The sequence below is a fragment of the Lichenostomus cassidix genome, chromosome W (genome assembly GCF_008360975.1).
Source record: "Lichenostomus cassidix isolate B80296 chromosome W, HeHo_3.0, whole genome shotgun sequence".
Taxonomy (NCBI): Eukaryota; Metazoa; Chordata; class Aves; order Passeriformes; family Meliphagidae; genus Lichenostomus; species Lichenostomus cassidix.
Window position 1 is genome coordinate 19,351,004 of NC_139510.1, and position 130,914 is coordinate 19,481,917.

At 42.1% G+C, this 130,914-nt stretch overlaps 1 protein-coding gene and 1 long non-coding RNA gene across 2 annotated transcripts; both read left to right on the plus strand.

The window, feature by feature from the left end:
- The first annotated feature begins 59,449 nt into the window (after nucleotides 1-59,449).
- On the plus strand, nucleotides 59,450-121,628 carry LOC146425637 (ras GTPase-activating protein 1-like). The gene is made up of 20 exons (XM_085041581.1): nucleotides 59,450-60,158; nucleotides 72,878-73,027; nucleotides 76,794-76,929; nucleotides 77,786-77,856; nucleotides 84,270-84,387; nucleotides 85,398-85,429; nucleotides 89,932-89,984; nucleotides 90,847-90,997; nucleotides 100,823-100,901; nucleotides 104,428-104,548; nucleotides 105,523-105,679; nucleotides 107,944-108,031; nucleotides 111,333-111,410; nucleotides 113,881-114,038; nucleotides 114,323-114,399; nucleotides 119,351-119,523; nucleotides 119,674-119,833; nucleotides 120,010-120,152; nucleotides 120,897-121,016; nucleotides 121,563-121,628. Exons 1-19 carry the CDS (start codon nucleotides 59,695-59,697, stop codon nucleotides 121,014-121,016), a joined length of 2,529 nt encoding a protein of 842 aa, XP_084897707.1. The 5' UTR covers nucleotides 59,450-59,694; the 3' UTR covers nucleotides 121,563-121,628.
- A 7,123-nt stretch (nucleotides 121,629-128,751) lies between these two features.
- Nucleotides 128,752-130,455, plus strand: LOC146425638 (uncharacterized). Its single transcript, XR_014846482.1, has 2 exons — nucleotides 128,752-129,280; nucleotides 129,551-130,455. It is a non-coding gene; the product is annotated as an uncharacterized LOC146425638 (long non-coding RNA).
- The last annotated feature ends 459 nt before the right edge of the window (nucleotides 130,456-130,914 follow it).

A 130,914-nucleotide genomic window follows, 5' to 3' on the forward strand; every position in this document is an offset into this window, starting at 1 on the left:
TTTTTTTTCTTTTCTAATTCTCTGCCAAAAATAAAACAACAAAAAAAACAAACCTGGGAGGGAGCATAGCTGGGACAGGTGACCAAAACAGACCAAAGGAATATTCCACACCATAGAACATCATGCCTCAACTATAAACTGAGGGGAGTTGCCCAGAAGAGGTGCCAATCTGGGTTCGGGAAGGGGGTCTGGCATTGGTGAGCAAGTGATGAGTAAGTGCATCACTTGGGGTTTTTTTTTTCTTTTTGTGAAAAATGAGGTCCACTCTCCTGTTAGGATTAAAAAGGTTTAATAAAAGACAATAGGGGACAGATATAAGCAGAAGTACAGTGCTGGGTGCTTGGCATTCAGCCAAAAAGCACACCTGGTATGAGACAGAGACACCCTTTACATACCCTTCAGCCTAATGCATATTCATAAACACTTGTGCATATTCAAATTTTTCTTCAAACTAGTTTGCATGTTCTAGGAACTGCTTAGTCTAGCTCCTCCTTGGATATGCCTTCTCAGAGCATGTGCAGTTCTCTTTAATTGATTCTGTTATCACTCCCAGACTGTAGTTTTTGCAGACGACAGGTGCTGATAGTTGGAATGTCAGTGGCAGGGTCCGTTCATTGGATGTTATCCAGTTCAAACAGACAGTTCAAGCATTGTAACAAAACTATAACAGCTATTTCACTACTACGTCTAAGTTCAGCCAGCACCAGAAAGAAAGACAGTCATCATTACACAGCAATTTTTCACAGCAAGGCTACCTTTGTAAAAAAGAATTAAAATCATACACATAGTATCCATTGTGATATTTGCGAAAAGCCAACATTATTATATGTATTTATCACAGTTAGAAAAACACAGCAGATATATGTAAGGAGGGATGCAGAAAAGGTAAAGGCGAAGGCAAAAGTGATGGCAGAGTTCTTCTAGCCCAGGAGGGAAAAACCACAAGGTCCATGGGGTCCCCCCTTGTTGGAAAACGCAGTTTTCCAGCAAAACTTATGCTAACTGAATACACCTGAGCAGGGCCTCAGCATACTCAGGCCTCAGTAAAATCCTAACAAGCTACAGTGGCTTGTTTCCCTGAGAATCTTCTGTGAGAAGAATGTCATGGGAAAAAATAGGGAGTCAGAAGTGTTATGAGAAAGAAAAAGGGAGTCACCAGGAGGATCCCTGAATGTGTGAGAACGAACTGCAGATACGTGTGTAACTATAATTAGTAGCATCTGTAACAGTATATAAGTTTCTCGTTTGGTGAAATAAAATGGAGCTTACTCTATATCTCATATGGAGACTGCCGTGAGTTCCCTCTCGTCGTTATGTCAAATGGTGACCTCCGACGTGATACGGAGTTAGCAGGATTTAGAACCGACGACCACGGACACTGGCAGCAGAGTTTTACGACCCTGCCCAGAGAGCGACGAGACCAGAGAGGCCCCGGGGGCAGCGCCGGGGGGCTATGAGAGCCTGGGCCGAAAAAAACCTGCTTCCGGATGGGCTAATAAACCTCGGAAAAGCTGCACTGATCGTAGCGACCGTGTTATAAGCAGACACGCCCCAGCGGAGCGCTCGGACGGCGGCGACTGCGTAACTTTAAACCCAGCTGGTACGGAATGGAGACAGAGGTAGCCCAATTTTTATTGTTATGCTTTTTAGAAAAGCACGGACTTAGCAAAGGCAGCCTGTCGCATTTAGCTGGCCTGATGGTGGTGGGACAAGCCTATGGATTTTTTACAAATCCTATTACAGTATTCAATGTAGGAGAGTGGTTGAATTATGGAGCTACTTTACTTTTGGAGTGTGATAAAATTGCAAGAAAGCTGGGTAAACCATGGAGTAAAGTCGTAGCCTGCTTACAAAAGCATGCAACAGAACGGGACCTTGATATAACGACGAGAGGGAACTCACGGCAGTCTCAAAGTGGGTTTAAAGCAAGCTCCATTTTATTTCACCAAACGAGAAACTTATATACTGTTACAGATGTTACTAATTATAGTTACACATGTATCTGCAGTTTGTTCTCACACATTCAGGGATCCTCCTGTTGACTCCCTTATTCTTTCTCATAACACTTCTGACTCCCTATTCTTTCTCATGACATTCTTCCCACAGCTCAGAAACACAGCTGTGGTTCCCAGGTGTTAGTTTCTCATAACAGCTTGTTAGGATTTTTACTGAGGCCTGATTATGCTGAGGCTTTGCTCAGGCCTGTTTAGTTAGCATAAGTTTTGCTGGAAAACTGCGTTTTCCAACAGGACCTTGCGTGGCTGACGGCACGGGGGGTGACGGCCGCGTGGAGCAGAGAGAAACCTGTGAGTTACTGTGCTGCTTTTAACATGCAAAAAACTTCGGCAGCCGTGGCGCAGCCGGGGAAGCCCCCCCACCAGGGGGGAGGGGGAATCGTAGCCCTCTATCGCTGCCAGTGCTAGCAAGGGGAGGGTGCTCCGCGCCGCTGCAGGGAGCCGAGAATACAAAGTTACTCGATTGGATGAAAAAACTATTCCTATCTCAATGTATCATAGAGCTTAGCAACTTTACAACGAAAAACATCTTAGCTGCTTTGTTTGAGAGAGTCACTGTTGAATTTTTACCAGAACAACTGAATACGATGTTAGAGAGAGCTCAAATATCGTGGGTAAAAAGCCTTAGTAGCCAGAAATCATTCCGGTGTTATCGATGTGGCAGTGAAAAACACATACGAAAGAACTGTAACGAAAAAGTTTGGTGTTCCCGCTGCAACAGAGATACTCACAGCACAGAAGCTTGTAAAAACAAAAAGAACAAACAGAAAGCGACCAGTGGCCGCACGGCAGCCGCGGCCCCTACTCCCGCATGGCACACAAATAGACCTGTGGCGGAAGTTGCTCCAACCATGGTTTCCGGTCAAATGACAACGAGAGCAGAGGTCCCAGAGGGTGCCCCGGTAGGCGGAGCCGCGAGCCATCCACGCCTCCTTCACTGCCCCAACGGTGATGCCTATGGTGAGACCCTAAACTCTACTCCTCCCCAAGGATGAAGAAATGATTGACAGCTTCAGCAGCGAACCAGAACTAACCAACAGCGTTGCCAGCGAATGGAGTTGTTTCTCCTCGTAGTCATGGAGAACTTTTAAGAGTTTCAAAGATGCGAATCTTCTTCAGTGCTCTGAACTAGAGGTCCTTCATCTCCCGCTCAGGAATCACGTCCATGTCGTTCCCCATGGCGGCAGCGGTTCCGCCGTGCTCTCCAGCTACAGATACAAATCTTTGAACACGTTCTCCAGCTGTTCTCTCCAAAACCTCTAATTATTCGCTTTGCAGGGTGAAACACCCATTGCTCCATGTTGACCAGCAGCACAGCCTTGCTATGGCTGATCCGGTGCAGCCTTGTGACTTTTCAGCTTTTCCAGAGTTTCAAGGAAATGTCTCTGAGCTTGGCTTTTTCTGTAAGTACTTGTCCTGGCAAGCCTTCACCACCTGCTGCAGCTCAGCAACTGAAACTCCCTGAAAATGTCCAAGCAGATGGAGCAGATTGGCTCTTCCTTCAGCCTGGCTGCACTGACACCGAGACCAAAACCTATTTCCAGCGTTTTACTAATAAAGAAGCATTGTAACAAGATATTATCCTGATAAAAAATAACACCTTGAATACTAAAGCCTTGAACGACAGCTGAATTTTGCTAAAGCATTACTTAAAATAGTGTTTGTGTGTATGTGTAAATATTGTAGGCCTACTGAGAGTGTGTTGAGTGCTTTAACATGTAGATGAAACCTGTAACTGCTGAAAGTGTGATTTTGATTTCTTGAGAGTTTTGATGTGTGAATGAAAACCTGTGAGTGAAGTTATACTGAATAGTTTAAACTACCTGTTAAGTACTTTTGGTTAAGCATAGATTCTGTTAAAGTTAAGTAATAGTGAATTTAAATTCTATTAAGTTGTAAATTCTGTTAAAGTTAAAATTCTGTTAAGTAATATTACGTGATGTTAATTTTAAATTCTATTAAGTTTTAAATTTTGTTAGAGTTAAGTTGTTAAAGTGATATCAATGTTAAATTCCATTATAGTTAAGTCCTATTTGTTAGTTTAAAATCAGATTTATTAAGATTAAGCCTTATTCATTTTCAGTGCTATTGATTTTAAGTTTTAAATTTGTTAGTTTATATTATTATTCACAAAAAGCCTTTGCAGTTTTATCTTCCTTAGTTAAAGTCAAATAATAATATCTACTGTTTTCAAATATTTCATCTCACCTTATATAGCTATCTACAAAAGTGGTAACATGTTAAGACACTCTCCTTATTGATATTAATCAAAGCTTGTTTATAAGATGTTCCAAGAAAACCCTCCTACCTAGCACCTAGGCCCTGGCCAGGCCTTGGTCCTAACTGGCTGGGAAACATGCCATGAGTCCCAAGTGTTCTGCACCAAAATGTGATCAAGTAATTTTCATTTACCAAATTGAGTTCATAAAAGCTAAACCTTCTTCCAAGTAAACTTGGAGTCCTTGTCCGGAAAGGGTTCTCCAAGCTTTACCTGTGAAGTGAATGTTTTCAGCAATGACAGTTCCTAGACCATGGCAACATATCTAAATAACTAGTGAAATTTCCTTAAGTAAATTTATAACAATTCTAATAATAAGAATTACTTATAGCAAAGCAAATTAATCTGATAACAGACAACGTCTGTTCTCACAAGCGAAACGGGGGAACTGTTGGAAAATGCAGTTTTCCAGCAAAACTTATGCTAACTGAATACACCTGAGCAGGGCCTCAGCATACTCAGGCCTCAGTAAAATCCTAACAAGCTACAGTGGCTTGTTTCCCTGAGAATCTTCTGTGAGAAGAATGTCATGGGAAAAAATAGGGAGTCAGAAGTGTTATGAGAAAGAATAAGGGAGTCACCAGGAGGATCCCTGAATGTGTGAGAACGAACTGCAGATACGTGTGTAACTATAATTAGTAGCATCTGTAACAGTATATAAGTTTCTCGTTTGGTGAAATAAAGTGGAGCTTACTCTATATCTCATATGAAGACTGCCGTGAGTTCCCTCTCGTCGTTATGTCACCCCCTAGACAAAGGGGACAGGGTCGGCCACGAGGAGGTGGCAGAGGCATTCCCCCTCAGCAGGGGGGAGCCAACTGAAGCAGCGGCTGGGAAGGGATCAGTGTGCCAACTGTGGAGCAGTGAAACACTGGAAGCAGGAGTGCCCGCAAAAACAGCTGGATCCCCCGGAGGAGGAAATCCAGAGGATAATAGAGATCAATTGTTAGGGATGTCAGGGGCTTCCATTATACCAGGGACCCACCACACAGGAGCCCTTGATAAATTTTAAAGTGGGTCTGAATCAGGAGGAGGTGAGTTTCCTGGTAGACACAGGAGCCTCTTGTTCCACTTTGAATTTTATTCCCAAAGGGGGACAGTTGTCAAAAAGATCTATAATTATTCAAGGGGTGAGTGGAAAGGATGAGTGAGTGCATTTGATTCAACTGTTATTAGTAGATGTGGGTGATAGATTTAAAATGCATGAATTTCTGGTTTTTCCTAACTGTGGTTGTATTTTACTAGGAAGAGATTTGATGGCTAAGGTGGGGATGCAAATTAATATTGTGAAAAATGGTACGGAGTCTAACACTGTGGTAACCTTGTGTAAAATGTCTGAGAAAGCTTATGCTGAAATCAACCCAGAAGTGTGGGCCGCCCCTGGAAAATATGGAAAATTAGATGTAGAGCCTCTCCAAATTACTTTGAAGCAACAAGGACAAGTGGTGTCTAAGAAACAATACCCTATTTCAAGGGAGGGAAGTGAGAAAGGAGTGGTCAAACAGAAACCCCAAATCTATTTGCACTTCAACCATCCTTGTTTCTTTGAGCTTTTGCCCCTTCCACCAGCACGGCGCCCATCAGTTCTGGCCTTGTGGATTCTCTTAATCTTATCAAGATAAAAGGGGGCAAAAAGAATCCTTTTGCCATTGAGCACAAGAAATTGCTAGTAATATTAATGACTTATGAGAAGTAATTTGTATAACCACTCCTATCCTGGGGAATGTAATGAATATTCATTAATTTTACCTATAACACTGTGCCTTTGGAGGTACTGAGGTGTGTGTGTTTGGCGGAGAGAATTCCCCACACATCCGGTGCACCGAATAAAGCAAATACCCACTTCTCTGACTTGGTCTCTGAAGTGTCTCCGGGCTCGATTGGGGCGAATCAGAATGAAAGGGTTACAGCCTGTCACTGAATCCCTGCTAAAGGCAGGTCTTTTGGAGCCATGCATGTCTCCCTATAACACTCCTATCCAGCCAGTTAAGAAACCAGATGGAACCTACAGAATGGTGCAGGATTTGAGAATAATAAATGAAATTGTTAAACCCAGATTTCCCACAGTTCTGGATCCCTATACCATCCTGAATCAAATCCCTTCCTTGTATCAGTACTATTCAGTACTGGATTTGAAAGATGCTTTCTGGGGGTGTCCGATTACAGAGGACAGTAAACAGTATTTTGCCTTTGAGTGGGAGCAGGAAGAAGGGGGGAGGATGGTGAAACAGCAGTTGACATGGATGGTCCTCCCCCAGGGATATACAGTTGTGATAGATAAGGATTGATTCTCTAAATCGCAACAGGAAAACAGGGCCCCCACGGGCCAAAGACCTCCTGCTGGCATAAGCAGAACTTAAGCATCCTGTTTACACAAGGCTTATACAAAACTTGCAAGGTTTAGGAAGAAGGGCAGGCTGCGAACGTGACTACGACCTTTCGGAAGGCAGCGGTGGACCCTCTAGCAACAGCAACAGACTACGCAGACACAGCCTTATCTCCAGCAAATGACACGTAACCCGGAAAAAGGGACTGCATAAAACCTCGGCACACACAAACCTCTGCGCGGTGTGTCTTAGGCAGAGCGAAGGAGCATGCCTAGCCCGCCCAGCGCTGCTTTGACCTGTATCTGCTTGCTTGAATAAATTACAAATTACTGAATTGGAATTGTCTCTGATTGACTTATTGAGACCCAATTTATAACACAGTCACCAGTTTTGTTTGGGCAAGCCTTGCAGAAAATATTAGGAGAGTTTACCCCACCCTCAGGAGTTAGGTTGCTGCAGTATGTAAATGATTTGCTTTTATTGTGAGAGCAGGAAGAAGTGGTCGAAGAGGCTACTGTGAAGATGCTAAATTTTCTTGATGAAAAGGGGATTAAAGTGTCTGAGAAAAAGGCACAGTTGGTAGGGAAAAAGGTTGAATATTTGGGAACACATTTTGACTGGAGGTTTACGGTGTATTGACCCAGAAAGAATACACGGAATCGTACATGTACCATTACCCCGAACAAAAAAAGAGTTACGGCAATTTTTAGGGTTGGTGGGTGATTCGCCCCAATCGAGCCCAGAGACACTTCAGAGACCAAGTCAGAGAAGTGGGTATTTGCTTTATTCGATGCACCAGGTGTGGGGGAATTGTTTCCACCAAACACACACACCAGTACCTCCAAAGGCACAGTGTTATAGGTAAAATTAATGAATATTCATTACATTCCCCAGGATAGGAGTGGTTATACAAATTACTTCTCATAAGTCATTAATATTAATAGCGATTTCTTGTGCTCAATGGCAAAAGGATTCCTTTTGCCCCCTTTTATCTTGATAAGATTAAGGGAATCCACAAGGCCAGAACTGATGGGCGCCATGCTGGTGGAAGGGCTAAAAGCTCAAAGAAACAAGGATGGTTGAAGTGCAAATAGATTTGGGTTTTCTATTTGACTACTCCTTTATCAGGGGGTACTGCAGAGCATGGATTGAGGATTTTTCTGTTGTAGACAGACCTTTATATGACTTTTTAACCCAAGACAGTCCTAATGTTGTGGTGTGGACACCAGAGGGAGAACAAAGCTTTAAAAAACTGAAAGACAAATTGGTTAATGCCCCAGTCTTAGCTCTTCCAGACTCAGGAAAAGAGTTTGAGTTATATGTGGATGTTAAACAGGACCACGCTAAAGGAATTTTGGTACGAGAGCACGAAGGAAAACGGCGGCCTGTTGCTTACTTTTCTAAGTTGCTGGATCCAGTGGCCAGGGGCTGGCCTCATTGTCTGCAGAATTGTGCGGCTACGGCCTTGATGGTGATTGAAGCTCGAAAGCTGACTTCGGGAGGATATCTGATTGTTAGTTTCACGCCAAGTTAAAGCTTTGTTAACTGAAAGAGCCTCTAAGTGGATGACCAGCGCAATAAGTGGATGACCAGTTATCACAATATGAATCTTGTTTAATAGAACAGGAAGATTTAGAATTGAGACGTGGGGAATGGTTTAACCCTGCCTCCTTTTTGAGTGGCCTGGAGGAGGGGAGCTGGGAAGGAATCCATTACTGCATTCAAGTAATAGATTTCCAGACCCGGGCTAGGGAAGATTTGTGAGATGCTCCCTGGCCTGGAGGAGAGAATGTGTCTGTTGATGGGTCATCAAGGGTGATAGAAGGGAAGCGATTCACAGGATATGCTATCATCAATGGAAGGGAATTAAAGGAAGGGAGGAGTTTGCTGCCTACATGTTCTGCTCAGACAGCAGAGCTGTATGCACTTGTGAGAGCCTGTGAATTATATCGGGACGAGATAGTGAATATTTTTACCGATTCTAACTATGCCTATGTGTTGTAACGTGTGTCCTTCCTGTCCCTGACCCCGCCCCCCTGACCCCTTCTGACTGGATGTGAGTCAGGACCGCCCCCCATCCCTAGAGATAAAAACCCCAGCCAGATCTGGAACGGGTCTCTTTGGTTCTGGGCTCGTATGGAACCTGTACCCTCCCTCGCCTTCCCTTCCCCCTCCCCAGTCTCCCCATTCCTCCCCATGGTGACCAGGAACCAGAGACCAGGAACCAGAGTGATACATGCATTTGGGAAACTATGGGAAGAAAGAGGTTTACTAACCTGCAGAGGGAAACTGTTAGCTCATGAGAGCTTATTTTCTTGCCTATTGGAAGTAGTGAATCTACCAAAACAGGTAGCAATTATACACGTTAAAGGACACCAGACGGGGAGCTCAGAAGAAGCAATAGGTAATCGACTGGCTGATGAAGAAGTTCAGAAAGCTGCACTGCTGCCACAAACCTCTAAGATCCTCTCTTTGCTCCCAATAGCTCCACCACTGCCAGAGAAACTTTTTTCCACCAGAGAAGCTTGAGATAATTAAGAGGAGTGCAACAGAGGAAAGAGAGGATAGGTGGTTTACAAAGGATGGCAAGCAGTGGGTACCAAAGAGCTCTAGCCTTACAAATATTAAAACAACTCCATGGGAGAAGTCATTGGGGCTCTCGGGGTTTGGCAGAAGCCTTCCTCAAATTATATGCTGTTGTGGGTCTTTTTGATCTGGCAAAACGAGCTATTGAGGGTTGTTTGATCTGTACTAAATCCAATAACAAAGTTACAAGGAAAATTGCCAGGGGAGGGAGACCTTGGGCTGTGTGTCCCTTCCAAAGATGCCAAGTGGATTTTACTGAAATGGTTTGAGTGGCAAGGTTTAAATATCTTCTAGTAATAGTATGTCAGCTAACAGGGTAGCCAGAAGCATTTCCAACTGCTTCAGCAACTACAGTGTTGGAAAATATACCAGTGTAAAAATTTTGTATAACTTTAGTCAAAGAGTTCTGCTTATCTTTACCCCGGAAAAATAAATTTTAGGTTTCTTTCCAGGGCATTGTTCTACCAGGTGAGGTCTGATGGACTCAGCATATCAACAGACTGGGAGTAACCCAAAGATAAAGAGCTATCAACAGAACATCAGCAAAACTATCTACAAAGAGCTACCCCAGACCACCTCCAGCAGGGCTGAAGACATCCTGGCTCGAAAAAACTGATAAGAAAACTGAAGAATAAAAAAGCCAATTAACATCAGAGGCGAAGAGATTTGTATCCAATTAGAAACTGAATACTGGGGGTTTGCTCAACTTTAGACCAATGAACACTGACCCAATGCTTTCCTATGTATTTTTACTGTATAAAATATCTGAGAAATTGGGTAAAAGCTATGTATCCTGGAATAATTCTCTCTGCACACCCGAGCTATGTGTGGATGACATGATTTCTGTGGTACATCCTGGCCAGAACAACATCCTGGCCAGATAATAAAGTAATGCCTTGACTCTCTAACATTAAAAATGTTGTTGGAGGGTTTTTGTTTTTCCCGCAGATTCGGTGACAACAGGATCAGTTATTAAGGTATTTTTGGAGCAAATAATTCCATGGTACGGAACTGTAGAAGCAATAGACTCAGAAAGAGGAACTCACTTTATAGGAAAACGTCTTCAAGGGGTCATGGCTGCTTTAGGCATACAGTGGAACCTCCATACCCCCTGGCACCCCCAGAGTTTGGGTCGGGTAGAAAGAATGAATGGAGAGGTAAAGAAACACCTTTTGAAGCTAGTAATAGAAACTAAAATGCCATGGGTACGGCTCTTGCCACTGGCTCTAGCAAAAATAAGGGCCCGGCCCAGGGAAGATATTCAGTTATCTCCCTTCAAACTGATGTTTGGAATTCCTTACCCTTGTAGTTCCCAGCCTAGTAGGGGGGTAGAGATAAGTAATGTATATTTAAAACCATATGTGGCCCAGATACTGTCTCTTGTGAAATCTCTTTGACAGAAAGCTCAGCTGGCATAGACCCTGCCTTTGGATTTTGCTGTTCACAACATCCAGCCAGGAGATTGGGTTCTAGTTAAGGAGTGGAAGGAAGCACCACTGGTGGCAAAGTGGTATGGACCTTCCCAAGTGTTACTGACCACAGAAACAGCTGTCAAGACAGCTGAACACGGATGGATCCATCACACTCGGGTCAAGGCCTCTAAAGCCCCAGAGATTTGGACATCTCAACTGGAGGAAAAGGATGGGAAGCCACAATTGACTCTCTGCAGGAAAGGACCAGAGCAGTAACCAGTGTGTCAACATCAGGGGAAGCCCTGTGTGCCTACCACAAACTGTCTGCTAAAATTGTCTGTGTGTATATCCCATTTCGGAGCTCCAGTCACTGTGGGGGGGCAAATCCTTGCTGTCTGTTTTATGTTAAGTGGTTTCTGTGCCTTCACTCGCCACAAGTGGTGCGGAAGATAACGTGAAGAATATATTACCTTACTAGATTATACTATTAAAATGTTTTTCTTAATAATCTTACCTTTATATTGTCCGTTAGTTTTGGGCCAGAAGTGGGAGAATCATTTTTTAACCCCAGGAGAAGAAGTAGCAAAGACCTTTAACCTCAGTAATTGCTGGGTCTGTGGAGGGCCAGGAAGATCTGAAGACTGGCCATGGGTGGCCAGCCCAGTCGAACCTAAGTGATGGGTCAGCACCCTAAGTGAGGTACATAATGGAACGGGGTTTTGGGAAGAAGAAGGAAGTCCATGGCGATTTCATTCTTCTGAAAAGGGCTTGTATTGTCTCAACAGAACAGGGGGTGTATATGTAGGAAAAAGTGTTTGTGACTGGACTTTGGGTTTAGATTGTTGGGCCCCCAACTGCCCTCCTTACAATTGCTCCAAGTATCAAGGCAGATGGAATCAAAGACATGTTAAGCTCATTAATGGTAGCTGGGTAAGGTGTTCCTACCATAATTACCAAAAGGATTTTGAAGGATGTAAAGCAGTGGGGAGGGACAAGTTTTTTGACCATTTATTTTTAATCTGCCCCCGAGATAATTCTACCAGTAGGACACATGTTGTCTGTGACTATCACTGGAAGTGGCAACACCAGAATGGAACCAGAATCCTTTTAGTAGGTTCTGGTCCAGATCTAACAAAACAGATCTGGGATGTAACTGGAAGTGAAAACCTCATGTAGGAGCATGGAGATGCAAATATTGTGACTCTTATGGTAAGGCAACTGTTGTTGGGGGACCGTTAGGCCCAGGTAAAAAGCTGTATTTTGACCCACCAATTGATGATGAAAATTGGAAAGGCACCTTTGCTAACGGAACCTGGGCCTTGAAAGGGCATCATTGGATTTGTGGCCAATATGCTTATCGCAGGTTGCCTCCAAACTGGTCAGGAATATGTTATGTAGGGTATATTAAACCGTTGTTCTTTCTGTTACCACAAGTTCAAGGAAATCAGTTAGGAATCAAGGTATACGATGATCTAATTAGAGACAAGTGGTCAATAGATGCATCCCTAGCTAAAGGGAACATCCAAAAGTGGGGAAAAGAAGAATGGCCACCAGAGCAAATTATACAACACTATGGACTAGCCATTTTGAATCCTAATGAATTAATATCAGGTGTCAGAAAACCCATTTATAATTTAAATCGAATCATTAGGTTACAGGCTGTCTTTCAAATGATAACCAACCAGACAGCTACAGCTCTTGACCTTCTTGCTGGCCAATCCACTCAGATGAGGAATGGGATATTTCAACATTGGATGGTACTGGATTATCTATTAGCAGAAGAAGGGGGAGTGTGTGGAAAACTAAATGACTCGAAATGCTGTTTGCAAATAGATGGCAATGGAAAAGTGGTGAAACAAATAAGAAAAGGGATAAGAAAGTTAGCTCATGTACCAGTCCAAACATGGAAAGGATGGGAATGGGACATGTTTTCATGGTTACCTGGTGGTCTATGGGTTAAACAAATGCTCTTTTTCCTCTTATGTGCTATAGCAGCTCTGATCTTTTTACCATGCTTGATCCCTTGCTTAGTGAAGCTCATTCAGCATGTGATCAAATGTATGCAGGTAGTAGCCATGCCTAGCGATCTGGAAATGGCTACAAAAGGACAAAAAATCACGTCACTAGAAATAATCACGTCACTACAAATAATCACAAAACCAAAAAAGACCCAAGAACACACAGTCTAGTCAATGATAACTAAATTTTGTAAAGACAATTATTGAGAAAATAAAAAGAGGAGGGATTGAAAAGAATAAGGGAGTGTCTTTACAAACAAATGACTGGTAAAGATAAGACCTGAGTCTGCTGGTAAGATAACATTGATACTGAGAGATAGAAGAAACAATGGGTAGGATTTCCATAGGAATTTCCCTAATTAGATTTACCCAAAACTGTGTTAATGAACTACAGGAACAGAGACACAAGAAGAAGATGAAAAGGGGAATGTGTATTGGGGGTGTCTGTATTGGGGGGGATGTTTATTAATTAAGCATTCCGGGAAGTCTGTACCTCTCGAGTACCTCAGCCAATGGGGAAAGAGAGAGGGGAACTGCGGCCGGGAATTAGGATAAAAGAGGCTGAATCCTCTATCAATTTGAGAGACCCCATGGGAAATGCCCATGACCTCTCCCTTTATTCATGTATAATGTTACAGGACTGCTCTGTCTCCTTTTTGGACATAAACCTCTGGTGATTGTGGATTAATTTTCCTGACAATATCATATCATCATATCATATCATATCATATCATGTCAGTACTGCAAAAAACAACAACATTATAATCATAACCTAGGCTCAATGGAGGATAAATATCACCACAGCAAACACATACAGCAAGAATGGTATTATATGATTGTCTTAGGTTAAGACAATTTTACAGGGTGGAGACTCTGAAATAAGTTATGAGAAAGGAGTGGTCAAATAGAAAACCCAAATCTATTTGCACTTCAACCATTCTTGTTTCTTTGAGCTTTTGCCCCTTCCACCAGCACAGCGCCTGTCCAGGGCTGAAGGCTGATAACAGTTCTGGCCTTGTGGATTCCCTTAATCTTATCAAGATAAAAGGGGGCAAAAGGAATCCTTTTGCCATTGAGCACAAGAAATCGCTATTAATATTAATGACTTATGAGAAGTAATTTGTATAACCACTCCTATCCTGGGGAATGTAATGAATATTCATGAATTTTACCTATAACCCTGTGCCTTTGGAGGTACTGAGGTGTGTGTGTTTGGTGGAAACAATTCCCCACATATCTGGTGCACCGAATAAAGCAAATACCAACTTCTCTGACTTGGTCTCTGAAGTGTCTCTGAGCTCGATTGGGGCGAATCAAATTGGTGACCCAGATGGGACCCTGACTCTGCTTGGCTGCCGGATCCAGGGGTAAGAAGACCTCCCAGTTGCGACCTGGAATTTTCAGGGAGAGCTCAGCTGTCCTTTGGCTCATGGCGGGAGTAGATCAAGGACCATCTGCACCAAATTAAGGTATTTACTACTTTTACAAAAACAGAAATGCCTGCAGGTCTGGGGTGCTAGTCCCTGAGGGTGGGTTGAGACTGGGTCTCCCGAAATTAGTCCCGGGCAAGGGGTTGGCTCCCCGGGGTTGGACCCCGCTGTCAAGAAAAGGTACCTTTAAGGGGTTGGACCCCTGGGGTTGGACCCCGCTGTACTGCACCATTGTACTGCTATTTTTGTTCTGTCTGTCGTTATAAACCGTTGATTTGGAGTATCTGGAGGGGGGGCAGATTGTATTATTGAAGGGAAAGATTTTAGCTACTGAATTGAAAACACTCAGACCCCAACACCTTTCTAATGTTGCTCCATTTGATTTTGCTTTTGAAATCCTGTGTTTTGTGTGTGGAAACAGTTTTGAAACTTAGACTTAGTGCACTTGTATTAATTGTGAGAGGAAGTGATATTTTCTATTTGCTCGAGTGCTTTTGAAATTTTTTAATGTTTGTGCATGTACTGTGTGTGCAAAATTTTACCTGTGTTAATTTGTATTTTTGCCGGCATATAAATTTATGCGGGGACGCCCGTGAGATAAAAATAACTAATTGAATCTAATAAGTACCTCTTTAGAACTCCTGTGTGTAGCTGCTGAAATATGGTTGTATAGAATGTTGTAGTAGAAAGAGCATGCAAGTAAATAGAGTAAAAAAAAAAGAAGGAATAAGAAGGAAGATAGGAGAAGTTTTTCAGCACCCTCCCCCATCTTCCCTAAAATTTTGGCAGCTGACCCAAGGCCAGCTGCAGTCCTCTGTATCCTCCGCTTTCGGAGCAGCAGGAGCGAGCGCAGAGATGCAGGGTTGGAAGCACAGGCTAGAGTTCTGTGGGGAGGTGTGGAGCCGAGGTGGAGCTGTGGGACAGCTGTGAGCTCAGCACCAGGCAGTCCCTGACCCTGCCACCCCCTGGGGCAGGGTGGCTGTGGCCTGCCAGCCTCCGTGAGGCTGCAGGGCACCCTGGTCACTTGTGGTGCTGCTGGCCTTGCCTGCTGAGAGTGTAGAAGGGGGAAGGGCTGTGTTTGGATACTGTGGAAGGAATGTCTAGAAAATGTAGATTTTCTGTTAAGAGTTTTGTCTGGGTCACCAGAATGACTTTGTGGGACAATGAGCACCCCAGGCAGTAGTGAGGGTGGGGGCTAGAAGAAGGGCAAAATAAGCCCCTGAACGAACTGGTTAGAAAGATACAGCAGATGTATGTAAGAAAAGATAAGGAAAATGCAAAGGCAAAGATGATGCCAAAGGTATTACAGCCCCAAAAGAATAAACTGCAGGGCCCCTGTGGCAGAGGAGACAGGGCCAGCCACCAGGCCGTGGCAAATGCTTTCCCTCCTCAGCAGGAGAAAGCCGATCAGAGCAGCAGCTGATAAGAGATCAGACTGCTATCTGCAGGGCAGAGAGTCATTGAAAGCAGGAATGTCTGTAGAAACAACTGAATCCTCAGGGGGAAAAAGTCCAGCAATTAATAGAAATGAATTGTTAAGAATGTCAAGAGCTCCCATTATACCAGGGATGCCCCACACAGAAGCCCTTAATAACTTTTAAGGTGGGTCTAGATCGAAAAGAGATGTGAAAACTCTTAATTCACTTTGAATTTCATCCCCAAGAGAGAAAATCGTCAAATATTCAAGAAGCAAGTGGAAAAGATGAAGTGTGCTCCTTATTCAGCCACTATTAGTAAATGTGAAGAACAAGTTTGAAATACATAAATTTCTGTTTGTTCTTAATTGTAATTGTAATTTACTAGAAAGAAGTTTGATAGCTAAAGTGGGAATGCACATTAATATTGTGAAGAACTACAAAAGCTAACACCGTAGTAGCTTTGCCTGAAAGGTCGTGCTGAAATAAACCCAAAAGTGTGGGCAGTCTCAAATAAAATGGTATAATAGATATTGAAAATAAATCAATAGTAATAGTATAATTGGCTATTCTCTATTTGAAATAACTAAATTTACCAAATTTTGTAATTAACTATTTCAGAGTTAAAGTCTCCTGCCTGGGTTACTCTGAGTTGTTGGGTTTTTTTGAACAGAAGTTTGCTCAAGTGCCTTTAAGTTCTTTAGCCTTCAAGCAGACAGACAAATTGTCTTAGAGAAAATGAAAATTAACTGCTGCAGAGAAAAAAATTTAGAACTGCTGAGGGGAAGGTGTGGACAAGGTGTGTCTCTGAGCCACTGTGCGGGCTGTTCAGGCAGCCAAGAGCGTGACAATGTGTGCTTAATTCAAGTCCCCAAGGGGGTTCAGTCCTCTCTGTATGATTTGTTGTCATGGCAAGTAACTTTTGCAAAAAGGGTTGTTCCCCATGCTTTGAGAATTTGGCAGCCACTTTTGGAGAACACGGTGACCTGATGCTAATTTTGTAAGTTGCCAGATCCAGTGGCTGGCAGCTATTCATTGTCTCAGAATGTAGCCAGAGGCTGGCCGCACTGTCTGCAAAAGTTGTACAGACAAAGCTCTGATAGTAAATGAGGCCCGAGGGCTGACAATAGGAATATACCTCATAAGTTTCACACCAAGTTAAAGATTTATTAACTCAAAGAGCATCTGAGTAGATGACCAGCACAGTTATTGTACTGTGAATCTTGTTTAGTAAAACAAGAGGATTTAGAATTGAAAAACGAGGGGGTTTGACTCAGCCTCCTTGAAGGGGTTGAGGAGAACCCATGACTGCACAGCATTCAAGTGATAAATCTCCAGACCCAGGCTAGGGAAGATTCGCGGGGCACTCCCTAACCTTGGGGAAGGAATGTGTTTGGTAGTAAGTCTTCAAGAGTACTAGAAGAGAACAATTTGAAAGATGCACTATCATTAATGAAAGAGAGTTAAAATAAGTGAGACATTGCCTCTCACATGGTCAGCTCGAACAGCAGAGCTGTAGGTGCTTGTGAAATCCTGCAAACTATACCGGGGCAGGATAGTGAATATTTTTACTAATTCTAAATATGTATATGGAGTAATACATGCATTTAAGAAATTACAAGAAAAAAAAGAAGTTTATTAACTTGCAAGAGTAAAACATTAGTTCATTAGATCTTAATTTCTCATTTATTAGAGACTTGATTTGTATAAGAATTTCCAATAGAGAGTTGAAAGTGGCAAGAATTCGTCCTTCTCCCCACTCTAACATGTGTTATCACTGTGCAAGTTTGTTTTCTAAGTGTGTCCAGACGTGAGACAAGGAGCCACTCAAGCCACAGAAGCAAAAGAACTGCTAACTTCCCTCATGACTGTGAGATCTACAGCCAGAGACTCCTCTCTAATGTGAAACTCCAGACAAAGAAGACACAAAAGAACAATATTGGACAATATAATATACAGTAAATCGGTTAAAAGCTGCAACGCCAAAATGAAACACATTAAATGGTTTTGCGTTTTGTATTTCCAGAACAGTGTTATTCACAGTCAGCTATCCTAGCAAAACCTTGTAATAATTATAATGGCAAGTATGGCTTCAAATGCAAAAGGGTAAGTAAGCCAGAAAAAAGAGAAAGCTATACCCTTTTAATGCATGCACAATGACCACATTAGCTTATGGGCTTAAATCTAAATTTGTGAAATTGAAATATAACAATAACAAAATAATTTTATTTTTGAAATGAAAAGGTTTCAAAAGGATGACTGGCTATTCTACTAAGTATTTCTAACTGTTGCTGTTTAATGCATATTTGTTTGTCCAGTGTTTGAGAATGCTAAGCCCCACAAAAAGAAAATACTGCCTTTGAAAAATCGCTTAAAGTCATAAACCAATCTGCCAAGCTTTGGGCTATGATTTTAAATTTAAAATAGCAGTTACCATTCATATGATGCTTTCCTCTTTCCTTTCTCCCCTGTCTGCTATTAGAAAAAAAAAGGGGGGGGGAAGATCACAAGCAAAAATCTAACAGTATGAGAGTCTTAGTTATCATTTATGCTTTCCTCTTTCCTTTCTGCTCTGTTTGCTAAAAATTCCACCAAGGTGAGGAAAAATTACCCTGTTTTACAACCAAGAAAAGCTATCAGTGGTCCTGATCACTGTCTGGAGCCATGATGTGAGCTGCCAAAAACTGAAAAGATTAATGTCTCTGAGATACTTCAGGATGCCTGTGTATGGTGTGTGTGGGGAAGGGGCAGGTCAGGCCTTGCCCTGGTGAGACACTGAACTGCTCCCTACTTCAGCCCCAGAGCATCCCAGCCCTGCAGTGAGGTCCAGTCATGGACACAGCAGAGGCAGTGCTCCACAGAGCTCAAATCCCAGCCCTATAATGGGGCCAGTCATAAACACAGCAGAGGCAGTGCTCCATTCTCCCCATCCCTGACTCCAGAGAAACCCGCTGGGAGATGAAAAGCCCAAGAAAGCCAAAAGAATTAACATTCCTCTTAGAATTTCTATAGATTCTCTCTTTCTTCTTTTTCTTCAAAATAACTGCACAAAATTCTAAACCTATAGGGAGGCTAATATGTAAAATAAAAATCAAACTAAGGTAAGACCAAAGCCCAAGAGTTAGCCAGTGCCCCCAGGGCAGAGTTGATATTGGATATATGAACACAGTGCCCATAAAGTTTTGCCCTTGGGATGGCAAGGTCGCTGTGCGATAAGACCAGTATCTCTCCACATTAGTGTTGCTCCTCAACTAACAAAGCTTACTCTGAACTTTTATACTAATAGATAGACCCACCAGATTTCACAGCTTTGCCAGGTAGTTTATACCCTGGCCCGAAGTAAGTGAACTAAAGAAGAATTTTTCTGCCACTGTAGAGACCATAATGAATGCCACTGCAGATGCCATAAGAGCACAGCAAATCAAGATTAAGAGCATCTCACAATTAACTACAGATTTGCTGTATGCCAGAGGATAAAGAGTATGTACAGTTATAAATACTAGCTGTTGCAATTATGTTAATCCTAACTTAAGCAAATCTATGTAATAGTTATTTGTGTTATTGCATTGTTATTTACTGTCTGCAATAGTAGTTATTGTTGTATGATATTATGTACTTGGAATTGTGATGCTTATATTCAATGGCAAAAGTACAAATTTAGATATGAGAGAGAAAAGTACTTACTTTCATGACATACAAGATTTGTAAAGAATTACAAAATTACAAAAAGAAAAGGGGGGATTCAGAAAGGAGTGGTCAAATAGAAAACCCAAATCTATTTACACTTCAACCATCCTTGTTTCTTTGAGCTTTTAGCCCTTCCACCAGCACAGCGTCCGTCCAGGGCTGAAGGCTGATAACAGTTCTGGCCTTGTGGATTCCCTTAATCTTATCAAGATAAAAGGGGGCAAAAGGAATCCTTTTGCCATTGAGCACAAGAAATCGCTATTAATATTAATGACTTATGAGAAGTAATTTGTATAACCACTCCTATCCTGGGGAATGTAATGAATATTCATGCATTTTACCTATAACACTGTGCCTTTGGAGGTACTGAGGTGTGTGTGTTTGGTGGAAACAATTCCCCGCACACCCGGTGCACTGAATAAAGCAAATACCCACTTCTCTGACTTGGTCTCTGAAGTGTCTCTGAGCTCGATTGGGGCCAATCAATTACCTCCCCTTAGTTTTTACCTCTCCCCTTTCCACTAATGCGAGACAAATGAAAAGAGATATAAGTGAAAAAATAACACTTTACTAAAAGAAAAACAGCAATAAATAAGAAAACAGCAATACCCATAAGATACAAAGCTGCTGAGCCACAAGATTCCCCCTCCCCCCCCTCCCCTCAGTAACAAAGGAAATGACACAGCAAATGAGTCTCCACGGTTCAAGAACTCCCTACCCCCAAACAACAACAAAAAACAAACAAACAAAAAAAAACCCTAAAAAAAGCTATTTTTGTCCCAAAAGAATGAGTGCTGCTAAGCTGCCTGGTCCATGCCACCCAGCAGAGCTCTTCTGGGCAGAGGTGGTCTCAGCGCTAGTTTGGGGTTGTGAAATACCATTTCTCAGGCAGCGGCTGTGGCATCCCCGGCAGCAGTGGCTGTGGGCAGCCGTGGGCACGTGGCAGCAGTGAAGGTATTGCAAAATTCTCGAGGTCTTGGAGAGAACAAGAGAGCTCCATGTTTCCGTTTCCTGTTTTTAAAGGGACCCAGCATCCCTCCCCTTCCATGAACTGGGGTAAAACACAGAGGCTCTGCTTTCGACTCCAGGTCTTAAAGAGACAGTAAACAAATTTGCACAGATTGATGTAGAAAAGATATGGAATACATTATTTTGGGTCACCCCTAATGCTAAACTCCACCTACTATCTCTGTAACTAGGACATAATCCATCCCTTATATCATATCAATCATATCATATCATATCATATCATCTACCTCATGCCCAAATTAATACCTTTTCTAACTACACATATGTATATATATATATATATACATATGTACATATAGCTATACACAAGCATGATTATTATTTTAGTAGTCACTTACAATCCCCCAGGCTGTGGATTGAGTTCATTTGGTCCATGACTGATAAACCTAGAGCAGTCTATTCTCATTGTCCATGGTATTTATGACACGCAGTAGCAGTGACATTCAGCAAACAGTGTTACATATGCAATTCAACATTAGAGGCTGTTCTCACCCAAAGTCAAATCTCCCTGAGGTACACAATGTGTTTCCCCATGATGCCTGATGGCTTTTTTTGTATTTTTTATTTTACTTTTATACTCTCTTTATATATATCCGTTATATATAACCTTTTACCCTTCCCCGTTCCTGTACTTTTCACTCCCTGTATCTTAACCCTACATTCTATCACCCTAGTACCCCTTGCCCTGCTCAGAATCCTTTGGGAAGACGAAACAAACCCTCAATCTCAAAAGCATGACGCACAACCTTGAACAGGGCCCCCATCACTGAGACATGTTTTTTGTAAACTAAGTAGCAATCTTTTGGGGGGGGGCAATTTTAATAAGGGGGCAGTTACTTCATTTGTTAAACTTCTTATTGGAGACTTTTAGATAGGTATTCTAATCTAGGCTGTCTATAAATTGTATACGGGAGATATCGTCGGGGGCTTTTTGGGGCTTTTGGCTTTTTGGCTTTTGGGGCTTTTGAGCTGGCCTTTGGGCTTGCTTGTTCGTCGGTGCGCATCTGGGATCCTATTAAACCAAGGTAAAACCCCTATCCCATACTGTGTGTCTGCGTCTAAAAATTTTTTCTAGCAATTTAAGGCATCAGTTCTGGCGAGCCAGGCAGGAGCAGGAACCCCGGTTTTCGATTTTGGACCGAGGAACACCCCGCTGCATCCCCCCCACTGCTGGCACCGGGGGAGAGAGGTGGCGATTTCAGAATCGGAATCCGGGAGTTTCCCAAGACTGCAGGAACACAGCTGGAGAGGTAAGATCAAAGGGGTTGTTTTATGGTTTTATAGATAACTGCTAGCAGTCAGGAGATCTCCGAGGGTGGGAGCGTGGCCAGGGGGGCCATAAAGGGGGTTTTTTTAACCGCTCTGCTCCCACAGGGTGGGGGATTGTGAGGAGGGGGACGCCCCTCGTACTCACAGGGAGCCGCATAGGGCTCACGGGGGGCTGTGGCTCAGAGGGGGCTGCAGCCCACAGGTTGGGGTGTGGATTCAACTACAGAAGTTCGAATCCCGCCAGGGTTTCTAAGCTGAACACGCGTGGTTTTCAGGCTTGCTTTCTTTGCTCTGCTGGTTCTGTGCTAACTTATAGGTTAGGAACTTTTTCCTACTGTTTCTTTCTGTTTATAAGTAAGAGAATGGGCGGTGTGCTATCTCCCAACCCAAACATCCCGCAGGATTCCCCGCTGGGTTTAATTTTGAAAAACTGGAATCTGCTGACAGTACGAAGTGTTGATTTACATTCCGGTGAATTAACCAGACTTTCACTGTGGGTGTGGCCTGCGTTGAAGCTGGAAGGGGGGAGTAAATGGCCTCGGTTAGGCAGTTTGGATAATGAACTTATTACAAAGTTACTCGTAGAACTCCGAATTCAGGGCAGGTTTAAGGAGTTAAGATATGCAGAATTGTTTTCTATATCTCTAAACCGGGAAGAAGCGTATAAGCAAATGAAAAAGAACCGCTTTGAGATGGCTTTACAAAACTTAGAAAAGAAAAAAGATAAACAGAAGCAGCCTCCGACAAAAGATGAGGAGATAGACATGACAGACACAGACTTGGTGGCACCAAATTTACAGAGGGGGGCATCACCCCAGCCGCAACAGGGGCCGGTGCCCCCTCTCCTCCCCCCTCTTCCTCCTCTTCCTCCTCCTCCTCCTCCCCCACCACCATTCTGGCCGTCTGCTCCTCCCCTTCACTTACTTGATACAGCACGGGGGAAAGAGGAGGTGTGGCTGCCTCCTCCCCCACTGCCACCATCCCCGGAGCGGTCTGATGATGAGGATGAAGGCGGGAGCAGGGGCGGAGACAGGGGTGGAGTCAGGGGTGGAAGCAGGGGCAGAGGCAAAAGGAGGGACCGGGGCGGAGGGAAGGGCGGAACCGGGACTAACCAGGACGGAGAGGGAAGCACGTCCACCGCTGGCCCCTCCCAGACTGGGGAAAGGGGGGGCGGCGGGTGGCACCCTCTCCACAGCTCCACTAGAGCTGAGAGGGAAAAAATCCAAATCAAGCGTGAGTCAGATGAATCCAGCGCAGATGTAGATAGCTCGGAAGAAGAAGGGGAAACCGAGGCTGAAGCTGCAGGCAGCGAACCTGCTGGGAAGAAAAAGGGGAAAATAGCCTGGGAAGCTATCGGAGCTACCAGTCCGGTGGCAAGACGTACCAGATCTAAGAAAGATAAATCAAGGAAGGGGGAGCCTGTCCTGGAAGCACCCCTAAGGCAGGCTGTTGGGAATCAAGAGATGGTTTATATCAAAACTCCTTTCTCCCTCGGAGAACTCTGACAATTGAAAGAATCAGTTGGAACATACAGAGACAATCCAGAGAAAGTAGCCATGTGGTTTGAATTAGCTATCAAGACACAAAACCTAGATTGGAGTGACCTGAATGTAATGTTAGATGAAGTACTGGATAGTACAGAAAAGGAGATGGTTATCAAGGCTGCTGTAAATGCTGTGGAAACTCAAATTGCAGCTGGAACCATTCAAGGACCTGTTGGTAATATTTTTCCTTTGATAGATCAAGGTTGGAATCCCAATGTGCCAGAAGAAATGGCCAAATTAAAACAGTATCAAAAGTGGATAGTTATTGGACTAAAATGTGCTATTCCTAAAGCAATTAATTGGGCCAAAGTATATGAAATTAAGCAAGGTCTAACTGAGACCCCCACAGATTTCCTGAACAGGCTTAAAGAGGCTGCACGGAAGTACACAAACTTGGACTTGGATTCCCCAATGCAGCAGTCTCATTTAGCCTACATATTTGTAGGCCAATCTACACCTGATATAAGGAAAAAGCTGCAAAAATTAGATGAGTATGATATAAATAGGTTGTTGAATGTGGCCTGGAAAGTATACCAAAATAAGGATTCAACAGAAAAGGATACTGGTAAACCCCACTACAAGAAGAAACAGGGTCAAGGGAAAAGAAAAGGTCCACCTCACCCCCCTCTAGCCAAGGACCAGTGTGCCATCTGCAAGAAGAAGGGACACTGGAAGAACGAGTGTCCAATGCGGGCGAAGGAGACGCCCACATCTTCTCAATTAGCTGTGAATGGGAATTGACGGGGACCAAAGGCATTATCCACCCCAGCGGAGCCTTCGGTTATAATTAAGCTGGGGAAAGATGATGTTGAATTTTTGGTTGATACAGGGGCAACATATTCTGTGTTAAATACTTTAAAGGAGAAACTGAGTCAAGATACTGTAGATGTAATTGGTGCCACAGGGGTAAGTGAAACAAGGCCTTTCTTTCAACCTTTAAGATTTAAACTGGGGAAACATTGGGTGACTCATCAATTTTTATATATGCCAAATTCTCCAAAACCATTGTTGGGCAGAGATTTATTGGAAAAATTGGAAGCAGAAATTAAATTTTCCAAGGAAGAGAGAGTAAAAGTTATAATACCTTGTCGCTGTTGAGCAGCTAGCAGAGTAATGAAGGCACCAGTTCTCAGTGGCAAGAAGGAATGACCTTTATTGTTTTGATTTCATCACATGTATAGAGTTCTCAAAAGTCACCCAGATTGGTCAGGCAGAAGCCTTCCCCCAGGCCTGATTGGCCAGGCCTGCACTGTCCAAGTTCTGGGACACTGTTCCAACAACATCCAAACTTTATCTTTATTTATAAAACACAAGAAAATTTCTCATGGGAAAAACCTATGCTAGCCACAATTCCTGAATCTAAATTTGTCAAAGCAGCTACTATTCTTATCCAGGAATGTTGTGGAGAAATTCCTAAAGAAGTTGAGGATGCGGTAATTCCAATAGTATGGGCCAGTGATTTTCCCGGGAGATCCAAAAGAGCTGAACCTGTGAGTATTGCACTCAAAGCAGGAGCAACACCGGTAAGGCAGAAACAATACCCTCTGAAATTAGAAAGTTGTAGGGGACTGGCACCTGTAATTGAGAAATTTCTCAAATTCGGGTTGCTAGTGGAATGTGAGTCCAAATACAACACACCCATCCTGCCAGTAAAGAAGGCTGATGGTAAGAGTTACAAGCTAGTGCAAGATTTGAGGGCAATCAACAGAATTACATAGGACATACATTCAGTTGTACCAAATCCCTACACCTTTCTGACCACACTAACAAATGAATTAGGGTGGTTCTCAGTCTTAGATCTCAAAGATGCCTTTTTCTCTATCCCAATCCACAAAGATAGCCAGGAGCTTTTTGCTTTTGAGTGGGAAAATCCTGAGACAGGAAGAAAGACTCAACTAACTTGGACAGTGCTACCCCAAGGGTTCAAGAACAGCCCAACAATATTTGGACACCAGCTATCAAAGGAACTAGAGGACTGGAAAAAACAGGAACCAAAAGGAGAGATCCTTCAATATGTTGATGACATCCTGATCGCAGCAAAAACACGAGATGACTGCATTCAACTCACTGTAAGTCTTTTAAATTTTTTGGGCATGGGCGGATACCGAGTCTCAAAAGAAAAAGCACAGGTTGCCAAAGAAACTGTAGTATACCTGGAGCTGGAAATCTTCCGTGGTCATCGACAATTTAGCAGAGAACGGAAAGAAGCTATCTGTCAGCTTCCAGAGCCCCACACGGTGAGAAAGATGCAAGCTTTCCTCGGCATGGTAGGTTGGTGTCGACTTTGGGTGGCAAAGTATAGAATACTGGTAAAGCCTCTATATGAAACCCTAAAGACAGCTGAAAAGAGAACCATTAACTGGACAGAGAAGGCGAAAGCTGCCTTTAAACAATTAAAACATTCCTTGATGTCTGCTCCAGCTTTAGGGCTGCCAGATTTAACGAAGCCCTTCGAACTATTCACATACGAGCGGCAGAATGTAGCTCTTGGGGTGCTAGCACAATATCTTGGAGATCAGCGAAGAACTGTGGCCTATTTTTCAAAACAGTTAGACAGTGTTAGCCAAGAGTAGCCAGGGTGTCTGAAAGCTGTGGCAGCAACTGTCATCCTAATCCAGGAAGCTCGGAAATTCACCCTTGGGCAGCACATTGTCGTATATGTACCCCACGCCGTGATTTCTGTGCTGGAGCAAAAGGGGGGATGTCGCTGTTGAGCAGCTAGCAGAGTAATGAATGCATCGGTTCTCAGTGGCAAGAAGGAATGACCTTTATTGTTTTGATTTCATCACATTTATAGAGTTCTCAAAAGTCACCCAGATTGGTCAGTCAGAAGCCTTCCCCCAGGCCTGATTGGCCAGGCCTGCACTGTCCAAGTTCTGGGACACTGTTCCAAAACATCCAAACTTTATCTTTATTTACAAAAACACAAGAAAACTTCCCATGGGAAAAACTGTGCTAGCCACAGCGGGACACTGGTTATCCCCTAGCAGAATGCTTAAATACCAGGCTGTATTGTTGGAACAGGACGATGTCACTCTAAAAACAACATCTGTTGTAAATCCCGCAATGTTCTTGTCATCCACACTGCTCGATAATGTACCTGAGCATGACTGTTTGCAGACAGTAGAAGAAACCTATTCCAGTAGACCAGACCTGAAAGATGTGCCTCTGGAGAATCCAGATTAGGAACTTTTCACTGATGGGAGCAGTTTCATACGGAACGGTAAGCGTATGACAGGCTACGCAGTGACCACCACAGATGAAGTGATTGAGGCAAAAGCCTTGCCTTCAGATGTAGCATCACAGAAAGCTGAACTGATTGCACTGACCAGAGCTCTAGAACTGAGCGAGGGAAAGAAGGTAAATATATGGACTGATTCCAAATATGCATTCAGTGTTGTTCATGCCCATGGAGCTATTTGGAAGGAACGTGGCCTGCTGACTGCTCAAGGTAATGGCATTAAACATGCCAAACAAATCTTAGCACTCCTGCAGAGCATCTGGAAACCTACAGAAGTAGCTGTCATGCACTGCAAAGGTCATCAAAAGGGAAAAACAACTCCTGAAGTAGGAAATCGCTTTGCTGATGAAATGGCAAGAGGGATAGCAGAAAAAGGCATTTTTGCAATAGTGCCACAGAAAGAAGTAAATCTGACAGGGTTTGCTCCAAAATATGATCAGAGTGACCAACAGTTAATTAAATCTCTTAAGGCTGAAATTAAAGAGGGTGGGTGGGCTGTTATACCCATAGGCCAGGTTGTAGTCCCACCCCCGATCCTTCGAGAAATAGTGCAAAGAGAACATGAGAGTACACACTGGAGAACAGAAAACCTTTTAAAACATCTGAAGAAAGTAGTGATAGGGAGAGGAATGACTGACATCGTGCAGTCTGTAACAAGCAAGTGTGAAACATGCTGCAAAAACAACCCTGACACAACTAAAAGAGTAGTGTTAGGAGTGACCAAGACAGGGCATCTCCCGGGAGATTACTGGCAAATAGATTTTGCTGAAATGCCACGGAGGGAAGGATACAAATATGTATTGGTATTGGTTGATACATTCAGTGGATGGCCTGAAGCTTATCCCTGTTGCACCAATGCAGCAAAAGAGGTAGTAAAAGCCTTGCTCAATCATATAATTCCAAGATTTGGGGTTCCCTTGAAGATGTCATCAGATAGGGGACCACATTTTATTGCAACAGTGGTCGGGGAAGTTAGCAAGATCCTGGGACTCACTTGGGACCTGCACACACCATACAGGCCCCAAGCAAGTGGCAAGGTTGAACGTATGAATAGAACCCTCAAAACCCAGATTGGAAAAATTTGTCAAAAAACATCTATGACATGGGTTCAGGCTTTGCCTATAGCCTTACTGAGGGTCCGCATACAACCAAGGTGAAGGGACAACATAAGTCCCTATGAGATTCTATATGGCAGACCATATCATGTTCCACACATTCCCGGTGAAATTCACATGAGGAGAAAAATTGATTTGCAGAAATACTTAATGGCTTTGAGTTCCACTTTGCAGAAGCTCCAGAGATTCGTTGTCCTGTCCAAGCCTATAGGATTGGACATCCCTGCCCATCCGTTTCAGCCTGGAGACTGGGTCTACATCAACTGGTGGGACAGTGACCCCTTGCAACCCAAGTGGAAGGGACCATTCCAAGTCTTGCTGACCACCCTCACTGCTGTCAAGGTTGCTGGGAAAGGACCGTGGATCCACTATTCCAGAGTGAAGAAAGCTTCTGCTCCTGAGACTACCGAGAAAACAGAGACTGATACAAATCAAGATGATGGTTAAATTGTTCCTTACATGTATGCTGTTTTTCCAACTGGTAACCATGACTCAGGGCTCAGCCCAGGAGTTGCACAATACTGTGATGCAAAATGTGTCCAAAGCTCTTAATATGAGCAATTGCTGGATCTGTACTCAATTACCATGTCTAAATGGGAAGGGGAAATGGTCATTGATTGGTATTGCAATAGAAGAGGAACATACAGAAAGGTGGCAACGGATCGGGCCCAATACCACCTTGCCGCCTCCTATACCCCTGAGCGGCCTGATGGAACGTGGGAACTATACAGTTCGCTGCGTGCTCATGAATGCTACAGGAAAGGCCGTTCTTCCACCATATTGTCATAAGACCAACTTTAGAGAAATACTTAACCCCAGGTCTGTAACAAAAATGAGGTTGCTGGGATGGAGATTGGCTCTGCCTTTTGGGACGGGAGTGTATTGGATATGTGATGATAAGGCCTGGAAAATTCTACCTGTAGATAGAGACCAAGCCTGTGCCCTCGGGGCTGTAATTCCAAATATAACAATATTTGATCAAATTGATCAAATTGCATTACCCATCAAGTGTAACCAGGTCCTTGGGCAAAAACAATCTCATGGATGGGTTTGCCTTTGCTTGAGGTGGGATTAATATAAACTGTCTTTCCTAACATACCTCTCATGTTTACCAAGGGGACTTTATCTAAGTCTTCTGTATGCAGGGGTTCAGATTGGACAGGGCCAGCTTGGTTAGTGGAACCTCTGGTGTTGACTAACCAGATGGCCTTCGCTAAAGGCAGATCCCAACGCTTGAAGGTCCCACCTCACATTGCCTTCAGTGTGGTTTTTAACATTCCACTGTACCATTTGACTTTCCCAGCAACTGGTGCATGACAGAGAATATGATACACCCACTCAATACTGTGTTCTCTATCCCAGGTGTTTATGAGGTTATTTTTGAAATGAGTCCCATTGTCTGACTCAATTCCCTCAGAGGTGCTGTGTCACCACAAGACTTGCTTTTCAAGGCCCAAGACAGTGGGCAGTGGCATGAGGCATGGGGTAGGTCTCCAGCCATCCAGTGGTTGCTTGCATTGTAAGCACCCAACACTTGCCTTGGTGGGTTTGTGGCAGTGTGACATAATTGATCTGCCAGGCCTCCCCATACTGATATTTAGACCATCGCACTCCATACCACAGGGGCTTTACCCACTTGGCCTGCTTGATTGCAGTGCACATTTCACAGTCATGGATAACCTGGGATATAGTGTTTGTGGTTAAGTCCACCCCTCAGTCATGAGCCCATTGGTATGTTGCATCCCTTCCTTGATGACCTGAGGCATCTGTCAGTGACTGAAATGTTATAATTCATGGTTTAAACATTGTCATAAAGATTTTTGCCTGTTATGGCAAAACTGTATAACAAAGATGCATGGAAGACCACCGGAACACCACCCTGAATGCGCCCCCTGGCCTGAGGCCCTGAACTGTGAGTTAAAATGCCTAAGGAATAGAGATAAGAAAAAGTGACACTATTGTTCAAAGCATCTCAGGTCTGAGAAATAATGGATAAGGCTGAGAGAGCATTCATGGGAGACCCAAGCCCAGCAGCTTCAGGGTGGAGGCCATAGCCCCAGGCTTATCTGTTGCCAGGTTTGCACAGACTCTCTCCCAACCCAGAGGGGAGGAGGAGGGTTTCGGGTGCATGGTGAAAAGCCTCTGGTCAGAGGCAGTGAACGCCCATCCTCTGCTGCACAGACTAGCTCACCCCCGGAAAAGCCACATCTATGGGACATTCACATGAGTGGCAGCTGAAGGGGTGTCATGGTCCATCAAAGGCCCCCCTGAAGGGTTCCCCAGACCCTGCACCAGAGCACTGCATGTGATGCAAAGTGATGCAACTGACCCAGAGTCTTGCAAGGGAGTGTTGAACTTGCCCCCCCCTTCTCCGGAGGAGGCACCTGGATGTTCCCACCTGGCCCAATTGTATATTCATCCATTGGATTCTATACTTTTCAGTGGGGGACCCTCACCACCAAGATGGACCAGATGGGGGGAACAATGAGACATCGTTGGCACCCACGGAGTGGTGATATGCTTCTACTCAATCAGTCTCTGTCACTTTTCCTGTCCCCCCCACCTCTTTTTCCCTTTCTCGTTTCAGGAAATATTTCAAACCTCAGGATTCTATCCGTAATCTGCAGAGAGCTCACTTTGCTCTTATGCGATTAGAGCTGATCATAATAGCATCATGGGGCCACTGAGCTAGAAATAACTCTCTCTTGTGTTGCCAGTCCAGATCTACCTGTGACATTTTAATCTTGGCAGCCTGACACACCAGTTCATTATTACAATGCTCCTCATTAGCCCAACTCTTAGGCACATGATGGACTTTCATGGTCAGCTTTTCTACCTGGGCAGCAATGTCTTGACACACTTCAGCAGCCCAGATGGGTTTCCCTCTGCGCTGCCAATTGGCCTTTTCCCATCGTTCCAGCCACCCCCACAGAGTGTTTGTTACCATCCATGAGTCAGTGTAGAGTGTTGGCCACTTTTGCTCGGTGATAACCAAAGCCAGCTGGATGACTTTCAGCTCTGCAACCTGACTGGATCCACCTTGTCCCTTGGTAGCTTCTGCAACTTGCTACGTAGGGCTCCATATGGCTGATTTCCATTTCCGATTTGTCCCTATCAGATGGCAGAAACTGTCAGTGAAGAGAGCATATAGCTTCTTACTTTCTGGTAGCTGGTTATGTGGTGGAGCCTCCTCAGCACGTGCCACATGCTCCTCTTCAGATGATGGTCCAAAACTCTCACCTTGAGCCCAGTTTGTGATGATTTCCAAGATCCCAGGATGATTAGGATTTCCTATTTGAGCTCTCTGTGTGATGAGAGCAATCCACTAACTCCAGGTAGCATTGGTGGCATGATGTGTTGCAGGGACTTTCCCTTTGAACATCCAGCCCAGCACTGGTAGTCCAGGGTGCTGGAAGGAGCTGTGCTTTAGTGCCAATCGCTTGTAAGGTGGCTTGAGTCCATTCATAATCTGCTAAGATCTCTTTTTCAGTTGGGGTATAGCTGGCCTTGATTTGCCCCAATCGAGCCCAGAGACACTTCAGAGACCAAGTCAGAGAAGTTGGTATTTGCTTTATTCGATGCACCGGGTGTGTGGGAATTGTTTCCACCAAACACACACCTCAGTACCCCCAAAGACACAGTGTTATAGGTAAAATTAATGAATATTCATTACATTCTTCAGGATAGGAGTGGTTATACAAATCATTTCTCGGAAGTCATTAATATCATTAGCATGTGCACCATGCATGCTCTGTATATACTAGTGGTCTTTGGAGACCCCCAAAGACCCCTCCAGGGTGAAGGTCCTTGTCTTGGTTTGAAAGACAGGTGTCTGCCAAGAGAGGTTGAACCCTCCCTTAGAACAGAGAATGTGATTTTTTTTCCCTCCCTCCGAATTATTTAATTTTGTAAATCAAGGGCTTTCAGGCAAAGGTATGGGAAAAAAGGAATATCAGTTCTTTACTAGTATCTATAAACAAACAATAACAATAATAGCAACCACAACTAGAACCAGAAAACCAATAGCAGATAACTTGTGAGCTGCTGAGCCTTCTCCCGTGTGGTGTAATCACAGTTGCAAGCAGCAGGGGCGCTGTTGAGCTGGGCAGGTGGGATGACTCCCGAGCGACTGCAGGTGGTGCTGTGGCGCAGGGTCAGGTCAGCGTCCGGCAGCTGCAATGGCGGACAGGCTGAGAAACACGCAGGGCAGCGAAAAGCAGCTCGGAGCAGTGAGAAAGCAGGGCAGCAGGGGCGGGCGCCGGCTCTCTCTCCCTGGCCAGCAAGGCAGCGAGGATTTCTGCAGTCACAGCAGACGCCGCGGTCTCGTGCGGCAGAGGGCGGGGGCAGGCAGTAGAGGCCGCGGGACTCTCCCGGCAGCAGACGCGAGGGAATGCAGCCCGGGGGGAAAACGTGCCCTTCCCAGTGGGGAGAAAGGTTGAATCAAAGCTTACCCAGCCAGGAGAAGAGAAAAAAAAAAACAGGGCACAGTTGGATTTGCTCTGGTCCAAGGCGAAGAGCAGAAAAAGAGCAGCCTCTCTCCTCAGCGTCTGAACCACGAGAGAGTGTTCCCAGGGCTGGCTCTTCCCTTACCGTGCCCTCCCAAGCACACCTTTTGTCTTTTACAAAAGACTTGATGGCTCTAAAACACCCAACTATTTGTTGCTTAGTAACAGGAATGGGAAGAAATTCCAAAGGTACTCAACCCCCGACAGTCCTTCATGGGATGATTCAGCGGTTTCTGTGCTGGTTTCAAATGCATGCTTGTACATCTTAGCTGATAAGCCATCAGGCCAGAGCTGTTACCTACAATTTGAATTTGAATTTGAATTAAGTGTTCAGCCTTCAACCCTGGACAGGCACTGTGCTAGTGGAAGGAGGCAAAAGCTCAAAGAAACAAGGATGATTGAAGTGCAAATAGATTTGGGTTTTCTATTTGACCATTTCTTTCTCAGGGGGATGCAGAGATTCACCCCCAACCAATGGGGAGGTGCCCATGCCGGAGCAGGTGGATGCCTGGAGGAAGCTGTGTTCCAGTGGGAGTCCCAGGGGAGAGAGAGGCCTTGCTCCCAAAATGGAACAGCTAGGCCTCGAAAGTCTGCACGCTGTGGATGAGGGGCCCACGTCGCAGCAGTTTTGGGAGGACTGTCTGCCCGCCCTTGGTAGGAGCTTATGTTGCAGCAGGTTTGGGAGGACTGCTGCTCACGAGATTTGGACGCATGCTGGAGGAGTTTGCAGAGAGCTGCCTCGTGTGGGAGGGACCCCACAGCTATGCAGATGAAAAGACTTCTCTCCCTGTGCAGCAGAAGATCTCAGTGATGAACTGACCAAACCCCCATGCCCTCCCCACTGTGCTGCTGTTGGGAAGGAGGGAGAGGGGTGAGCAGAGAAACAGTGTCTTTGAGGGCTTTAGTTTTACTTCTCATTATCCTCCTCTATTTCTGTAGTATTAAATTTCACTCTGTAACTTTAAGAGAAGCCTGTTTATGTCCTTGGAGCGTCTCCCAGTCCTTATCTCAACTCATGAGCCCTGTGTGTATTGATGCCTGAGGGTTTTGTCTTTTCTCATTTATACCCTTTCTATACCCTTTCCCATTCCTTGTACCTTTCACTCCCTGTACCTTAGCCCTACATGTCTATAACCCTTGTACTCTGATATTTAGCCTAGTTCAGGGTTCTCTGGGGAAGACAAAACATCCCTACTATCTTAGAACTAGAGGCTCCAACCTTGCATGGGGCCTCCTCTCTGGAACATATTTTTGTAAACTAGACTGTAGCCTCATTTAGGGGGGGATAATTAGAATAGGGGGACAGTTACTTCATTTGTTGTTTCTTATTGGGGGATTTTAGGTAGATATGGTAATTTGTAAGGTCCATAAAATTGTATACGTGTTGTACACGGGTGTGCTCCTCGGCGTGATTCCACCTTTGACGAGGGGGCACCTGGGATCCTATTAAAGTCAAGGTAATACCCTTTTTCCCTATACTGCTGTGTCTGCCTCTTATTTTTACCAGCTTTTAAGGCATCAGTTCTGGTGAGGCAGGCAGAAGAGAGGGGAACCCCAAATCGAATTCTGGATTGAGAAACACCCTGCTGCACTCCCCACTCGCCAGCACTTCAGGAGGGAAGAGGCAATCCGGGATTGTGAAAACCAGGGAGTTTCCGAAAAACCTACCACAGAAACACAGCAGGAGAGGTTGATGCTTAAAATGTTGGTAAAAAAATTTGAGATGCAGGCACGCAGTATAGGAAAAGGGTATTACCTTGGTTTAATAGGATTCCAGGTGCACCATGATGAAAAGAGCCCCTGGGTACAACGAGTGTATAATTTTATGGACTTCACCAATTAGCATACCTATCTAAAATTTCCCAATAAGAAGCCTGATAAATGAAGTAATTGCCCCCTTATTCAAGTTATCTCCCCCCAAAAAGGTTACAACTTAGTTTACAAAAACATGTCCCAGGGATGGGGCTCTTCCAAGGTTGGTGCCTCATGTTCTTGAGATTGTGGAGATTGTTTTGTCTTCTCCAAAGAATTCTGAACAAGGCTAGAGTACAAGGGTTATAAACATGTGGGGCTAAGATACAGGGAGTGAAAAGTACAGGAATGGGAAAGGGTAAAGAGTATATATAAAAGGGTATAAAAGTATAATGAAAAAGGACAAAAAACCCATCAGGCATCAAGGTGAGATCAAAGGAGAAGGGTTTTATGGTTTAATTGCTAGCTAGCATCTAGGGGAGATCTCTAAGGGTAGGGCGGGAGTGTGGCCAAGGGGGGCCATAATGCAGGGGTTTTTACAACCCACTCCACTCCCACAGGGGCTGTGAGGAGAAGAGGACGCCCTTCTCTACCACTCACAGAAGGGCCACACGGCAGCTCAGGGGGAGCTGTGGCCCTGGGGTTGCGGGCGTGGGTTCGTCTACCGAGGGTTGGTAGTTTGAATCTTGCCAGGGTCTTCAAGCCATGCGCGCGTGCTTTTGTAAGCTTTTCTGTTCTTATTCTGCTGGGGCGTGGGAATTGCAGGTTCATTTCTCGCACCAGAATCTAGGCTAAGAACCTTCTTTCCGGCTGTTTCTTTTCCGTTTATAAACGAAACATGGGTGGTGCATCTTCTGCTAACCCAAAAATCCCGCAAGATTCCCCACTGAGTCTGATCTTAAAAATCTGGCACGACCTAATGGGGAAAAGGACCCGTCTAAACACAGAGGAACTAACTAGGCTCTCGTCGGTGTGGCCTGTGTTGAGACTGAGTGGGGGGGGGACATGGCCCCATCTAAGTAGTTTGGACAAACAATTAATCACAGAACTACTGGTAGAGATTCAGGTCCAGGGCATGTTTTATGAATTGAGGTATGCAGAATTGTTTTCTACATTCCTGAGTCAGGAAGAGGTGTACAAACAAATGAAAAAAGACTGCCTGCCTTGCGAAAAAGAAGATCATACCCCTTGTCATTACAGGGGCCAGCCAGACCAAAGGAGGTGGTGGGAGCCTGGCTCCCTCTGTTAACATTGGGTTAAAATGTTAGTTAAAAATAGGCTTTAGGAACGGGATAGGTAGGCACTACATGTACGGGGTTCAGTGACATGATCACGGAGATTGCTTAGAGAATTGGGATTGTTTTAGTGAAATCATGTGGATTAGCACCTGTGAAATAAATCAGAAATACTGTGGGAGATGGGGGGGCTTAAAGTCATGCTTGGGGGGAAACAACGGAACAATGATAAGTTGATAACATATGATTACATCACTGTTCTGTAAGAAAAGGTATAAAACTGTACTCGCTTCAAATCCATGTTGAAGTCAGATTTGGGTAGATGTTACACCCTGGCTTCCTGAGCTCGAGAATAAAAGGCACCTGCATATAATCATTCAGTGATTATGTGTTTTCCACGCTAACATTTTGGCGACCCAGGTGGGACCCTGTGAGCGCTGCTGAGGACCCCGCGACCTGATCACGCTCCAGCCGGCACCGAGGGATTCTTGGGGAGCCCATCGCGCCATGACCCTCCGCCGCTCACAACGTCCCCTGGAGAAGGTAAGGTGCATTTTAATGGTGGTTTGGTTGCCTGCCAGTAAGACGCGGTGAAAGCTACGCTTGGTTGGGCTAAGGAATTCCTAGTGGTATGCCCGGGCGCCGTCCGTAAGACAATTGCGAAAGCATTGCAGGGTCAGCAAGTGGAAATGGAGAAGCTTAAAGGGATTTTGGGTGGCAATGCTCCCATATCTCGTAATTCTCCTTTGGGGTGCTTGTTAGCACATTGGAAGCAATGTAATTTTGGCCAAGGATTGTGTAAGGATACGCTGATCGAGTGGCCAACATATATTTTGCAGGCTGGAAGGAGGTGGCCTGAAAATGGTTCATTGCAATCTGACCTGATTTCTCATTTGTTGTTGTTTTGCAAACATAAGGGAAAATTAGATGAAGTTCCGTATGTTGATTTATTTTTCTGTTTGCAAGGAAACCCAGAGTGGCTGTTGGAGGGTGGTTTGGTTACTGTGGCGATTTGCGATGATAAATGTCTGGCTTGCGTTGAAGGGAACTATTGTTTGGAGCGCTTGGCATTGAATGAGAGTTTACATCGGAAAGATATATTGGAAAGTGATTTACTAGTGGTTCCTACAGGGTCTGACTCTACACCGCCTGCGCCTTCTCGGAGGTGCCCACCTTTCCCACCTACACCTCCCTGGGGATGTCCCCCCTGCCATTCGTGCCCTCTTCACTTGCTTGTGGCAGCCCCTTTTTACCCTTGCCCGTGGATGGCCGCGGTTTGGTTCTGGTACAGGGGTGTGGGGGAGGGGGGTGCTGGGGGACTGGACAGCAGTGGGGGTGGTGGTGGACTTATAGCCCATTGGACCCGTTCCAGGACGGGAAAGAGTCTGCCAAGACTTGGTAAGCAAAAGAAAATTGTAATTTTAAGACAAGGGGTGGGGGGTGGACGGACCGGTATATGTTAGGAGGTTTGGTTATATGGAAACAGTCAGCTGGAACCTATAGAGAAAACCCTGATGAGGTTGCTAGGGTAGTGAAAATGATTATGAAAACTCAGAGAGATGGTACTTAGAGTTACAGAAAAAAAGGAAAAAAAGGAAAAAGGAAAAAGAAAAAAAAAGAGAAAAATGAACAAACAAAAAAAAAAAACGAGAAAAAGGTTACAGGAATTGGAAGGGGAAAAGTTAAGAAATCTAGACAAATTACCTGAAATAGCTTGGAAAGTTTATAACAGTAGAAGAGCCACAAGCCAGCAGCGGCAATTCTTGGCAGTCGTACAGAGTATGGCAAGTGGTTTGGAAGGGGTCGGGGGGAGAAGGCCATTAGCTTTTGACGAATGTGCCATTTGTCATTGGAAATACAGGTAACCCAACGGGTTTCACTGGAATGCTCAGCTCCAAGAGGTTGCCAAGGGTGCTGTGACCCAGCAACCGCTGGCAACTTCAATGTTAGGAGAAGAAGCGGTGGGATTTTTTAATCGACAGGGGGGCCACATATTCGGTTTTAAATGATCTAGAAGGACAGATAAATCTGCCACAATAGTTGGGCCACAGAGAAGGAGGAAAATGGCCATTTCCGCAACCCTAGACCTGTGTTTTGGAAACAAAGTATTGACTCAAGAATTTTTATATGTCCCATGTTTTACTGGCAAAATTGGAAGCAGTGGTAACTTTTGAGAATGGTGAGTTAGTAATGAAAATTCTGGAGTGAACAAAAAAAAAGAAAAAAAAAGGAGAGGAAAAGAAAAAAAGAAAAAAAAAATCTTAATGATAAAAGAGAAACCAGCCTCTGCAATCCCAGAGGAGGTGGAGAATGCCGTAATTCCCTCAGTATGGGAGACGGATATACCTGGAAAATCTAAGTTGGCACAGCCAGTACATGTAGAGTTAAAAGAGGAAGGAAAAACCGTGCAGGTAAAACAATACCGGAGGCACGGTATAGTAAAGACTATTGATAAATTCCTAAAATATTAAATTCTGGCAGAATGCAAATTAGAGTATAATATCCCAATATTCCCGGTAAAGAAACCCAATGGAGATTACAGGCTAGTATAGGATCTAAGGGCAATAAATGAAATAACCAAAGACATTTATCCAGTAATTGCTAACCCCGATGCATTGTTAACATTCGTAAAAGAGTTTTATAAGTGGTTTACCGTAATTGACTTAAAAGATGCCTTTCTGCATACCCCTTGACAAAAAAGTAGGAAGCTGTTCGCTTTTGAATGGGAAAATCCAGAGAATGCAAGGAAGACCCAGAACACGTGGACTCGGCTTCTCATGGGGTACAAGAACTCCCCCACCTTATTTGGAAACCAACTGGCAAAGGAGCTGGAGATCTGGACCAAAGAGGGGCAAGTACCAAAAGATCAATACCTCCTGCTGCAGTATGTTGATGATATACTGATAGCAACAGAAGAAAAGGAAACCTGCCTAAAGGTTTGAATTTGAACTTTTTTAACTCACTGGGCATGGGAGCATACAAAGTGTCCAGGGAAAAGGCACAAATTGCACAACAGACTGTAATTTACCTGGGATGTGAAATCTCACAAGGGCGGAGAAAATTAAGTACTAACCGTATCCAAGCTATTTGTGCTATTCCAGAGCCCCAGAATCTCCATGAGCTGCGAGTCCTCCTCGACATGGCAGAATGGTGCCACCTGTGGATCATGCACTTTGGGCTGATTGCCAAACCCCTGTATGAAGCTCAGAAGACGCAGCCGTTCAGCTGGGGCAAAGCACAGAGAGAAGCTTTCCTGAAACTGAAAGAAGCACTGACGACTGCCCCGGCGCTCAGTTTGCCAATCTGTCTAAAGACTTTCAGCTGTTCGTGCATGAAAGGCAATGCTTGGCACTGGGGGTCCTGACCCAACGATTGGGGAGCTGGAAAAGGCCGGTAGGCTACTGTCCTAGGTTGCAGTATAGATGTATTTAAGTATTCTATTACCACCAGCTGTGGGCCGTTAGCTGCTATCACCTGCTAATGATCCACCCCGGATGACAGACAATGGGACCCACCGCATGACTCATGGACTTATCTCATCCCATTGTGGGATGTTCTGCCCAGGAGGGAGGAGCCAGGTGTTCCCACCTGGATATAACCTGGTCTTGGAACTGCCTCAGCTAGCCCTGTCTACTGGGTTCCCAGAGGACGAGAGCTACCACTGGACCTTCAGCTGGAGACCAGACCTTCACAGGATCACCGCTTGAACTGAACTACTTCAGTTGGACTGCTACCACCACCCTAACAGGGTGTCAGGTTGTATCTGACTTTGTCAGTGCTTTTCTGTGTATTATTTCACTTATTTTCTCTTTCAATCTTGACTTGTGATCTCCCACTGGTTTGTTTTCAAACCAATACAGAGGTCTTCTCCAAATAGCTTGACAACATAAGTGCCAGATGGCCTGCATGTCGGCAGGCAGTTGCAGCCACTGTATTATTGATACAGGGGGCCCGGAAGCTCACGATGGGAAAACACATAGATGTCTATGTGCCACACATGGTAGCTACTGTCCTAGAGCAAAAGGGGGGGCCACTGGCTATCCCCAAGCAGGATGATAAAATTCCAGGCAATCCTAACCAAGCAGGATGATGTCACACTAAAGACAACTAACCTTTTGAATCCAGCTCTGTTTCTAGGCACTACACCCGAGGAAGGCCCACCGGAACATGACTGCGTGGAAGTGATACAGTACACCTACTCAGCGAGAGAAGACCTGAAAAACGTTCCGCTGGAGCAACCGGAGTGGAAATTATCCACAGATGGAAGCAGCTTCGTGGAGAATGGAACCAGATACGCTGGATATGCGGTAACAACAGTCAGCACAGTAGTAGAGGCCAAAGCCTTACCATCAAACACATCTGCCCAGAGGGCAGAATTGATTGCCTTAACCAGAGCACTAGAATTGAGTGAAGGAAAGAAGGTAAATATTTGGACTCATTCAAAATATGCATTTGGAACATGGGGCACTATGGAAGGAAAGAGGGTTGCTGCCCTCTCAAGGAGCGTATATTAAACATCAAGATGCAATTCTGCAGTTGATAAAAGCAGTACAAAAACCTGAGCAAGTGGCAATTATGCACTGTAAAGCACATCAATCAGGAAGCTCCAAAATCTGTGAGGGAAATTGGAAGGTAGACTGGACAGCCCGAGAGGTTGCTTGAGATGTGCAAATAGCAATGGCATTGATACCTATGAAGCTAAAGGTGTCTCAATTCAATTTACCTTCAGAACCAAAATATTCAACAGAAGACGAGAAACTGGGACATTTGCTGAATGCATAAAAGAATTCAGAGGGGTGGTATGTTACTGCACAAGGACAGATAGTCCTACCCCCCTTGATAATGAGAGAAATTCTGCAAATTAAACATAATGAATGTCATCAGGGTGCAGAAGCATTGGTGAAATGGCTAAAACAAAATGTAGTCTTGGTACGAATGTTAACAATGGCCAAATCATTAATGTCAAAATGTGAAATTTGCCTGAGGAACAACCCAGTGGCTAGACAGCAGGCACAGCTAGGAAGAATTCGGGTAAGTATAGAACCAGGAGATTATTGGCAGGTAGATTTTGTAGAGTTACCAAGGACTCAAGGGTATAAATACCTGCTGGTGGGGGTTGACACATTTTCAGGATGGCCAGAAGCCCTTCCCTGTCGCACCAACCAAGCCAAAGAGACAGTGAAGTGGCTGCTACAAAAAATCATTCCCAGGCTTGGAGTGCCATTAGGGGTATCTTCAGATAGAGGACCACACTTTATAGCTACAGTGGTAAAGGAAGTGAGCATGCTACTGGGAATAGCTTGGGACCTCCACACACCATGGGGACCACAATCTAATGGACAGGTAGAAGAGGATGAACCAAACACTAAAAGGCAAATCAGTAAAATATGTTAGGAGGCCAAGTTACAGTGGCCACAAGCCCTACCAATAGCACTTTTAAGGACTGGGGTAAACCCTAGGAGTGGAATGTCAGTCAGTCCCTTTGAAATAGTACATGGGAAACCATACAAATCTCCTGAACCAAACCCGAATATACATATTGCAGGAAAACAGGAAATATATAATCATGTTCTATCTCTCGGGAAAACCTTAGCACAGCTTTCAAGAATCCAGTCCATGATATTCTCCCTGGAGATGAAGAACCTTTAAAGGAGAGGTGGAGTGGACCGAGTGGACCCCATCAGGTGCTGCTGACCACTTTCACAGCGGGCAAGGTGGCTGGAGTGGATCCTTGGGTACACTACACCTGAGTAAAGAAGACCCATCCGAGACTGTGGGCTGCACAACCCCGGGACTGATGAAATTGCAAATAAGATGGGTTTAACTGTTTAAAATTATCTTAGTACCTGTGCCGATGCTCATTTTATGGATATTAATTGGGAGTGATATTGCTTGAGGATATGGAATGCAGGATAATCAACTAACCACTCTTCATTCTAGAATGAAGAGAGAGGTACAGGCAAAAACGCAAGTGATAAAGGTTTCCAATTAAATTTGGGCTGAGAATGCGATGATTGGGTTAGTTAAAGATTTTGCCAAAATGCGAAACATCAGTAGAATAACTGCCTGTCTGCCAATACCAAAGGCAGCAGGAAACCCAGTAAACTGGGGAGTTATCACATCAAAATTACCTGAAATTCTGGACAATAAAACAATTGTATGTAAACAAGTACCCAAGTCCAGGCAGAAAGTTAAAGTAACTTGGAATATAACAGGTTATAGTTGGATGCAGTACTTGAGCAAAAAGGACTGTCTTTTAAGCAATGGGAAGGTGGGACAAAATCTAGAGTGGTGGGTTGAAGATCAAAACCTTGCCAAATGGCAATGCTTCTTGCCACACTATCAAAAGGTCACAGAAAATGTCACAAAGACCACCCTGATATGGAAATGTGAGGCAAAGGATAGAAAGGATCGGATGTAACCCTGGGACAGTGCATGGGCCCTGAGTATACTTCAAAAATTTCAATATATGGCAAACACTCCTTGGTGCCTAAAATGGACAGGCCCTGAAGATGGCACTGATCCAGCAGTAATAAACACTGCCACCAGCAGTAATAAACAAACACTGCCACCAGCAGCAGAGCGCAGACAGATAAAGTAAGTTGGTGGGCATGTAATAAAACCTATGATTGCATGTCTGATATAGAGATAAAACAAGTACCATCGCTGGCAGCTGCCATGCGAATTGGCTGTGCCTGTAGAAGAATCAAACATAAACAGGGTAATGTAAATTATAGAATAAAAATAGGATGTAGTAGAAGCACAATCAAGAGCCCAGGACAATTTGTTTGGGGAACGAGTGATGGTGTCGCTGTTGAGCAGCTAGCAGAGTAATGAAGGCACCAGTTCTCAGTGGCAAGAAGGAATGACCTTTATTGTTTTGATTTCATCATATATACAGAGTATTCAAAAGTCACCCAGATTGGTCGGTCAGAAGCCTTCCCCCAGGCCTGATTGGCCAGGCTTGCACTGTCCAAGTTCTGGGACACTGTTCCAATAACATCCAAACCTTATCTTTATTTATAAAACACAAGAAAAATTCTCATGGGAAAAACCTGTGCTAGCCACATGATGGTACCTGGACAACCCACCTGCCTGTAGATGGAAAAGTAAAAGAATTTACTTTGGGCCTCCCTACTCTATGTCCAATCTTGAAAAAGTCCCCATTCAATGGGAAACGTGAACTTTTGCAAATAAGAACAAGATGAGAGGTTTCAGGTAATGAAAATCAGGATGAAACTTGGCAAGAACCCTCTAGTGGAGTAAAATTTGGGTGGGCTCTAGAATCTCTGTTTGGCCCTATAGCAAACTACTGAAACAGAGAAATGATGTACAGACTTACAGGTCAGGTAGAGAGGTTAGCAAGAGTTACTCGGGAAGGATTCAAAGAACTTAACATGCAATTACAAGCTACTACCAAAATGACTTTACAAAATCAATTTGCTTTAGATATGCTACTCCTGAAAGAACATGGAGTGTGTGGGTTTTTAAGGGGACAAGTTGATCATTGTTGCATCCATATCCCAAATGTAACTGCAGATGTAGAACATGACATCAATCAGTTAAAATAAATAGAGCATGGAGCACGGGATGAACAAAAGGACTTGACTACAAGTTGGTTAGATAAAATCTTCAAGGGGTTAGGATGGAATGTGAGTTCATGGATTAAATCTATTATTGAAAATTTAATAATCTAATTAGTTATGTTTCTAGTACTTTGGGTAGTCTACAGCATACTGAAAGGAAAGATACAGAGAAAGACATCCTGGAACCAAAGAATAATGAGGGCATTGACACGGAACAAGGATCCACGTCCATCATCTGCGGATTCTCCGGTCCACAACAGCATCTATAACAATGCTCATGACAACCTTGGATTCGAAGATGAGCATCAAGTATAAAGGACTATATCAAGTGAAAGCATTCACACCTGTAAAGTGAAAATGCTTTCAAAGGAGGGAATGTTAACATTGGGTTAAAATGTTAGTTAAAAATAGGCTTTAGGAACGGGATAGGTAGGCACTACATGTACGGGGCTCAGTGACATGATCACGGAGATTGCTTAGAGAATGGGGATTGTTTTAGTGAAATCATGCGGATTAGCACCTGTGAAATAAATCAGAAATACTGTGGGAGATGGGGGGGCTTAAAGTCATGCTTGGGGGGAAACAACGGAACAATGATAAGTTGATAATTAACGTATGATTACATCACTGTTCTGTAAGGGAAGGTATAAAACTGTACTCGCTTCAAATCCATGTTGAAGTCAGATTTGGGTAGATGTTACACCCTGGCTTCCCGAGCTCGAGAATAAAAGGCACCTGCATATAATAATTCAGTGATTATGTGTTTTCCACGCTAACACCTCCGCCGCCACCACCGCTGCCGGCAGCCCCCCTCCCTGCCCCGGGCCGATGCAGTGCTGGGGATGGGGCATAGGTGGCCACCACCAGCTCCCCTCCCCCCTGCCACGGTGGGGCTGGGGCTGGGGGATGGGTGGCTACCACTGCCACCCTCCCCGGGCCACCCAGAGGGCGGAGGCAGGGAGAAACAGGGGCAGGCCGATCAACCGCCCACGCCCACTGGCCCCCCTGAGGGCGGAGGCAGGGGAGGAGTGGAGGTGTCTGAGGTTGGGAAGCATTGGAATTTTTTCTCCATCCCTGTTACTAAGCAACAAATATCTGGGTGATTAGAGCCATCAACTCTTTTGTAAGAGACAAAAGAGTGTGCTAGGTGGGGCAAGGGGAGGAGACCCAGCTGGCCCTTGGGACTGGCACTCGTTCGTGGGACACCGGGAGGAAAGGGACTGCTCTTTGCTTCTGGCTGCAACTGCGAGAGATCCAACTGTGCTCTGTCTTCTCCTCCTGGCTGGGTGAGCTTTGATTCAACCTCTTTCCCACTAGGAGTGCACGTTTTCCCGGCTGCGTTTTTCTCAGTAGCTGCGGGGGAGTCCAGCTGTCCCTGCTGCCCGCCTCGCTTTCACAGCACAAGACCGTGGCATCTGCTGTGATTGCACAGTACCTGCGACCTCGCTGGCTAGCCTGGGAGAGCCTGCCCCTGCCGCTCCGCTCACCACTCCGAGCTGCTTGCTTGCTTCTCAGCCTGGACGCCATTACCAGCTGTGTGAGGCTGACCTGACCCTGCACCACAGCGCCACCTGCAGCCGCTCGGTAGTCATCGCATCTGCCCTGCCCAGCCAGGAGCTCAACAGCGCCCCTGGTGCTTTTGACCGTAATTACACCACGTGGAAAAGTGCTCACCAGCTCAAAGGACATCTGTTACTGGTTTTTCTCTGGTTCTATTTGTTGTCGTCATTCTTGTTATTGCTTGTTTACTCTGCTGTAGATACTAGTAAAGAACTGTTATTCCTTTTCCCATACCTCTGCCTGAAAGCCCTTGATTTCAAAATTAAAATAATTCAGAGGGAAGGGAGATCACATTCTCTTTCCTAAGGGAGGGTTCCACCTCTCTTAGCAGGCACCTGTCTTTCAAACCAAGACAGGAGGCAAGTCCAGGCAGGGAGAGAAGTGCATCTGCTGCCGTACCTGACCCCTCCCAGGCTGGGGAAGGGGGGGCAGAGGTCAGCGCCCGCTTCGCCACGCGGTCAGTAACAGGGCCGAGGGAAAAAAAGCCCCAATTAAAAGCAAGCCAGATGAATTCAGTGCAGATAGCTCTGAGGAAGAGACCGGGGCTGGGGCTGTAGCCACAGCAGCCAGCGGACTTACCGGGAAGAAGAGGGGAAAGGTAACCCGAGAGGCTAGAGGGGCTGCTACTCCGGTAGCTGAACACATCAGATCTAAAAAAGACGAACCAAGAAAGAAGAAGACTGTCCTAGAAGCACCTTTGAGGCAGGCTGAGAGGAAACTGAGTCAAGACATTGTAAATGTGACTGGTGCCACAGGGATAAGTGAAACAAGGCCTTTCTTTCAACCTTTAAAATTTAAACTGGGAAAACACTGGGTGACTCATCAATTTCTATATATGCCAAATTCTCCAAAACCATTATTGGGCAGAGATTTATTGGAAAAATTAGAAGCAAAAATTAAATTTTCCAAAGAAGAGGGAGTGAAAGTTATAATTCCGGAATCTAAATTTGTCGAAACAGCTACTACTCTCATCCAGGAATGTTGTGGAGAAATTCCTAAAGAAGTTGAGGACGCGGTTATTCCAATTGTATGGGCCAGTGATTTTCCCGGGAGATCCAAAAGAGCTGAACCTGTGAGTATTGCACTCAAAGTGGGAGCAACACCGGTAAGGCAGAAACAATACCCTCTGAAATTAGAAAGTCATAGGGGACTAGCACCTGTAATTGGAAAATTTCTTAAATTTGGGCTGCTAGTGAAATGTGAGTCTAAATACAATACACCCGTCCTGTCAGTAAAGGCGGCTGATGGTAAGAGTTACAGATTAGTGCAGGATTCAAGAGCAGTTAACAAAATCACAGAGGACATACATTCAGTTGTACCAAACCCCTACACTTTTTAGACCACACTGACAAATGAACTAGGGTGATTCACAGTTTTAGATCTCAAGGATACCTTCTTCTGGATTTCTATAAGTGAAAGTCATCAAGAACTCTTTGCTTCTGAGTGGGAAAATCCTGAGTCAGGAAGAAAGACTCAGCTCACCTGGACAGTGCTACCCCAAGGGTTCAAGGATAGCCCAACTATATTTGAACAGCAGCTGTCAAAGGAATTAGAGGACTGGAGAAAACAAGAAAAACCTTTATATGAAGCCCATAAGGCAGCTGAGAAAGGAACCATCAACTGGACAGAGAAAGCAAGGGCTGCATTTAAACAGCTAAAACATTCCTTAATGACCACTCCAGTTCTGGGGCTGCCAGATCTAACTAAACCCTTTGGACATTTTATATACGAGCAACAGAATGTTGCTCTAGGGGTACTGGCACAGCACCTTGGGGACCGGTGAAGAGCTGTGGCCTGTTTTTCAAAACAGCTAGACAATGATAGCCAAGGGTGGCCTGGGTGTCTGAAAGCTGCGGCAGCAACTGCCATCCTAATACAGGAGGCTCGTAAATTCACCCTTGGGCAGCACATTGTTGTGTATGTACCCCACGCCGTGATCTCTGTGCTGGAGCAAAAGGGGGGACACTGGTTATACCCTAGCAGAATGCTTAAATACCAATCTATGTTGTTGGAACAGGTCGATGTTACCCTAAAAACAACATCTGTTGTAAACACTGCAATGTTTTTGTCATCCACATTGCTTGATGAAACACCTGAGCATGACTGTTTGCAGACAATAGAGGAGACCTATTTCAGCAGACCAGACCTGAAGGAGGTGCCTCTGGAGAAACCAAACTGGGAGCTGATTATGCTGACCAGAGCTCTAGAACTGAACGAGGGAAAGAAGGTAAACATATGGACTGATTCCAAATATGTCTTCAGTGTTGTTCATGCTCACAGAGCTATTTGGAAGGAACGTGGCCTGCTGACTGCTCAAGGTAATGACATTAAGCATGCAAAACAAACCCTTGCACTCCTGCAGAGCATTTGGAAGCCTACAGAAGTAGCTATCCTTCATTGCAGAAGTCATCAAAAGGAGAAGACAACCCCTGAAGTGGGAAATCGCTTTGCTGATGAAATAGCAAGAGGGATAGCAGAAAAAGGCATACTCGTGATAGTACCACAGAAAGAAGTAGACCTGACAGGGTTTACTCCAAAATATGATCAGAGAGACCACAAATTAATAAAATTTCTTAAGGCTGAAATTAAGGAGGGTGGGTGGGCTGTTACACCCATAGGCCAGGTTGTAGTCCCAACCACACTCCTTCGAGAAATAGCACAGAGGGAGCATGAGAGTACCCACTGGGGAACAGAAAACCTATTAAAACATCTGAAGAAAGTAGTGATAGGGAGAGGAATGACTGATATTGTGCAATCTATAACAACCAAGTGTGAAACCTGTTGCAAAAACAACCCTGACACAACCAAAAGAGTAGTGTTAGGAGTGACCAAGGCAGGGCATACTCCCGGGAGATTACTGGCAAATAGATTTTGCTGAAATGCCACGAAAGGATGGATATAAACATGTATTGGTATTGGTTGATACGTTCAGTGAATGGCCTGAAGCTTATCCCTGTCGCACCAATGCAGCAAAGGAAGTAGTGAAAGCCTTGCTCAATCATATAATTCCAAGGTTTGAGGTTCCTTTGGGAATGTCATCAGATAGGGGACCACATTTTTTTGCAACGGTGATCAGAGATTCTGGTGATAGCAAGATTCTGGGACTTACTTGGGACTTGCATACGCCATACAGGCCCCAAGAAAGTGGCAAAGTTGAACATATGAATGGAACCCTCAAAGCCCAGATTGGTAAGATCTGTCAAGAAACATCTATGACATAGGTTCAGGCTTTGCATATGGCCTTACTGAGGATCCGCATACAACCGAGGCTGAGGGACAGTATAAGTCCCTATGGAATCTTATATGGCAGACCATATCATGTTCCACATATCCTGGGGGAAATTCACATGAAGGGAAAAATTGATTTACAGAAATACTTAACAGCTTTAAGCTCCACTTTGCAGAAGCTCCAGAGATTTGTCGTGCTGTACAAAGCTATAGGATTGGACACCCCTGCTCACCCATTTCAGCCTGGAAACTGGGTCTGCATCAAATGGTGGACCAGCGACCCCTTCCAAGCTAAGTGGAAAGGACCATTCCAAGTTTTGCTGACCACCCTCACTGTTAAAAAAGTTGCTGGGAAAAGAGCGTGGATCCACTACTCCAGAATGAAGAAAGCTTCTGCCCCTGAGACCATTTAAGAAACAGAGACTGATGCAAATCAAGATGATGTGGTTTAAATTGTTCTTTACATGTCTCTTGTTTGCCCAATTGGTAACCATGACTCAAGGCTCAGCCAAAAGCTGCACAACACTGTGATCCAAAATGTATCCAGAGCTCTTAATATGAGCAATTGCTGGATCTGCACCCAGTTACCACCTCTAGATGGATGTGATAACTGGCCATTGAGAAATTAAGAAAGGTTTGGAGGAAATTTGGAAGGGGATTCAAATTCTATATGAAGTGGGTTCCAGAAAGTACACCTTGAAATTCGACCATATCTTCCACACCCTCACTTCATGGTTACCAAATGGGGCCTGGGTAAAGGAAGCATTTATAATAGTTGTAATCGTAGTTATTATCTTTGCTATAGCTAGTTATGTAAACTGGTACTGTAGTTAGTGTAGTGTATAGGCAAGATAGTCTTGTTAGTCTCTAAAAAGGGGGGAAATGATTCCTGATGGTTTTTGTCTTTTCTATACCCTTTCTATACCCTTTCCCATTCCTTGTACCTTTCACTCCCTGTACCTTAGCCCTACATGTCTATAACCCTTGTATTCTGATATTTAGCCTAGTTCAGGGTTCATTGGGGAAGACAAAACATCCCTACTATCTTAGAACTAGAGGCTCCAACCTTGCATGGGGCCTCCTCTCTGGAACATGTTTTTGTAAACTAGACTGTAGCCTCATTTAGGGGGAGATAATTAGAATAAGGGGACAGTTACTTCATTTGTTAAGTTTTTTATTGGGGGATTTTAGGTAGATATGGTAATTTGTAAGGTCCATAAAATTGTATACGTGTTGTACACGGGTGTGCTCCTCGGCATGATTCCACCTTTGACGAGGGGGCACCTGGGATCCTATTAAAGTCAAGGTAATACCCTTTTCCCCTATACTGCTGTGTCTGCCTCTTAGTTTTATCAGCTTTTAAGGCATCAGTATTAACTTTTTTTTTATCCTCTGCCCAATTCTGGCAGGGGAGAGTAAGTGAGTAGATGTCATAAGTGCCTGGCATTTGGCCAGGGTCAAACCACGACTGTCTGCTACTCCATAACCTCAGAGGTCTTCCTCAAGTCTCTCTGGGTCCCTTCTGCCAGAGGCTTTAGGAAGGACCATTCTCCCTGGCTGTGATGGACAGCACATTTTTTACGTCCTGTCCTGTCCTGACTGGCCCAAGGGGTACTGCATGAGCAATCTCTTGTTTGATCTATTCAAAGGCTTGTTGTTCAGGGCCCCACTTGAAATAATTTTTCTTCGGTGTCAAAAGGTAGAGAGGTCTTACAATCTCTACTCTGAGATATGCATCCTCCAAAGGCCCACAGCACCTAGGAAAGCCTATGTTTCCTTCTTGCTGGTTGGTGGGGACATAGCAGCTATCTTCTTAATAACTTCTGTCGTGATCTGTCAATGTCCATCTTGCCACTTCACTTGCAGGAACTGAATTTCCTGGGCCAGTCCCTTGACCTTACTGTTTTTAATGGTAAAACCCTCTTTCAGGAGAATCTGGATTATTTTCTCCCCTTTCTCAAAAACCTCCTCTGCCATGTTCCCCCATACAATGATGTCATCAATGTTCTGTAGATGTTCTGGAGCCTCACCCTTTTCCAGTGCAGTCTGGATCAGTCCATGGCTGTGCTTCTACCCCTGGGACAGTTGGTTCCAAGTGTACTGCACGCCCCTCCAGGTAAAAGCAAACTGTGGCCTGAACTCTGCTGCTAAAGGAATGGAGAAAAACATGTTAGCCATATCAATAGTGGCACCACTTTGCTGCCTTGGACTCCAGTTCGTACTGAAGTTTCAGGACGTCTGGCATGGCAGCACTCAGTGGTGGTGTGATTTCATTCAGGCCATGATAATCCACTGTTAGTCTCCACTCTCCATTAGACTTACACACAGGCCATATGGGGCTATTGAAGGCTGAACAAGTCTTGCTGACCACTCCCTGGCTCTCCAGTTCACAAATCATCTTATGGATGGGAATCACGGAGTCTCAGTTCGTGCTGTATTGCTGTCGATGCACTGTTGCAGTAGCAATCGGTACCTGTTGTTTTTCAACCTTCAGGAGTCCCAGAGCAGAAGGGTCCTCTGAGGAACCAGGCAAGGTGTTCAACTGTAATGCCTTCTGTCTCCAGAGCAGCTATCCCAAAAGTCCTCTGATATCCTTTTGGATCTTTGAAATATCCACTCCTGAGTTAATCCATGCCAAGAATACATGGGGCCTCTGGACCAGTCACAGGAGGGTGTTTTTTCCACTCTTTCCCAGTCAGGCTTACTTCAGCTTCCAGTAGAGTCAATTGATGAGACCACCCCCTGTCACCCCAGAAATGGAAACAGATTCTGCCCCCCACATGTCCCAATGGCATCAGAGTACATTGCACGCTAGTGTCAACCAAAGCTTTATATTCTTGTGGGTCTGATGTGCCAGGTCATCAGATCCACACAGTCCAATAGGCCTGATTTTCCCTGGCCTCTACCTGGCTAGAGGTAGGGCTCCTCTAGTTTTGGTCATTGTAGTCATTGCTTCCTCCCTGTGCATACATCCTGGAGGTCTCTTCAAAGGGAACGGACATGTCATCCTCCCTTTTGTTATACCTAGGAGCTCATCCATGGGAAACTGTAGCTACATTCACCCTCGATGAATTTCCTTTGTTAGTAATTTCTTCTTTTAGTTTACATACCCGTGCTGCTAGGACAGAGGTGGGTTTTCCATCCCACCTCCTCATGTCTTCCCCGTGCTTGTGTAGGAAAAACCACAGATGGCCTTGTGGGGTGTACTCCCTCTCCCTAGTCAGAGGGAGCCTCTCTCTAATAGCAGAGACTCTGATCTGCACTGGCAAGGCATGGAAAAGGTCCTCTCTAAACTCCTCCCTAAGTTTCTGGTGCTCTTCTTTAATTTTCTCTTCCAGGCTCTGGACTTGCTTGGCTTGGTTTTCCACAGCCAAGATTTGGGCTCATATTGGGGTGTGGACAGTGCCTTCATATGTCTGGAGATTTCTTGTCATAGTGCCCACTGTCTCGTGTTCCTCATTCCACTGTAGCATTGCTAAAAAGTGGGAATACGCTTGTGGCCTGAGTTGTGCGAGTTTCAATCACATCTGTGATGTACATTTAGCAAGGTCTTGACTTTTAGTTGGTTGCTTGTTATTTGAGAAAAGGATCTCTAGCAGAGCCAGTTCTCACAAGTGTTGGATTCCTTGCTGCAGCTGGAGGTCTTCCTGGCAAAGGTATCTCTCCTTCACACTTGTAAGGAGTTGTGTCCAGAGGCTGAGAGGTTCTGGCTTCCTTGTGATGCCCTGGTCAATACCCACATCCCGAGACAAGCATCCTATGTGCCTCACTTTTAGTACTGTCTAAAATTGTACCATCACCTGCAGTGTCTCAGACTCGGATCAACCAGCTCAATATGGACTCATCTGTTTGTTGGGTGAGGTCTTTCCGCAGATCGTGTAGATTTTCCAAGGATAGAGATTCAGTGATTGCTGCTTTGCTCCCTGAAAAGCCGCCGGCTGCCAAAAAGCAGCAACAAAAAGGCGGCCGGCTGCGCTGAACACTGACCGGACGCGCAGCCGCTGTGACGCGCATGAGGAAGTGTGGCTTCCAGGGGAATGGTAGCCAGTTAAGAAAGCGGTAAAAATGAAAGAGGCGTAGACTTTTGCATTTGGGATTCCAGCAGGTTTATTGTAGGAATGCAGGGCGGAGAACGAGGTAAAGGACAAGGTTGCCCGGAATCCAAAGCTCAGATGTCTCAGACCCGGTTTTACACGACGTTAAAAGGGCGGCGAGAACAGGGCGTGCCCAGCCCCAGAGGGCCTATCAGGAAGGGTCTTAGGGAGAAGGGCAGGGTTACAAACCTATAACAGTATTGCAGGGGAAGGTACATAATTTTTAACCAATGGGATGTTTTAGCTGGGGGAATATTCTGGAACAGAAATTATAAATTTAATAAAGGCAGGGTATTATATAGGACTAATCCACTGCAGCAGGTGATTATTTCCAGCTCTGATTCCTCTGCTGGCTGTGAAGGTCCAGCCTCCCCATTGGCATCCACCAGGTGAACAGATTTGGTCTTGTATTTCCTCCTTTGAGCAGGGGCAACTGCTATTGGCTTAGGCTGCCCTTCTGATTTAACTGCAGCCTGGGTGACTGTGGTGTCTGCTGATTGGTTCTGGTTCCCTTTCAGCTGTAGATGCTGCTGTATAGTATTGAGCAGTGTGCAATAAGCATTAGCCAGGGCCCAGCACAGTGCAGCCCCTCTCTGGAACTGCCACTGCAATCTTCTTTCAAATATTCTGCTACCTTAGCGGGGTTCTATATTTGTTCATGAGGGAACTTCCAAACCATTGGAGCAGAATACTTCTTCAAACTCTGGCCCATTTTCTCCCACTTTCCATGTCACTCAGGATTTTCCACCCCTGGGGCAGGTCTCTGGACAATCTCCCTAGAAATCTCTGCCCTGACTATAAATGTGTTGTAGACTAAGTGTGGCTAGCACAGGTCTTTCCCATGAGAATTCCTTTTGTGTTTTATAAATAAAGATAAAGTTTGGATGTTATTGAAAACAGTGTCCCAGGATTTGGACAGTGCAGGCCTGGCCAATCAGGCCTAGGGGGAAGTTTCTGACTGACCAATCTGGGTGACCTTTGAAAACTCTATATATATGATGAAATCAAAACAATAAAGGTCTTTTTCCTTCTTGCCACTGAGAACCGGGTCTTTTCTCTGCTAGCGGCTCAACAGCGACAACTATACAGAGGAGACATAGCAGAACTAGCAACAAAAATATGCTATCCTTAACATCTGGAGTGAATTTAACATTCTCAAAAAGTGATTTGTCAGATCTGAAGGGGGAGAAGGAGGTGAAAGGCTGGGAAAAATCATCCTCTCCTGTTCCTGTCACTGGCAAATGACAATGAATACAGACCCCTGTAGCAGGTTGACCTTGGCTGGGTGCAATGATCTCCATTGCCTCTGATGTTATCTTTATGTAAGCTGATATCGCAGAGTATATCAACAAAGCAATCATAGTTCCTCTCTCTGATCTGAAAAAGAACACCATCATGGGCAAATGGTTCCACATATTCGGACATATACAAGGTTAGGTGCCACATCCCCATGACTAGATGGAGCAACATGGTGACTTGGGAGTTCTGTACCCAATATACAAATGTTTCAGTCAAAATTCTTATTTTTTCACTCTCCCAAGCCCCTTTTAGTTGGACACCAAATATGTCTTAAGACAATTATACAGGGTAGAGACTGAAATAAATTGCCTCCCCTTAGTTTTAACTTCTCCCCTTTCTACTAATAAGGAAAAACAAATGCAAAGCGACATAAGTGAAAAATAACAGTTTACTAAAAGAAAAACAGCAATAAATAGAAGATACAAATGTGCTGAGCCACACGATCCCCCCTCCCCAGTAACAAAGGAAATGACATGGCAAAAAAATTAACTCTATCCCAGATGAAACCAAAACAGTGTGAATTGGACTTTGTCTGGATCTATGGGTAACTGCGCATTGCTCAGATAATATAAATCATGTCTAGAATAGCTAATTCCCTCAGGTACTGGATACCTTTCTCTACTGTGGTCCACTTGCCTGGGCAATATAACATCTTCTGTGAAGGAATACACTCAAGGTTAGAGACTGGAGTTTTTCCTCTGGGGCTGGTGAGACAACCTGAAGTAAATCAAAAGCTATTTTCTCTCAAGAGAACAAAGGGTTCTAGCTTGTGGCTAAATCCATGTAGGTTGATAGTCAGCAACTAGAACCTTAATAGTCAGGTTGGCAAGTTTCAGACAAGGCTTAAGTTAACTATTTGAATTAGAGCTGGCAGTGGGGATGGGACTTTACTAGTGCATACCTATTTAGGCTTCTTAGCTTACTGCTGCTTTATTTAAAATCTGTTTCTCCAATGAAACTGATGAGAGGTTAGGTCATGTCATGTCTGCACAAGAAAACAGAATTGTCCCTTCTTCCTAACAAAGGGTGCTTCTTAACATTCATGCTTCTGAGTTTTTGTGTATGAGTAGGGAAATTCTGCACTACCACATCACCTCCTACCCTTAACTGTATTGCCATTTAATGTATGGTGATTTCATGCCACAGGATAAAGTGGATGTTAATTTAAAAAGTTAGGGGTTTGTGTATATGAGAGGTTTACAGTACTGTACATAATGCTGTTCCAGACTACAACTTAAATTTAACTCACATTTCTCCAACTAATAATTCCTCTGGATAATTTATTCTTGTGGGCATGAAGAGTGTTTTGCATTAAAATAAATGTATTTAGTTGCTTCTGTGACAAACTTGAGCAGTTCTCCATTTCCCTGCCTGTTCTGATTACTAACCATTTCAACTACTTCACTGTATTGGTATGACCTCTTTCCCAGGGAATAAAGCCCCTGGACATCAACAATGCCTGATAAAATCTCTGTTTGAATGCTAGGGTTTGGCCATATAATGCCTTTTTCTTTCCTATACTTTTGATATAAGCATAGCTAGCAAACATGCTTTTTTAGATAGACCTGAGCTAAGATCAGTCTAGGAAAAAGTAAAAGCAAATCCTAGATATCAGATATAGAAATGTTGTGATTTAACCCCAGTAGGCAGCTAATCCCCACAAATCCTCTTGCTCACTCCTCCTGAAGTGGGGTGGGGGAGAGAATTGGAAATGTAAAAGCCAAAAAACTCATTGGTTGAGAAAATGACAGTGTAATTGGCAAGCAAAAGCTGTGTGTGCAAGCAACACAAAATAAGGAATTCATTCAATACTTCCTCTCAATAGGCAGTTGTTTAGCCATTTCCAGGAAAAGAGTGCTCCTCCACATATAATGGTTACTTGTGAAGACAGATGCCATAATTCCAAATGTCCTCCCTTCCTTCTTCTTCCCCTGACTTCTACTGCTGAATGTGATGCCATATGGTATGGAATATAATTTTGGTCAGTTGGGGTCAGATGTCCCAGCTGTGCCCCTCCCAGCTTCTTGTGCAACCCCAGCTTACTTGCTGACAGGGGAGTGTGAAAAGCAGAAAAGGCCTTGAATCTGTGCAAGCACTGAGCAGCCACAACTAAAACATCCCTGTATTATCAACAAAATTTTTATCACAACTACAAAGCAAAGCATCATGCAATCTACTATGAAGAACATTACCCCAGACAAAACCAGTAAAAGAAAATATGGCATATTTAATAATGGTACCTTGACAGCAGAGAAGCAAGGTCTCAGCTGAGTCTGCAAGAAGTTTCTTATGTATTTGTGCCACAACAATTCCTATGCATTCCTTCTTCCTGCATCTTCCCACATTATCACCATTTCTTCTTTTCTTCCCTAAATACTGCTTGAGACAGCATAAGATGCAGTTGCTTTTGAACTCCATGTGGACTATTTGGTTAAAAGCCACATGCAGACTAGTGGCAGACCAAACGAGCTCACACAGAGGCCTTTCTCTCTGTGGGGCATAAATTGCTTTTGGGATTCTTGTCACCTTACTCTTGGGTGCTTGGCTACTGGCTGGGTTCAACCACCATGCAGTGGTTTGATCTTGTCTGGCTGCCAGGTGCCCACCAAGTGGCTTTCTCACTCCCACTCCTCAGGGGGACAGGGGGAGGAAATAAGATGAAAAATTCCTGGGTCAAGATAAAGGCAGTTTTAATAAAGAAAAGCAAAGGCAAAACAAAGCAAAGCGAAAAGATTTATTCTCTACTTTCCATCAGCAGGTAATGTACAGCCACTTCCTGGGAAGTAATAGGGCCTCATTATGTGTAGTGGTAGCTTCAGAAGACAAATGTCATAATAATGAATGCCCCCTCTCCTCCTGCTTTCTCTTAGCTTTTATTGCTCTTGCCCAACCCCAGTCTGCTGGGCTGTATTGGGTTTGCGTGTCAAGCTTTTGGTTCCTTTATTCAAATACAGTAATGCAAATAAAGCCCTATGAAAGCTTGTATAATGGAAGCCAACTTGTATGTCTTAGAGCTCTGCCTGTAAAATGAAAACAAATGGTGTGTCGGGGCAGAGATGCAACAATTCAGCTAATCTTACAAGAAGCTCTCTTTCTGTGGAATTCTTGCTGGATTTAAAACTGTTCTCCCTAAAACAAATCTCATAAAGGAGGGCTGCAGTTACATTACCCTCTCCTGCAAGGAATTCTTAGCATAGCTGTCCTATTTCCCACATACCTATTGCGCTGGTTTTAGCTGGGGTAGAGTTAATTTTCCTCATAGCACCTAGTATGGGGCTGTGTTTTGGATTTGTGCTGAACATAGTGTTGATAATATAGAAATGCTTTGTTTTCTTGCTTTTACCCTTTTGATTCTCTCCGTGATCCCAGTGGGGGAGGGTAAGCGAGTGGCTGTGTGGTATTTAGTTTCCATCTAGGGTTAAACCACGACACCTGTACACATGCTGCTGCCCTGGAAGGCACTTAGAAAAGACTGTCTCATAAAGGGAATCTTATAAATATTTACACTGCATTTCTAGATTTCAGAATATTACTTCTACAAAAGCAACAAGATTGTGCTAAAGTAATTTTACTTGAAAATCTGCAAGGAACAGCAAACAGCACTAAATACAAATCCACAGAGACAGTAAACTACAAGATTATTTGACATTACAAATATAATGCTGAAACATGGTAATACAGAAATCAGTCATAAAAGATTGCTATTGAAGCTGCAATTTCTTAAACAGAAAAACAGCAGGGTACAAATGTGTTAGAATCCTGTAAACTGAGGACTTGAGCTTGATTCTGCTTTCATTGACACTAGCACAAATCCAGCATATTCCCACTGATATTAGTGGTGTAACCAGAAATAATTTTTGCCCATAGTAGGCATGATATGAAACTTCATTTCAGCAGATAAAAGGATGTTGACTGGAAAGTTGTGGAAGTGGGAGTATTTGTTTTAGTGGCCTCAGGAGAAATTTGCTTAATACTTTTGGGTAATACAAAGCTTTGAAAACCTGAATGTTTAGATGCCTTCTGAAAACTCTTGAGAGACATGCAAGTGTTAATGTGCTATTTTTTGTTAGCTCTTTTAATAATGTAAAAAATATACCTACATGTTATATTGCCTGGTAATGTGTCACATAATGTCTTGATCATGGAGGTACTTACATATGAGGTGAACCTAATGTATTCAAGTAAGCCCACTGAAGTTACCAGAATTAATTAATGACAAAGATAAACTTGGGTGTGAAAGCTCATGGGCTTGGGTAACAAGAAAAAAACCTTATAATTTCAGGAAAGTGCAGATTAAATACATTTTTAGTAGCAATGTAGCAGCTCATGGAGGACCCCATGCCAGAGCAGGTGGATGTACCCTGAAGGAAGCAGCAGCCCATGGAGAGTCCATGCCGGAGCAAGCTCCTGGCAGGAACTGCAGCTTGTGGAGAGGAGCCCATACGGGAGCATGTTTTCTGGCAGGAACTGTGGCCTTGTGGAGGACCCACTCTGGAGCAGTCTGTTTCTGACAGACTGCAGCCTGTGGGAAGGACTGTCTCCCATTGGAGGGACCCCACGGTGGAGCAGGGAAAGAGTGTGAGGAGGAAGGAGCAGCAGAGGCAATGCATGATGAACTGATTGTGACCTCCATTCCCCATCTCCCTCGACCACTTGGAAGGGGGAGGAGGTAGAGGAGTTGGGAATGAAGTTGAGCCCGGGATGAAGGGAGGAATGGGGGGAAGATTTGTTCTTATTTCTTATTGTATTACTATCTGTTTAATGGGCAATAAGTTAAAATAATTTCCCCACATCAAGTCTGTTTTGCCTGTGAAAGTAATGGCTGAGTAATCTCCCTGGCCTTATCTCAACCCACAAGCTTTTTGTTGTGTTTTCTTTCTGTCTTGTTGATAGATGGGGAGTGAATAGAACAGCTTGGTGGACATCTGGCAGTCAAGGTCAAACCACTACACTATACAAAATTCCATCTCATTGAGCACTGCTATCATTCTATGTGAAGACAGGCCCAGAAATGGTCAATTAACACTAGATCCTTTGAATTGTTCTGGGGTTTTTTTGCATCTAGGCTTTTATGAGGTGCGATAATTGCAAATGTAAATCGTGTCAAGCAACAAGTTGTTTTAGATGTGGATGTGATGAGGGCATGATAGCCCTAGACACAATTGGCAAGGGGGACTGCAGTAAGGAGTGGAGTTATCCTTATAAGAAATAAACCGAGACACAGAGACGATTTTCTTGTAAGGCATGGAAAGATACCAGACTCAAATATATGTACCACGGATGTTACATTAAATATTTCCAACTACAAATGTTATCAAATGTTACATAGGTTATTTCTAATCACAAATGTTGTAAAAGTATTTTAAAAAGAAAAGAGAAAGAAAAATTAAATGAAGTTTCTGTAGTTGAGTTATAGAAATTGTGCTGTAACTGCTTTTTAGCCCACCCCTCTTTTTTTTCCTAGCTTTTGCTTGCTCTGTAGTTTTTAGAACCCCTAGTAACAGCAAAGACGCAAGCGCAAAAGGACCATCCTCTTTACGACCCCCAGCAACAGACCCCAGCAACAGCGAACGCAAGCGCAGAAGACAGAGCATGACGTAAAACTCGGGAATTCAGAGGTGTGGGAATTTCTGAGAAACGAAACTAAAAAATGTATAAAAAGGAGGAGTTTTAAACCAAAGGCGTGCTTTGTCTGTGGAGCGAAGACTCCCAGGCACACCCAGCGCTGCTTTGCTTATTGCCTCCAGCCTTATATTCTAAATTCTGAATTTTAATAATCATTGCTATTTTGTAATCTGCTTTATATAAAAATTTTTGCTACTAAATTTTCAATTGACTCGTTTTCATTTATAACATGAGGTATTTTTAAAACACTGTACAAGCACCGCAACTTCCACTGTGCTGAGAAAATCTGGATCCAATACCAGAGCATCAAGAAAAACTACCCCATACTGCACCCTATCAGAATACTCCCCAATTTTACCTAGAAACTAATCCACCAGTAAGGCCCTACTTGCGGCTTGAAGCACACCACCGTCTGAATAAGCACGTGAGTACCCAGCGAGACCCCAATCACTGTGTGTTTGGCGGCTGGACACGAAAATCTATTTCTTCTTGATCCCCTGCTTCCTCCGCTCCAAATGGCTTGAGCCTGTGGCATCGCCCCTCGCCCGGACCTGCTTCCCTCTCCCCCGCACTTGCAGCATCCGCGCTAGGGTGCCTCACTAGAGCTGTTCTCCCTGTAGGCAGCAGCATAGCACTGAGCAAATTCCTGCTTTTGTTTATTTGTTTGGTTTTGTTTTCTCGCACTGGAACGACCTGGGAACCACCCTGCTTTCCCTATAGATTTACGTATGTATTTATTGCTTCAAGCTTTGGTAGTGCAAGAGACTCGCACAGTTCTCAACTTCGATGCCGTCATTCGGGAGAAAAATAAACTTTGGCACGATCTGGGGAGATTTGCCTTTTCCCGTTTCGTTGTTGTGGCGTTATTGGGTGTGGGGTTTGGTTTTTTGTTTCTTTTCTCCGAGGCAGAAATGGTGGGGGGCTTCCTATTATTTTCTCCCCTCCCTGTATCCCTTACACTCCTCGAGAGGGACCAGGGAACTCCCCATTTTCTTTATCAGCTACCTTACGCTTCGCGATCTGCTGCCTACTCCCTGCATGAGTGAGATTGAGATACTGAACGATTAAGCGGAGCTCTCCAATCTGCTCTTCTCTGTCGCTAGCTAACCAGCTTCCTCCCTCTCTTTTTTACTTTGCCCCGCCCATGCAGTTGCGCGCCCTCGCTGGCTTTTGGGGGAGGGGCGGGGTGAGAGCGTAGACGTGTTTCCGCAAGAGTTGCTCCCTTTGCGGCCGCAGGGGGGTAAAGCAGTAGTGCTGGGGTCTTGTGGAATTACTCAAGGCGCTCAGACGGTTATTGTTCAGAGCCTGTCTGCTGGAGAAATCTTCTCCTAGTACTAGCTTCACTCCCTGCAGGCGGAGGCGCGGGGAGGAGGAAGTCGTCGCCACCTTCCCGGAGTGCTGCGTTCGGCGGGGGAGGTGGAGGTAGGAAGGAGTGAGGCTCAACATGATGGCGGCCGAGGCCGGGGCTGAGGAGGGCGGCTCGGTTACCTCTGCCGGGATGGTGGGAGCCGTTGGCGGAGCTGAGTCGGAGCACTACTCCACGTTACGCCGGGGCAAGGAGCTAGGGTCGCAGGGCCCCTTCCTGGTGGGCTCTGGCGGGGACAGCCTGGGCGCTGGCGGTCCGGCTTTGTGCTCGGCGCTGGGGCTCCTGGCGCTAAGCTCCGGGCCTGCCTCTTTGGCGTCTAGAGACGCCCTGTCAGCAACTGGACAAAGGCTAGAGGTGTCCGGAGGGGTGCTGCTCCCACCCAAACCCAGCACTGTCGCCTTTCCCCCGCTGCCGCCGCCGCCGCCACAGCCACCTTCCTTGGCGGGGGGGCTGGGGATTGTGGATGAAGGCGACTCGTTGGATGGGCCCGAGTATGAAGAGGAGGAGGTGGCCATCCCGCTCAACGCTCCCCCCACAAACCAGTGAGTAGCACCGTTTCTGGACCGTCGGGTGTCCCCAACCACTGGACGTTTCCCCCGCGGGAAAGTGGGGAGGGGGCTTCCGCAGCGGGCAGCGCGGCGTCAGGCCCATACACTTTCTCAAACTCCTGTGGAAATGTCGTAGAAATTTTTCATTAGGTTATGTTTGGAAAAAGAAGCAATTGAAAAAAACTAAGTCTTTGTTAATATTTTTATTATACTTATCTTTCTATGAGGTTGATCGAGATTCCTATAATGCTAGTTATATAAAGAATCTTGCGCTAGAGGCAGAGCAGTTCTCTGTTTATATTTTGCGAAATAAAAAAAATCAGATAACGTTATATAGGGTTCACGTAACTAGCGAGTGCTCTAAACGCAACCTTTGGATTTAACAATGAGCTAATTCCAGGAAGTCTGCAGATTTACATAAAAAGGTTACAAGGCTTGTGTCCTGTTTTTGCTTGGCTAGAGTTAATTTTCTTCCCAGTAGCTGGTATAATGCTGTATTTTGGATTTAGGATGAGAATAAGGTTGATAACACATAGGTGTTCTTAGTTGTTTCTAAGCAGTGTTTACACTAAGTCAAGGACTCTTCGGCTTTTCACATCACCCCACCAGCGAGTAGGCTAGGAGGGAACATAGCCAGGACAGGTGACCCAAACTGGCCAAAAGGGTATTCCATAACATATGGCATTATGCTCAGTATATAAACTAGAGGGAAAGTTGTCTGGGGGCTGCTGCTCAGGAACTGGTCGGCAGGTGGTGAGCAACTGCACTTTTCGTCACTTGTTTTGTATATTCTAGCTTATTACTGGGGGAGGAGCGAGCGAGTGGCTGTGCGGTGGTTTAGCTACCTGTCGGGTTAAACCACGGCAGCTTGTATTGGAACAGCCCTCAAGTAGTTACCTAATTCTATCCAAAATGAAACAGTTTCAAAGGCTTAAATTGTTTATGTTGGCATATAGAAAGATGTTATTCCTGAAGTTATAGTAAATATAGAGAATAACATGGTTTCAAGGTACAGGATGGCAGATATGTTCAAGGTATAGGTCAAAGTTCATCTGAAAACCCATCTGAATTTGGGTTCATTTTTACCATCTCTCATAACTGATGCCGGAGAGTTCATTTCTGTAATGTTAAATGTTTGTTTGTTTTTTAAAAATAATCTCTAACCATGGCAGGCTTTCTACTAACCCTTTCCTCTTTTAATTTCTTGACTTTTTGTGAAAAGTAATAAAGAATAAGACATTGTTTTGTGAAGACAGTGTTTGAATAGTCTTAAAGTTGTACACTTCCATAAAGAGCTAGCAATATAATCACGCAGTTTAAGATAAAGACTGAGGAGGAAAATAGAAGCACATAAAGGTGAAGTTACTTCTTCAATATTATGTATTATGTCAGAGAGATACAGTATCCTGTTCTTCTCTCTGAAAGATGACTGCTTTTTCTGTTAGAACTGGTTGTTATGTATCTCAGAAAGTAAGGTCGTGCTTTTTTTCAAATATTTCTTAGAGAGGTAATTTTTGGTGAATGATCATGTATTTGATACTAAGTAATTGTTACTACTTTCACAATTATAAGTGGATTTTGCTGTCAGGGTATTGTAACTTGTATGATAGCATGAAGGTTAACTTTCATGAAAGAGGATACAAAATTTCTGACAAAAAAGCACGACTATGAAGGTCCTGATTTTCTGTGCTGGTCGATGAGGCTACTTAGCTTGTTAAGACAAAAGCAATATTTAAGTCTTTGCAGGACCAGCATAACTGTGTAGTTGAGTATTTGCTCTTGCAGATACTTCAATATGAAAACAGGCAGCAAAATAGATTTTAAAAAATTGATTCAGAAACTTATACCTCCATCTACCCACCTGTTTTTTCTTTGTGACTTATAATTTTTGTGACTTTAAAAAAAAAAAGTTGTGGGCTAATTAAAAATAGTCAATTTCCTTTCTCTTTCATGCATTTTTTTAATACAAAGTCATTTTTTTACCATTCTCACTTAAATAATTTAAATTAGCTGCACGTTGATAGTAAGTTTTATTCTTTCAGTCTTGATGTTTTATTTTGGAAACGTACTTTCTTTGTATTCATACCATCTGTTTTTATAGAATTGAACAAAGATATGTCACTTTAATATTATAAGCAAACACCTAATACACTTCCTCTTTCCCAAGTACCTCAGGAAAATGGGAATAAATTTTAACGTGATTAATTTTGTAGCAGTGGGAGAAACTTGTCAATATGTAACAAGTTCTGCTAATTAAAATACTCAAAGTCCCAAGGTATGATTGACTGATATTTATCTTTGATCATTGTAAGGGCCTAAGGAGGCACTGCCAAGCTATAGGTTCAGGATACAGTAACAGATGCTAGATCCAACAGCTTTAGGGATAAACAAGCTATTGCTAAATAGAGATCAGTAGTACAATTATCTGTGTTGTTACAACACATTCAGTAATTCACTAGTACAATTATCCAAGTCAAAACAACAGCAAATCCAATAATTTACCAATACTGGGCTAAACTTAATGTCCATGAGTGCAAAGGCTTACATAACCATGGTTTATTGGGCAGGGTGGCAAGAAGCAGGGCATGGCTTCTTTGGATGAATGACACAGACCAGCTGATGCACTCAGGGAATTCAGAATTCCCTGATTGGGCTGACTACTTTAATTGTTGAATTGTGGAACAATGTATTGTATGTGGACATGTTAACCAATCACCACACATCCTACCTCTGTTTCAGTTCTGTCCTTAGTGTGCAGAGGGCATGCAAATACTGTGCAAGGCGATGTACCACAATCCTGAATGAGACTGACTTAATGATTGTTCAGTGTGTACTGTTTTATTTGAGTATAGAAGTAGTATGTTTATGCTGTAGCTTAATGGTAGGTGGGAGGCACAGGATGCTAGGTAATAAATAGAGTGGACAATTCCCTTTGTGTGTTGGGTGGTTTTCTTTGCACTATCTACCCCATCTGCAAAGCTCACTGCCAGAGGTTGATGACAGTCTGAAATGGTGTTATGAAAATGCCTACAAAGTTAAGGAATGAATGATACTTAATTTAGTAGTAAACTGGTGATATGTGAAATAGTTTAGTTGTTTATGTATTTAAATAAAAATCTTAAAGTTGATAAGATATATCTTAGTGTTGCATTAAGATGGCAGAAGCAGTTCCAGTATATTCTGACACAATTCATATTTTCATAGGTTCTTGTTAGGGTCCAAATAGTAAGGTTCTTTGGAAATACCTCTGCCCGAATTAAGGTGCAAACAAGACCATATGCCAGTCAATAGTATGGGTTTTATTTGATAGTAAATATGAGAGAGAGGAAAAGGAGAAGTAGGAAAGGAGGGGGGGGACAGAAAGAGGGTGACAGAAACAGAATAAAGATAATATCACCATCTGTGGATCCCAACGATGTTGCGTTGATCCTCTCCAGCTGGTCTTCTTGGTGGTGATGGTCCCCCCAAAAAGCACAGAATGCCATGGGTTAATATACAGTCAGGCCAGGTGGCAATGTTCAGGCATGTCCCCCCGGGGGAGGGGGCAGCCTCTAGCAGCAGACTGCTTGCATCATGTGTACTCTTGTGGTGCAAGGCCTCTGGGGAGCACTTTGGGGGGGGTCTTTGGATTGTGACTCCCCCTCAGCTGCCTCTCACGTGAAAGTCCTGTGGATGTGGCCTGTGGGGTTGGGGGTTCCACAGCTGGGCCAGTTTGTGTTATGGAGGATGGGTGTTTATTGCCTCTGACCAGAGGTTATGCCATGCACCCCAACCCCCACCCCCCTCAGCTGGGGGGAAGTCTGTGTAAACCTGGCTTCTGTGAGCTGTGGTCTCACTCACCCCAAACTCAGCCAGGGATGATCCTCAGTGCTGCTGAGGTTTGTCCTTTGTGGATGCATACCTTTCCCTCAGCCTGAGATGACTGGACAATAGGTTTCCCTTTATCTAATCTCAGCAGTTTTACTTTCAGTCCAAAGTCCCAGCCAGGTATCTTCAGGGAGGCTTCTTTGATTGTAGCTCCTTTATACAGTTTTTGTTATAATGAGCAAAACTTTATATCAATGTTTGAGGCATGAACTATTTCAGTCTCTGGCAGTTGTTTCTTTAAGTGGTGATTATCAAGTTGAAGTGAAAATCCTTTGATAACAAAAATCCTTTCCATGGTAGATGTATTGTTATAGTCACTCTCAGTATCTGTTGAGACAACATTAGTGAGAAAAAAAAGAGAGAGCTGGGTAGAGAAGTATTTAACAAACGTGGTTTGAGTGAAAGGATAAAATGTTTTGTCTTAATGTAGTGTGAAGTTATAGTTTCTTTAGCTGAATTTGTCAGAGGTAGCATGTCCAGAGTTCTGCAACATTTGTTTATTTTAGTAGCTAATAAGAAAATAATATTTTTTCTGAGAGTGCGCAGCTTTACAATAATTATTGAAGGCTATACTCCATACCAAAGAATAAATTTGTGTTGCATCGAAAACTGAGGGGAAATACTATTGGCATATTTGGGCTCTACAACTTCTCTAAGCAGCCTGTGTCCTGTGCTCAGTCACCTTCACAGTAAAAAAAAGTGTTTCCTCATGTTCAGGCAGAACCTCCTGTGCTTCACATATTGCCCATTGCACCTTGTCCTGTCACTGGGCATGACTGACAATAGTCACTCTGTCGTCTTTGCACTCTCCCTTCAGGTACTTCTATATGTTGATGAGACCCCCTCTGAACTCTTGGCTCGACAGCCTTTCTTCATAGGAGAGATGCTTCAGTCCCTTCATAGCCCTTTCCTGGACTCACATCAGTATGTCTGTGTCTCTCCTGTACTAAAGAGCCCAAAACTGGACATGGGACTCCAGGTGTGGCCTCACCAGTGCTGAGTAGAGGAGAAGAATCACCTCCCCTAACCTGCTGGCAACACCTGCTGGGAACTTTCCTCCTAATGCAGCCCAGGATACCATTTGCCTTTGCAGCAAGAGCACATTGCTGGCTCATGTTCAAGTTGGTGTCCACCAGGGCTCCTCAGCTCCTTTTCTGCAAAGCTACTTTCCAACTGGTAAGCCCCCAGTATGTGTACTAGTGCCTGGGCTTATTCTTCCTCAGGTGCAGGGTTTTGCACTTCCTGTCATTGAACTGCATGAGATTCCTGTCAGACCATTTCTCCATCCTCTGGATGGCAGCATGACCCCTTGGTGTATCAGCTGCTCCTCCTGGTTTTGTGTCATCTGTAAACTTGCTATGGATATGCTCTGCCTCACTGTCCAGATCATTAATGAAGATGTTAAACAGGACTAGACCCAATGTTGACCCCTGGGGTACATACTGGCCTCCAACTAGACTTTGTGCTGACCACCACCCTCTTGGCCTTGATGTTCAGCCAGTTTTTGGTCCTCCTCACTGTTTGCTCATCCTGCCAATATATCAACAGCTTCTCTATGAGGATAATGAGAGATAATGTCAAAAGCTTTCCTGAAGTCCAGGTAGACAATATCCACTGCTCTCCCCTCATCTACCAAGCCAGGCATTTCATCATAGAAGGTTATCAGATTGGTCAAGCAAGACTTCCCCTTTGTGAAGCCATGCTGACTACTCCTTGTAACTCTTCTTGTCCTTCACCTGTGTGGAAGTGGTTTTCAGGATCAGGTGCTCCATCACCTTCCCCAGGGATCATGATGAGGCTGACTAGCCTGTAGTTCCTTGGGTCCCCTTTCTTTAAGATACAGGTGGCATTTGCTTTCTTCCACTATTTGGGCACCTCTTTCAATTGTCACGACCATTCAAATATTATCTAGAGTGGCCTCTCAATGATATCAGTCAGCTCCCTCGGTGCTCATGGGTGTATCTCATCAGGGCCTGTGATTTTTACATCCAGTTTGCTGAAGTATTCCCTGACCTGATCTTGTTCCACCAAGAGTACATATTTCTTGCTCCAGCCTTTCATCTGGTCTCTGGGACTCAGGATTTCTGAAGGCTGGTCTTGCCAGTAAAGACTGAGGTGAAGAAGGCATTCAGTACCTCAGCCTTTTTCCATGTCCTGTATCACCAGGGGCACTGCCTCATTCAGCAGTGGGCCCATGTTTTCCCTAGTCTTTCTTTTGTCACTTATGTACTTATAGAAGCCCTTCTTTTTGCCTTTGGTTGAGGTGATCCTTGAATATTAACCAGCTTTCTTGGGCTCCCCTTCTCTCCAGGGCCTTAACCCATGGGACTCTTCCAAGCAGATCCCTGATGAGTCCAATACTGTTCTCCTGAAGTTCAGTATTGTGATCTTGCTTTTTGCCCCCTGAACTCTGCCATTTCATGGTCACTGTAGCCAAGGTTGCCTTTGGCCTTCACACTCCCAATGAGCCTCTCCAGGAACCTCCTTGATTGCTTATGTCCTGATGTGTTGTTCTTCCAGCAGTTATCAGGGTGGTTAAACTCCCCTTGTGGATGTGAGTCTAATTCTGTCTGCAGCTTTGATGTAACTTGATTTTAGTGTATGAGGTTTCTCTTCTGTTTTGAAATTAAGGTAGTTAGCAGGTAACCTTTTTTTTCATCAGTTAACGAGTGTTTCTTACTAATGCCTGTTTTTGAATTGTAGAGGGACTATAAATGCCTTATTTTTTTAAGTTGATGGGTAGTTTGCTGATTTGTCCAGATCTTATAATTTGCATATTTGCAGAATAGAATTGTATATAAATCTGATTTTATTTCAGTCTGAATAGATGATGTCAGAAATACTATTTAAAAACAATGGTTAGGAGCAGCTGAACAAAACTGTATTTTAACCTTATGTTGGAAATGAAGAAGTAAGTAAACTGAACATAAGTACATATATAAATGGAAATGTCAACTTTGGAAAAACAAAAGTGGAACAACATTTGATGCTGGAAAAAAAGTTAATAGAGGAATTTTCTGGGTTTTTGTTGGGTGCTTTTTGTTTTTTTCTTTTAGTCAGTACTTCTAATTAACATCAATCAAAGGTTATTTTATCTAAATAGTAAATAGAGACTCTTAACCTGTACTTTATCAAGCTTTTATTTTGTTGTATATTTTCTGCCATAACTTCAATATGGGACTTAGGCACTTCACCTACTAGCATACCCTATTGAGAAGCATATTATCATGCCATATTTCTTCACCTTTTGTTTTCCTTTTTTTATGGTGGAAGAACACTAATTCTGCTGTTAGATCTTTTCATCATAGGACCATGCCTGTTGTTTCAGTCATAAATTCTTAGGAATTCTGCAGTAGTTTTCCCATTTACCCCATATCTTCCGTTTTCCTTTAAAAAACCAACCAAACAAAGCCCCCATTGGTATTTAAGCACAATAAGAGGACAGAGAAAGCATCTTATGTCAACACTGTGTTTGTGTTGCATAGAAGTATTCCAATTAAACAAGAATGGCACCAATAAAATTTTATGGGTTCTTGACAAGTTCCCTCTACTGTTTTATACTCTCAGGAAGTCCTAATTATTTTTTATTTTTATGTAAAATGCTTGATGACTGTGAAATAGAAAAAAAAGCTTTTTGTTTTTGGGGTTTTTTTGCATAGGCCTATATTTAAATTATGTTTTGTATATTTATAAATATACTGTTTGGAGTTGAGGACTGTTATTAGGTGACCTGCTTAATGAAACTTGTTATTTGAAGTAGTCTGGGATTATGTCAGTGGGAATATCTATTGGCAATGCCTTTGAAAAAAGTACACGAAAAGCTGAGGTGAATAAACAGTATTATTTTCTATATAGACAGCTTTCCTTCTAATTTCTTCTGTAGAAGCTCAAGAATTTTTGTCTTTTTTAAAGTTTTGTTGAAGGTAGCTAGCAGTGTTGCTTAACTTTAAAAGGGTACACATTGCAAAATTATTATTTTCCATTAATTATTACTGTATAGAAACCAATGTCGCTAGATAAACTTGTAAGCTGTGGTAACATTTGAGGAAAGGTGTAGCTTGCTTGCTAGGGCACTCAGTGTACCCATTCAGTGTTCTGATAAGTTAGTTAAAAGTCTGGTCATTGCAATGATTGAGTTCTAAAGTGATCCTCATCTCTATTTTAACAACTAAATGGGACCAATTTCACATATTTTTTTTTAAGTAAGGATTAGTTGTTTCATTTTGTTAAAAATGAAATTGTAATACTTGTCCATCCTTAACCCCACAAAAGGTGTAGAACAAGTAATCAAGGCCCCGTAAGTTGGGCGCCAAATATGTCCCGGGTTAATGATAAGACTCTCTCTCCTCCGAGAGCGAAGGGCCCCGACACCCCCTCCCCCACTCACAACAGAACCTCTTAGATGGAAGTGAAGAAAAAACTATTTATTTAACAAAACCACGCAGAGTGCCCTACAAGGCACAAGGGAAGGGGAAAAAACAAGGTGAAAGGCAGTTATTCAACCTGATTAAAAAGTCCTTTTCCTCAGACGCAGTCCCTCTCCTCCTCGCCCCCACCCGGGGCCGGGTGGAGCTCCCTGGAGAGCTCTGCTGTCCTCTGGCCCTCCTGGGTCTCCGGGTGGCAAAGCAGATCGAAGAGAAGGGGTCCAAACGAGGAAAAAAGAAGAAGAATGGAAAAAACGGGAACAGAGCTCACTCCGACCCCCGTCCAGCACGCAGTCTCTGCCGGGCGACGAATCCTCCCCCGGAGCAAGGCTTGGAGAAAATGTTTTGAAAACAACCCGCGTTTCTCTCTGCGGCTGGGTGCAGTTAAAGAGACAGGACCACACATTTTTTTCTTTCTTGGGCATATAAGCCAACGATAGGGGATAAAGGATTATCATATCATCAATCCAAGACAGTGGGATTTGAGTTTAAATAAATATAAAGTTTCCTTGAGTTGGAATAAGTATGTTAATGTTAGGTATTTTAGCTATATGTAATTGTATTTAAAGAAGTTGAGTATGTAACTATATGAAAATATGTAAAATCTTATTTGCTGTTAAGGAATCCTGTCATTGATTTAGCAGAGGTGGGTATGTGTTTTTTCTCTTGTTAATACCTATTATAGATATTTGGAAAATGTTTTTTTTAATGAACTTTCCCATGCAGAATATGTTGCTCTATTTTTCTGGGATAGTTTCCAGAAACTGAAAATAATACTATACTTAGATTTAGCTATCATTTGATAATCAGATTGTGAGGCTATGGTGATTCTGTGTAGTTTGTATAAGAAGATTTTCTAAAATAATTAAAAAATTAGTCATAGAATCAACCAGGACCCTCAGGTCCTTTCCATGGTGCTGCTCTCCAGCCTCTCGTTCCCTAGTCTCACTTCAGTGCCTTGTAAAATCATGAAAAAATTATTCTGGGAGGTATTGAAAAACACATGGAGGACAATGCAGTCATTGGTCATAGCCAGCACAGCTTCATGTGGGGAAAGTCCTGCTTGTCAAACCTGATTTACTTCTATGACAGGGTAACCCACCTAGTTGATCAAGGGAAGCCAGTTGATGTAATCTTTTTGGATTTCAGCAAAGTTTTTGATACTGTCTCTCACAGTATCCTTCTGGACAAAATGTCCAGCACACAGCTGGATCACCACGTTACATGATGGGTGAGCAACAGGCACATGGGTTGGGCACAAAGGGTTATAGTGAATGGAGTTACATCAGACTGGCGTCTGGTCACTAGTAGGGTTCCACAGGGCTCCATCCACAGCCCAGTTTTTTTCAACATCTTTATTAATGACCTGGATGCAGGACTCAAAGGAATACTAAACAAGTTTGCTGGTGACTCCCTTGAGGGCAGAGAAGCCTTGCAGAGAGACCGTGACAAATTAAAGGGCTGAGCAATCACCAACTGTATGAAATTTAACAAGGGCAAGTGCCAGATTCTGCACCTGGGACAGGGCACCCCTGGTTGTGTATATAGACTGGGGAACAAGAGGCTGGAGAGCAGCACTGCAGAAAGGGACCTGAGGGTACTGGTTGATGGCAAGTTGAAGATGAGTCAGCAGTGCCCTGGCAGTCAGGAGGGCCAACCGTGTCCTGGAGGGCATCAGGCACAGCATCGCCATGTGGTCAAGGGAGGTGATTGTCCCGCTCTGCTCTGCACTGGTGTGGCCTCACCTCGAGTCCTTTGTGCAATTTTCGGCACCACAATATAAGAAAGATATAAAGCTATTAGAGAGCATCCAAAGGAGGGCTACAAACATGGTGAAGGGCCTAGAGGGGAAGCCATATGAGGAGTAGCTGAGGTCGCTTGGTTTGTTCAGCCTGGAGGAGAGAGGAGACTGAGGTGAGACCTCATTGCAGTCTTCAACATCCTCATGAGGGGCAGGTACTGATCTCTTCACTCTTGTGACCAGTGACAGGACCTGAGGGAATGGCTGGAGCTGTGTTAGGGGAGGTTAGGTTGGATATTAGGAAAAAGTTTTTCACCCAGAGGGTGGTTGGGCACTGGAACAGGCTCCCCAGGGAAGTGGTCACAGCACCAAGCCTGACAAAGTTCAAGAAGCCTTTGGACAATGCTCTGAGTGCGTGGTGATTCTTGGGGCTGTCCTGTGCAGGGCAAGGAGTTGGACTTCAATGATCCTTGTGCATCCCTTCCAACTCTATGATTCTATGAACTATTGTCACTTAAAACTTGAGAACTTAATGTTGAAAATACAAAAGTCTTCCTAGTTAGGACTAGACAAGGAAATAAGAGGTGACTGGAAACTATAGGGATCTTGTCCTTGGCAATGATGCAAGTTTAAAATCTTAGTAATAGTGAGTTACTGTTTGAAATGAATACATTTGATAATAGTCATGGCCAGAGGGGCAGCTTTCTTTTTATGAATAGCTAGGTAAGACACCATTTTGCATCTCTTTGGGGGAAAACTGTATTTGGTGTGAAGTTGAGAGATGTTAAGCATTGCTTCTAACTGAATGCATTAAGCAATTGGCTGTTGGAACAGCATCAAATTTAAGTTATTGATCCTGACCTATAAAATTCTAAATGGTATATAGCCATCTAAGGATGTCCTGGTTCTGACTGGGCTTGAGTTAACTTTCTTCATAAAAGCCCCTGTGGCACTTTGCTTTGGATTTGTGGCTAAAACAGTGTTGATATCACACTGATATCTTGACTGTTGCCGAACAGTGTGTCCACAGTGTTAAAGCTTTCTCAATTTCTCACTGTTCCCCCTGGCCTCCAGCAAGTAGGTTAGAGGTGGGCAAGAAGTTGAGAGGAGAGACAGCCAGGACCGCTGACTGAAATTGGCCAAAGGGATTCCATACCATATCAGGTATCATTCTCAACAATAAAAAAAAAAAAGAGGGGGGGGGGGTGTGTCTTCCAAGATAGCCATTGCTCAGAGACTGGCTGGATGGTGGTCTGCTTGTGGGAGGTAGTGAGTGATTGACTGCATTGCTTTGGGGTTTTTTTTTCTGTTTCTACCAGCCCCTTCTTATTTGTCCTTCACTTATTAAACTTTTTTCAACACATGAATTTTCTTGCTTTTGTTCCTTTTCTCTACCCTGTTCTGTTCTGTTGGGAGTTGGGGGAGTGAGCAAGGAGTTGTATGTGTGGTTAGATGCTGGCTGGGGTCAACCCACCACAGACATGATCTTTCTAACCTTGCCTCAAGTGCAATACAGTGTACAGGCAAAACAATTCTTTCACTGGTTTAACTTGTTTTAATCAGGATGAGGAGATGCAAAGGAGAGCACTATACTAACAAGACTGCAGCTTTGCCAATGAAAACAATGTTGGCGCTGGTACTGCTTCTGCTGTTATATGTAATCTGTATCATTTGTTTATTTGATTTTCATTCTGATGGAAGTGAAAGTTGGCTTTGAGAATTTCTATTTTATAGAAAAAATGTTTCTTGCAAGATTTTTATTACCAGCTAAGCTGTTTTGTTTGGGTTTTTTACTCTAAACTGCAATTTTTTTTTTCTTGTGTATGTTAAGCCAGAAGATTATTTTCATATCACTTCTTAAATGCTTTTCTTGCAACACGTGCAAACTGGTAGAATCAATAGGTGAATGGTCTGAAATAGTTGATAATTTAAATAGTATGAAACATTAGCTGTATAAAAGTTTTTAAAAGGTTTTGAGAGCAACACTTGGCTTTGCTTCAATTGCTCCCTCCACTGCTGCTTTCCCCCATTTGTTTGGGTTAGAAAGAGGTCAAAATTGAGGTAAGGGTAAGGAATGTTTTAATGAGTTTAACCTTTGACCTTAACTGAAGTGTTCTTTTGTCATATTATGAAGGCTATGAGTTGCTGTGCATTTGTATTTGCTTTTAATAGGCTGCATGTTGTGTTTGGAGAAGACATTTTGGCTGAAATATACTCTGGTGTGAATGCTGTCATTTTTTTTTAGGTGCAGATTTTAATACTGTGATCTGCATTTGTCATTTGAGAAACAGGTTGTATTGTAACCTGAGTAAGCTTAAAATTCAGCAGATGAGTTACCTCTGGTTCTACTTATTTACTGAAAATGAATAAATTGGGAAATTAAAAAAAGATGGTTATAGAGAGCCTTTGTCCCCTTTGGATGGTTCAGAGTGCTTTTCTCCAGTGTGAGTTATTTGGGGAAATGAGTTATCTGAACCTGTGACGCTTTCCAAATTCTGTGTATTGGAAATAAGCAATTTGAGAGAGGTTGCACATGTAAACATCTGATAACTTTATTTGAAATAAAGGTTTGGAATTTTATCAGTTTCAACTGATATCTTTCATTAGTTTCATAGCTCTGTTCTGTGAGAATAAACAGAAGCCTTAACTTTTAAGGATGCGTATTGTTACATGTTTTTTAGGTGGTATCATGGAAAACTTGACAGAGCAATTGCAGAAGAACGTCTTTGGCAAGCGGGAAAACCTGGAAGTTACCTTATTCGAGAGAGTGATCGGAGACCGGGTTCATTTGTGCTTTCATTCCTTAGTAAAACAAGTGTCAATCATTTTAGGTGAGAAGTAAATGTTTTCTTTTAGAACATTGTAACCTATTTATTTGTGGGTTTAGAACTTAGTATGGTATAGAAAAAAATTGTATTATAAGTTGAATATTTTTTACTTTTTATCCATGTATGGTATAGCTCTTTGCTAGGATTTGTTTTAAACCATGCTACAAAAATTCCTTTACAGGCTGAAGAATGAAAATGTGAGGAAACCAGCATTATAAGGATAGAGAAGCTTGTCTAAAGCTGTTGTGACTAAATTTACAGTAATGTGCAGACTTCTTAGTAGTAATCAGATTGTTTTAAGTCTATTCCTCAGATGTTGCAGCTTACAGAACATACTTGAATATCAAAGTCATAGCAAATCTGGGTGTTTATAAGATAGATATAACAAGGAGAAACAAAGAGGTTACGTGCTTAATAATATAAGGATTTGTTGGAATCAGCTTTCAGTCTATGTTAGAATTAGTTGCTCTAAATACAAGTATCCATTTATCTGAAATTGGAACTGTGGTTATTTTACTATTAGCAAGTTATAGACATTAATTTAGTCTGATTTAGTATAAATGAGATGTTCTGGGAAGTGCTTAAATGTTAGTTAGCAAGTAGTGTGCTGCAGTGTAATGTTTGTCTTCATGAAATAGGATATCAAGTGCATCTTCAGCACTAGAAAAAACCTTTGTCTGCTATGTAGATAACAAGAAATAAACAGAAAGCAAATTTACTTGCAAAGCAAACAGCATGCGCATGTTTGCATCATGTCTGAGCTAACAATTTATGCTTCTCAGCTATACTGATTCTTGTTAGGGAACTGATTTCTATGTAACAGTAGTAGAAAATGAAGTTATGTTAATACTTGTTTTTTAAGTTTGTTATCAAGAGTCCTATTTTTAATAACTTCTGCTTATTGTAGCCAATATCAGGTGTTGAATGTTGGTTTGTGTCCACCATAAAATTGTTTCTGGCATCTCAGAAAATGGGAAACCATTAAGTGCTACTTTCTAAGAAAGGAATCATAATATTTTCAAATCATAAACAGTCTTTTTTTCTTGGATTCATTAAATATTTGAAGAGAGAACTATTTGAAGGAAACTAATTTGTCTGCTGATACTGGTCTTCATAGAGCAGACCTGCTTTTGATTTCACTTGTTGACTGCAGTGTTATATGTTTTTGTTATTAGAAGGGCAGATGCTACACTCAAACATTTTTCCAGCCTCAAGATTAGCAGTCTTGAAGTTAATTCAGCCAAATATAGGGATGTGCCCACTGGGTCCCACAGACTGGAAGTGTCACTTCCACCAAAGCTTGTTCTCTGCCAAAAATGGGGGAAATTTTCATTGTTTGACAATCTCACTGATATTTGTTTCCTAAAAGTGATATTTCTCAGATTAAACTTTCCTTATATATTTCTGTTTGACTAAAATACCTATATTGTAGATGAAAGTTCTCAAAATCCCCCTCCCCCAAGTTGGATATGGGCATATAATTGACAGATAGTGTATGAGTCCATCAAAACTAAATTATTTTTGGCTGTAGTAGTATATTTTTTGGTGAGTTGCTGAGTGTTATAAAATACTGGGGAGGAAAAGCTTTATATTTTCATCCTGCCCTTCAGAATTTTCTGTGATTGAATGGAGGTTAGCAAATGTGATGTCTGTCTACAAGAACAGCCAGAAAGAGGATTTGGGGAACTATAGGCCTGCCAGCCTGACCTTGGTTCCAGGGAAGATTATGGAGTAGATCATCTTGAGTGCCATCACACTGCACATGCAGAAAAAACAGGTGATCAGGCCCAGCCAGGATGGGTTTATAAAAGGCAGGTCCTGCTTGGATAAACTGATCTCCTTGTATGACAAGGAGTGACGTGCTTAGTGGATGAGGGAAAGGCTGTGCATGTTGTCTACCTAGACTTCAAGTCTGGTAAAGCCTTTGGCAGAGTTTTTCACAGCATTCTCCTGGAGAAACTGGCTGCTCATGGCTTGAACAGGTGCACTGTTCACTGGGTAAAAAACTGGCTGGATGGTCCAGCCCAGAGAGAGGTGGTGAATGGAGTTAAATTCAGTTGGCAGCCGGTCACCAGTGGTGTTCCCCAGGGCTCAGTATTGGGGCTAGTCCTGTTTAATACCTTTATCGATGATCTGGAGGAGCTGATCGAGTGCACCCTCAGTAAGGTCACAGATGACCCCAAGTTGGGTGGGAGTGTTGATTGTCGCTGTTGAGCCGCTAGCAGAGAAAACCCAGGTTCTCAGTGGGGCAAGAAAAAGTGTCTTTATTATTTTGATTTCCGTATATATATATATATATATATATATATATATACTTTTCAGAGGTCACCCAGATTGGTCAGCCAGAAACCTCCCCCTAGGCCTAATTGGCCAGGCCTGAACTGCCCAAATCTCGAGAGGCTGTTTGCAAAACATCCAAACTTTCTTTGTTTATGAAACACAGCAAAAATGTTCTCACGAGAAAGACCTGTGCTAGCCACAGTTGATGGGCTGGAAGGCTCTGCAGAGGGATCTGGACAGGCTGGATCGATGAGCCGAGGCCAGTTGTATGAAGTTCAACAAGGCCAAGTGCCAGGTCCTGCACTTTGGTTATGACAATCCCATGCAATGCTACAGGCTGGGAGAAGAGGGGCTGGAAAGCTGCCCAGTGGAAAAGGACCTGGGGGTGCTGGTCAATAGTTGGCTGAACATGAGCCAGCGTGTGTGCTCAGGTGGGCAAGAAGGCCAATGACAGCCTAGCCTGTATCAGGAATAGTGTGGCCAGCAGGACTAGGGGAGTGATTGTCCTTTTGTACTAAGCACTGGTGAGGTTGTACCTCAAGTACTGTGTCTAGTTCAGGGCCCCTCACTACAAGAAAGACATTGAGGTGCTGGAGCGTGTCCAAAGAAGGGCAATGAAGCTAGGGAAGGGTCTGGAACTCAAGTCTTATAGGGAGCAGCTGAGGGAGCTGGGGTTGTTTGGCCTGGAGCAAAGGAGGCTCAGGGATAACCTTATCACTCTCTACAACTACCTGAAAGGAGGTTGTTGCCGGGTGGGTGTTGGTCTGTTTTGCCCAAGTAGCAAGTAATAGGATGAGGGGAAAAGGCCTCAAGTTGCACCAGGGGAGGTTTAGATTGGATATAAGGAAATATTTCTACAGTGAAAGGGAAGCATTGGAACAGGCTGCCAAGGGAAGTGGTGGAGTCACCATCCCTGGAGTTAATTTAAAGATATGTAGATGTTGTGCTTAGGGACATGGTTTAGTGGTGGATTTGGCAGTGCTGGGTTGCTGTTTAAATCCCATTATCTTAAAAAGCCCCATGATATTAAAGGTTTTTTCCCAACCTGATTCTATGATCGTAAAAATTATTGTTTTGACACTGCAACAAAGAGTTCTGGTGGAAAGTATGATGTTTTTCCCATTTACTACATAATTTATTGGAAACTATTTTTAGCATTCTGCAAGCTTCATAAAACTGATAATTTCACATTTTTTACTAAAAAATGATAGTTTTTAAGTAGATCAAATGTTTTGTTCATTTTTTCTTTTGCGTAACTAAAGGAATAGTTAAATCCCTTTGTCAGTATTTTCTCCCTTCTCAAAGTTGCTTTTCTAGGTAGCTCTTAACATTTTTCAAGAGTGAGTTTGTAATATTGCATTTTGAACATAGCCTGCTTTAACAACCCAACGTCATCCTAATTTCCTTTAAAAAAAAATCCCAAACCCAAACAACCCCAACAGTTCATAGCAAAAGATCTTCTGTCAAACTTCCTTTTCTTTATTAACAGGATCATTGCCATGTGTGGAGATTATTACATTGGTGGACGTCGCTTTGCTTCACTCTCAGACCTAATTGGTTATTATAGTCATGTGTCTTGTTTGCTGAAGGGGGAAAAACTATTCTTTCCAGTAGCACCTCCAGAGGCAAGTAGTACAATTTTAAAATGTCATTTACTTAAATATTAATATCATTAATCTTGCATTCAATATTCATAGTTTTCTATGAAAAAAGCATTGTAGATGGCTTCCCCTAGTTCTAGACCTATCTCAGCATATGGTGAAGTATAATGAATATATAAACAACATTTTACTGATAGAAACTAATGATAGAAAATTGTTTTTAAAAAAAAATCTCTTATGAGGAAGCTAGATATCATGTATTGCAGTTATCTCCAAATGTAGTAATAACACTGTATGTAAACTGAGATAAGAATGTGTGGGTTTTGGCTATTAAAGAGCACCATTATAATGTAGGGTTTTACACAGAGTTTATAAGGTATATCAAAATAATATTACTGTTTTGTAGCAAAGAATTTGAAATACATGTCCTTGAAAAAACCAAAGCTCCTGAAAGCTGTGTTTCTTTCAAGTGACTGTCCTTAAGACAATATCAGTAATTATATCAGTATGAGTAATGCCCTCCTTCCCCTGAATAAAGATATTTCTGAATGTTAAATTTTCACAAATTTCCACTAAGAGGAAGCAAGTTGTAAAGTGCTCTTTCATGGGAATTACATTGTTGGTAATTTGATTTTTGGTGATAACATGACTGATAATGTTACAGGGCTAGAAGCAAAATGAAGGCTTTTGTAGATAACTTTAGGAATTGAGCATTTCCAGCTCTTAGTATTTTTGATCCTTTAAAAACTTAAAACTAGCAAAGGGATACAAATTACTATTACTAGTCTTTTACTTAAGAATAGCATAATGTTGGGGAGAGGAAGTTATACTAGAATGAAAGGGAAAATTAATATCTTTGAACTCTTCTCTAAAATTGTAGCCTGTGGAGGATAGAAGGAGAGTTCGAGCAATTCTACCTTACACCAAAGTGCCAGAAACTGATGAAATAAGGTATGTTTTAATAGTAGGTAGAAGCACATATTAAATTCTTGGAGTATTTATAAAACCCAATGATTTAGGTATATGTTCACTATGCAAATACTTTCCAATTGCATCTTAGACTTAATGCTCTGGGAGGTTAAAGGTAGGATGCCTGCCTGCCTTTTTTTTTTTTTTTTTCTTCCACAATATATGTTATGTGGAAAGGATGCAAAACCAACAGTCCTATAGCTAATGGAAGAACATATAATACTTGCTTGGAATTAATACTGCTTTCCTGAGATATCAGTCTTCTTCCAGATGAAAAAAGAAAAGCCAGATTTGAAAGATGCTTGTAGTAATTTCTGATGAGACTGTCTGGGTTTCACAAGTTGATAGAACATGCTGGTGTAATTGGGAATAAGGTTCTTGATAGGACTATTAACCTGAAATTATAGAGAAAAGTATATGACAGCTTTATATCCTCATTGGGGTGAAAATTTATCCAGTCCATTCTGATCACTAGAAAAAACACTTTGAGGATATTTATCTTTGAGAAGAACTCCTTCTAAGCATACAATAAGATAGTAAGACAGGAGGGAACTCCCTAATTGTGTATTGAAAGTAGGGCTTCTTTCTATTCTTATGCATAGTAGGGTCCATCAAGTCCAGTAAATGTCTGATTGCACCTACCAACTTAAGAGGAAAAAGTATTTCATTTCTCTGCTATAGTAACAAGAATTACAGGAAATTGTAAAGTTCTATGGCTGGCTAGGTTTCTGAGATCTGCATGGTAAAATAGTCCATTCATAGCAAAACTGGTGCAAAGTACACTGTTTTAGGTCAAATTAACATATTACACTCTTGTAGTGTACTCTTGAAGATGTTATGTATTTCAGGGAATCCTGACTTAATTTTAATGTCATAATTATATTTAGAAAGCTTGAAGCATTCCAGGGTTTATTTCAAACAGTCTTTCACACAATAACTTGTGAACTTCTCTGTAATAGAACTGATATAGGATGGCCTTGCTGTCTATTGTACATAGTTAAGTTTTAGGTTCATTAGTAGCTGAACTCATTCTAAGTATTTTCATTAGGCTTTCTTTATTCTTGCTTTTTACTTTGTGCTCAAATTAATGCATTTTTTGTTACTTTGCTGCAGATGAATTATTAAGAGAAGTCATTGTTGTGGAGTTAACTGAAAGGGTTTTATTAATGATTAAATAATTATTAAATGGTAATTAATACTGTTCACTCAGAGTGGGTGCATCCATCACACCCTCTCAAGAGATGTTCAGTAGAAAATTGCTATCTAATTTTGGTAGTTGATGAACTTGAGTACTGTGTAGCTATTGCCTGTATCCCTGATACATCATTTGATTTGACTGAGAAGTCCCCCTGTGCTCCAGTGAAAGGTTTTCATATGACCTGATGTTATGGTTTAACCCTGGCCAGCAACTAAGCCCCAACAGACACTAGGGCAGTAATTTTCCTGGATGGATGCCTTTTTGCTGCTGTTTTTTCTTGCACTTCTTGTACTTGAGCTTCTAGTCTCCAGGTAGGTTCACCATCTCACTTCCTTATGTCCTCCCTCTGGTTATGGCAGATAGAACCACAGGGTGGCATGTGGTGTGTGTTACTGGTAAACCTCTCCCTGAACACAAAAAGGCTGACTCTTAATAGTCAAGATGTTGGTCATTATGGGTGAGGAAGACTTATCCTTCTTTAATTGCTGGGACAATTGTTGGAACAGTTTCACCAAAGCCGAGATACAGGGAGGAAGCGAGATTCTCTTTGAATTCTCAAGTTGGCTGGCCAATCCAACCAGAGTTGGTGCTTTTGTCCAGCTCATTACCACCAGGTTGCTGGTGTACAGTGTTGGTGCACTTCATACAAACTTTCACCTCATGGGCCACGTGCATGGGATTTAACACATCTCTTTGGATACCTGGTTGTCATATACTTCCACCATGGTTAATTCCCTAAGATACTGGATACCTCCCTCAGTGGTGGTCACCTTGCTTTGGGAATTTGCAAGTTCTTCCTTGGAGGGATACCTGTCCTTCACACTCTACAGAAGCTGCCTCCAAAGACTGAAGATTCCTGCCCCATTTACAATCCCTTTGTCAGTGACCTTATTCCTAACAAGGTGTCAGGGTTTGACTCTGACTAAACACCGGCACTCCGGCTCTCTCTTCTGCTGCAGATGTGTAGGAGAGGGGAAAGAAAAAAAAACCTGTAAAAACACACGGTAATCTCATGAGTTGAGTGAGATAGGATGCACGGAAGAAAGGGCAGACAGGCTCTAAACTTAAAGTTGCAAAGTGATTTAATTACTGAGTCGGAGCATAAATGAGTGGTAAAAATAAACTTTTCATACACTATTTTGTTCACTCACCCCCCTCCCTCTTATGAACCCATTTTTTATTCACCCTGTTTCTTCCTTCTAACCAACAGCTTGGGTAGGGGGGCAGGGTGTGGGCTATTTTCTCAGTCCACAGAGCAGGTCCATAAATCTCTTCATCACCACAATTCTTCTACTACAAATACTCTTTATCTCTACTTATCTCTTTCTCTCTCCAAACAGTTTCTCTGCTCTCACCCCCTCCCTCTTAAGAAGCAGTCTCTCCGCTCACCCCCCTTTCCCTCTTTCCAAACCAACAACACGGGCAGGGTAAGGGGTTTGTTCTCTGGTCAGTCCATCAGGGAGAGGGGTCCTCTACTTAGCCACAGGGTCCCTCCCATGAGAGACAGTCCTCTGCGAACTTCTTTGGCGTGGGTCCAATCTCACGAGCAACATCCCACCTGAATTCTGCTGCAACATGACTCTCTTTGTCCATAAGGTGCAGACTCTCCCGAGCCGAGGCCAGGCTGCTTCCATCCCAGGAGCAAGGCCTTTGTGTCCCTTGCAAAGCCTTTGTAGCTTTAACTCTTTTGATGAGACTCCAACTGGATCACAGCTTATTCCAGGCATTCACCTGCTCCTCTGGCGTGGGCTGTGGGTAGATTTCTGCATCCTTGTGGACTCCATGGGCTGCAGGGGGACCTCCTGCTCCCCCCATGGCCTTCACCATGGCTAGCAGAGGGCTTTCAGCTCTGGCACTTGGAGGACCTCCTCCCCCACCTTCTTCACTGATCTTGGTGTCTCCATGTTTTCCCTTCACATATTTTTACCTCCACCTCCTCCTCCTCTAGCTACAAAGAAGTGCGTGCCTACCTTGTTTTGATTTTTTTCTTAAATATGTTTTCACAGAGGCGTAACTAGCACCTCCAATTGGCCCACACTTGGCCAGCAGCATGTCCATCACTCTCAGAGCCATCAGAGATTGGCTCTGCTGGACTTGATAAAAAAACTTCCAGAACTTTCACTCAGGACACACAGGAGCTATCTTTGTGCCACTCCCCACCCCTCAGACACTTCCCCAAGCCTACCACAACAGCTTCTGAGGGGTTTAAATTTCTCTTAGATGTTAAAGATACCTTGCTGATGTTCTGGGCCAATCAAAACCACCACACAAGGGATCCCAGCCGCTAGGTTTCCTTACCCTCTGATTCTTGAGGTTTGCCTCCAATATCCCAGCATCAGAAAAACTAGCTGACAGTTTGTTTACCTGGTTGATGGCTTCGCATGTCTTGATGCTTGCTTAGGGATATGGATTGTGTGGTTTCTGTCTCATTTATGATTTCATTCTTTCCCCTCCTGTTCTTGTGACTGCTCTGCTGCTCCCTCTTAGGAGAAGCTTCTTCATTCCTTACTGAATGCGTTGACTTCCGCTCTCATTGTTTCTTTTCAATTATAGAGGTGACTGATATAGTTGAAGGCTGGGTCTCTGATTTAGCCACAGTGTCTATTGGTATGTTTTCAGATCCAGAAGACCGTCTCTCCTTGATGGTGCTGAACAATTCTAAGCAGTGTTGGTTGGTGTAGGCCAGGTCCCAGTAGAGTGTGTTAAGTTGTGCCTCTTTGGAATATCTTTTTTCAAACTTTCTATTACTTCATCAGGATCTGGGAGTGAAGTCCTGGGCCACTGGAGGTGACAACCTTTCTAGATACTTGCCCATATTTTCTTACATGCCTTGTGTCCTGGGAACCCAAAGGGTTATTGTTTTCCATATCTATCTGTGCCCAAAAATTGTTACTATCTCTTTAAGATGTGACAGCACAGCCAGAAATGGAATCGTGAGGCCGGGGGGGGGGGGGGGTTGCCAGGGCCATTTTAAAAAAGTCAGAGTTGCCCAAGCAGAGCTCTCTCTTGGCTTTTGGCTCTACTTGCAACAATAGTAACCTGAGAAGCTGCATTTCACAATAAAAAACTGTTTCAGAGTGAAATTTGCAACACCTATTGGCAGTGCGAAGCTGGAGCTGGGCTGGGCTCGGGCCACTGCTCATCAGTGCTTGAGAGTCCATTTTCTTCTCCTCTTCCCCATCAGAACAGGGATCCAAGACAGCAGCACCAACACCAGCACAGTCTAGTGGGTGGCAGGAGGCTGCAGCAAGCGGCAGCACTGACCTCACACACGCCAGCAATTCCCATCTGCCACTAGAACTGATTCGTGAGCTCCTACCTTCCCAGTTTTTTGTTCCATGGGGAAGGTTAAGCCAAGCAGAGTTTGTCCGCCATCCTTTCCCTTTGTCTCCCCACATGTGGTTGCTTGCAGAGGGCGCCATCTTAGGGAAGGGGTTACTCCGCCATTTGGAGTTTCTCTTTGTTCCTGGGGAGTCCGTGAGATTTCAGCAACTTTATAGCTAGTGACTATTACTGTTATTTTTTTGCCTGTTGCTATTTTATTTTATTGGTAAACTGTTATTTTTTCACTTATATCTACTTGTATTCATTTCTCCTTATTGGTGGAAAGGGATTGGTTGAAACTATAAGGGGAGGTAACTCATTTTAGAGTGTCCAGCTCTTAAATTGTCTTAAACCAAGACACCTTGCCACCCATAACCACACTGCCATGGGGTCTGGGTGATATTCCTAAACTGTTTGTTAACCTTGGAAAAAGCCAAAACAAAATCCTAAGAAATACCAAAAGGAGTATTTTCATTACCCAAGAATGTTTAAGATACTGAAGAGTTGTTATGATGAGGGAGAAAATATCACATAAGGAGGTGGTGAAGGTGCCATTTTCTATTTCCTCCATGAAAATCCTCTTGGAGGAATTGTAATTGTTATTTGTCTCCATGAGACAGTTCCCGAAATACAGTAATGGAATCAGTACAGAGCCCAAATAGCTCAAGGCCAGTGTTTTAGTAATAAATATCCCAGGCAAAACACCACTAAGTGCTACAGACCACAGAAAACTGCAAAAGCCAAAACCAGTCTTTAACATGTACAGTAAAAAAGGGAGCATGACACAGATCAGAAAAACTGATGTTGAGAACAGATAGATCAGTATTGGGACCAGCAACTGTTAACAGATATAAGTTCCTTCTAATACCTTCTGGTAAAATCTATTATTATCTCAGACCCTTTGAGGACCCTGTTGGGTACAAAAAAGGATTGTTGTGGTTTAACTCCAGATGGCAGCTAAGCATCACACAGCCTCTTGCTCCCTCCTTCCTGGTGGGATGGGGGAAGAATTGGAAGGGTAAAAATGAGACATCTGTGGGTTGAGATAAAGACAGTTTTAATAATTAAAAATTAAAAAAAAAAAAGTTGCAAAGGAAAAAACCCCACCCACCAACTGACAAAGAGAGAGGGAAATAAAACCCAAGAAAAACAAGTGATGCAAATGAAAACAATTGCATACCACCAACAGACTGATGCCCAGCCAGTCCCCAAGCATGCTGTCTACCCCCCCTAGGAGCTACTATGAAGAAATTTATTCTAGTGAAAACCAGTATACCTGAGTTTGGGATTGTACTTAAGGAATAACTTATACTAACCTTCCAGTAATGAAACTCATTGGAATGTTTTAATGCTTTGTATTTATACTCTTATTTGTAGCTATTTGCATGTCTCCTCAAGGAACTGTTCTGTATTTTCTTTTTAGCACATATCTTCATATCCAAATACTTAAATAGTAGATATTCTATAGGCTTTATTGTACAAAATTAGGTTTTGATAGAAATATTATATTTTTATACTATTAAGGAAATCTTTGTTTCTACTTGTGTTTAGTATTTGGTCCCTCTTGATAAAAGAATGTTGCTATCTTCTAATGTTGTTGTGGTGGTTTTTGTTTTATGCATCCTTAGCATACTTTAAAGTATCTATTAGATTCTAAATGTAAAATAAAGAAGGATGAACATTCATGTGCTATTTGTGCCTACTTAAACTGTGTGAAAAATGCACATGGTGTGCTTGGGATACCAATAAATGTATTTTTCATGGTCAGATTTTCTCAAATGCTTTTCTGAAACTATGCTCAAGAATTCACTGTGTTCACTAAACTTTGTGTTATGATTGTACTTCTAACATATCTTACTGTAACTCTCTTCAGTTTCCTTAAAGGAGATATGTTTATTGTCCATAATGAATTGGAAGATGGCTGGATGTGGGTTACAAACCTACGGACAGATGAACAAGGTCTTATAGTAGAAGACCTGGTAGAAGAAGTGGTAAGTAATTTTATATACAAATCTGTTGCAGAACTGAGATTTGATTTTTATTTTTTGTTAGTTGTGTGTGGAAGTTAACATTGAAATTAAACCAAACTAATGTAATTTAGCTGCCTGACTTTATGTACTTTTCTAAACCTTCCTGCAGTATTTGAATCTGCCAGTTTTTAAGTAGTTAAACAAACCATTGTCTAATTTAATATACAAAGTACCTCTTCTTGTTATCCAAAAAAGCTCATGTGCAAATGAATGATACTGTGAACTTATTAAGCAGTTCCCTAAACTCACCAGTCCTGATAAATAACTTGCTAGTCATTCAGTTACATTCTTCGTTTGTTTGCTATGAAATATTCATCAATGTATAGACTCAAATTTTGCCATGTCTTTGTTTTCATTTTTTTTAAGGGCCAAGTGTGGATATCAAAATATTGATGAGTTAATTATACTTAGAAGGGCTTATGCTAAGTCAGGAAGCTAATCAAGTGACAAAGATAATTGATTTACTGCAGGACAAGAGATGATTTAATGGACAAAAACACCCACCCCACCCTCCCACATGGTTTTTTTTCAAAGAAGTTCACCATTGCTTTGGAGTCTTGATGTTTGTTTTGCAGCATATGTATATTGCTATTAGTAGAGTTTGCTTCACCTGTTCTCACATCTATATCAGGATGTGAATAGCTAAATTGAAATGGTAGTGTTAGAGTATCTAGTTATAAATTTCTACATTACTGGTTGAAGTTCATGAAAGTTGAGATTCAAGTCCTTCTTTACATGTGGTAACTTAAAGAGTGATGGAAACAATCTTTTGGAATAACATGTTATGACTGAATTTCCGCTGAATTTCAGTGAATGATGTTGAAAACCTCTTTACATGAACTGTGCAATAAGCCATCTAGTTAAAAAATGCCTTGGACTTAGTGTTGTTTATTTCTACAGAAGGTCTTAACCTATGAGGTTTACTCAAGCATACTGTTGTCATGCACTTAATATGTTAATTCTCCTATTAGGGAAGAGAAGAAGATCCACATGAAGGCAAAATGTAAGGATTTTTTGTTTTTTATTAAAAGCAAGTAATAAAACAACTGTTTGTAAACTTTAGCTATGAGATTGGGAAGGTGAACCAAAGTTGTATGTACTTGTTTTTTAATCTTAAGACTTCTAGCTGTTAAAGTTGCATAGGTCATTGACATGAAGTCTTGTATTAGTTATGCCTAATGTTAATGGGTTTTGCAGTGAAAATCTTGAATGAGTCTCTGTGATCACTATACCTAGAATATATACAATGGAGGATGTGGTGTTTTCTGATTTGTGGGGGGTTTTTTATACATACACAGTTTAGCTTAGAGGTAACCATTTTTCAGGTCTGCTCAACTCTTAAGTGTGGGAGAGAGATCAAAGTATCATTTATAGGACTGCTAGTGTAATAGTAACACTTGATATTAGCCTCATGTGCTAGCATTTTAAATGAAAACCAGGAGACACTAGAATTATGTTTGTTGTGAATTCCAACTTGTTAAATAATTTTTAAAAAAACTAGTACAATTTACAATACAGGAAACTTGACTGTTATATTATTTTCAGTTGTAAAGATGACCAGCAAATGAAGGTTACAGAATTTTTTTAGTAGCTGGATAACTTCATCTGTCCTCTGTTTGCTTGCAATAATTGCAGCTTCTGCTTTCTGTATTTTTTGCCCAGTTTGCAGTCTCTAAAGGACTGATGTTAGAAGAAGGCATTTCTTCTGGTGGAGTTTTCTTGGTGGATTTTTTTTTTTTTTTGTTCCAAATAGGGAAAATGATTGGTGTGTGGCTTCAGTTTACAGGTTTTCAATGTTGTGCTAGTCAGTTTGGTATAGCAGCATAACAGTAGTAGGGATGCCTTCAAATACAGGAACTTTTTTGTTAAACAAAGTTGTTTGTAGTGGAATCTTAAAGCTTTGATACTCAATTCAGTTACTCATGCTGCTCAGAAGATTCCAGGGGAGGCAGGGATTTCTGCAAATATTTCAATAGCCAGGGATTTTCCTGTAAAGGTAATATAGAAAGCAAGTTAGAACTAGAGCTCTTTTTTGATGTGTAAAAAGGCTTTCTTTTACACAAAATCACAGAATCATTAGGGTTGGAAAAGACCTCTGTATTGGTTTGAAAACAAACCAGTGGGAGATCACAAGTCAAGATTGAAAGAAAAAATAAGTGAAATAATACAAGGAAAAGCACTGACAAAGTCAGATACAAACTGACACCCGGTTAGGGTGGTGGTAGCAGTCCAACTGAAGTAGTTCAGTTCAAGCGGTGATCCTGTGAAGGTCTGGTCTCCAGCTGAAGGTCCAGTGGTAGCTCTTGTCCTCTGGGAACCCAGTAGACAGGGCTAGCTGAGGCAGTTCCAAGGCCAGGTTATATCCAGGTGGGAACACCTGGCTCCTCCCTCCTGGGCAGAGCATCCCACAATGGGATGAGATAAGTCCATGAGTCACACGGTGGGTCCCTGATGGCCCATTGTCTGTCATCCGGGGTGGGTCATTAGCAGGTGATAGCAGCTAACAGCCCACAGCTGGTGGTAATAGAATACTTAACTACATCTATATTGTAACCTAGGACAACCTCTAAGATCATCAAATCCAACCATCAACCCTGCACCACCACCATATTCACCACTAAACCATGTCCTTAAGTGCCATATTCATACATTTTTTGAACACTTCCAGAGATGGTGACTCCTCCACTTCCCTGGGCAGCCTGTTTAAATGCCTGACCACTCTTTCCATAAAGAAATTTTTCCTATTATCTGATCTAAACCTCCCCTGGTGCAACTTTCCCTTTAAGGCCCTAGTTTGATCCCATTTTGGGCTATTTCCCAGAATCATTTGAGTTGGAAAAGACCTCTGAGATCGAGTCCAGCCTTTGACTGATCACCATCTTGTCAACTAGACCAGAGCACTAAGTGCTAAATCCAGTCTTTCTTGACCACCTCCAGGGAGAGTGACTACCACCTCCCTGGGCAGCCCATTCCAATGTATAACAGCCCTTTCTGTGAAGAAATTCCTCCTGATGTCCATCCTGAACCTCCCCTGGCACAGCTTGAGGCTATGTCCACTTGTCCTGTCACTAGTTACCTGGTAGAAGAGGCTGACCCCCATTTGGCTGCAACCTCCTTTCTGGTAGTTGTAGAGAGCAGTAAGGTCTCCCCTTAGCCTCTTCTTCTCCAGGCTAAACAACCCAGTACCCTCAGCCACTCCTCAGAGGACTTACTCTCTAGACTCTTCACCAGCTTTGTTGCCCTTCTCTGGACTTGCTCCAGCACTGCAATGTCTTTCTTGCAGAGAGGGGCCCGGAACTGGACACAGTATTCGAGGAGTGGCTTCACCAGTGCCAAGTACAGAGGGGCAAATCACTACCATGGTCCTGCTGGCTACACTATTCTTGATACAGGCCAGGATGTCATTGGCCTTCTTTGCCACCTGGGTGCACACTGGCTCATGTTCAGCATGCTGTCAACCCAGGCCATAGTGTTGCATGGAGTTGTTTTGACCCAAGTGCAGGACATGGCACTTGGCATTGTTGAACCTTATACTGTTGGTCTTGGCCCATTGATCCAGCATGTCCAGATCCTTCTGCAGAGCTTTTCTACCCTCCAGCAGATCAACACTCCCACCCAACTTGGTGTCATCTGTGAACTTACTGAGGGTGCACTTGATCCTCCCATCCAGATTATTAATAAATATATTAAACAGGACTGCCCCCAACACTGAGCCCTGGGGAAACGCCACTAGTGACCAGATACAAACTAGATGTAGCACCATTCACCACCACTCTCTGGGCCCAGCCATCCAGCCAGTTTTTTACCCATCAGAGTGCATCTGTCCAAGCCATGGGCTTCAGCTTCTCCAGGAGAATGCCATAGGAGACGCTATCAAAGGCTTTGCTGAAGTCCAGGTAGACAATATCCACAGCCTTTTCCTCATCCACTAGGAAGGTCACCTGGTCAGAAAAGCAGATCACATTGGTCAGGCAGGACCTGCCTTTCATTAACCCATGTTGGCTAGGCCTGATCACCTGTTTTTTCTGCAAGTGCTGTGTGCTGGCACTCAAGATGATCTGTTGGTCAGGCTGACAGGCCTGTAGTTCCCTGGATCCTCTTGTAGATGGGCATCACATTGGCCAACCTCTAGTCATCTGGGACCTCCGTGGTTCACCAGGACTGATGATAAATAATAGGGGGCAGCTTAGGAAGCTCTTCCACCAGCTCCCTCAGTACCCTCAGGTGAATCCCATCAGGCCCCATAGACTTGTGAGTGTCTAAGTGGCTCAGCAGGTCACTAACTGCTTCCTTCTGGATTGCAGTTATCTTGCTCCCCATCCTTGTCTACCAGGTCAGGGGGCTGGGTACCCTGAGGATAACCAGTCTTTGTTACAGACTGAGGCAAAGAAGGTATTAAGTACCTCAGCCTTTTCCTCATCCCTGGGGACAATGTGTCCATCCCATCTTCCCCCCCACATCCAATAAAGGATGGAGATTTTCCTTGGCTCTCCTTTTGTTAATGCATTTGTAAAAACACTTTTTATTGTCTTTTAGGACAGTAGCCAGATTGAATTCCAGCTGGGCTTTCGCCTTTCTAATTCTCTCTCTGCATGACCTAACAACATCCTTGTTAGGTAAACTCACTTTTTTCCCCTCTGAGTTCCTATGAAAGCTCCCTGTTCAGCCAGGCCAGTTTTCTTCCCTGATAGCTTGTCTTAAGGCACACAGGGACAGCCTACTCCTGCACCTTTACCATTTCCATCTTAAAGTATGTCCAGCCTTCCTGGATCCCTTTGTTATTAAGGATACACTTAAACATGTGTGAATGTGCATATACCCTCTGCAATGGAAGGCCCTATTTCTAGCTTTCCTTTAAAAGACAGGATGAGCTTTTAAGATGTAGCATGTGGTGTGTCACATGTAAACTGAATAGCTATGCAACATCTAGCTGTTTCCTATAATCAGAGGTATCAAGTTGAGACTGGACAGATTGCTGTATTTTTTTAGGATGATGCTCTGATGAAGGATTCCAGAAGATGCAAGGCGTAAAACTAAAGCAATTCTTATTCAATAGTTAATAAAGCGAGACTTTATTTCCTCAGCTTCTAGCAAAATTAATTTTAGTTATTCTGTATAGTATTTAATGTTCATTAATGTCCTTGGGCTTTGCATTTCATGCTTCAAATAAATTGCTGAGCCTGGCTTCAAATATGCCTGTCATTATCTAGCATTTAAACAATGCCTTTAATCTCTAAACACTCTTGGATTTGAACATCGACTTTGCATTGGATGCCTGTACTCAAGTTTATATAGATGTAGATGTTTATTTTTCATTCTGTTGGTAGAAAAACAGAGTTGCTGAATAACATAACAGTTGCTTTTATAATCTGTATTTACTAGATTTTTTTAAACAAAGATTTATTCATATGTACCAGAGATTAATTCGTAGATGTAAGAGCCTTAGATGTCACAACTACTAAAAAAGAGAGCTGATAGTCTTGCTTTCTAATTTTTCTCTTGAAGATGGTTCCATGGGAAGATCTCCAAACACGAAGCTTACAATTTGCTGATGACAGGTACTTTTATTTCAGATGGCAATACAGTGGTAGGGGAATGAGACAAATTAATCCTTTGAAACTGCAGGAAAACCTGGTTGTTTGGTTTTTTTCTGTATGAACATATGAGCATCAGATCTGTGGTTGCTATTATATTGGAAAAAACCTCATAGCTGAGCATTGAGGCTTTTTTTAATGTTCTCAAGTAAAGTTAGTTTCAGAATTGTAATTGAAATAGCTTTTTTTATAAAATTTTTGTAATGTACATAAATATATCTTGGGCTTCATTAAAATGCTGAGGAGAAAATACTGTTCACAGAATCACAGAATATTCTGAGTTGGAAGGGACCCACAAGGATCGTTGAGTCCAACTCCTGGCCCTGCAAAGAACCATCCCCAAGAATCACCATGTGCTTGAGAGTGTTGTCCAAACACTTTTTGAACTCTGGAAGGCTTGGTGCTGTTATATACTTAGGGGAGAACGTATTAAACTTTAGTCTCCTCATGGAGGAAAAAATTTTTAAAATGAAAACATCAAGATTTCAGATTCATACTCTCAAATAACATACCTTAAATACGAGAACAAAAGTCTTTAGTTTTTTTGAAAACATTGTCAAAACTCATACACATTATATGCTCTTGTAAAGAGGTGACAAAAGTTTGGGATAGGTTGTCAGCTACAGCCAAGTGATTTGGCATTAACTTTGGCAATTTAGTGCTACTTCATCCTGTTTAGGGGAAGAATGGGGATCACTGTTGGAACTTACATCAGTATTTCTTCTTTAAGTGTGCAATTCTTGCTAATTTGTGCAGAAAGAGCTTTGATAAGAGCTCATAAGTGACACAAAGTAACATTTAATAATGCTGTATTGTATCTTTTCAGTTGGTCAGGTGTGCAGTTTTCTTGTGAGGCCTTCAGATAATACACCTGGTGATTACTCACTTTATTTTCGGACTAGTGAAAATATTCAGCGTTTTAAAATATGTCCAACATCAAGCAATCAGTTTATGATGGGAGGCAGATATTATAATAGGTAAGTTTTAATAGTTGTGTGTATTTTACGCTTCTGTAAAGAACTTGTATAGCATTGCTGATAACTTACTGATATGATCATGAAGTTTCAGTGTTTCTTAAGGATAAACTCTGAGTTTTAACCAACTTGCTTAGTAGTTAGTTGTAACTAAGTACATTCTAAAAGCCTTCAAAAGTGTAGGTGTAACTTGTTTCTTTCTAAGTATTTCTCCTTCTGTAAATTATTTTCTTCACCCTATAAATTGGATTATGGCATGTAACTAGGAGAATGCTGTGTTGTCTTGAAAACTACTATTTATAATAAGGAGTTTTGTGTGTATGAAGGGGGAAAATTAAAACGTTAGTTCTATTGGAGACATTCAGTAGGGATTTTAAAGTATAGAAAATAGAAATGGGCTTTGATAACAAAGGGAAAAAATACCTTCATTGTTGAAAAAAGTCATTAAATTAATCACCTTAAAATAGCTGAATATTTTGGTCAGAAGTGCAGAAAGTGAAAACTCACCTTTCTCTCTTAATTGAGGCCATTGCCTGTCACATGATCAGAAATTTTCTGGACTTGTTTACCTAGAACCAGGGCATTCTTCATCCCAATAGAGAATTTCTCTCAATTCCAGCTTGGCTTCTGAGTGGATAGAGATCCAGCAGCTGGTGTGTCTGAGAAAATGTTGAGGTCTCCTAACGAAGAAGTTCAGTGGACTTCTTAATATGATTTTAAATGAACAATGGTTGGAAACTAAGCAATTGGAATCTTATTAAACTATATATATATCCCACACACAGACTGCTTGAGTACCTTTTACATCAATCAGTCTGGCCTCCAGACATCCTCATTGAAAAATCAAGCTAGCTTCAGTGTAAGCCTTTGAATGTAAATCCTCTTTTGCCCATTCCCTAGTTACATGGCGTATTAGGAGAATGATAGACTTCAAACACCCTAGGTGATGTCAAATTAATTAGCAAATTAGTGGAAGCCTTATTAGTCTCTGTGTTTAGTTTGGAAACAAACCAGTGGGAGACTGCAAGTCAGGATTAAAATTTAATAGGAAAAGTTAAAAAATAAGTGAAATAATACAAGGAAAAGCACTGACAAAGTCAGACACAACCTGACACCCTGTTAGGGTGGTGGTAGCAGTCCAAATGAAGGGGTTCAGTTGAAGCAGTGATCCTGTGGAAGGTTTGGTCTCCACCTGAAGATCCAGTGGTAGCTCTTGTCCTCTAGGAATCCAGTAGACAAGGCTAGTTTAGGCAGTTCCAAGGCCAGGTTATATCCAGGTGGGAATGCTTGGCTCCTCCCTCCTGGGTGGAGCATCTCACAATAGGATATGTCCATGAGTCATGCGGTGGGGTCTTGATGGCCCATTGTCTGTTATCAGGGGTGGGTCATTAGCAGGTGATAACAGCTAATGGCCCACAGCTGGTGGTAATAGAATACTTAAATACATCTATATTGTAACCTAGGACAGTCTCAAGTGGCTTTGCAATATTAGATAGTATAGCTCCAGAAACTTACTGCAATAAGTTATTACCTCCCACTGCTAGATTCACTAGAGAAGATTTCTTGACATTGGATGGAAAAGAAGATTAAAAGATTAGGCAGCGCTAAGTTATGATAATATGCTTTTAGAGGGCTTTTTGAATATTTTGGTACCTAGGTTGCAAAGATCTTCCTTAGTGAAAGAGAACTACTTGGCTTTGAAAGACTTCTAGTTTTAGTTGAATGTTTTGGAGAATTACTAATATACTCTTAGGCTCAAATTCTGTCCAAGTTCATATTTACTGAAAGTTGATAGACTTCTTGGAATTTCAAACATGCAGGATAATGATGCAAAATGGAGGTGGTAACTGCCCCAAATTATTTACTGTAATATCTACTCCAGAGGGCAATAAATGAGAAGCAGAAAAAAAAGGAGTAGCTTTCTGTAGGCTTCTTAATTCTTGTACTGTCTTATTTGTTATGGACCCTGGAAGAAGGAAGTCTTTAAAAATAAGGGAAGACTAAGATGGGTTGTTGTATGAAACAGTCAGAAGTGGCTGAAAAGCATCAAACGGCATTAAATTCAGAATGGAAATATAGGAAGCATGAGTTTATGCAAGATAATGAATTTTATGACATTTCTTGCGGCAGAGAGAACATCTGTGCTTATTCTTTACAATTTATCTAAAAATGTAGAGTTTGTCTTCAAGGTGAAAAACTAGAGGTTGAAGAAGTGCTGCTTCTTTAAATGCATGTGTTAAACAGTTTTTATTGATCTTTTTTATAATGTATTTCTTTAAATGCTCTGAAGGTATCTGCTTTAAATCTGATACTAGTATTAGACTGGAACTTTAAAAAAAATCATCCTTGGTAGTAGTGTTGGTTCTCTTGAATATTCTTCTCTTGCTGCTTTAGTGATTTTAAGTGGGATTAAAAAATTGATAAAATAAAGCAAATCTTCTCTTTGCAGAGTATTGATTACAATTATAGTCACAAAAATTATAGAACAAAATTTTCCATACAAAAGTAACAGCCTGAAGAATAATTAAGAAACCAACTCAAAAGTTGACTGTTGTTTTATTTTCCAGGTAATGTAAATATCCAGACATGGGACTGGAATGTCTACAACCAGTATTAGCAATGTGGTCTATCAGACTATATTCCAAAAGCCAACCAACGTTATTTTGGGTGATCATGGCAAAAAATTCCTGGGTACATCTTGGGAATCTAGTGTTCTGTGATGCATAGGAAGACTACTTTTTCTGCTAACCTTTTCCATTTGCATATTCACTCACTATTCTGCATATAAGTTGCTCAAAACATCTATTGATGAGTATAACTAACAGACTGTATTTACACTCATATGGAGATTTGCTTTCATTATTTCTTATATCATCACTACAAAATGGACAATCTATAGTCTTTTAGCTGGCTATTTGAAGGTCCTAACATATAGGAAATGTGAAATACATATTGAGTGAATTATTTTGACTAGATATTGAAATAGTATTTTTCCATGGACTTCAGTAAAGCATGTAACTTTTGCGATCTTTGTTTATTCCATGGGCAAGATAGGTGACTACTGGGGTATTCATCACTAATGAGGCCACACCTTGGATACTGTGTTCAGTTCTGGGCCCCTCACTACAAGACACACATTGAGGTGCTGGCGCGTGTCCAGAGAAGGGCAACAAAGCTGGGGGGAGGGGTCTGGAGCACAAGTCTTATGAAGAGTGGCTGAGGGAATGGAGGTTTAGCCTGGAGAAAAGGAGGATCAGGGAAGACCTTATTGCTCTCTACAACTCCCTGAAAGGAGATTTTAGCAAGGTGAGTATTGGTCTCTTCTCCCAAGTAACAAGCAATAGGGCAAGAGGAAATTGCCTCAAGTTGTGCCAGGAGAGGTTTGGATTGGATATTAGGAAAAATTTTTGCACCAAAAGGGTTGTCAAGCATTGGAAAGGGCTGCCCAGGGCAGCGGTGGAGTCACCATCTCTGGAGGGATTTAAAAGCTGTGTAGATGTGGTACTTAGGGACATGGTTTAGTGGTGGACTTGGCAGTGCTGGGTTAATGGTTGGACTTGATTATCTTAGAAGTATTTTCCAACCGAAATTATTCTATTAATATCTACTTTTTAATGTAAAAATTGGCAAAGTCAATTGGGGGGGCAAGGAGCGTGATGGTGGGACAGGAGGGGTTGTGATTTTACTAACTGCGTATCATGAAATCTCAAACAGAAAATATATGCTTACTAGCCTGTGGCCACACCATCCTGAACATACTCTGTTTCATTTTATCTCAGAAGCTTAGCAGCTTTGGGCCCAGTTAATACTGGATGGGAGACTGCTTGAGAATCCTGGGTCGTGGTGTTGTAGGCTTCTAGAAAAGGGCCATGAAGATGATGGATTAGAGTATCTGTCATTTGAGGACAAGTGGAGAGAGCTGGGACTGTTCAGCTTTGAGAAGAGAAGGTGGTGGTGGGGAATCTTATCACTCTGATAGGGAGGGAGCAAAGAAGAGAGAAGGAAACTCTTTGTAGTGGTGGCCAGTGTGATGGTGATCAAACGGTGGAAGAGGATGCCCAAAGAGCTTGTAGAGTCTTCATCCTTAAAGATACCCAGAACATGGCTGAATAAGGTTCTTAGCAATCTGTTATACCTTCTTTGAGATGGGGCCTTAAACTAGGTGATCTTGGAGGTCCCTTGCAACCTCAACTATTTTGTTGATAGCTTCCATGTTTTACAGTTGGGTTTCTTTTGTTTGTTCTTGTTTATGATGTGGTTTTGTTATGGGAGGGTCTGGGTTGTTTTGGTTTGGGGTTTTTTTTGGAGGTGGGGTTTGGGGCTTTTTGGGTGAGTGGGGTTGGTTGGATTTTTGTTTGTTCCAGTTGGAAGGGACCTACAGCAATTATCTAGTCCTGGACTGGCCAAAAGTTAAAGCATATTACTAAGGGCATTGTCCACAGGCAGGCATGAGACATCAACCACTTCTCTGGGAAAAGCCTGTTACACTGTTTGACCACCCTCTGGGTAAAGAAATGCTTCCTAATCTCAAGTCTAAACCTCCCCTGGTGCAGCTTTGACCCATTCCCACATGTCCTATCACTGTTTCCCAGGGAGAAGAGCTCAGCACCTCCCTTTCCACTTCCCCTCCTCAGGAAGCTGTGTGTAGAGAACAATGAGGTCACCCCTCAACCTCCTTTTCTCTAAACTGGACAAACCCAGAGTCCTCAGCCACCCCTCAAAGGAAATTCATTCCAGTCCCTTCATCAGCTTTGTTGCCCTTCTCTAGATGCATTCAAGGACCTTCACATCCTTTTTTAATTGTGGGGCCCAGAACTGCACATGGTATTTAAGATGAGGCTGCCCCAATGCTAAATAGAGCAGGATAATCACCTCTTTTGACTGGCCGGTTATGCTGTGCTTGATGCACCCCAGGATGTGGTTTGCCCTCTTGGCTGCCAGGGCTCACTGCTGACTCTGATTGAGCCTGCTGCCAACCAGCACCCCCAGATCCCATTCTGCGGGGCTGCTCTCTAGACAGAGTTTACACTCTAGTTGAGCTTTGGCCTTCTATGTCTTCTCCCTTCACAAGCAAACAAGGGCTTTGTAATTTTCCTGTGAAGCCTGACCTTGATTCCAGAGATCATACAATTTTTCCCCTCTCACTTTGACAAGGAGTTCAGTGTTCAGCCAAGCTGGTCTTCTGCCCCACTTGCTTGACTTGTGACACATTGGAGTTCCCTGCTCTTGTGCTTCTAGAAGGTGGTTTTTAACGACTGACCAGCACTCATGGACCCCTAAGCCCTCAAAAGCAGTTCCCAGGGGACACTGCTAAGTAGCTCCCTGAATAGCCTAAAGTTTTTTCTCTTGAAGTCCAGGGTAGCAACTCTGCTGTCCTTTTTCTCATTACACTGAAAAGTTTAAACTCAACCATTTCATGATCACTGCGGCCATGTCAACCACCTACCATCATATCTCCCATGAGTCCTTCTCTATTTGCAAATAGCAAGTCTAGGAGGACATCTTTCCTAGTTGGCTCGCTGAGTAACTGTGACAAGAAGTTATCTCCTACAAACTTAAGGATTTTCCCAGAGTTAATTGTCACAGCAATATAATATTCCCAGGTGATGTCAGGGAAGTAGAAAAGTCCCATAAGGACGAGGGCTACTGATCCATAGATTTCTCCTAATTGCCTCTAGAATAACTCATCAGTGCTATCATCCTGGCTGGGAGATCGATAGTAGACACCTACTCAGAGAGCTGATTTGTTTTGCATCCCCCAAGTCATCACCCAGAGGTTTTCAACCACACTATTGTTAACTGTAAGGGGTTGTACAGTCACGTCTCTCCCTTACATACAGTGCAACTCTTCCACCTTGCCTGCCCTGCCTAGCCCTCCTGAACAGCCTGTAGCCCATCATCCCAACACTCCAACTGTGGTACTCGTTCCACCAAGTCTCATGAATACCAATGATATTGTCACTCTGGGAACTGACCAACACTTCCAGTTCATCCTATTTGTTTCTCATACTGCATGTGTTGGTGTACAAGCATTTTAGATGTGCTCCTAAGCCCTCAGTGCTCCCCAGAAAAGCATTAATGTTCCCATTAACATTGCCACCCTCAGGTGACGCCATGACAACCCTTGGCTTACCTTCAGCTCTCCTAATGGTATCCCGCTTCCTACACTGATTCTAGTTTAAAGCCCTCTCAATCAGTCCTGTGAGTTTATGAACAAGGAAGCATTTCCCCTGTCAGGACAGATGGATCATGGCAGGTCCCACCATACCTTGTGTCTAAGACTTTTCCATGGTTATAAAAAGCAGTGTTCTGGTACCAGTCCTGGAGCCAGATATTGATGTCTTGACTTGACCTGTTTCTTTTAAAGCCTCTCTCCCTTACTGGGAAGATTGAGGAAAATGCTACCTGGGCTTGCTTTTGGAGCATAGGCAGAAATGTAGTATTGCTTGTATAGGTTGTGGAACTTCCAGTCCCATGTCTGGAAATTCAAACTACCTGGGAAGTAAAACAATATTTGAATGTAAGATAGCACTTATTAATGTTTCACTTCTGATTTTAGAAGGTGGAGTAGGATAGGCATACATATCCTACCACATATCTCATGCCACTTTGTTCTCTCATTCTGTTTCCTTTCTGAAATCTCACCTTCCTAAGAGAGAGTTTTCCAAAAACTTGAAAAATTTAGAAGGGGGGCAGCAGCACAGGGTGGTGTACCCGGTGATTCCATGTCAAAGTAGAACATGAGAAATATTGACCCAAGAGTTATACATTGAACAAACTTTCAAATTATCTTTAATTTGAGAGATGAGACAGTTTTCAGACTAGATGATGATTGGAATTGTTAGAAGCCTTTTTTATTTTAAGTGATAGATTAATGCATGTTTTGATAGGCTGAACAATATGGGTGTAGCATGTTAATTCTTTTTCCTTATAATTTAATGATGTAGTGTTCTGTTTTCTGGATTCGTCACTATTTGAAATGTCAGTGATACCGAAATCAGCCAGATACAGACTTTCTAATGCAGTTTTGAGTATTAGAAAGTAGGCATTCTATATTGCAGCATGCTGGTCACTTGGAGGATCCTTCCTCTAATTGAGTGCGCTGAGCATCAGGTGAACAGAGTTTTTATCATACACGCTGATTACACATTCATTAGCTATCCCTGCTTACTTGGCCGCTTACTTGATGTATATGTATTACTTAGTCACACCCCTTATCAGAAGTCCTTATATGCTTCTTTGGTAGTCTTCAACATCCGGTGTCCTTTTCAAGTAGCTGTTCCTCAAGCCCCGCTTTTGAGTAAGCGCAATATCATTGTTTTGCATAACTTCTATTTTGTCAGCCTTGCAGAGCTGAGCTGGCATCCTGCTTGCATTTTGCATGACTTCTGTTTGACTAAGTTACATCCTTTATCTATTTCTCCAAGGCTATGCTGTTCTGTTCTACTGTCCTTATCAGAGTAAAATGCTGTTCTGTTCTACTGTCCTTATCATCAGCCATTGGAATAACTCTTAATTCACTCATTAAGTATTAACAAACTGATACTACTCATGATGAGATACTTTTAAAATTATCCAGGTAGCTAGGATCTGGGGAGCCTTATAAACTCCATGTTAAACATTTTACAATTACTAATGTAACTGTAGTGTAATATTGAGACTCATTTATTTTTCTATATCAAACCAAGTTTAATAATTAATTTTTTTTAATTAATGCTTATTTATACCTTTCTTGATGTGTTTTGTGTAAGTAGGATTTTGTTCCTGTCAGATGCTGAAAAGATTTATAAACCCTTTTTTCCTTTCACTTTGTTACTTTTTGTGGTCCGTTTGATCTCATGCTTTGTATTTTACGTGTTAGATAACTTGGATGACTTTCAAATTCATTCTCAAGTGTATTTGATTATATGCAGTATCTTTGTAATGTTTAGTTTGTTCAGTCATTTGGACTGCTTTAATGGTAAGACAATAGATAATGACCATCTGATTTGAGTTTGTGTGGGGGAGAAGAGGACTAAAGAAATTATATAAAGCTGCTTTATTATTGATTGCCCTCATGTTGGCAGTAGCTGTACAACATGCAAAATACAGAGTGATTCTTTTATGCAGTGTAGTAAAGCTTAAATTTTCATTGAGAAAATTGTATATGCATGTTGCTTATCAATAAAAGTTTTAATTTATTTGGATTTTAGTAATACTGAGAAATTTAAGTCATTATAAACCTGAAAAAGTAACTAATCTTCCTGTGAACATTTTAAACTTAATGAATATACACTAGTTCATAGCTTTAGGAGAATGAAATCAAGAAAAAGCAAATAGATGTCTTTCTATTGTTTTAATTGCATGTATTTTGTGGTTGTTTTATGATAATTTTTATAGTATCCTATATTTTTCTTTTGGATAAAATTTTAACCAATTGTAATAGGCTAAAGATCTATCATGTGTGCCTTTTTGATTGCATTTGCACATACAGCTAACATTCTATATGAACTGAGAAAACACATAATGTATGTTTTTGTTCTCTACTGAATTACTTCTTTATCTTTAGGTTTATATTTCATATATGAATGTTTCATCTGTGTTGATGGTAACTTCTTGTTATTACAATGTAACTTTCAATTACTGCAAAAATAAGAGGAATTCAAAGATATGTTGAATTTTAGATTGTGTCTGTCACTACTTCTTTCCAGATCCTTCAAAATAGAATTTAAACCTGGCTTTGGTAATTAGAATGTAAGCTTACCCATAGAGGTATGTTACTGACTGGGTATTTAATTTAACATGATGGTTCAGTGATTTGAAGTACAATCTGCATAATCCATGTTACAAAATGTTTTTTATTTCCCATTCCTGTCTTCCTAGAAAGAACTTGATTTCTACAGTTTAAAGTATCTTCCATTCTATTCCCCTTCCCTAGTTACCCTAGGACTTTGAAAATTATTACCAATAAAATAGCAATTTTCAGCCTGGTTGGAGAGCTGGGAAATGCACGTGTTACTTGAATGTGGAAAAGGTAGTGTACTCATGTGGCATTGTGGTGGGTTGACCTTGTGCCACGTGCCTTCCAAGACCTCTTCTTACCCCCCAAACCCCTCAGCGGGACCGAGAGAAAAATAAGGTGAAAACCTTGTGGGTCAAGATAAAGACAGTTTAACAAAGAAAAGTAAAGGCTGCACATGGAAGCAAAGGAAAAACAAGATTTTTTTTCTCTTCTTCCCATGAGCAAATGATGTCCAGACACTTGCTGGGAAGTAGGGCCTCAGTATGCATAGTAGTTGCTTTGGAAGATGAATGCCCCCCCCATCCTTCTCTTAGCTTTTATTGCTGAGCATGTCATACAGTATGGATATCCCTTTGGTCAGGTTGGGTCAGCTGTCTTGGCTATGTCCCCTCCCTAGCTCCTGCCCACCCCCAGCCTACTGGCTTTTGAGGAATGGGGTTGGAGAGACAGCCTTGATACTGGGGGAGCACTGCTCAGCAGTAGCCAAAACTGGTTGTTTATCAACACCTTTCTAGCTAAAAATACAGAGCGCAGCACTGTGAGGGCTGCTGTTGGGAAAGTTAACTCTATCCCAGACATACTCAATACATGCATTTTCAACAACTGATTGAAAATTTTCTGTGAAGTTTAGAATAAATAAATACAGTTCTGTGAATTTTCTTGACTTCGGTGTATTAGTAGATTGTCATTGCTGCAAATGAGATTATGATGTTTAACACTTGATTTTTATTATAAATTTGTGAGGAAATGTACTGTGATTGCATGTCTCATACAGAGGAAAACAAATTGATTTAACATTTTAAATGTTATTTTTCTTATTTGAACAGTATTGCTGAGATCATTGAACATTATAGAAAAGAACAGATTGTTGAAGGATATTACCTTAAAGATCCTGTTCCAATGCAGGTAAAACTTCATCTCTGAGCACTTGTTATTGAAGGTATTGACTTAATCCTCAAATATTTATAATATAGGAACTGAATTACAGCAGAGGTATCCATTTTAGTTAAAGAGCATCATCCCCTCCTAAATTTTTGTTTTGGCTTTGTGTGTTTCTTTCATTTTATTTTTATATGCATTTGTTTATCTAAGGTTGGCTTGTAGTAAACAGAAGTTATGATAAGCTTTGTCTGTGCTCTGGGGTGTAAATTCTCCATCTTGTGCCCCTAACCCTGGTCCCTGAACTAGGCTGCTCTCTATTCTTCTGTGTCTAGTATCTTTCTTCCCTCAGAGAAAATCTATATGAACAGAAAAGCTTCAGAGATGATCAAGGGGCCAGGATTACAGGGTGTGTTCAAAAACATTGTTGCCCTGTAGCATAAATTCATCCTAAGAGACCACTGATAATAAACAAACCATATTGTCTAGTTTTTAATAAAGTTATAACTAGTTCAAAAGTATATTTTTATCCTTTGTCCCTATCTATTCTTCAACTTTTCTGTTTTGATGGTTAGAAATTTGGTTTTAATTTCTAACCTAAATAGTTACCACTTGGTTAGATCTATTATATTAATTGAAGAGCATTTCTTGTATTCTTCTTTAGTGAGCTCACTAAGATGAGCTTACCAAAATCTGATTCTTGTCTCTTCATAAGATTCTTGTAGTTGCCCTACTACCACTGATTCCAGTGTGAGTTTGTGTTTCTTGAATGTAATGGACCAGAACAGCTCAGAATATGATGTCATTAGTAATTCCTTTTTTCTGTGAGAGTGTTTACCAGATTGCAGAATATTATCTGTGTCATATCCTAGAACGTTATCTGTGTCATTAATGTACCCACATTGTATTGTATTATTTTCTATTGGTAAATAGCAAGAAGAGTGTCGTGGTTTGACCCTGGCCAAATGCCAGGTGCCCACAACATCTGCTCACTCGCTCTCCCCTGCCACAGCTGGGCAGAAGAGAGGAAAAAAAGTTAACACACAAAGGGTTCATGAGTGAGATAAGGACTGGGAGAAAACACTTCAAGGGCAAAACAGGCTCAACTTAGTTACAAAGTGAATTTATTACTAACAGAGTCAGAGGAGGATAATGAGAAGTAAAATAAGCCCTTAAAGACACCGTTCTTCCCCTCAACCCTTCCCTCCTTCCCACCAACAGCGCAGGGGGACAGGGCATGGGGGTTTGGGTCAGTTCATCACCGGAATCTTCTTCCACTGCTTAGGGAGAGGAGTCCTTCCTCTGCGTTGCTGTGGTGTCCCTCCCATGGGAGAGTTCTCTGCGAACTCCTCCAACGTGTTTCCAATCTCACGAGCAGCAGCACACACACACCTGCTGCAATGTGAGCTCCTCCCATGGGCAGACAGTCCTCCCAAAACTGCTGCAGCACAGGGTCCCTCGTCCACGGGGTGCAGACCTCTGAAGCCCAGCTGTTCCATTTTGGGAGCAAGGCCTCTGTCTCCATGGGGTCTCCCACTGGAACACAGCCTCCTCCAGGCTGGGAGTGGATCTTTGCATCCCCTGTGGACCCCAGGGGCTGCAGGGGGACAGCCTGCTCCACTATGGTCTTCACCACAGCCTGCAGAGGAAATTCGGTTCCGGTGCCAGAAGCACCTCCTCCTCCCCATTCTCCACTGACCTTGGTGTCTGCATGTTGTTTCCCTCACGTGTTCTCACCTCTTCCTCCTTCTCTGGCTAGAAAAGACTGTGTGCTGATATTGTTTTGAATTCTTCTTAAATATGTTATCACAGAGGCATTACCACCTCTAATTGGCCCGGCCTTGGCCAGTGGTATGTCCATCATCTTCAGAGCCATCATGGATTGGCTCTACTGGACATGGTGGAAGCTTCTAGCAGCTTCTCACAGGAGCCATCTCTGTGCCCCCCCCACCAAAAACTGGTGTGGCTAGCACAGGTTTTTCCCATGAGAAATTTTCTTGTGTTTTATAAATATGTGATGAAATCAAAACAATAAAGGTCATTCCTTCTTGCCACTGAGAACTGGTGCCTTCATTACTCTGCTAGCTGCTCAACAGCGACAAACTGGGCCAAACAAAACCAACACAAAGAGCAAATTTTATCTTGTATTATTAGACTTATACCTTATTATTCTGATTTTTTTTTCTGATTGACTTGTCATTAGTGCTTCCCAGTTTTCTGCTACTATTAACTCATGTTCTTTAATGTGTTTGAGACCAATGTGAAGAAACTTGAATTCAGAGACTGATCCTTGAAAAGCTTCACCCAGTAACTTTTTTTTTTCTCCATCATTCTTTTTGGATTATGGTGATCATCTTCCTTTTGGCACTTTGTCTATACAGTTATGGTTCCTGTATAAATAACTTTCTCTGTGTTGACTAATTTTCCATGTGAGACTGCTTCAAATTATTTTAAGTTATTCAGATATATTTGTGACTTTCCTTTGTTTAAAAAAAATATATTGGTGGTGTAATTACCACATACTGTCATGCTCTGTTTTTGAAGAAAAAATCAGAAGTCTTGCATGCTTTGCATGCTGTTTGCTTCAATCTAATAGACTTCCTGTTTCTAATTTTGAAATTTACTTTAAACTTTTTTCACTAGATCTGTTGTTTTGTATGTTCTTTCATAGATATGGAGATTATATTGAATTAATAAAAACTTTGATATTGCTACTATTGTCAGCCCTGTAATTCCTATTACTAAAATGTTTTTCATTTTGCCTTTGTCATGTTCAAAACCATGATTCTTATGAAATAGAGGAGAGAAAAGTAAAGTATTTAGTATCGAGCTAGTGCATATCACTTCATCTTGATACTGTTCTCACTGCTTGATAGCCTTGCTTTTCATGTTTTCTTATGGTTAAAGAACTTTTGCTGATCAGCTGACTTGGTAAGGTCACACTTGGCTTGGCTTTTTGGCCATTCTAGCTGGGTAACTACATTTCCAGATCTGTTTTATATGTGAATTTATCCTTTTTCAATGTCCTGTTTCTACTTTCTCCTATTGCTTTTTGTTAGAATAATAGTCATTTAGGATATGAGTGCTAATAAGATTAGTGAGGAATTGTGTGTTAATAAATCAGTTTTTATTGTGATCTGTATCATTCTTGTTGATTCACAGTTTATCCTTAATTACTCAGTCCCAAAATCTGTGGTAGAAGACAGAAGCCAAATAACCTTTAAAGATTTGTGTAAATTTTGCATAAATTGCTGAAAGATGCTGCTTTCTATTTAGTATTAAAAAATAAATACAGATGTTACTTTTTGAAAGTTGGTCTGTATTTAAACCTTGTTTTTCTTCTCATAATATAATTGTGGCCTAATCATTCCACAAGAAATAGTTACATTTCTGCCAAAGGTATTGTATTAAATTATATTGGCTTGTTAAGATACATGAGAGAATAAAGAATTGGTAGCATTCAATAAAAGTTCGGTTGCAGCTGCATAGTATGCACTTGTTTCACAGTGATTTCTGAGCTTAAAAAAATGTTGATTTCTTCCTTGTTTATCAGCATCAAGAACAAGTGTTTAATGATACAGTGGATGGAAAAGAAATCTACAATACAATTCGTCGCAAAACAAAGGATGCTTTTTATAAAAATATTGTCAAAAAAGGATATCTTCTGAAAAAAAGTGAGTTATGTTTGATTTTATAAAATATATTTTTTTCTAAAAAATGCAGATATATATGCATATTTTGTGTAGTAGTGGTACTAATGGAGGCAAAATTGAAGTTAGCAAAAGGTTGTTTATGAAGGGCTGTGGTGCATCTATGATGATTTTCAAGTTGAAAATTAAGGCTGAATGTTTTTCCAAAATGTACTGTGGTTTATGTATGAATTAGTTGCAGAACCTTATCAGTTTTAGTCAGTGGACATTAAATAATGAATGATTTATTTTTGTTTTAGTCAGTGGCTAAATCCACCTTTTACTGGTACATCTAATTTGTCTTCCAACAAATCTCAACATGTTAATGCCTGGAGATTTATACTTTTTTAATGCTTTTTTTTTTTTCCTCCCCTTGAAATGTGAAACTGGTCAGTTTTTTTTATATATGTGTGTTTGGGGCATGTTTCTGATCCAGATTTGCATATACAGTATTCCCATTTCTGGTTTTTAGTCATTTTGATTTAAGATATTGTGATGCAATTTGTTATGCTGATCAGTTTAGGATCAGAGTTTAGGAATAATTTCCTCATGTAAAGAGAACTCTGTTTCTTACTTAAAATAGCCATAATTAATTAGATTGCATACAGCATCATACATTATTTGCAAACTATATAGATGTAGTCTTCTCGCTGATATGAATGGAGCTCACATGCACTTGTTTAATCCTGTTGAGATTAATGAAAATGTTTAGTGAACCATCTAAAATTGTACTTTAATCTGTGAAGAGGGTCTGATTTTCACTACATGCTGAAAAAATTGAGTATGTATATTGATATTATTGCTTAAACATAATTAACTTTACATTGTTTTTCTGTTTGTGTACGTTGTTCTTCTGTTTGTATTTTGACAAAAACCTTACTGTTTTCTTTTTTCTTAATTTACAAAATTTACATTTTCTTTAAAACAATATTGTAATTTCTTACTTGCTTTCCTTACAGGTAAAGGAAAGAGATGGAAAAACTTGTACTTTATATTGGAGGGAAATGATGCCCAGCTTATTTATTTTGAAAGTGAAAAACGAGCCACAAAACCTAAAGGATTAATAGACCTTAGTGTGTGTTTGGTCTATGGAGTACACGACAGCTTATTTGGCAGGTAGGGCACTGGCTTTTAATTCTTGTACATGCAGCAGGACAGTTAACTACTAGTTTGAGGCATATACAAGATACAAACAATTTGTCACTAATGAGCATGTTGGCCTGGCACAATACACTTGGGTTTTGACACCTGACACGTTACTGTCCACGTGTGGGGGTTTTTTTGGTTGGTTGTTGGGGTTTTTTTTTTTTAGCTTTTGCTGATTGTGAAATGGAAGTATTGTGACTCTTGGTTCATATTGCATTTTATTCCATAGTTGGTATAGATTGCAATAGCATATGTAGACAAATTGAACTGATTAATGGAAACTTAAGCCATGGCAACTTGATTGCTAGTAACTGTTCATAAACAGCTTCTAGTAAGAAATTTTAGAATTTAAGATTTTCTCATGTAATATGATGTGATAATGATTTGGTCTTTTGCACTGTCATTTTTCAGTATTGTGTATTAATTGTTCTACATGCATTAAAAAGATTGTGAAGCAACTGTATTGAGTGTTTTAATAATATTGAACCAAGAATTCATAAGATCAAGAATTTTGTCAGTTCCAAAATGTCTGCATTCTTTTGTTGATAGGTATTGAAAAGCTAAATTAGGTGGATAATGTATCAGTGCTTTTCTGTTTAGGAATCAATAAGAATCAGATTAGACCAACCAATGTTAGAGGAACAAGTTAGTTCATATAAGCAAATATTTTAAAAATTATTTTTGCAAGAGAGCATTTTCACAGTTTCATTTACTGTACTAAATATGTCAACTGCAAGTGATTTGATTATTGGCAAAGACATTGAGAATCAAACCACTTCCTGATATCATTGATAACTATGATGAAAGAGATCACACTTTTTTCCTTTGTTAATTACAAAAAAAATATGCAGTCCTCTGTGGTATAAAATAAAAAGAGGCGTTTGCTCCTGCAAATGTTATTTTTTCATAACGGATTGAAAAACACATTAAACAGAAGCTCTGGTTATTCCAGGCATCTTAATATTTATTAAAAGTATTTAATCAACTTTAAGTCTTTTCACAGAGATAATGTGAAGATAGATGTTTAAAATTAGTGGCGTTTCTTAAGCTGCAAAGATCTGATGTTCTTGTAGCATCTGATTTTTATACATTTCTCAATAATTTTGAAAAATCTGCACAACTATTGCAATGAGGAGCGATAGATATGAGAGTACCATTAAAAAAAACCCTGAAATATTCCTCATGAAAATTGGCAATTATGCATGAAACTGGTGGAGACTGTAAACAAGGGGTGTTTTGGTTAATGGTGACTGTTGAGCAGCTTCTAAGAAACACTGTACTGTGGGTTAAAATGTATTTGGATAATAAGTAACACTGAAAGTGTGGGTAGAAGGAGATGTATGGTTGCACCTGCTTGGGTAAGCTGTTGATGAAGAACTGTAGTTGAGACAAAATTCCTCTTATTTTTACCACCTACTTAAAATATCTTTCCCCTTTTCTCAGAAGTACAGTGAGGACTGTAGCTTTGCATGTCTTTGACAATAATTTAAGTAGCATCTGACCCAGCTACTTTTTGCCCCCCTCCTCAATCCTCCTGTGTGCATGTCCACAAAATGCCATGCCAGTATTTACCTAAACAATGGATGGGGGGAAGGGAAGACCAAAATATCATATGCAAGTGAAGTAAGATCCTTCATGTAACTCTGTGTTTGGGAGAGCTAAATTACCTTGAAGGTAATGTGGAAGACTGTGTGTACTTGTAGTGTGCAACTTTTAATGTTAACAGTATTTTTTATATTTCTTGACAAATGAGTGTACATACATAAAATGGAGATGTTATAATCACATTTAAAGCTTTAAAAGTTTCTATGACACATATTTGATCATGATTCAGTACACATTTTATTAGCTGTGAGAGCTGTGGAACACGTTCAGATAAAGAATTCCTTATGTTAATATAGTTTCCTGAACTCCTAAAACAACAAATCCACAATGCATGATTAAGTGCTTGGGACGTAATGCTGAACCCATGCATCATTTAAAATGTGTGGTGAATAGTCCTCATAAAAGACTTGTTAAAGCTATCCAGATGCATTTTGCCTCAAGTGTCAGTGCACATGTATATTCAATGCAAACTGTTCCAAGTTTCTTAAATATTCTGAAGCAAACTAGTTGAATTGCAGTGCAGTTTTCTTGAAATTACATCATTCATTCCAACCAAAATGCACTTTTTAAGCATATAGAGACTTTTCTTGTTTTTTTTTTCCAACATTTTTGTTTTGTTTGATTTTAAGGCCAAACTGTTTTCAGATAGTAGTTCAGCACTTCAGTGAAGAGCATTACATCTTTTACTTTGCAGGAGAAACTCAAGAACAAGTGCAGGTGAGAGCTTTTGTTGGTAAATATAATTTTAAAAGCAAGTTTTTGTTTTGTAGTGTTTAATGATATTATCCTTCTCTAATAGAAAGCAAGTGTACGACATATGGTGGCTATGTCTACATTGGCAAATATTACTATGCAATAATAGCAGATCTGTAAGGGATATAGTTGGTGATGATAATCCAACACCTACATTACCTATGTTTTAGGGATTCTACTTTGGAGAAGTTCTAGTCTGGTCCCATGAACTGAACTTCCATTAGTTTCCATTAGATATTTCTGGAGAATATATTTTGGAGTAGTTCAGTGCAAAAAAAAAAGTTCACTTTCCAGCACTCTTTCAACTAATGAACCAGAGCATGGTAACTGAGAGTTTTGCTTTAAGAGCATGTTCCTGATAAGAACTAAAATGCTAATGCAGGTATGCCCACCAATCAAAATCTGTTGATCCATTTACAGTTATTTGTCCTGTCTTAGGCCCTGATCTTGCACAAAATAAAAGTTTTTTTGTATTTTACATTGGTATCATTTAGTTATTAGCTCTCTAACAGTTAATGTTTGCTGATTAAGAAATGTAGAAATGGAGTTTAATTCTCTAAGTCACAGGAGCAGACCGGGGGTGGTTAACATCATTGCCTAAGGGTGTGATTGGAGAATTAGGGGCCAATATGCTAATAGGACAGAACTTATAAAAGGTGAAGGGCTCATGACCCAGGGTCCATTTTGGGTGTAGTCCCTCGAGGGGGACTTTGCTTGCCTGAATGTACCTTGAAGGCCTTGAATAAATTTGTCCGCTTTTTATACTCCTAATTTTGTCTTGGCCTCTGTTTCAGGTGGCCTGCCTAAGGCATCAATAGGAGAGCATATGGAAGATGTGACTATATTTTTATTCATTAAGTTGTTTTGGTATTCCAGAGCTCTGAAATAGACATTTTGTGTCAGAAGTTAAGCTATGCATTTGATTTTATTTAAGAATGTGTAGTAGGCAGAATATCCTGTCAGGACATGCAGAATATCCTGTCCTGTTTTCTGAGCATTTGGTATAATCTGCTTTTGGTTTTGATTTGCTTAACACTTAAGATGTTCACTGCATTTATACAGAATATTGGGATTTCTTTTATAAAATGATTCTGGTTCAGGTAAGTCAGATGTTTTACTGATGCTTCTGTTCTCAGAAGTCACAGTTGTCTGTACTTTGGAACATTTCACAGAAGAATAGTTTTGCTGGCATACTAAGGAAAATGTGATGGTTTTCATATAATGTAAATATCAAAGCAGCTGTCCAATGGATTGCATGTTGTCTGAGGTTTGTACAAACCATTAAGTGAATGTAATGTAATGTAGTGTTTGCCTCATACACGACATATGTTAGCTTCATGACATAGCTAGTGCCATTGTGCATACTATGGTGCATTGTTCATACTTGCTGCTGTAAACTGTGACATTTAAGGGGATAGATTTTCCTGTTAGAAGGGAGAGTAAAGATGACTGTATCTAGGAAATATTTAGATTAATTTAGAGTGTTTAGTAAGTTCTAGGGTTCTTTATTTGCTTTTTTTTTTATTTGAATAAGAAAGCAAGCTAATAAAAATTTTATGCATAGTTGACAGTTCCTCATTTTGTGGAAGGTTTTGAAACCTTAAACTTCACTCCCAAAGCGGTTTACCTGAGAATAGCTGCAATATTGAATGTACCTGTATTTTAAAAATTATTAAATTGCACTTTGAGAGTAGCTAGCAGATCTTTGACCTACACCTTTAGGAACGTTGGTCTGTCTTGGTTTGAAAGACAGGTGCCTGCTAAGAGAGGTAGAACCCTCCCTTAGGACAGAGAATGTGATCTCCCTTCCCTCTGAATTATTTTAATTTTGAAATCAAGGGCTTTCAGGCAAAGGTATGGGAAAAAGAATAACAGTTCTTTACTAGTATCTATAGCAGAGTAAACAAGCAATAACAAGAATAACAACAAACAAAACCAGAAACCAGTAGCAGATGACTTTTTGAGCTGGTGAGCACTTTCCCATGTGGTGTAATCACGGTCACAAGCAGCAGGAGCGCTGTTGAGCTCCCAGCCGGGCAGGGCAGATGCGATGACTACCGAGCGGCTGCAGGTGGCGCTGTGGCGCAGGGTCAGGTCAGCCTCACGCGGCTGGTAATGGCGGACAGGCCGAGAAGCAGGCAGGCAGCTCGGGGCGGCAAAGCGGGGCGGCGGGGGTAGGGGGCTGGTTCTCCCGGGCTAGCAGGGACTCTGCAGTCACGGTAGATGCCGCGGTCTCGTGCGGCGAAAGCGGGGCGGGTGGCAGGGACAGCCGGACTCCCCAGCAGCTGCTGCGAAAACGCAGCCGGGAGAGCGTGCACTTCCAGTGGGGAGAGGGGTTGGATCCCACACCTTTTCCCCAGCCAAAAGCTCACCCAGCCAGAAGGAGAAGGCAGAGCACAGTTGGATCTCCCGCGGTTGCAGCCAGAAGCAAAAGCAGTTGCAGCCAGAAGCAAAAGCAGTTGCTTTCCTCCCGGTGTCTGATGAACAAGTGCCGGTCCCAACGGCCGGCGGCGTGCCTCTTCCCTTTGCCCCACCTAACACAGCCTTTAGTCTCTTACAAAAGAATTGATGGCTCTGAGCACCCAGATATTTGTTGCTTAGTAACAGGGATGGAGAAAAAATTCCAATGCCCCCAACCTCCAACATGGTCAAAGCCTAAATATTGTGTTTCATGAAAACTTACAAAATTTGAGGGCGTGGGATGTGAAAACATGAGAAATGAGGCTATAGCATATCTTCCACCTTCTCAAGTATCTACTCTGCTTTATGTATTTGTGAGCAGAGAGAATGGGGGTAAAGGTTATACTTTTCAGTGTTTTTCTGTTAATGCTGCTTTGTTTTTTGTTTGAAGCACATAGAATAAATGCAACTGCATATAAAAATAGAGGAGAGAATGATCAGAACAGTTTGATTTGTTATCTGTTATTTTCTCAGAAGCAACCAAGTCTTGCTTCATTTTATATACCATTTTTTATTTAATTAAGTATGACTAATCTGGAAAATGTATAAAGGTCACACTGTATATCCATTAGTAATGCTTGATATTTCTAAATGAGAAGCTTTCAAATTTGCAAATGTATACTTAGATTTACTGAGAAATATATGAATTTTGCTTCACTTTTCAAATTTTCATACACTGAGTTGTATACAAGTTGATTCTTTTTAAGATAAAGAAACAACTTCAGATACTTTTTGATATGTCAGTTCTATTGCAAGGAGCTGAATCTGACTTTTTGTTACACTGTTTTGTGCCTTTATCTTTTAGGACTGGATGAAAGCTCTGCAGATGTTTTGCAGTTTAAGGAAAAACAGTCCAGGGACATCAAATAAACGTCTACGTCAGGTGAAGCTATATGGATATGGGGGGAATGAGGGGAAGAGGTTGCCTCCTTGTTGCAAGATGATGATATATGTCAGAACTTTCCTTTCAACAATAGTAAATTCTGCATATATTTTCTTTTTCTTGGAGTTATAGAGTACCTTTGTTAAACCAATGGGAATGACTTCCACTGTATTATAATATCTATATACACAAAGATCAAAATGGTGTTTAGGCAATCGGCAGATGCTTTGCTAGGTATTAATTTCTGATCACATTTAAGTAAAAGTGTCAACAATTCAGCATTTGTATTGTCTTAACTCTTACAGTTCACCAGATTTGACAGACTTATGTCATGTGTAACCAAAATAATAGTATAACTAATATTATTTCTTTTTCAATGACAAATACATGCTTAACTGTGATTATGGTGTATATTCTTTTGGTTTCTTGAGAGTACTATTGCAGCCAGAATTTCTTTCAGAGGTAAAGGACAGATAGTCATAAATGACTACATAAGTGATGATTGAAGAATTATGGAAATCAAGAATCCCTGGTATCTTTGAATGCTATGAATGTTGGAAGTAGCTGTTTTACCAGTCTATAGGAAAAGGAATATGTTTTATGGGTGTCTTTTTTTTTTTTTAAGAAATGCAGAATTATTCTGTGGTCAACATTAAAGATGATTGAATATGTCTGGAAAAGTAAACTAAATTAGATCAATTGATATATGAAGTGGCAGAAGAAATTTGGAGCCAAAAAAGTGAAGCACCTACAGAGTGATCATCTGAAATAATTTTGTACTTGCAAACACAAAGCAAATGTTAGGCTTCATGAAGGAATAGGATAGAAGATAGATGCTATTTAATATTTATGGTATTCTCGTTTAGGGTACAGTTAGTTTTGATCATCTTATATCAAAGTTATAAAGAAAATGAGAAAATTATAGGCTGGAATGAGTAAAGGAATTTCCGAGTAAATAAGTGCGGGAAGTATTGGACTATTTAGAGGTGAAAAGTATAAAAAGCATGAATGATCAAGGTAGATGAAGTGTATAAAGATCAAAAATCATACTTACATGACTGCCTCACAGAAGTTATATCGGTTTCAGGGTTTCTCAAATTGTCCTTTGAAATTTCTGGTACTGAATATTTGCATTTAAATGAAATTTGGACCTGATCAAGTATGATATTTCCTGTATTTAACTAAATTGACTTCAGTTGATATCAGTAGATATTTGATTAAGCTATGAATTGCATGCAATTCAGAAGTTTGTAAAATATTAGACTGTTTAAAATGTATTTAATGTAAATGAGTTGAGTGTTCACTTCTCATTTTTTGGAAATTGAGTTTCCAAGTGCTCTTATTTTGAGAATCTATGGTACAGACTACTATCTTCCTTATAACAGGGAGAAAACAGTGTAGTGTGTTAAATAAGGGAATTTTATGTAATCTACTGGTTTTTAGGATAGAATACAATAGAATATTTCAGTTGAAAGGGACCTACAACAATCACCTAGTCCAACACCCTGATCAATTCAGGGCTGACCAAAATTTAAAGCATAGTATTAAGTAAGGGCATCGTCCAAGAACCTCTTAAACACTGATGGGTTTGGGACATCAACCAGCTCTCTGGGAAAAGCCTGTTACACTGTTTGACCACCCTCTGGGTAAAGAAATGCTTCCTAACCTCAAGTCTAAACCTCCCCTGGTGCAGCTTTGAACCATTCCCACACATCCTGTCAGTGGATGTCAGGGAGAAGAGCTCAGCACCTCCCTTTCCACTTCCCCTCCTCAGGAAGCTGTGTGTAGAGAACAATGAGGTCACCCCTCAGCCTCCTTCCCTCCAAACTAGACAAACCCACTGTCCTCAGCTGCTTCTCATAGGACATTCATTCCAGCCCCTTCACCAGCTTTGTTGCTCTTCTCTAGATGCATTCAAGGACCTTCACATCCTTTTTTAATTGTGGGGCCCAGAACTGCACATGGTATTTAAGATGAGGCTGCCCCAATGCTAAATAGAGCAGGATAATCACCTCTTTTGACTGGCCGGTTATGCTGTGCTTGACCAGGATGTGGTTTGCCCTCTTGGCTGCCAGGGCTCACTGCTGACTCTGATTGAGCCTAATCTGTTAGGAAAGCACGAAATGCAGCATTGTGTTTGGATTTGTCCATGGTTCTTACTTAAAATACAAGTCTTTAGCTTCAGCAGAATTTTCTATGTATAGAAAAGTTAGTAATTGCAAATCTTATAGTGATTGTTTTAAAAGTAAAAAATGAGTTAAAGCTATGGTGCTGGAGGTTTATTTTCAAGTTGTTGCTCTTACTTTGTCCCTGGTGCCTCTTAAAATCTTGTTTCATTATTCCTCTTCCCTGCTCTTTCTATTAGGAAATTATATTTTGTATTTAATATATATTCCTTAATATTAAGCCTCCACGGGGGGGGGGGATTACATTCTTAAATAAATAAATAAACTTTGTGTATTTTCTTTAGGTCAGCAGTCTTATCTTGCATGTAGAAGAAGCTCATACGCTCCCAGTAAAACATTTTACTAATCCATATTGTAACATCTACCTGAACAGTGTCCAGGTAGCAAAAACACATATCAGGGAAGGGCAGAACCCTGTATGGTCAGAAGAATTTGTCTTTGAGTAAGTATTAATCTTACTGAATTACTGAATTTCACTTGAAAGATGCATTGCATTTAAGATTCTTTGCACTATACTGTTTTGTATCTGCTTTTTAAAAATACTGTATGCATGGTTATGTAGGATCCACAAATGCAGGGATAGAATTTTATGTATGAATCTAAGTATCTTTGTTAATATGATTGTCTTTGGCTGGTCATGAGAATTCAAGATTGAAATAACTTTAGAATAAATTTAAATGTTGTCCAAGTATAGTATTAATGGAGGCTTTTTGTCTTTCCCCCCAGTGATCTTTCATCTGATATTAATAGATTTGAGATAAGTCTTAGTAACAAAACAAAGAAAAGTAAAGATCCAGATATATGTAAGTATTTCTATGTAAAGGATGCTTATATATATAGAAACAATTGATAGAGTTTGCATTGCTCTTGTCAAACATTGTCACAAGAGAATTAAGTATATTCTACAACTATCATACAGCTGTATTGGTATGTTTTAGATGACTGTTACTGATTTTACATTAATGTTTTTGCAATAAGAACCTGCATGTTTTTAGTAGTAAAATGCACAGTAATCCAAAACTATATATCTGATGGCTTTTCTAGCTCTATTCCAGTATACTTATTTTGTTATACTGTGACCATGTTTACAAAAGAAAGAGAAGCTGTCAGAATTAATCTCCTTCATAGAATGTTAAATTTCATTAAGTTAATTTCTTTAATTTTTTTTAAACTCAACTGTGTGGAATTACTTTTGTCCTTCTCAGGTTTTTTTTTGTTGCTTCCAGTGAGAAAGAAGGAGAAACAGTAGTACTTTCCTCACTTGAAAATAAATAAAAAACCCCTCCAACTTGACAGTCTGTAGAACAAAATTTGCCTTGGTCCTTGTAGCATCCTGTTCTTCCCCCCATTCTATCTCATCTGTGTTCCCAAGAATGTACTTCCCTCCTGTTATGTATACAGCTTCTTCAGCTGTTTTGTTTCTATTTTTCTATTCCAGAAAACTACTAACAAGACGGTAAGACTTTTCAGCTTTCAAAAAACAAAACAAAAAACCCCAAACCCAACCCACCAAAGCAAGCCCTCCCCCCAAAACCCACTCTTGAATTCTGAGTCACACAATGTGATTTTTTTGGCTTTCAAGATATTTTGTTTCCCACCATAATTGTCTTATAACTTAATTGCTTTGCCTCCTCTCTGTTGCCTGCAGAGCAGACACCCTCTCGCCCAACAGTTGTTCCAAGTACTTTTTTGGTGTGTTCAGACCTGTCCCAATGCCTAGCACAGTATTGATAATCTGTTGCTGTGTTTTTGATTTGCATGGTATTGTGTTACTGGCCTGTTATGTTTGCCTCCATGTCAATTTATTTCTCTTTTTTTCCTCTCAGAGGAGAGATTTGTAGGGAAACTCTGACCAAAGTAGAAGAATTACTTTGAAGAATGAATGCTCTTGCCAAACCTAATTCAATTTCAAAACTGTTGCCCTTTCCTTTAACTAGAAAATTATCTGCATAGCAGAAGGAAAAAGATGTATTTCATTTGACAGACAGAAGGACTTTCTGATTGCAGTTGTGACCTTGTTATTGCATGGTTCTATGCATTTGAGCTAGAAAATTCTTTATCTGGGCTAAAGCTTTGGTTAGTAAAAGACTCTTTCAAAGGATAATTCATGAATGGGATACTTCAGTAACCTCTTTTAAAGTGTTTTTGTATTTTCCTTCTCTCTGTCCAGATTAAGGAGGTTGTGCTACTTTTAGATGTATCCAACTGGTGGAAGGTTATTGGTCCTTTTCTTACCCAGGTTAAGAGGATTGGCAATGTTTTCTGATCATAGTTAGGTAGACTCTTAGAGCATAACCTAACAGTCCTTTCATTTTGGGATAAGGATTAGACCATAACTTGAATTAACAAGCATCTCTGCCTACATCCCCACCCCATTAAATATTTGAAGTATATGAGGAGAAAAACTGAGCTAAGAGACCGTATCCAACTTGCCTTTGTGCAATGTTGCCTAAACCTCCAAAAGCAAGAAAATTGGTTGATTACCTTTCTGAACATTTCTCCTTTGTAGCCACAGTTTTTAAAAGTGGATTGCTCTGAAGTAAGAGTAATGTGAGGGCTATATTTTTTCAATATTTGTGGGGAGATGACCTTGTCTGGCTGCCAGGTGCCCACCAAGCAGCTTTTTCACTCTTGCTCCTCAGGGGGATAGGGGGAGAAAATAAGATGAAAAATTCTTGGGTCAAAATAAAGGCATCTTAACAAAGAAAAGCAAAGGCTGCACATGGAAGCAAAGGAAAAGATTTATTCTCTACTTCCCATCAGCAAGTGATGTCTAGACACTTGCTGGGAAGTAGGGCCTCAGTATGCATAGTGGTTGCTTTGAAAGACAAACGCCTTAAAAATGAACGCCCCCCCCTTCCTCCTTTTTCTTGGCTTAGTATTCTTCTTAGTATTGCTGAGCACAACACCATGTGTTATGGGATATCTCTTTGGTCAGGTTGGGTCAGTTGTCCTGGTTATGTCATAGAATCATAGAATGGTTTGGCATGGAAGGGACCTTAAAGATCATCTAGTTCCAACCTGCTGCCATGAGCAGGGGCACCTTCCACTAGACCAGGTTGCTCCAAGCCCCATGCAACCTGGCCTTGAACACTTGCAGGGATGGAACAGCCACAGCTTCTCTGGGCAACCTGTTCCAGTGCCTCGCCACCCTCACAGTAAAGAATTTCTTCCCAATATTTAATCTAAACCTACTCTCTTTCAGTTTAAAGCTATTGCCCCTTGTCCTATCACTACACTTCCTGATAAAGTCCCTCCTCATTTTTCCTGTAGGCTCCCTTTAAGTACTGGAAGGCTGCTATAAGGTCTTTCCAGAGCCTTCTCTTCTCTAGGTTAATCGACCCAAATTCTCTCAACCCTTCCTCATAGAGGAGCTGCTCCAGCCCCCTGATCATCTCCATCGCCCTCCTCTGGACCTGCTCAAGCAGGTCCACTTCCTTTTTATGCTATGGGCCCCAGAGCTGAACACAGTACTTTGTGTGGAGTCTCATGGGAACAGAGTAGAGTGGGAGAATCACCTCCCTTGACCTGCTGCCCATGCTGCTTTTGATGCAGCCCAGGATACAGTTGGCTTTCTGGGCTGCAAGTGCACATTGCCTTTGTCTCTCCTTTCAGCCAGTTTGTATTTGCAGTAGTACCGTAGCTTGGTTTTGAAGTTGTTTGAGAATATGCTGCTGGAGGACAAAAATTGTCACTGTGATACACATGTATCACTTCTGTGACACTGGGAAATAAACCTACTACGGCAAGTTATATACTTGGCTCCTTCCCTCCCATATTCTTCAGGAAAAATGTGCTAAACATATTAAGTAGTGTATGTAAGCACTCTTGCATTGACATGGGCGGACTTGGAACAAGGGGGAGAAACTATGGAGCCTATCAGGTACTTGTTAATGGTAGTAACAACATACTGTCTACCAAAACTAGGTACCAAAACTAAGGTGTTGCCAGCCCCTTCTTTGAAGAACACAGTGAAAGAGCTTCGAGTCCTTAACAGCTCCTCACTGCCTTGTAAATGGATTGTGCTAACATGAGTGAGCTGTGGGTGGGAAAGGCAGCATTTAATATGTCCGTTATTGAGCAATTTATTCTTTGTCAACATTTAGATAAGCTTTTATTCTGAATCAGTAACTGTAAATGGTGTTAGGGGGATTGTTTGCTTGGTTCTGGTTGGGTTCAACAAAGGCTTCACTGTAAACTTGTGTTTTCTTCAGAATGGAAATGAATTTAAGTTTAAACCACTTTGATTTCCAGGTTATAATTATTAATCATCAAAACATAAACTTGTTACTAAATAATCCATAAGCTTTATTTGCAAATAAACCATTAAGAAACCTCAGTTTTACCTTTTTTTTGCTAATGTTCATCATTATAACGGGTATTCCACAGTCCATATGTTGATGTTTCTGTTTCAATCTTTTAAGATGAAAATAAGATTATAATACTTATATTATCACTAGGAAGTTCTACTGTATAGCCATGGGAAAAATAAATCATCAGGTTATTCTGAGTCCTGTATCTCACTGTTCCTATCAATGAGATACATGCCTTATATGCACAAGCAAAACAAGAAGAAAGCACGTTGCTCAGTTGAGGATGTGAGAGCTTTGCTCAGAAGAAATATTTTGGGAAAGTAAATCGATTATCTGGTATAAAGACAGTCCCATCTGCACTTGTGATAAGTAGCAGATGATGATGAATTGGTTTATCCACTACTTGACTGACTTAAATGTGTTACCTTATCAATTCATCAACTCCAAAGAATATGAGATATTAAACCTATATTAGAAATATGATATAATTCTGTTCTATTATCTGATTATGCAAATGATGTCCCAACATACTGCTGAATTGGGGCAGTGGAAAGTCTGCTAGAACTGTTCATAGGCTTTGTAGAAATGTAAAAAACAAGTGTGTGACAGTGTTTTTGATTGCTTTGATTTTTGGGGGGATGGTTTGTTTTTTGGGTTTTTTTTTTTGGGGAGTTGTCTTGTTTAAATGTGAGGGACTTGATTAAAAGTAGATTTTATCAAGAGATGCAGAAAAAGAATGTTTTCTTGGAAGTTCCATACAGTCTGTTCAGGAGTGCATGTGCTTAATTTGGAATGGTCAGTGGTCTGACAAGGTACCAACACCACCAAAAAAGTGAATTAATTTTTTTGTCAAATGTGGTTGACTTGTCATTATTTGGGCAGTAACCTGTCTGGGAAGGACTTTTTATATATTTTGCATAAAATGTTACAGCCTTAAACTTGGGCATTCCAAAGTGTTAAAGAAATATATCTGACAACATTTGGGAAAGATGTAGTAAAGCTAAAAATAAATACTAAAAATGGTAACAAAGAAGTTCAAGAGCAGACCTGATAGAGGTATAAGCCTAGGGCTTCAAAAGAGGACAGTGAATTCTAATCATTTTACCTGTTTTAATTTTCTGATTGCTGCCTAGGTTTGCTAGGTAGCTGAGGGAGCAAAGAGGCTTTTCCCCCTATTTGGGCATTAGAAATAAACATTTTTTTTAATATCTCTGGGTATACATTATTTACAGCATGCTTTATATTTCAACTTCAGTTTTCAGGAGTCTGTTAAACCATCTAAGAGATAATCTGTCCATATATTTAATGACACAAATTTTGATCATTTTTATTAATACTCTTTTGCTGAAGCAAGGTGATGTGCTGCAAAAAAACTCTTTTTATTCAATGCTAGCACTGTTTTTCTGGAGATAACCTATTTAACAATGCTTTTTTCCTAAAGTGTTTATGCGTTGCCAATTAAGCCGATTACAGAAAGGACATACAACAGATGAGTGGTTTCAACTCAGTTCCCATATACCACTGAAAGGTATTGAGCCAGGATCTTTGCGTGTTCGAGCACGATATTCTATGGAGAAGATCATGCCAGAAGAGGAGTATAGTGAGTTTAAAGAGGTATTAAGTTTGATTCCTCATTTTTTCTGTCAAAATTCACTTTCTCTGTTATTTGAGAGAAATTTCAATAACACGGACATTGCTAAGTTGTATTTGTAGTGACTATTATGTTAGCACAAATTTCTGAACATTGTTTCGGTTTTCTTTCAGCTCATACTCCAGAAAGAGATGCATGTAGTCTATGCCTTATCACATGTTTGTGGCCAGGATAGAACACTGTTGGCTGGAATTTTATTGAAGATTTTCCTTCATGAAAAGCTTGAGTCACTATTGTTGCGAACACTAAATGACAGGGAAATAAGCATGGAAGGTACTGTACTAATTACACTAACATTAACTGAAACTCTGGGAAGGGAATGACTTCCATGTCTTCATTTCTGTCTCCTCCCTTAATTGCATCATATATCAAACTGTGAACACATCTTATTTTTCCCCTCTGCTTTTTGTTGTCTCATTTAACTAACTTTACACTTTATTTTTTTTCAGATGAAGCTACTACTTTGTTTCGTGCCACCACTTTAGCAAGTACACTTATGGAGCAATATATGAAAGCCACAGCAACACGCTTTGTCCACCATGCACTAAAAGACAGTATATTAAAGATAATGGAGAGCAAGCAGTCCTGTGAGGTGATAACTTGAACTATGTTTTTTTAAAATTTTGATTTGTTGAACTTATGATATACTGGTTATTTGCTTTAGAAGCATTTATTATCCTTCAGAAATAATTTCAGTACTGGAACTGAACTGATTATGCTTTTTTTTTCTAAATGTTAGCTTGAACAATGTTCATAGCATCACTTTTAAATAAGCTTTTAAACTCAAATTTTTTTAAATTATGTATTTATTCTTTAGCAGTTGTATGTTCTGTTGTAGCAGTTACTGAATGGCCTACCCTAAATAACTTGTTTTAAGCTCCAGATATACTAGAAGTCAATGTCTGAACTTAGTTTCATTTTTAAACTCCCTTACATTAATTGCTTGCGTTAGATCCTATCTTTATTTCTAAAACAACCCTCCTAACTTCTATTTCACTTGAACTTAATTATGGAAAGGGGAGGGCTGTGTCCCCAGGATACTGGATTAAAAAATTAAAATATACATAATTAGAAAAAGATGAGTACTTATGGATAGTGTTAAATGTCTGTGCTGTTAAAAGCATAGTGCACTAGAACTTAAAAACTTTGCTTTTTCACATTAGTTTTCTGGCTAGCCCTTGAAACAAATGTGTAAGTTCTGTACAAATCTGAGATTTGTACAGCAGTAGAATATTTAATTTATTTTTAAATAGTATTCAGTGTTTAATATTATCAAATTATATAGGTAGTTCTATTCAAGAGCCAAAACTTATGTCTTTTCCCCTTTTGGTTTTAGTTAAATCCTTCAAAGTTGGAAAAAAATGAAGATGTGAACACTAATTTGGCACATCTACTCAATATACTTTCAGAATTGGTGGAGAAAATATTCATGGCTGCAGAGATACTGCCTCCGTAAGTTTGCACTCTACTGTTCAAATTTGTCCTTGAAAATTCCTGTTTGTGGTTTACATTGCACCATAAAATAGTGTTTTATTGGCTTATCTTATACTAATAAGTACTAAGACTAAATTCTTTAGGGCTGTATTGCAGATTAGGTTTTTCAGGGAATTTCTTCCCATCTGTCATCTGAAAAAGACCCTGGGAGAAGAAGGGGGTAGCACCTGGGGGATGAATAGAAAGTGATCGAGTTAACAAAAGAGTGGCTGATGACCTTGGCATTCTAGTGACATCTTTGGGGAGTTTTGGCTGGGGGATGGGCTCTCCCACTGGGGTTTTTTTTGGGGGGAATTGCGGCATAGAATTGCCACGAGAGGTGTTGGGGCTGGCCTGAGACTTGCTGGGGGGTGGGGGCTGCCTGCCTTCCTTCCAGTGTGGGATTGGAGAGAGTGGTCGCGTGCTGCGAGAGTTATGCATTCTGCTCAGGGACTATTGCCACACTGCGATTCGGACTACAACCAAATCTGCCTGTTTTTCCCTGCTTCTGCCGGCTGCTACTTGGTAGTGCTGAGATCGCTGACCGTGAGTTTGCAAAAGGAGCAACTTCCTTCCTTTCTTCCTGGCGCCAGCTCTTTTTCTGCCTTGCCAGAGCCCCCTAGCACCCCCTGCTGGTTGCAAGCCAGCCACTGCAGCCTCTCTGCCTCATCTGAGCCACCAATGCTCCCTGCCAGCCACGAGTGAATCACTGCAGCTTTCACCTCATCGGCGCTGCCACCACCCCCTGCTGGTTGTGGCCGTAACTACACCAAAGGGGAAACCTAGTGCTTGGTGGGTGGAAAACTTCTGTTATTGTGTTGTTGTTTGGTCTGTTCTGTTTTATATATGTATATATATTCTAGTAAAGAACTGTTAATCCTTTTCCTACATTATTTGCCTGAAAACCCCATAGTTTTTGGAGTTATAATAAATTGGAGGGAGTGGTCTTCTTTTCCATTCCAGGAAAGTTCCCGTCTTCCTTGGCAGACATTTGTCTTTTAAACCAAGACATTAATTGGTGCCCAATGTGAGGCTTATGTGAGAGGAAATGGTGAAAAGAGAATAACAGTTCTTGGGTGACACATTTGTGTATTGGATTTAGAAACCTCATTAGGCATCACGATGTGGTCCAGCTTACCCCGGTTCAGCTGGCAGATGATCGTGGATGCATGTTTTTCATTTGCTGATCACTAGCTAAACATGGGCCCTACAGCTAAGGCCATTGTGACTGCTATTAGGTTTTTTGAATGGATCGATTGGGTAATGAATTTAATGCTTGTAAACCTCTTTTGGAATGTGTGCATGTGGCTATCTAACTACCACAGCCTAAGTTCCTATCTTTGGGAGGTCATTAATAATGGTATCCATTTTGGAGGAGGAACGCAGGGAGGTGTTTTCTCCCAACCCTTCACCCACTCTTTCAGATCTACCACAACAGCTTTTGAAGGATTCAAATTCCCTCTAGATGCTAAAGATATCGTACTCTTGCTGGTGTTGCTGCTATGTCTATTCAAGGTGGTCCATTTATCATTTAAAGACGGGGTGAGCTTGCCTTAGGTAGCTACCCCAAAATCTGCGTCAGGGACTAGGGATGCTGCCTAGGAACCTGCCACAGGAGCCAGGCACACTGCCCAACAGCCCGCCTTAGAAATTAATTACTTGGATTGGATGGGGGTATGGGAGGAAATAGGCTGGGTGCTGAAGGAATTCTCTCCTCCAGTTGTTTGGAAGCTTCTCTCTGACCAAACACAGATCCCCAGTAAGATTGCTGAGTGTTTGAAAGAACATCATTCTGTAAATTCCAAAGACGGTCAACTTGCTGCAATGTGCTGGACCCTGGCTAATGCTTACCACACCATGGTCTTAACAATACAGCACCACCTGCAGTCAGAGGGAAAGGTCAGTGGTGCAGCAGTAGAACCAATGGATGCTACGGCTGTTTAGGCTCCAGCTAAACCACAGCCAGCAGCAGTCGCCCCTGTACAAAGGAGGAAGTATAAAGCCAAATCGGTATGTCTGGTTAACGACACTGAGGTAGCAGGGCTCTTACAACCAGCGGAGGAACTGGAGCCCAAGATCATTACCAAGTCCCTGTCGTTTGAAAATCTCCGCAGTCTTCGAAAAGATATTGCGTGATGGGTGGGCAAGGCTTTTCTGGCCTGGTCGACTTGAGTTTGGGACCTTATAGGTGCAGGTTTGCAACTTGGTAACAAAGCAAGGTTTTTGGGATCCTTGGCCCAGGATGTGGGTATCAAGCAAGCGTTCGTGAGGGAGCCAGGACCCCTTTCTCTCTGGGGACAGCTTCTAACAAGTGTAAGAGAGAGGTTTTTTTACAGAGACAGCCTGCAGGAGCACCATCATAAAAAGCCCTGGAAGACCATGGAGAAAGGGATCCAATGCCTTAGAGAAATGGCAGTGTTGGAGATACTTTTTGGAAGGGACAGACAACACAATAACGACCCTGACAAGGTCAGGTGCACATCTCAAATGTGGTGGAACCTTGCACATCAGGGGCCATCTGAATACTCCAGTTTCATGGTGAAAATGCATTTCAAGGACAATGAAGAGAGGGGGCTCTGTAGCATGCAAACTCAGGAATTATGACAGGATGGTCAATGCCCAATGCAGACTCACATCTCTGCTATAGAGACATTGGTTGAGAGTCTCAAGGATGAATGGAAAAAACTCAAAGAGGGGATTAGGGAGGAGATTAGGAAGAAGAGTTTCCATGTGGCACCAGTGCAAACCAGAGCCCCCAAGGTCAGAGCCAGATCAGCTAGAGAGAGTGGATACGCCCCATGAACTGACTTGACCTACTTGACCATGGAGGAAGACATGAGATGGTGGGACAGGAACCTACCTGTGTCCTAGCAGCCCGAATACAAGAACTGAAGAAGAAAGGGAAAGGGAAGTCAGTGAGAGCGAGTGCTGTGCCAATTTTCTGTGGTCAAGGATCCAACCCACTGGGAGATACCTCTCGTATCACAAGAGATACCTCTCGTATTCACAGGACCAGTGTTAGAGGAGTTCTGCCTCTAGCCAGGTAGAGGCACCAGGGGATGATCATGTCTACTGGACTGTGTGGATCCAATGGTCTGGCACGTCAGACCCACAAGAATACAAGGCTTTGGTTGACATTGGCGCTCAATGCATGCTAATGCCATCGGGATATGTGGGGTCAGAAACAGTCTCCATTTCTGGGGTGACAGGGGGTTCTCAAAAGCTGACAGTGTTAAAAGCTGAAGTGAGTTTGAGCGTGAAAGACTTGCAGAAACACCCCATTGTAACTGGCTCAGATGCCCCGTGTATCCTGTGCATTGACTACCTTAGGAACGCATACTTCAAAGACCCAAAGGGACATCAATGGGCTTTTGGAATTGCTGCTGTGGAGACAGAAGGAATTAAGCAACTGAACACCTTGCCTGGACTGTCAGAAAATCCTTCTGCGGTAGGACTCCTGAAGGTAGAAAAACAAGTACCAATTGCCACCTTGACAGTGCACCATCAGCAGTATCGAACAAATCAAGATGCTCAGATCCCCATTCACAAGATGATCTGTGAGCTGGAGAGCCAAGAAGTGGCCAGCAAGACCCATTCACCCCTCCTACAGCCCCACTTGACCTGTGCACAAGTCTGATGGAGAATGGAGATTGACAGTGGACTATCATGGCTTGAATGAAGTTACCCCACCGCTGAATGCCACTGTGCTAGACACGCTGGAGCTCCAGTACGAGCTGGAGTCCAAGGCAGTGAAATGGTGCCACTATTGACATTGCCAATGCATTCTTCTCCATCCTTTAGCAGCAGAGTGCAGGCCACAGTTTGCTTTCACTTGGAGGGGCGTGCAGTACACGTGGCACTGATTGCCCCAGGGGTGGAAGCAGTCCCACTATCTATCATGGACTGATCCAGACTGCACTAGAGAAGGGTGAAGCTCTGGAGCATCTGCAATACATTGATTACGTCGTCAGGAGGGGAAACAAGGCAGCAGAAGTCTTTGAGAAAGGAGAAAATATCATCCTGATTCTCTTGGAAGCCAGCTATGTCATTAAAAAGAGTAAGGTCAAGGGACCTGCCTGAGAGATTCAGTTCCTGGGAGTAAAGTGGCAAGATGGACGATGTCAGATACCTACTGAGGTCATCAACAAGATTACAGCAATGTCTCCACCCACCGGCAAGAAGGAAATGCAAGCTTTCCTAGGTGTCATAGGTTTCTGGAGGATGCACATCCCAGAGTACAGTCAGATTGTAAGCCCTCTTTACCTGGTGGCCCGCAAGAAGAATGATTTCCACTGGGGCCCTGAACAGCAACAAGTTTTTGCCCAGATCAAGCAGGAGATTGCTCACGTGGTAGCCCTTGGCCCAGTCAGAACAGGACCAGAAGTAAAGAACGTGCTTTACTCTTCAGCTGGGAGCAATGGTCTTTCCTGGAGCCTCTGGCAGAAGGTGCCTGGTGAGACTCGAGGCCGACCGCTTGGATTCTGAAGCTGAAGCTACAGAGGGTCTGAAGCTGTTGGAGGTTAGGATTGCTCCTTTTGTTTTCTTTCCCTCAGGGAATTTTCTCCCATCTGTTGCTAAGAAACAATAATTACCGGTACTTAAGACAAAAGAAGTAGCCCAGCTCCAGGGGAAGAGTTCAGCTGGCTACTTCTCTTATCTGAAGGGTTTCTCTTGGAGGGGCAGAGATACCATGAGATTTGGGCTGGTGAAGGGGCTGGGCACAGCTCCTAGCTCTCTCTTGCTCTCTCAGCATCAGAGGGGGAGGCAGGCTGCGGTTGCTGTGGGAAGGATCCACCGCCACTGTTGAGTTCCATCTCCTACTTTTCTTCTACCATGAGCGTGACTCTGCTTGTAAGAGCAGCCATTGAACTGGGACCTTATTAACACCCGATTTAATTGGAAAGGACCCTTACCATCTACTCGGGTGCCTCAGGGGAAAACCCGGGACCCTGACCCACTCCCCCTTCCCGGATGGCATGTCTCCCTGGCTGCATACAGCAGCTGCTATGGAGAAGACCAGCTGCTGCTGCCCAGCTCCTGATGCTTTCTGTCACTGCCCCGGGCTTTTTTGCTACGCTCTAACCCAGCATCCTGTGTCCACCTGACTCCTGCGGCCCCTGCCAAGGCTGCGGAGTTTGCTGTTACATCTTGTTGGCCACTCCAGGGGTGTGCCTGCCTTTGCCGTTCCAGCTGCCATTCTGAGGTCCCTGCTACAGCCCATTCTGCCATCCAGCCCGCCCACCATTACCGTGTGAGTGATGCGACTAAACTCACGCCACAGCATCCTCTGCAGCTGGGGGGCAATCATCACATCTGCCCTGCCTGGCTGGGAGCCCCACAGCGCCCCTGCTGGCTGTGACTGTAACTACACCAAGGGGGAAGGTGCTTTGACAGCCAGGAGAAGGCTGTTACTGGGTTTCTGGTTTTGTTTGTTGTTGCTGCTGTTGTTGTTGTTTGTTTGCCTTGTTAAACATACTAGTAAAGAACTTATTCCTTTTCCCACATCTTTGCCTGAAAACCCCTTAATTTCAAAGTTATAATAATTTGGAGAGAAGGGGATCATATTCTCCATTATAAGGAGGTTCCCACCTTCCTTGGCAGACATCTGTCTTTCAAACCAAGACATAAGCCAACTATACTCCAACAGAGAGGGAGATCCTGGCAGCCTATGAAAGAGTTCAAGCCACCTCAGAGGTAATTGGCACAGAAGCACAACTCCTCCTGGCACCTCGACTACTTGCGCTGGGTTAGATGTTTAAAGAAAAGGTTCCCTCTACACATCACGCCCTGACACTGCATGGAGTAAGTGGATTGGCTTGATTACACAGTGCACCCATATTGGAAACCTGAATCGCCCTGGGATCTTGGAAATAATTGTAAATTGGCCTGAAGGTAAGAAATTTGGTCTGACAGATGAAGAGGAGCAGGAACAGGTGAACCGTGCTGAGGAAGCTCCACCATACAATCAATTGCCAAAAGAAAAACCACACTATGCTCTTTTCACTGATGGTTCCTGTCGCATTGTAGGGACGAATAAAAAATGGAAAGCAGCCGTATAGAGTCCCACGTGACAAGTCACAGGCGCTGCCAAAGGAGAAGGTGGATCAAGTAATTTTGCAGAGCTCAAAGCCATCCAGTTGGCCCTGGACATTGCTGAGTAAGAGAAGTGGCCAAAGCTCTGCCTCTACTCTGACTCATGGATGGTAGCCAATGCTCTGTGGGGATACCTACAGATGGAAGAAAGCAAATTGGCAACATAAAGAGAAACCCATCTGGGCTTCCAAAATGTGGCAAGACATCACCGCCCGGGTAGAGAAGCTGATTGTGAGAGTCTGCCATGTAGATGCACATGTGCCTAAGAGTCCAGCCAACGAGGAACATCATAACAACGAACAGGCAGACTGAGCTGCCCAAGTCAAAGTGTTGCAGGTAGATCTAGACTGGCAGCACAAGGGAGAATTGTTCCTAGCTTGATGGGCCCATGATGCCTCAGGTCATCAGGGCAGAGATGCCACCTATAAGTGGGCACAAGACTGAGGAGTCGATTTAACCATGGACTCTATCTCCCAGGTTATCCATGACTGTGAGACATGCTACTATTAAGCTGGCTAAGAGAGTAAAGTCTCTGTGGTATGGTGGGAGTTAAACTAAGTATAGGTATGGAGACGCCTGGCAGGTTGATTACATCACACTGCCACAGACCCACTGAGGTAAGCACTATGTGCTTACCATGGGGGAAGCAACCACCAGATGGCTGAAGACGCACCTGCTGCCTCACACCATTGCCTGGAACACAGTCCTAGGCCTGAAAAAACAAGTCTTGTGGTGACATGGCACCCCAGCATGAATTGAGTCAGATAATGGAGCTCATTTCAAGAATAGCGTAGTTACCACCTGGGTAAAGAGGATGGCATTGAGTGGGTGTGCCATGTCCCATACCATGCACCAGCCGCCAGGAAGGTTGAATGGTGTAATGGATTGTTGAAAACCACTCTGAAAGTATTGGGTGGGGGGACCTTCAAGCAGTGGGATCAGCATCTAGCAAAGGCTACATGGCTAATCAACACTAGAGGCTCCGTCAATTGAGCCAGCCCTGCCCAATCAGAGTCCCTTCAGACTGTAAATGGAGGTAATGTCCCTGTGGGACACCTGAGAGGTATGCTAGGGAAAACTGTTTTGATTAACCCTGCCTCAAGCAAAAGCAAACCCATTTGTAGGATTGTTTTTGCTCAAGGACCAGGTTGCACCTGGTGGGTGGTGCAGAAAGATGGAGAAACATGATCTATGCCTCAAGGGGACCTTATTTTTGGGTGAACTGTCCATGACACTGTGCCTGTATCCATAGCTGGATGTATATATGTGTATAATTTCAATAATGCGTGTATATATATAGTTGAAGTCTAAGTTTGATGTAACATGTTGGTATGGGAAAAAATTCAGGGTGGATAATGTTGTGGGTTAAGTTTCACAGGGAATTGCTTCCCATCTGTCATCTGAAAAAGACCCTGGGAGAAGAAGAGGGTCGCACCTGGGGGATGAATAGAAAGTGATCGAGTTAACAAAAGAGTGGCTGATGACCTTGGCATTTTAGTGACATCTTTGGGGAGTTTTGGCTGGAGGATGGGCTCTCCCACTGGGGTTTTTTTGGGGGGAATTGCGGCATAGAATTGCCACGAGAGGTGTTGGGGCTGGCCTGAGACTTGCTGGGGGGTGGGGGCTGCCTGCCTTCCTTCCAGTGTGGGATTGGAGAGAGTAGTTGCATGCTGCGAGAGTTGTGCATTCTGCTCAGGGACTATTGCCACACTGCGATTCGGACTACAACCAAATCTGCCTGTTTTTCCCTGCTTCTGCCGGCTGCTACTTGGTAGTGCTGAGATCGCTGACTGTGAGTTTGCAAAAGGAGCAACTTCCTTCCTTCCTTCCTTCCTTCCTGGTGCCTGCTGGGGGAAGTGTCGCACCCTTTTTCTGCCTCACCAGAGCCTGTTTCTGCCCCCTGCCAGCCACGAGTGAATCACTGCAGCTTTCACCTCATTGGCACTGCCACCACCCCCTGCTGGTTGTGGCCGTAACTACACCAAAGGGGAAACCTAGTGCTTGGTGGGTGGAAAACTTCTGTTATTGTGTTGTTGTTTGGTCTGTTCTGTTTTATATATGTATATATATTCTAGTAAAGAACTGTTAATCCTTTTCCTACATTTTTTTGCCTGAAAACCCCATAAGTTTTGGAGTTATAATAAATTGGAGGGAGTGGTCTGTCGCTGTTGAGCCGCTAGCAGAGAAGAAAAACTCAGATTCTCAGCGTGGCATAGAAAAGAGAGCTTTATTATTTTGAATCCAACCTATATAGGCTTTTCAGAGGTCACCCAGATTGGTCAGTCAGAAACCTCCCCCTAGGCCTGATTGGCCAGGCCTGAATTGTCCAAATCTCGAGACACTGTTTTAACAACATCCAAACTTTATCTTTGTTTATAAAACACAGGAGAAAGTTCTCATGGGAAAGACCTGTGCTAGCCACAGTGGTCTTCTTTTCCATTCCAGGAAAGTTCCCATCTTCCTTGGCAGACATTTGTCTATTAAACCAAGACAGGCTATTATATGTACAGATAAAAAACCAAAACATGAATTGTGCTTTTTTACAACTGTGGTGGGTGTACCTTGGCTGGATGTCAGGTACCCACCAAGCCGCTCTGTCATTCCTGTTCCTTAGTTGTACAGGGGAGAGAAAACCTAACAAAAAGTTGAGATAAGGACCATTGAGAGATCACTCACCAATTACCGTCACAGGCAAAACAGACTCCAAGTGGCCTGGGAAAGAAAAAAAAAATGATATATTGTTTCCACAAAGAGCTAGAGGACAGTACTACTAGTTAGCAGACAATTGTATATTTTTAAGTCAGTTGCCAATTCTTTCCGGTCCTACTCTGAAAAAGAGATGGAATTATTAAAAGCATTAACAGTACAAATGGGTGGCAGTAGAATGACACCCTGCTTTGATTACTTCTATCTATTAGGGAAATGCACAAGTTATTATTTTCCTTTTTTAAAAACAAAATTAAAATAGCTTCTTTAGCCTGAAACCATTGAATAAAATGTGTGTAGTGCTAACAGTTTTCTTTCATTTTTTCTCATTAGCTTTTAATATAAACAATATTAAATTTTGCATTGTGCACTGGTTTTGTCTGGGATGGATTTAATTTTCTTCATAGTAGCTGGAATGGTGCTGTGGTTTGGATTTGTGACTAAAACAGTGTGGTTAACAGGCTGGTATTTTGGCTACTGTTAAACAGTATTTTCAGTGTAGCGGCCCTGTTTTACTGGAAGTGGCTGGACATCTGCCTGCTAATGGGAAGTAATGAATGAATTCCTTATTTTGTTTTGCTTGTGTACACAACTTCACCTATTAAACTGTCTTTATGATGGCCTGAGTTTTTCTTGATTTTGCCTGTCTGATTCTCTTCCCAATGCTCCTCAGGAGGAGTGAACAAGCAACTTGGTGGGGGCTTAGATGCTGGCTGGAGTCAACCCATGACAATCCTTTCTGGAGCCCAATGTGGGACTTGAGAGGTTCTTGATAACAACAGATTTGATCTGAGTGTGCTAGACTACATTTGTAGTTATAACTGTTTAGTTATTACTTGGCAAGTTGTTACTTGCTCTTCTTGGTCACAATGTTGCCTTTTTTTCTTGATACTGGTTTGTTACATTATCTGCTTCATGACATGCTCCATCTCTTGCTCTGCCTCAAACTCTAGTGCTTTGGGTTTTTGCAGTTTGCCGTGTTGTTTATCACTTTGTTGTGCATATGTCTGGGAGAGCTATGGTAAAAGCACTGGCCTTGAGCCTAATCTGTTGTTTGTGCCATGCATTGCTATTGTCCCAGT

What these genes read in the sequence shown, in the direction of transcription:
- LOC146425637 (XM_085041581.1), top strand. Translation starts at nt 59,695, where the DNA reads ATGATGGCGGCCGAGGCCGGGGCTGAGGAGGGCGGCTCGGTTACCTCT. An exon ending in TTACAATTTGCTGATGACAG is followed by an intron (nt 89,985 to 90,846) that starts GTACTTTTATTT and finishes GTATCTTTTCAG; the next exon opens with TTGGTCAGGTGTGCAGTTTT. An exon ending in GGAGGCAGATATTATAATAG is followed by an intron (nt 90,998 to 100,822) that starts GTAAGTTTTAAT and finishes TTATTTGAACAG; the next exon opens with TATTGCTGAGATCATTGAAC.